The sequence below is a fragment of the Lepus europaeus genome, chromosome 4 (assembly GCF_033115175.1).
Source record: "Lepus europaeus isolate LE1 chromosome 4, mLepTim1.pri, whole genome shotgun sequence".
NCBI classification, from domain to species: domain Eukaryota; kingdom Metazoa; phylum Chordata; class Mammalia; order Lagomorpha; family Leporidae; genus Lepus; species Lepus europaeus.
In genome coordinates this window covers 144,028,601-144,170,667 of record NC_084830.1, presented here as the reverse complement: position 1 = coordinate 144,170,667, position 142,067 = coordinate 144,028,601, and the positions used below count along the sequence as shown (strand labels likewise).

At 53.1% G+C, this 142,067-nt stretch overlaps 1 protein-coding gene across 4 annotated transcripts; it reads right to left on the bottom strand.

The window, feature by feature from the left end:
- Window positions 1–37,523: 37,523 nt before the first annotated feature.
- Window positions 37,524–103,525, bottom strand: LOC133758036 (core histone macro-H2A.1). Of its 4 annotated transcripts, none has more exons than XM_062189102.1 (9): window positions 103,417–103,525; window positions 93,619–93,823; window positions 69,331–69,437; window positions 68,757–68,954; window positions 60,156–60,266; window positions 53,598–53,697; window positions 47,493–47,582; window positions 45,366–45,540; window positions 37,524–38,257 (listed from the first exon to the last, which is right to left on the bottom strand). In XM_062189102.1, the coding sequence occupies exons 2-9, from the start codon at window positions 93,788–93,790 to the stop codon at window positions 38,092–38,094; spliced, it is 1,119 nt and encodes a 372-aa protein (XP_062045086.1). In that variant the 5' UTR covers window positions 93,791–93,823; window positions 103,417–103,525; the 3' UTR covers window positions 37,524–38,091. The 4 variants fall into 4 exon arrangements, with proteins under 4 accessions (XP_062045086.1, XP_062045089.1, XP_062045090.1 ...); XM_062189105.1 differs by lacking the exon at window positions 53,598–53,697 and adding an exon at window positions 51,875–51,965; XM_062189106.1 differs by lacking the exon at window positions 53,598–53,697 and adding an exon at window positions 51,875–51,965 and having other exon boundaries at window positions 60,156–60,263.
- Window positions 103,526–142,067: the final 38,542 nt, after the last annotated feature.

The following is a 142,067-nucleotide window of genomic DNA, read 5'->3' as shown; positions in this document are numbered from 1 at the left end:
GGTTTCAACCCTAAGTTTCTTTTGTTGTGAAAAAATGTTGAAATCCTCACCCATGGAGGTCTTCACAAAGTTCATGGAAATGTATACTATGGGAAAATGTGTATCAATTTCATTTTTTAACCAAAGGAAATTTATCTTTTAACTCCATTTCCAAATAAACTTTTTTGAAGTACCCTTGTATTTTTTTAAAATGTGTACTCATTTGAGGGGCAGGGAGAGAGAGAGAGAAAGGGAGAGTGCCAGCTCTCAACTACCCCATAGTAGCAAGGGATGGGTCCCAGAAGCGGGGAGCCAGGAACTCAATCCAGATTGCCCATGGAGGTGCCAGGGACCCAGGTTCCTAAGCTGTCACCTGCTGCCTCCCATGGTGGCAGTTAGCAGGAATGTGGAATGAGGAGGAGCAGAGACTTGAATCTAGGTACCTGATACGGATGTGTGTTTCCCAAGCCCCTTCTTAACCACTGCCCGCAACACCTACCCCCTTTATCTTTTAATTATCCTTTAATTTCACTTTTCCACAGGTTTTTAAATTATCCCTGTAGTAGCCCATGCACAGTTCATGTGTAGATATGTGCGTGTATAATTTATCTCTGGATAGATTTTTAAAAGACTGTTTCATATTAACATCTCAAATTGCAGTGCAACCCCACAGTGTTCATTTTTACCTACCCTCTGGCTTATCTCTAACTTTCCTCAATCTGTGCTTGTTATTTGCAATTATATCTGTGTATTCATTCAACTCTACATAAGCTCGTTTCCAAATTCCTTGTGTATTCTGCCACGAGGGCAGATTTACTCACTACAGATAATGTTGGATACAGTTCTGTCTCTCTTTCTAGTATTTAATCAAAATGTGCTTTTTTAATGACTTGGGTTCCTTGTATTTTCCTTGTCCTGTCAGTGTGCTTGTGTGATAGGTTTGTAACACTCTTAGATTGATTTGTTAAAGCTTAGATTCCATTCTGGGTTCTTACTATATCCTGGTTCTGTTTGTTTTATATAAATACAGAGTAGAATTTGCTCTGTGTGGTGTACACCTCTAAGAATGTTGACAAATCTGTAGGGTTGTGTGTTCACCTCCGTGGTCATAATAGACCACTCTGTCCCCGCCCACTGGTGGTGATGCACACAGCTCTGTCCCCGCCCACTGGTGGTGATGCACACAGCTCTGTCCCTGTTCATTGGTGGTGATGCACACAGCTCTGTCACTTCCTTGTGTTCTCTTGTGTTGTCCCTCCACATCTGCACCTTCTCCACCTCCCTGTCCCTAGAAATCTTTCACATTTTGTTCATTGGATCTTCCCAAAATATCATAGAAATGAAATTATGCAGTGTACGTACCTTTGTAAAGTTAGGAGAAGGGGAGAGAGGGAGGAGTCCCCCTCACTCTCTGCTGGTCCACTCCCCAAATGCCCAGAGCTAGGATTGGGAACTCAGTTTCCCACGTGGGTGGTGAGAATCCACCTAGTTGAGCCACTACCTGCTGCCTTCCAAGGTGTCCATGAGCAGGAAGCTGGAGGCAGGCGCTGCAGCTGGGACTGCAGACGTGGGATGCAGGCATCCTCCTGCGCTGCCCCAAATGTCTGCCCCGGCTCCATAATTTTTGATATAAAATCAACATTTAAATTTTATTTAAAACTTTTATTATTAATGTTAGCTGCAACAAGTAATATTATTTACATTGATAGGGTATAGTGTGCTACTTTGATATGTATGTAACATGGAATGGTTAAATCAAGCTAACACCATTGTTGATGATGGGTCATTTGAAATTGAGATCTTTTACTATGCATGACACGTTGTTGTTGACTGTGGTCACCTGCTGTACAGTAGCTCCCAAAGCTTCTCCTCTCTCATCCATCTGAAACTGGGTCCCCTTGCGTCGGCAGCTCCCCACTCACTCCTCACCCACCCCTCAGCTTCTGGTAGGCATCCTCCCCCTCTACTTCTAGGGGTTCACTTGTTCAGACTCTGTATAGGTGAGACCTTGTGGGAGCTCTTTCTGTGCCTGGCTCGTGTTGCTTAGCCTAACATCTTACGGGTTCTTCTTTGTTGTAACAAATGATGGGATTTTGCCCCCTTTAGGGACTGATGAGGATTCCATTGTGTGTTACACACCACACGTTCTCCATTCACTCATCTGTTCGTAGGCGTTGTTGATTCCGTGTCTCGGTTGTTGTGAATGATGCTGAGTGAAGATGCAAGTGCAAATATCGCAGTTAGATATCAGAGTGATTTCAGTTCCTGTGTAAATACACCCAGGAGTGAGGTCACTGGATCACATGAAAGTTCTATTGTTTTTTTACTGTTTTTTTTCTTCTATTTTTTTCCTCCTTTTTCAAGAAGCAGAGAGAACAAGAATGTGTGTGTGTGTGAGCATGCCTCCCCCCCATCCACTGGTTCATTGTCCAGATGCCACAACAGTCAATATTGTTTGTGCCCATCTGGAGCTGGGAGCTGGGGACTCAGTCCAGGTCTCCGACCTGGGTGACAAGGACCCAGCTCCTTAAAGCCTCCCCTTATGCCTCCCAGGTGCACGGGCGCAAATCTGGCATCAGGAGTCAGAGCGAGAAGCAGGCGCCCTGATGAGGCACACATGTGCATCTCACCGGCCAGAAAATTTCTGCCCCGTTCTTATCTGGGTGGGGGGATCCCCATAGCCTCTTCCAAAATGGCTGTACCAGTTTACCTTCCCACTAGGAGCAAGCAGGGGCTCACTTTTCTCTACATCCTCACCACTCAACTTTGTCTTTTTCTGATGAGAGCCATTCTAATAAGTGTGAGATGCTTTCGTACTGTGATTCGTATTTGCATGTCTCTAATGATCAACAATGCTGAGGTTTTTCATGTACTCCTTGGTTATTTATCCATTTGGTCCTTTTCTCATAGATTTATCGAGTTACTTGGGTCTTGTTCTTGAGCTGTTTGCATTCCTTCTATGTTTCGGATACCAACCCCTTATCAGACTGGTTTGCAGGCACTTTCCCTGCATTGTAAATTCTCTCTGTTCTGTTGATTGTTCCCCCGGGTGTGGAGAAGCTGTGTAGTTTTTTACCATCCCACTTGTCTGCTGTTGGTTTTGCTCTCTGCGGTTTTAGGATCATGACCAAAAGATTTTGTCGCTCAAATCAGTGTCATAGGGCCTTTCCTGTGTTTTCTTCGAGTAGTTTCCCAGTTTCAGATTTTCAATCTGATACATGTGGGGTTTCTCTCTGCATAGTGTGAGCAGGAATCCATTTTCATTCTTCTCCATCAGGACGTGCAGTTTCCCCAGCGTCATTGACTGGAGAGCCTGTGGATCATCAGTTGACCATAAATGCATTGTCACTGTATTTCTCTTACACGTAGAGCATGTCACTGTTCTCCTGGCTGCTTCTTAAATGTTTTTACTTGTCTTCGGTGTTCAGCACATAGATTTTGATGTGTGTGGCTATGTTGCTCTTTGAATTTACCTGGTTTTGAAGCCTATTTGATTTCTTTACCCTGTGAATTTGTTTTTCACAATTTTTTTTGACAGATAGAGTTAGACAGAGAGAGAGAGAGAAAGGTCTTCCTTCCGTTGGTTCAGCCCCCAAATGGCCACTACGGCCAGCGCTGTGCCAATCCAAAGCCAGGAGCCAGGTGCCTCTCCTGGTCTCCCCTGCGGGTGCAGGGCCCAAGCACTTGGGCCATCTTCCACTGCCTTCCCAGGCCACAGCAGAGAGCTGGATTGGAAGAGGAGCAACCGGGACTAGTACCTGGCACCCCAACCAGGACTAGAACCCAGGGTGCCGACGTCGCAGGCGGAGGATTAGCCAAGGGAGCCGCGGTGCCAGCCCACAATTTTTTTATAGTTTGATTTTATTTCTGCTAGTGTCGCTTTTCTTCTGCACTAATCTTTCCCTTCCCTCTCAGAGACTCTGGGGACAAATGTCGACCTTCTGGAACTGACACACAAGGTCCTCTCGTTCTCTTCGTTTCTGTCTCAGCCTTTTGTCTTCTGTTCCTTGGATAATTCCTTTGTGCTCTTCAGGGCTGCTGATCCTCTGTTCTGTCCTGTGCGTCCTACTGTTGAAGCTAACCAGTTCTAGAGTTTTCGTTTGATTCTTGGCTGTGATCTGTCTGTCTTTGCTGAGCACGTCTGTTTTCCAGTCCCTCTCTGGAGCATTCATCTTTGTTTTGCGGGGGACGGTCAGGTGATTCTGTGTGATCTCAGCTCAGCCTCTGGTGATCGTCTTCCCCCGTGAGAACTGCGCCGCTCTTCCTGGCTGTTGGTCATGGAGTGATTGTGTGTGGCATTCAGGGCAGTCTCCATGTTACGTCATGAGACTCTGGGTCCTGAGAAAATACTCCAGGCAACGTGGAGTGTTTTGTTTTTATAAACCATCATCCTGGGGAGGTCCAAACTACAATTTCTGTCTCACCTTCTGTGAGCAGCCCTTTCTTGCTTGCTTGCTTTTTTAAAAAATATTTGATTTATTTGAAAGAGTAACAGAGAGGGAGAGTGAGAAGGAGAGAGAGACTGGGAAACAAATCTCTCCTCCACTGGATCACTCCCTAAATGCGTGTGGTGGTTGGGCCTGGACCAGGTCAAAACCAAGAGCCTGGAACTCCATCTGGGTCTCCCACATGGGTGGCAGGGGACCAGGTACTTGGGCCATTTTCTGCTGCCTTTCCAAGTGCATTAGCAGGGAGCTGGATTGGAAACAGAGCAGCCAGGACTCTAGCCAGTGCTCTCATAGGGGACGCTCTGATAGGGCTGAGCCCGCTGTGCCGCAGTGACAGCCCCTGTGGGCAGCCCGCTTCTGTGCTTGTTTGAAGATGCATCATCGCGTGCATCACGGGGCCTGAGTTTGAGGAACTGGTTTGTACATGAAATTAAGAATCACTGCTCTCGATCTCTGTTCCATAGGATTTCTCCCTTTAACTCATGAGGTCACCTGTCCTGGTCCTGTGCTTGGAAGGCGCTGTTGTCCTGTTAGTGTTTCAGCCACTGGAGCTGTTGTATAGTTGTGCATGACTGAACCCAGTCTTGGGGTGAAATGGCCAGGAAAAGGAAGGGAAAGGGAGTCTGCGCAATAGCATAGCCACTGCAAGACTGGTGGGTGCTGAGCGTCCACTCCTCACCTACGCGTGGAGCAAGGAATGGCGCATTCTTCATCACGCAGGTGCTGGTCAACTTTGCCTTGGTGAAAATCGAAATGAGCCCATTTAGACCTGACCTAAAGCCAGGTTGCTACTTTACTTCTGTGACCTCCTCTTTCTGCCCAGAAGTGGGTGGGCTCCAGGACTGGCCACCTGTCGGCAGCTTTGGCGGGCTGTCTATCCAGGTGGAGCAGTCACCTGTGCGAGGCGAGGCTTGGCATAGGGAGACTCACCTGGCAGGAAGTAAAGAGAGCCTTGGGGTCGCTGAGTTGGTGTTTGATCTTCAGGTCAGAAGCGCTCGCTCTTGTGGCCACTGTAGCTAAAGAACGGTTATTCTGTGTCCACCGATTGCCAGGGATGGCGGATGGCGCCCTATGTTAGAGCCACCTGTTGGCTGTGTGTGCAGCGATTTTGAAAGCCCCTTCTTCTCCATCATCTCCTTAATTCTAGCCAGAGCCCTATAAAGAAGGCAGCCAAGAAGGGGGAGTAGGAGGTGACAAAGGAATTCAGGGGAAGGGAGGGAGAGGAGGAGGGTGACGCCAGCAGGCGGGCTCTGAGGACCCCAGCCGGAGGTGACTGAGACGCTGGCTGCGTGCTCACACTTGACTGCGCTAGTGGGCAGGTCAAGGTCACTGGCTTAATCTTGCTTCAGAGAAGACTGCAGCCCAGGCGAGCAGTGGCCAGGACGGATCTAGAAGTCAGGCACACTTAAATGCTCTGAACACTGTCTCCTTAGCATCTGCTGGAGGCAGGGCAGAGTTGGGGCCCCACTCCAGCCACCCCCAGAGCTCCCCATCTGGGGACGTGGCACATCATCTTTCCTCTTCCCACCTGCACCCGCCACCCCGGGCACAGGCAGGTTCACTGCCACGGCTTCTCTGACACACACATTTCCTGGTTGATGACCTCGCTCCAGTCTGGGAGAGCGGTCTGTGTGTTCATGTCGATGCCAGTCTCATGGGTTAACAGCCGGGGGTGTGGCGCTGCACGTGTTGGCCTGGCTGACTCCTGGTGCCACTGAGAAGCGTGTTGAGCTGCTGACTTGGCTGTTGGGGCACGGGAACATTTTGACAGCCTCTAAAGGAAAGCGTTGTAAAATGTGTGGTTTCAGTGTGCAGTGTTTGTTTCCCTCCTCATAGACGTGTTCCCCTCCACTGCGTCCTCCAAGCATGAGCCGCAGCGGGGGAGGCTCTGCGTGGGCTCAGGGTGAGGAGGATGGGATTAAATGCTGGAGGACTTCCTTTCTTGGTGATAGGCGGCCACAAAGACTTGGCTGATTCCTCTTTGCCTGGGACACCAGAAAGCCACGCAGCTGTGAGGGTCCCTTCTCCCGGGGACCTCCTTAGGTGCAAGGCAGCGCCAAGGGCAGGCCTTGGGTTCCCCTCCAGGAAGGAGGGGTGCTCATGGTCACAGCACTTGCTTTTCCCGGGGCTGTCCTGCTTGGTGTCTTTTCCTTGGGGTGCTTTCCCACGAGAGCTAGAAGAGGTGTGGGCCTCAGCTGCTGAGCTCCTGCTCTGGGCCGCGTCCCACTTCCCTGGTGTGTCTAGGCTCGAGCGCCCATCTTCCGCTTTGCTCGGTCAGTGTGCTGTTTGTCAGAGCAGGAGCTCAGGTTCGGAAGCTGTCTCAAGTCACGGCTGTGTTCGTGGGGGACGTTCCCATCCGAGAACCTGCATTCTCAAGTCAGACGGGCGGACCCGCAGCCAGGCTTCCACCACTCACCACTTCCACGCGACGTCGCTGGGTCTGGCCCTGCCAAGGAGGCCACAGGCAGGACTCAGGATCCCGCAAACCGCAGCAGGCGCCTTTGTAAGGTGGTCATTCTGTATGGCCCATGGGTGATGTTACAGGTATCCTTGTGGCCCTTGGTGGAAAAGAGGTGCCCACCCCTGAACTGGTGAAGTGACGCGACCCAGCGCTTGGTGCTGTGGACTGAACTGTGCCTCCTCCCGAGCTGTCAGAGCCTGCCCCTTGGTGGGGAGGCGTGTGAGGTGGGGTGTTAAGGTTGAGAGGAGCGTCCTGCGGGTGGGAACCTCGTGCTGGGATTTGTGTCCTTGGAAGAGGAGGCACCGCTGTCCCTCTCCCTCTCGACTCACTTTGAGGACAGCACCCTCGTGACACCAGAAGCTGATGGACCCAAACTTTGGCTCCACATCTCTGACGGACAGAGACACAGGCGTCCTCAGTGTGAGTGTAGCAAATTCAATGTAGCCAGGTACTCAAAGGCGAATATTATCATGACCACGTAGTGGGCATTCTAGGAATACAAAATTGGTTTAATATTTGGAAATCAATCATCGTAAGTCCCATGATCAGAATTAAAGGCAGAACTCGCCGCCCCAGATGGTTATCTCAAAAACAGGAAAAGCGTTTGACACAATTCAACACCTCTGCTGCTCGCCCAAAGTCTCCACAAATTAGAAGCAGACGGGATTTCTGCAACCTTGTAAAGGGCAATTGGAGCAGCTACAGCTTTCTCCGACCTGAGAGTGCAGCGTTGAATCCTCTATCCCGAGATTAGGAGCGCGATAAGGCCGCCTGCTCTCGTGCTGCTCTCCAGTGTTGCTCCAGGGCTCTCAGCGCAGCACGGCAGTAAGGGAAGTGAGGAGTGGAGAGCTGACACGGTCTCCATTCAGGGACCGTGTGATCTGTGTGTACAGAATCCCAAGGAAGCGATAGAACTCACACAAGTTTACCAAGTCCAGAGAATACAGTATCAATTTATGAAACTTCATTTTTGTATATACTAATGGAAAACAATTAAAAAATAAAATTCAGTAGACATTCCCATTTAAAAGCATGAAACCGTAATTACAAATGTATAAATTTAGTAGAATGAGTGAGATCTCTACCTTGCAAACTACAGAGCAAAGCCAACAAAAAGACTGAGCTGGGAGTGTGGAAGGGGACGCCATGTTGATGGATCTGTAGATTCGGTGCAGTCCACCTCTGTCACAGAGATTGGTTTTTTTTGTTTTTGTTTTTTGGTTTTTTTTTTTGAGTAGAAATTGGCAAGCTGGTTCTTAAATTTATATGGAAACTTATAGGTCGTAGAGTGTCCAACGCATCCTTGAAAAACAAAAACAAAATTGTAGCTCTTAAACTACCTGATTTTAAAATGTACTGTACCCGTGCCACACTGCCTAGAGTGACGTTGATGAGGGCTGGACACACGGGGGACCTTCGGAAAGCTCACAGAGGATGTGTGCTACGAACCCGCACATGGTTGTGCAAGTGTTTTGTCCCAAAGTGAACTTGTGATTGCGTTTGTTCCATGAACCTTTGGAAGCACTCTCCTGTCTCTGATGAAGACTCTTTAGCTAAAATGTGTGGAATTCTTACAACTTCACAGGAAAAAAAAACTAATGTGAAATAGGGAGTATCTTTGAATAGACACTTCACATAACCATGTAGACGATTGGGTGACAAGCAAGCAGCTGGATGTAGGACGTCTACTTAGCATACACAGTGGGGTGACAGATCCTCTCGAATGGCTGAAATGGTAATGCTTGACAATGCCAAGTGTTGAGAAAGGCGTGGAGCTACTGGAATGCTTACACGCTGCATTATGTGGGAGTGCAGAGTTACAGAGGTGGTTTGGAAATGCACTTGTGTGGTTTTTTTACTTTTATTGGCTATGTTTCATAGCACTAGACATGCTTACCACATAGCCCAGAAGTTAAGTTCCTTGTTATCTATCCAAGGACAGTGAAAATATGGTCATACAAGACTTTTGCATGAACGAACATGCTTATCATTCATAATAGCCCCAGACAGGAAGCATTCCAATGGCCATCACCTGGTGAATGCATAAACAAGTTCAAGTGTATCCATACCATGGACTTGTGGTTGGTAATGACAAAAAACATTGATCCACACAACAGGATGGACCCATCTCAAAATTGATTCCGCTAAGTGGAAAACACTGCATGCTGCCCTTGCTGTGAAAGCCTGGTGGGGGGGACAGAACTGGGGCTACAAAGACCAGGTCAGTGGCTGAGAGTCAGCGTTTGGGCTGCCGAGAAGCTCCAGGGAGCATGTGTGGGTGATGGAAATGTTCTGTATCTCGACTGTGGCTGTGGTCACACGGCCGTATACAATCACCAGAGTTAGGCTGTGTCTTTAAAACAAGGGAATATTATTGAGGATAATTTACACCTCAATAAACCTCAAGAATGAGATTATATTTCAAATGCGGAAGAAAACCCAAACATAACACAACAAAAATCTCACCTCGGGCAGTTCCAGGTGCAAGCGGGGATCTTTGGAACTGTCGCAGGTCGTGGACTGAAGAGCAGAAGTGGGCAGCCTGTCTGAACAACGGGCAAGCAGTCTCGTTTAAAGTCAAGTACACAGTGTTATATTCCATTCCTAGGTATTTATTCAAGATAAATGGAAACATGTGCTCACAGGAGACTTTTATAGGGCTATTAATAGCAGCTTCACTCACAGGGATCCCGGACAACCCACATGTCCATCGGGAAGTGAGTAGAGAAGCTGTGATACGTTCATACAGCGAAGTACTGCTTGGCAATAAAAACAGTAAACTCCTGGTGTACACAATGTAGATGCATCTCAAACCACGGTGGCTGAAATTACAGCTCCGTATTACACGATTGTATTTATAGACTATTTTAGAACAAGCAGCACTGTGGGCCGGAGGTGGGGAAGTTGGACTGCAGGGCAGCACGAGAGAACTTTTTTTGGAGATGGAAGAATATTCTATGTCTTGACTGCACTGCGTTACATGCAGGTAGAGACAGATCTTCTCCATCCACTGATTCACTCTGCAAATGGCCACAACAGCAGGCATGGGCCGGACTGAAGCCAGCAGCCAGGAACTCCATCCGGGTCAGCCTGGGTGGTGGCAGTCCAGATACTTGGGCCGTCATCTGCTGCCTCCCGGGTGCATTAGCAGGGAGGCGAGGTGGGACTCAGTCCCTAGCACTCCAGCAAACCTGAGACAACGCTGTCCTGAGCAGCGGCTAAACCCACTGCTCCACAAGCCCTTCCCCCCACACCCCAATTTGAATTCAAGTTTTAGAGCTCTCCAGTCTGATTTTAGATATAAATGGATTTTTAAAAAGTGGGCTTTAAAAAAATAATAATGCAAAAGGCACAATCGCATTCATTAGGACTGTAGTTCCTACCGCTTTAACCTGAACTGTGTAATTCCACAGTGACTCTAACTTGGGTCTCTGTGCTGAAGTAACATGAGTTAGAGCACTGTGTGTCCATCCCACTTTCTGCAAAGCCTGGGGTGTTGGGGTGTCCTTTTTTTTTCTTTTTTTGACAGGCAGAGTGGATAGAGAGAGACAGAGAGAAAGGTCTTCCTTTACCATTGGTTCACCCTCCAATGGCCGCTGCGGCCGGTGCATCGCGCTGATCCGAAGCCAGGAGCCAGGTGCTTCTCCTGGTCTCCCATGCAGGTGCAGGGCCCAAGGATTTGGGCCATCCTCCACTGCCTTCCTGGGCCATAGCAGAGAGCTGGCGTGGAAGAGGGGCAACCGGGACAGAATCCGGCGCCCCAACCGGGACTAGAACCCGGTGTGCCGGCACCGCTAGGCGGAGGATTAGCCTGTTAAGCCACGGCGCTGGCCTGGGGTATCCTTCCATCCTCAGGAAATATGACCAGGGGTTAGGTTTCCATCCAGGGCCAGTTAGTCCCTTGTTTATCAGTATACACCTATTGCATGCCCAAGAAATTTGAGGCTTTCTTTGCTTATTTTCATGGAGCAAAAATCTGCGATTCCAATTACCTAATGATGGTCCTTTAAAAAATGAATTTGCTTTATCTAAGTAATTGATCCACTGGCCAGCATTGGGCGGGGGGTGGGTGTGCCGAACCCTGAAAGGGACGCTGGTCCAGCGGGCGAGGTGGGGCCATGCCGTGCTGTGCCCTCCCAGCAGGTCTCTGGACAGCCTGTGGCCTCTACTTTGAGGGTCCCAGGGTAAGCCTTGTGGCTTCTAAGTTGTCTTCTAAGGCTACACCTGAGGTTTTCCACTCCTCAGTACAGGAAGCAAGCTGAGATGGACAGACGGCCAAGGCCACAGCCCCACTTTGTCAGACCCACAAGGACATCGGCCTTCCTGGTCCCTGGCACACGGGGAAGCCGGACATCTCCATGTCCTCACCCTCCCAGCGGCCAGTGGGGCTCGAATTGGAGACCCCAAGAGTCAGGGCTGAGGTGTTTTTGCCCTAATCTCGCAGAATGTGTGCCTCACAACTGCTCGGCCCACCTGGAGGACCCCACAATTTACTTGTGAAAGGCCCAACAAAGAGTTCCCATGATTTCAGGAGCTTGTGTTACCCCCTCCTGGAGCAGGCAGGGCTTACACTGGATTGAATTTCCTCTCCTTCATGCAGGAACTCAGACTGCACACACCACGGCCGCAGTTAGGAATGTGAAGAAGACATTTTTCTTTCAATTCTCTCCTGTGCCCCAGCCCTGGTCGCGGGCAGGGAGACCCAGGCAGGTGTGGATTCCTGCCGGGATGGGGCAGCCGCGCTGGGCTGGGTGGCTGGGTGGCTGGGTGGTGTCTGCGTTGCTGAGGCAGGAGAAGTACTTTTGTGCGTGTTGGAGGGGGTGGAGGGTAGGGGTTCATGGCCAGGTCACGGGCGCCAGCATTCTTTCCGCGGCCACAGCCTTGGCGGTGGGCCCCCCGCGGGAGCAGCCCCTACAGGCGAGGCTGGGGGCCTGGGAGGCAGAGCTGCAGCTGCTGTGTTTGGTTTCTCTTTGGTCCCAGGGATTTAGATAAAAGGGCTGCTTTTATTGATTGGGGAGATTGGGGGAGGGAGGGCGCGCTGAAAGTCAGCCTTGGCCTTTTTGTTTCTCTAAGCAAACATTTATTGAGCATTTACTGTGTGCCCGGCACCACGCTAAATGCTTTCCATGCATTATTGGGTTTAATCCTCATGACAGCCCTTCTGCTGTTACTGAGGTCTCCATTCTACCCTGGGAGACACCAGAGCTCAGAAAGGTTAAGGCGTGAGCTCAGAGCTTTGCAGCTCCCAAAGGGTGACAGCGCGGGCCCCGGAGAGTTCTTTAACGTGCACCCTTGAGGCAGTCCCTCGGCGTTCTCCTCTTTCTGCCTGCACACCCCGCCCCACCCCGCCCCCATCCACCTGTTCCTCTCCCTCCGAAGCAAGGACCTGTGTCCAGCCGCGCCTCCTTTCCCTCTGTGCATGCCCCATGCTGTGATCCGGGCATGGCGTCCCCTTCCCTCACTTGGCCCCCAGAGCTGTGCCCTTGGCCCCTGGGCTTTCTGCCCTCACACCTTGCCTTCCTCTGAGCTACCTGCTCCCCAGGCCTCCTGCCATCCCCCAAATCCCAGCTCAGGCGCTTATCTGCCGCGGCCCCTGCCTGCTCAGCCTCGGTCCCGTGGAGCTTCTGAGGGCCAGGGACCTATGGGAGTGGGTGTTTGCTGACTTCAGGGCGGTGCCCACCTTTTTGTCCCCTTGTCCTTAGATCACAAGGTCTCTCATGGCTACACAGTGCTCTGTCTCATCCTGGTGTCAGCTGCTCCCCCAGTTGGCCCCATCCCTGAAGGAGGAGTTGATTTAGTAGCCTTTCCCTGACTGATAGAAAGTCACCGGGAAAAACTGGCAGGCAGTGATGCGAGATGCAGGCATTGTCCCTGGATAAGTGGGCAGGTGTCTGCCACGGTGTGTGGGCTGGGAAGCTGAGGCAGGTGGGAAATAAGGACCCAGTGGCTGAGATGGGGCCAGGTCCTGGGCTGGAGACAAGCTGGCTCTGGACAGCCATGCGGATGCTGGAGTAAGATGTAGGAACAGCTGGCGAGGGACACTCTGGCGTCCAGCAAGAGGACAGGGGTGGGGGCTGCTGGGGAGTACAGGTGTTACCTGGCGGACAGGAAGCCAGAGGGGCAGGGATTATCCAATTCAGGATCACAGGGACAGAAATGCGTTGGATGCCATTTGGTATAATGAATTAGAACCCCAGCTAGCTGTTCAGGTTGCAAGAAAATCTCAAAGAGGTATTACAGGGGGATCAGGGCTACCCACTCTGGCTAATGAACTGATGGTGTTCCCATGGGAACCCTTCACCACGTCCCAGGGGAAATCTGTGTCAGTTCCTTGATCAAATCTCCCAGGCCCGGGTTTCCTTTTCTACAGCATGCACCTGTCAGGCGGCATCAGAGCGCCACGCAGGTGGCAGCATCCGAGGTAGGGAGACTGCCATGGCGGGGTTGCCTGGATGTGCGCCGTCCTCAGCCACCACGGAGGGCAGTGGCTGTCACTCCAGGGGCAGAGCTCCCTCCTGTTGCTAGGTTACACCAACCCTGAGTTTTATTCAGAGTTTCTGGGTACAGGGCTTCCCTCCTAGGGAGTCTCCCACATGGGAGAGGTCAGCCCACGTTGACGGCACAGGTTGGTTCATTTTGTCCTTGGTGAACAGAGCCAGGAGCTGGTGACTGCTACTCTGATTTGTGAAACGAAGCTGGTGAGGCTCAGACAGGAAGGTGACCGTGTGGAGGTCACCAAGGTTGGTGGACGTCATGCATGTCCCCATCGAGTGCTCGTACCCTAAGCTCTCTGTGTTGCGGTTGCCTCTCTGTGACCACAGCTGGCCTGTGGCACCCCCATCCTGTGCGCAGTCCTGCAAACACACACAGCTCACAGAACGCACCATGGTGGTGACACTCAGTGGCCGGTGTCTGTGGCTCACCTGTGAGCATCTGTCATTTCTCACCTGTGAGCGTTTGGAAGCGCTTTGCCTCAGGACCCCAGAAGGTCGTCTGGGACCATGAGCAGGGCCTATGGCTGGTGCTTCGAGCTGTGGGGGGCACCAAGGGGCAAGATGGGAACAGGGCTTAGAGCTCAGGCCTCTGGCCGCAGACTCTGCTTTGTCCTTGTATGACCTTGGGCGAGTTGCTTTAAAGGCTCAGTGCCTTCACCTGTGAAGCCGGCATGGTGATGCCACCCACTCACAATGTGAGCACCTGAGCCCCAGTTGGAACCCCGCCCTGGAAAGCAGCCCCTGTGTGGTGGACCCGGGTGCTGGGTTATTGGTTTCCTGCTTGAAAAGTGGATCCCCCCAGCCCTGTTGTGGCAGCAGTCTGGGCGCCCACAGGGCTGACCTCACAGGACAGGTTTGTCTGCTAGAGGCCCAGGGCAGGCAGGCCCAGAGCCTCTTCTGCACGGGAGACACATGGAGATCCTGTTAAGGCCTCAGTGTCCATTGTTCAATCAATCAGGCTAATCTGCCTGCCCCTCGATAAGGGGAGGGATCAGGTTTCAGGGAGATTTTCCCGGGATTACTCCTAGTAGCCGCTCAGTCTAGACAGGCCTCTCGGTTACGGGGTGCAGACAAAGGCGAGGAAGGGGGATGCTTGGCCACAGGGCAGGCCCAGACCCCCGTGGACGCCGCCTCTCCCCTCCCCACCCTTTCACCTCCCTGCATTCTTCCTGGGGGGCCAGGGCCGGGTGGAAACCAGGCTACTCTGACCCAGGGCCCGTGGTCCATCCATAGAGTGTTCTCAGCTCCCGTGGCATATCCAGCTGGACCACTGGGAGCCACCACGGTGTGAGCACCCGGTGGCCGTGACACCTGGCCAGGTGTGTGCTGCTTAGCCCTGCCCAGCTCTCCGTGGGGAAGGCATGTCCTTTCAAGACAGGCACGGTTAGACGTGGAGGGTGCTGGCCCACAGCTGGAACAGCGGTGGGGTTGGGGCTGGAACTGTTGTCAGGGGCAGCCTGGGCACACGGCACAGGGATCAGAGGACACAGGATGGCCAGGGAGGGGTGTGCCTGCCCCCTGCCTTGGGATTCTGCAGGTGTGAAGTGTTCTTTTCTGAGTCTCTGCAGGTGTGGGCGTGGGCCCTCCTGCTCACAGCGGCTCTTGGTTCCCAGCCTGCGTGACCACTCCCCTGCTCTGTGAGCCGGGCACATCCCTGCTGGACATCTGTGTGCTCCCCTGCAGGGGCTGTGACACTGTCGGGCCACAGGGGCCGAGAGCAGGCATGAAGCGGTTCTGAGGACGGTGACGTGCTGTGCTGAGGCTAGAGACCAGCTCCTGATCGGCTCTGGGTGACAGCGTTGGCTGAGAACGAGTGGATGAATCTGGACAGGCATCATTGTAAGATAAGATTGGCACATCTCGCTGGCTTCTGGCTCTGCATCTCTCACTTGCCTGCCCCGCAGTGAGGTGGGGAGAGCCCTGGGGGCCAGGTGCTGTTAAGGGTCAGCTTCTGTCTCCAGTTTTCCTGTCGGGCGCTTCATCAATGTCCTGGGCTTACTCACGGGCGGCCCCTTCTGCACAGACAGCTGTGTGCAGGGGGGCTGTGAGTGTGCGAGGGGCCTGAAGCCAGGTCTGCCCGGCTCTGGCTTTAGAACAGAGTCGAAAGGAAACACCCCGAGGAGCCTGGAATGTACTTTGGTCACCACATTGTATGTGTGTGCATGTGTGTGTGTGTGAGAGCCAGAGACAGATAAGGCTGTTCATTTTCTGACTCATCTATTTTGGGTTTGAAACAGAACCTGATGTGCAGGAGTATGTCAAGAAATTCACGGAAAATGGAATTATAAGTATTTTGGAGCAAAAAATGTTTTGGAGTCCCCTCATCATTCTTTTCCTAATCTGCATTTTCCATGGACGTTTTGGAAGACCCCCATGCAATAGACCCCTCTTCACCACAATTCCACTTCCAGGGTTTCAACCATAGTTTGAAAATACTAAATGGAAATTTCCAGAAATAAACTGTAATGGGTCTTAAGTTCTGAGTGGCGTGCTGCAACCTGGGGCTGTCTGGTTTGGTCCTGCCCGGGATGTGAATCTTCTCTCGGTTGCTCGTGTCTGTGCCATGCACGCTGCCCACCGTGTGTCACTCAGCAGCCATCTCCGTTGTGTGGGGGTCCAGCTCAGTGTCGTGGACTTCTGTTCTGTCGCCCTCATTTTACTGAATAAAGACCCCAAAGCACAAGGGTGGTGATGCCCTAGAGAAGCGGGAGTGCTTCTCAGTGGAAATAGGAAAGTATAAGATATGTGGAGGGAGAGACCCCCTGTCATGTGACTGCCTTTGCAGTGTTGTGTTTCATTGTTGCTGTTCATCTCTTGCTGAGTCTAGTTTGTATGGTAAACTTGATCCTGGGATGCCTAAGTAGAAGAAAACCTGGCCAGTCTGGGAGTCAGTGCTCTGGGCGGCTTCACGCGTCCCCTGAGGGTCTCAGAGCGCATTCCCTGCAGGCAAGCGGGGCCTGCGTCAGCTCCCCGCCCCCCCCCCGACAAAGTGAACGTCTCTGTGGCTCAGGACAGCGGGGCACCTGTCCTTTAAGGGCTTAGCTTTTTCCAGAGCAGCAAAATCAAAACCATATCAGAACAAAACCCGATGACAGCCGCAAAGGTGACAAGTTCAGGGAGACCCTAAGCCGTTGCTCTTTCATACAGATGGCCTCTTCCTCCCTCCTCTGTGTTTTGAGGGCCTCAGATCAGAAATAGAGCTGCCCTGGGCTGGTGGGCAGGAGCCCTGCAGAGGGGGCCTCCGTCGTGGCCGGCGGCCCAGCCTGTACCTGTGCCCTTCGGTCAGAGGGGGCGTGGTGAGTGCCAGTGGGCAGAGGACCCCCACTCTGCCAGACATGGGCCGAGGCCTGAGGAGCTCAGAGTTCTGGCCCCAGCGGCCTGGATCCCTCATTTGCCCGCTGTGTGACTTAGGTGGGTGACCGTCCCTGAATGATGGCACTGGGGTGGTAAAGATTCTCCTGAGGTGCTGTGTGTGGCAGGGCCGCATTGAATGGGACGGAGCGGGAGAGCTGTTGCCAGGGCTGTGGGCTCTAGGGGTCTGACTTGACTTGTGTAATTGACCTGGGGTTCTTTGACTCATTTCCATTTTTACAAATGCATTAAAAATGCCACTGGGCTCAGAACAAATGCCAACTTCACCTAAGCATGGCTTCCTCTCTGTAATGGAGAGTTCTGGATCGCCACCAAGCCATGCATGGCTGCTCCCAGCAAGATGAGCAGAATTGTAATGAAATCAGCATGTGGCCACGGCCCTCGGCTGGGTGTTATTAGCATCTCTGGATTTCGTGAACCCTGTCTTTCCCGCGGTCAGAGGGTGAGCGGTGTCAGTGAGAAGGAGGTGGGAACCATGCCCGTGGCTGGAAGCCAGCAGCAGCCTTTGAAGAAGAGGAAGTGGTAACAGATCCGTCACCTCCCTCTGCAGAGCCTGGAGTGAAATCTTCCCGGCTCTGCTTCAGTTTTCCTGATCTGTCAACTGGGCTACTTCTCATTCTCTCTACCGCCAGGGCTGATGTGAGGAGCTCACGAAAGTGAACCCTGAAAAGGGGTTAAGGGGTGCTAGGAGAGCCCGTGCAGGTGATGGGAGAACGTGGTGGTGTGGAGATCGCTGAATCTTGGCAAGAGATGGTGTGTAAGATTCTGTGATTAGATTTTAGTGTTCTGAATCAAAGAGTACCTTCGAGAAGACTCCAGTGAAGATTTCCCTTCTAAAAACCCAGAATCTGTGTGCTACAATCGGTGATAATCCATCGTCTTAAACAGAGCAAACGGAGCTTGGCCTTGTCTTGCTGAGCTGGCCCCTGAGAACAGGATTGGCACTTGACAGCAGAGCCCTGAGAACAATCTGGGACTGTCTCGTAGCTCCGTGGAGTGTGCCGGACACCCGGGGGGCGGATGCTGGACTGAGCATCGGTTTCAGAGTGAGGAGGCTGTGGCTCCGAGAAGGGAGGCAGCTGGGTCAAACCCTGCGATCAGTAAGAGGTGGACATGGGTGTGAGCACCAGCAGTGCCAGATGTGAGGGGTGGTCTTCAAGAAGCCCACAGAAAAAGCATGTTTATGGAAAAAAAAAGTGCATGGATTTTTAAAAACTGCACTGAAATAAATGTATCTATTTTTAAATATTAAATCCATGTTTCCATGAGTTTTTTGAAACTACTTGCATGTTTGACCTTTTCTCGCGTCCTGTCTCTGTTTTCCCTCCCACGGCAGTTCCGTAAAAGGCCGCTGGGTTCTGGGATGGTGGAGTGAGAAGCTTAACAAGTCTTCTCCCTAAAAGCCAACGTCCAAACTTACAAGATGGTCCAAAACACTCGTTTCCGGGTTCTGCAGCCGGATCACAGTGAGACGTTCCAGGCCTGACTGGAAGAAGAAACACTTTGACGGTGGTTTGCTTGTTTCTTAAAAAATCGAATGGGAATTTGCCACCCAAACCAGCACCCACCCTTAGGTCCCCGCTCGTCCGGGTTTCCCAGCATCACAGGAGCAGTGTCCCGCTGTGGAGTGGCTGCAAGTGACACACAGGTGTCATCTCACAGTCTGTGCAGTGGACAGTCCAGCGGTGCCCCCAGGGCTGGGGTGGCACTGGGCTGTGCTCCTTTCTGGAGGCTTAGAGGGTGTCGTCTTCCAACCCTTAGCAGCCTCGGGAAGCGGCCCACAGCGCCTTGGCTCATGGCAGCCTTCACCATCCTCAGAGCCCACAACCAGGGTCAAGTCCTTCTCTTATCTGGTCACTCTCTCTTGTCTCCTCCACGTCTAAGGACCTTTCTGGATGCCCTGGGCCTGCCCACATGATCCAGAATAATCCAGCTTTCTTGAGGTCAGCTGATGGGCAGCCTTCTTTCCATCAGCAACCTTAATTCCTCTTTGCCGTGTAATAGAACATGGGCATGGATCCTGGGGATTAAGACAGGGACATAATATGAAGTAATCCAGGATAATCGTGTTTTCTTAAGGTCAGCTGATTAGCTACCTGGATATCCCTAGGAGCCTATTGTTCTGCCTGCCACACTACCCAAAGTGAATGGAAATATGTGTCTACACAAGGACTGGTACATGAATGTTCAGAGCAGCGTTATCTGTGTGCACAATTGCCCCACCCTGGTGAGAAGCTAAATGTCCGTCTGTTGGTTAACAGGAGGACACAGTGTGCTATATCCATCAGACACACCAGGATGCAGCGCGAGAGGAACGTCTGATACTTGCTAGGACGCGGACAGAGTTCAGAAGCCGTACGCTAGGTGAAATGAGTCAGATACCGGAGATATGCAGCTCCCTTTGTACGAGACTTCCAGAGAGGCCTGTTGGCAAAGAGAGGAAGCAGGTCAGGATGGGCCAGCTGTGCGGGCTGGCTGCACAGGGACGCTGGAGTGTTGGAGGGAGGGAAGGTCCTTCGACTGGCTCAGGGGACGGCTATGCAACCCTGCAAGTTTCCTTAACCGCTGAATTGCACACTGGAAGTTGGTTGGTTCTATGGTATTTACACTTCACTTTTTTTTTAGTTCCAGCAGGGACTACGGCCAGCTGAGGCTGGGAGCCACGTGGGGGCGGTGGCAGGTGGGAACAGGACACTGGGCAGCCCGGTGGGTTCCAGAACTTGGTTCCACACAAAAAGATGGAGCAGATGAGGAACCACGAGGGGTCTTGGAAAAGCTTGTTGGAGACGCATGTTAAGGACTTCAAGATTTTTTATACCAAAATAAACTTGTTTAATCCTTTTCCCTCCCTACCAACCTTTTGAAGTGCCCTTATATACTGAGTGCTGGAGGCTGGTTTTCTCACTCCTGGAGAAGAGTCACAGAAATGGGTGGGGAAAGTGGGACTGAACTTGGTGTGTATGTGTAGCGTTCAGTGTACATGAGGGTGGAAATTAGCATAGATGTGAGTGTGTGACACAGGAATACATACACACATACCGTGAGAGTTCTTCCAGAAGTTCGTGAAAATGGAATTGTCAATGCGTATGCTTAGACGTGTACACACACACACACACACAACTATTTCTGATCCCTTTCTGCTAGGAGGGCCAAGGACAATGACCTCCTTGAGGCAAACAGCACACCTGCTCGCCTGGGTCAGGGTTTCTAATACAGTTTCCCCTGAAGGGACCAGGGTTGCTGGGAGCAGTGGCTGATGCCAGAGCAGGGGCAGGAAAAGCAGGTGATGGGCCTGGAACAGGTGATCAGGCCGGAGGGAGGGCATCTCAGAGAGGCACGCCCTCAAGGCGAGGACATGTGAGTAGCTCCAAGGGCCCCACGGGCCCGACCTGGGGCATTTGAGCATCAGCCCAGGTCATCATGGCAACGATTATTAAACAGGAACCCAGGAGCCCACACTCGTATTAAAACAAGTGTGGAAGAAGAAAAAATCCCTCTCCATAGCAGAATGCTGGCTAAGCAGTGTGGAAAGAGTGCTGGGGTCAGAAACGTGGGGAAAGGAGTTAGAAGAATTTGGTACTGGGCCTGGCGCTGTGCTGCAGCAGGCTGTCGCTGCTCGCAATGCCTGCAGCCCATCTCAGAGTGCCAGTTTGAGTTCTAGTTCCAAGTCAGCGCCGCGCTGGAGCATCTGGGAAAGCAGTGGAAGATGGTCCAAGTCCTTGGGGCCCTGCAACCCATGTGGGAGACTGGATTGGAGTCCCTGGCTCCTGGCTCCAGACTGGCTGTGGCAGCCATTTGGAGCGTGAACCACTGTAGATGCTCTGATTCTTGTCTCTCCCTGTCAGTCACTCTGCTTTGGAAATAAGTGAAATTTATCTGTAATTAAAAAAAAAAAAACCTTCCTATAAAAAAGCCAATCAATTTGCATGCTGGGATGCGCTGTGATTCAGAGCCTGCTCAGACCCCTGGCAGTGTGTCGCTGCCCTGAATGATTGCAGGCTGTGTTGAAAGTTTCTTTTCATTTGCTTGTACAGTTCTGCATTCTCCCCTCCAATTATTAAGTCTTAAAAATATAGTTAATTTGCATGAGAAAGAAAGAGAAAGCTGCTATCCACTGGCTCCCTGCTCCAGTGCCTGCAGTGGCCAGGATGGAAGCCAGGCACTGGTACCTCAGTCCGGGTCTCCCATGGTCACTCTGGCCATCGCCAGTGCCTTCTAGGGTCTGCGTCAGCAGGGCGCTGGAGTCGGGACCAGTGCAGGGCGGAAAACCCAGGTACCGGGATGTGCAGTGCGGGCATCTTAGCTGCCTGCTCCTCTCTCTCTTGGCTCTTGGTTTTTGTGGTGGCCCGTGTTCCACCTGCAGGCGGGCCTGCCTCGTCTTCTGATTGGCTGCTCCTGTTTGTCGAGGACTTGGTGCCGTGGGAACACCTGCTGGGGCCGCCTCCGTGGCTCTGAGGGAGTTGTTCTGTGAGGAAGGGCGTGGAGGCTGGAACACCTCCTGTCGGGTTACGGCCTCTGCTACGGAGGGAACACTGTGTGGGAGTGCCACTCCCTGCTCTGAGCCGCGACCGCCGTTGGTTTGAGGACATCAGTTTTCTCTCTTCATCGTCTGAGCACCCGACAGGATCTGGGAGAACTCACAGCCCCAGGCCAACACAGGCGTCCGCGGGCTGCCGGCTGGGAATAGGTTGGCCAAGGCCGGGCTCCGAGTCCATTGTCCACAGGCAGCTGTGAGAGCGATTCCTGCGGTGCTGTGCAGGAAGCAGCAGCCAGTGATGGTTTCAAGGAGCAAAGCCTTGGCTGTTCATAAGCTGCATGGTTGCCTCAGCCACACCTCCAGGCCAGGCGCGTCTGCTCAGAGACAGACGCAATGGCTTCGCACGCCAGTCCCCCGCCCACTGGCCTGCCCGGGCCCTTGGGGACCCCCTTAGGGCCTGGGAGGAATGGGTCTGCAGGGACAGACCCTGGAACAGCTGTTGGCTGTGGACGCCCACACACCTGTGGGCTCAGGGGCTGTGGGACCGGACAGATGGCACTGGGCTCCCTGGAAGGCTGTCCCACGATGATCAGTCCTCGGCCCCACGAGGCCTTCAGCATCCTGGGGCTGGAAGTGGGATTTTCTGGACTCGTTGTCGGTGCTCTGAGGGTTACCCTCTCCTCAGAGCATCCTCGGCCCGCCCGGGAACAGGAGGGGGATTACTGCGTGTTCTCTTTGAGAGGCCTCTCTGAGAGGGGGCTTTGCTGCTGGAGTCCGGCGTGCCCCATCTTGGCAGGCATGGTTGGTTTGGTGGTTGGGGGCCTGGAGGGCAGTGAGGGCAGTGTGCATCATGTAGGAGGCAGGGTCTCTCAGGTACAGCTGCTGGGAGACCGGGGCCTCTCTTCGGTGTCGCCTTGGGCTGTCAGGTGGCTTCGAGGAGCACCTGTTCTGGGAGAGCCCCCCCGCGCCAGGCCTAGGAGCCTTCATTCTTGTGAGGAAGGAGACCAGGCTGGGAGGCAGGTGCTCCCACCTCAGTCCCACCTCTCCCAGAGGATGAGACTAAGCCTGTGTATGTTTCTCCTCTCCCTCTCTGAGCCCATCTGTCCTCGGGTCCTTCTGGGTCACGTAAAGCCCCCAAAGCCACCAGCCTGGCAGCCATCTCATCAGAGTCTGTCCCTGCTGGCAGCTCCTATGGGGCTCACGCAGGGCTCACACGGGGCGGGAGACAGGTGTATCCTCCCTGGTAACTTTGAACACCTCTGCTTTCAGGGCTGTAAGTGTCTTTGCAATAGATCTGAGTGTGAGTTTCTTGCAATTTATCTTACTTTGGATTTGCTAAATCTGTGAGTTAACAACTTTTACCAGTTCCAGAAAACTCTCTGCATTGTCTATTTCTTCTCCCACATCTTTACCTTCAGGAAATCCGATGAGACATAAACTATAGAGACGTCCTCAGCCTGGCCTCCATGACATGTTTGAGCGCGGGCCTTATGGTAAAAACGGCTATGTTCTGCAGGTTGGTCCCACTCCATCCTGCACCAGAGAGTTGAGGGCTGATCCACCAGGCTTTGCCAGCAACACCCGGGCTGAAGGCGCTCAGGCAGAACAGGGCCGAGATGACGCAGAGAAGTACAGGGGCCCTCTGCACCTGTTGTGGCCACTCACGTTCCACTGGCCAGTCACATGGGAGATATGTTTCATCCAGGAAAGTGAAATGATCGCTTTCATTGACCCCAGGCAGCCCCCAGAACCCCTGCACAGCCACAAGCTGTGAGTCACGTGGGATGCGTGTACATCAGTGGTCCCATGAGGTTACAATGGCCTGCAGCAATTCCTGTTGCCTGGTGACGCGGTAGCTGTGTGATGCCATCGTGTGGCGCGTTGCTCAGTGTGTGTGGGGATGCTGATGTGAACAAACCTACAGAGACTGCCGAGTAATGATAGGCAGCCGCTACAACTGGATGACGGCTGAGTGTACTAGAGTTTTTAGTCATCACCTTAATGGTCATTTCCCCGTCTCCTCGGATTGGCGCATCAGGCTCAGGCTCGTTGTCCTCGTCGGTTTCTGTTGGCCCAAAGGCCCGTAAAGTAGAGAGACAAGATTCTGCTCCCACCCACTCCCAAAGCCCAGTGGCATGAATCAGGACCTGCACTGCCATGTAGAAAGGGGAGATGGGGGGTTGTGGAGCGGTGCTGTCCTGAGTTGTCCTCCCTCTGGGAAGGTGCTAGGAGCCTCTCCCACCCTGGGGCCAGGGACGCTCCCGGATGGGGCCCTGGCTCTGCCTTGGGAGCGGCTCCCACGGCCACAGTCCTGCACAGCGCCTTCTCCTTTCTTCCCAACATGCTCCTCGCCTGCTTTGAAGGAAAGCCCTGGGCCACATGCCACCCTTCCAGTAGCTGACGTCACGCTCAACCTGACCCTGCCTGCCGGAAGCCAGGGTCCACGGATTCCTTACCCGAGTCGCCTGTTAGCAGCTGTGTCCTGGAAGGTGTTAGCAGAAAGGTGGGCACTCAGGGTAGACCTGGATGTTTGCCAATGGAGTAGAGAGAGTTCTGAAGCCCGTGGGGTTTGCAACATGGAACTGCGTCCACAGCATGCTAAAGATGTGGTTGCTCAGATACAGCCACAGGCATGGGCGTTTGGCCAGCTGAGATGGCCGTGTTTGGCTCTGGAGTGCTTGGCTGAGGTTCCTGGCTTGAGCTCCTCACTCGGGTTTCCCACTAATGTGCCCCCTGGGGGCCAGTGGGGATGGCTCGAGCTGTTGGGTTCCTGCCACCCATGGGGGAGGCCTGCATCGAGTTCCTCGCTCCCAGCTTTGAGCCAGGCCCTGTAGGGATTGGCCAAGTGAACCAGCAGATGGAGCTCTGTCTCTCTGCCTCTCGAATAAATGAGAATCGCCTGGCCATGTCTTCTCGTGGCACTGAGGGAGGGCAGAGGCTGCCTGCCACGGGGCTCTGTGCTCCCTGGGGTGGCAGGTGCCATTGCTGTCAGGTGCATCCTGGGGGCACGGGACGCTCTATCCTAGCCTGGGAGCTTGGCTCGCTGTAGGGAAAGCTGGATGTGGCCTGCAGATTGCCCGTCTTCCACGAGCACAGCTAGTAAGCTCTGTTAACCCTTTCCTGACAGTGCCGCATGTTCTTTCCGGTAGCATGGGGAGCCCTCCTGCCTGGGGATCTGGACCTACGTGCATATTTCCTTCTGGGGCAGAAAGGTGTTCCTAGGTGTGGTGATTGCAGGAAAACATGGAACTGGGGAGATGGTTCTAGAATGTCCAGGTGTGCCCACCGCAGTCACGAAGTGGGCAGCAGGAGTGTCGGCTGAGGTAGAGGGGGAGGGGAGTATGGTAGAGATGCCACGGGGCTGGCTTTGAAGGAGACAGGGTTGGACTGCAGGATATGGGCCACCCCTAGAGCTGGGGAAGGATTCCGCCAGGTTGAACGCTCCAGCTGCACCTGGACTCCCAGGGCAGCGGCACCCAGTTTGGGTTTCTGACCTCCAGAACTGTGAGACAGCCTGTGTTCCCGTGAGCCCCCGGGCGATTGGTCCTTCATCCCAGCAGCAGTAGGAAGCTGGTGTGGTCACTGAGAGTTGAGGTTGGACAGCAGGTTTATACGTCCACCGCCCAGTATCACCCCAGGGTGGCCCCTGGACACTGCCCCTGAGCATCCCACATGTGCCCTGGCTCTGCCTTCCAGTGTCTCCGTGCTCACTTCCGTCAGAGTCACGCTCCCCTGCAGATACTGAGCAAACCCGGACCCCCAGCTGCTGCGGACCAGCTGTGGCCCCTGAGACCACAGTGTCCCTTCTTTCCTGTGCAGCCCTGCCTGTGGGCTTTGTGGCCATGACTTCTCTCCACTTGGCTGTGTTCCTTAGAATTTATTTCTTTGATAGACACCATGATAGAAAGACAAAGGGACAGACACACACAGAGTGCACTTCCATGTACGGCTTCACTCCCTAAATGTCTACAACAGCCATGGCAGGGCAGGCCAGAGCCAGGAGCAAGGAACACCACCCAGGTGTCCTGTGTGGGTGGCAGGGACGCAGGTACTGGGGCCACCACCTGCTGTTTGCCTAGGTGCATTAGTAGGAAGCTGAATAGGAAGTGGAGCAGCCAGGACTCGAACCTGTGCTCATATGGGATGCTGGCATCAGAAGCAGAGGCCTGACCTGCCGGGCCATGACACCAGCCCCTGGCAGCATTTCTTAAGCTAGCGTTGGAACTTTGGGGAGCCCTAGTTCCTGGAAGGCTGAGTTCCAGCCGGAAGACAGCTCTACGTGACGCCAGGGGAAGCCAGGAGAATTGCCCTCCCTCTGGGTCCGTGCAGAAGGCCTCGATGGTGCTGCGAGCCTGAGCTGCTTTTGGCTTTGATGTATGCAGACAGCAAACTCTAAACCCACGCCTTTGTCTGTGGCTTAAGGAAGACAGAGTGTGTCTGCCGACGGAGGAACCGTCAGACGAGGGGTAGGACGGCCGGGGCCGGTGAGCTTTGCTGCTTTGCTTCCCTGCAGGGCTCCGGTATCTTCCTATGCACAGTGAGCCTCCTCCAAGGACCTGCTTGATCCTCACAATCCGGGGCCTCTTAACAGCTTAGAACAACAGGTGAGCGCCTCATCCCCCCGAGGGATTTAGCGCAGTTGTCACAGGATATGGGAGTCCCGGGGCCCTTGTACAGGAGGGTGCGGTGAGGACACATCCATCTACTGACACCTGCCTCCCTGTCTCAGACCACGTCGCGCTAAACCCCGTGCCTCAGTTTCCCTCCCTGCTCCACAGGTCAATCCTAGGCCAGAGGAGCCTCCCAGTCCTGGTGTGGCATATTACTCTAACGCTGAGCTGTCCTGAACGCACTCAGAAACAAGGAGAAGCGGTTTCATGAGTAAACTCAAAACGTTCTTGCTGCAGAGTTCCACAGAGGTGGTTCGTCAGCGTTGCTCGGAATCTCAAAAGCTCAGAGACATCCGTTTTCCAGAAATTTCCAGACCAGGATGTAGCAGAGAGCCGCCACCTTTGTGCGCGGGACCCTGGTCGGCGACCGCTGTCAGCAGTGCCCCTGCCCAGCGCTCCCTGGCAGCATCTCCAGGCTGGGAACTGCTGGCACCCAGGCCTTTCGATCCACGCTCAGTTAATCATGCTGGGCAGGGGTTTGCTCTGCTGCAGCAGGTGGGGAACTGGCCCCGAGGCCTGGGCTGACTCCTGCAGGCACTCCAAACATGGCCACGCCACCCCCGCCACCCCCACCCCTCAGAGTAAGGAGCAGCACTGAAGTGTGATGCTGAAATCCAAATGACTGCTTTGTGGCTTTGCTGGTTGCAAAGTTCTAGGTGAGTTTATTGATCCTAAGCTTTTCTTACTTACTTAGGGGCCTCCTTTGCTCTGGAGCCCAGGTTGAGTTTTTGCTACAGTAGTTCAGGTGGTGCACCTTGGCCTCAGAGAAGTGGGGTGCAAAGCTCACTCGCTCTCTTCCTCCTTGCGTGCGCTTGGGTAAGCCGTGGAATCGGCTCAGTCTCACTCCCTCCCTCTCACACTGGAGGCGTTGTCCGCTCAGAGCGTTTGCTAAGGATGTGCTGCCTGCCGGGCCCCCAGACCCCATCCCACGGTCTGCTCATCCGTCTCCTGCTGGTCGCGTGGTGGGCAGCAGAGGGAAGGGGTGCGGAGGGGGTGATCTCCCTTCCTGTGCTGTCAACAAGGACTAAGCTCAGAGCGGCTCAGTGACTCAGGAGGCATGACAGTGAGTGCACAGCTGGGACTCAGGCCCAGAAATGGACGCCAGCTTCTGCTTCCTTAACTGTGGAGACCGCGTCCATTGTGCGCCCTGGTGGCCGTGCCTGGCACACACGAAGCAGCCCACGCACCTGTGCGAAGCAGGAGCTGTGTGCTGGTGTCGTGGACCCAGCCCCGACTCCCTTGACCCTGGTGGGGTGGCAGGCAGGCAGTTGGCCTCTTTACGGGTTGCTGCAGGCCAGGCTGAGCGGGAGAATGCCCTCTGGGGTACCGTGAGCCACCCCTTCCTCTTCCTCCTGTGCACCTCTGGCGTTTGGGCTGAGCCCTGGAGGCAGGCGTGGGGCTGCTCAGGTTTAAGGGGGGAGTTCAAAGCAAAAAGGAAGCTCTCTTAAAAGTGAAGGGCAGCACGAGTGTCAGGGCCAGGGGAGGATGTCTGAGATTTCCTAGTAAAACTTTACAGCTTCCGTGCTACCCTCCGCTAAATCTTCCCATGAACACATGCGGCTGGGGGCCGTCTCGGTTGTGTGTGGGTGGGAGCCACCCTTAGTCTGGTCCGGGGTGGGGGCCTCCTGCTCCTCGAGTGCCCTCCCCAGTGGACAGATGGCCTGCGGACTCGGGGCCAGGAGAAGCCGCGCGGGCTGCCCGGTAGGACTGGACTGGGGGCCACCAGCGCTGTCCCCCAGCCCTGCTGGCCACCGGTGGGCAGAGGAAGCTCAGCTCTTGTCCCGTGTATGCGTATTGACTTAGCGGAGTGCAAACATGTTAAAAGTTCACTTTCTCCTTTATAGGAGTCTATAAAAGGGCTCTTAAACCAGAATCCCAGGGCTTCAGCAAGCCCGATGTGGGATGGGCTTTGGGGCGGCGCGGGGATTCCCTCCATCTCCAGCACAGAGATGTGAGCCCTCACGTGGATGCGTTGCTGCAGCCTGTGGGCTGGGAGCCTGGGTTTGGCCGGTGTGGCAGCATCGGACATGTGCCAGTGGGCAGTGGGCTCCAGACTGGGAGAGGGCCCTCTGCCGGGTGGGCTGTTTCCAGTGAGTCCCTGGTGGTCCTCTCGGGTGGGAGCTCCCCCTGCTCAGGAACCCTCCCAGGGCCTGTCCAGGTGCCTGAGATTAGGGCTGGCGGAACAAGCAGGTGTGTACTGGAGAGGAAATGGCTGAGGTGCCCAGGACTGGGGCCACTTGAGCTGGGCGATGATCCTCCCTGGTGGCCTGGGTGCTGGGGCTAGACAAAGGCAGCGGGCTTGTACCTCTGCTGTCCTGGTTGGGCCTTGGAAGCCATGGTGCCTATGGGTGTGTCATCCATAGGAGAGACTCCTTGCCGAGGCTGGCAGCCCTCATGGGCAGGTGATGGGCCTTGTGGGCAGCCCAGAGGGCAGCGTGTCAGCTCTGGACTCCTGCATTAGCTCCTGCAGCCTCTGTTGGCGTACTCTGGCCCATCTGGCCCCCGCTTGGCCTGCCAGCCTCTTGGGGTTATAATGAAGGCATTTTGCGGTTTGCAGAAGACTCGAGCAGGGTGGCCGCGTGACCACATGGGTACCACAGCTGGAGGAGCAGCTGGTGGGTATATCAGTGAGCGGAGGTGCTGGGCTCACCGTGGCCCCAGGCCTGCTCTCTTGCTCTCTCTGCCTCAGTGTGGGCTGTGGCCGGGGCTTGAATCGGGAGCGTGTGGGCTGCTTCCACGCAGGCATGTGTTCGGGTGAGGCCTCCTGACACCTGCTGTCCCTGACCACACTGCAGCCCTGAAGGGGTTCACAGCAGTGCAGCGGCCTCAGCCCCTGTCCCCCGCCCTGGTACCGGCCTCAAGGGGGCTGCGGCAGCACAGCGAGCAGGTCCCTTGGGGAAGTGGGTGTGGCTGGTGGGGCCAAGACGGCCTCACTGACCCAGAGTGGCCCACAGAGCCCCCTCTGGGGCATGAACTCCTCTCCCAGGGACTTCAGAGACCCTCACCAGGTTGACACAAGTTTGCGCTTTTTGGATAGAATTGTGTTCAAAGCTGAGTGGTCGGCAGGAATGGAAACAAAGATGTGCTGTGTGGGTGGGAGTTGTTGGCGGGTGTGCCCATGCGCTGCGGGTGCGGGGAGAGGCCAGCTGGGCTCTGCACCTGGGGCGGCCACTGGTTCGGACGCAGGGTCTGGCTGGGCCGCACTTCCTGCTGGCGTCCCCAAGCCTCTCTGAGCCTGTGAAGTGAGCACGATGAGGGGACTTCAAAAGGCTCATGGAAAGCAGGACAAAAAGGGGTTGATTTTGGTGCAAAAACTTTCAAATCCATACCTACCGGCGGCTTCCCCAAGCTCATGGAACTTTTGTAAAGAAACTCTGCGTGGATTTCAGGGGTTTTTTTGGGCACCAACATAAACTTGTGTTTTCGTTCCATTTTCCCAGGGATTTTGTGAGCGTATGGCACTGACAGCAAAGACCTTTGAGAGGAGGTCACCGGCGCCTTGCCTAACATAGAAATGCCATAGCACGCGGGTGGTGCGTCTCCCGTGTCCTGATTAGCGCCGTGTACAGCAGGGTTCCGAGCCCGGCTCCGTGTGCTTGTGGATACAGCTGTGGGGTTTGCTCCACACACCGAATCTAGCAGCATGGGAGACTTGGGGTGTCACCCTGCCAGGCTCCGTGGACTGGGAGCTGCCCACTCCAAGTGGCCAGAGCTGCATGCAGGGCTAGAGCTGTTCCACGTGGTGGCCACTAACCACATGTGGCTACTGAGCCCTGGAAATGTGGAGTGAGTGAGTGGGGAACTCGCACTTACGTTGAATTTATTGTGTTTATTTGGGAGGCAGAGAGAGAGAGCTGGCACCCTCTGGTTCACTCTCCCCCCGTGCCTGCTGTGGCTCTGGTGGGCTGGGGTTCCGGGTGCTGGGATCTCTGTCCAGATCTTCTGCATGGGTGTCAGGGGCCCAGTTCCTTGAACCATTGACTTCTGCCTCCCAAGTGCACTTTATTGGACTGTGGAATCAGTATTGGAGTCAGGACTCGAACCCAAGCATTCCGATATGGCTTATGGATACTTCAACCTCCAGCCCAAATGCCCACCCCTGAAAACTTAATCTCCTACATATTTAACCATTTGAGACCAGTATCCGCAGTATTGGGGCAGTTCAGTTCTAGAATGTTCCTTCCAAACTGGACCTGGCCCGCTCCTCTCGGCGCCATCACAGTACCACGTGGAGAGAGCCTTCTTGATGGCGCTGGCTCGGCCTGGAACAAGGGGCAGAGGTGGGCTCTGCTGGTGCGTGGAGTGATGACCCCCGAGGTGAGCTGGTGGCTCTCACGGGCGGAGCCCCCAGGGCTCGGGTTCTGGCCGCGCAGGGATACAGCTCCCCTCCTGCAAGGGGCGCTGCTGTGTATGGGGCCCTCATGCTGCTAACTGGAGTCGAGACGAGAAACCGCCCCTGGAGAGGAGAGGGAGTCGGTCCAGCTTCACCTGGTCACGCCCCTGCCTGTTCCCCCAGCCTGGCTTCACGCTGACCGGAAGCCCCGGGGCAGAGACTGAAGGACAGGGGCTGCAGGGTGGGGCCTTCCCTGCCCGGCCCCTCTGTGTCCACCCACCTCTCTAGGACTTCCCTGGGGACCCCTGCCCCTTGCCTTCCCCTCCTGGCATTCCCGCCTGGCGGTGACCTCCACAAGGCAATGGCCAGGACGCTGAGTAGCGGACCTGCCCAGGATCCCGCAGGGAGTGGGCCGGGTCACCGGGGCGTGGCAGGCTCAGGGCCATCGGGTCGCAGCCGGGCTCACCCCCGCCGGCCCTGTCCTCCCTGCCTGCATCCCCTGAGGAGGCGTGGCGATGTGCAGGGCCCGCACGGGGTGGTCCCGTGCCCGGGCAGGCGGCTGGCAGGCCTTAATGGGCACATTGTCTCCTCGCTGCCGATGGGGCCGCCCGGCCCCTCCTCGCCGCGCGCCGCATGAGCTCATAGCTGAGCCTGCGGCGGAGCCCGCGAGCGCTGGGGCTGCCGGGGTCGTGGAGCGGAACCCGTAATGAGCGACGCCAGCTGGATTTATGGCGTCGCGCACGTGCGCCCGGTCTTCCTGCGAGGGCCTCCGCTCGGGAACGAAAACAAGTCCGGCCCGGGGCCGGCGCGCCTGGGTCTTAACAAGGGCCCGCTAATGACTCAGTCTGGGGAGGAGCGGGGCCCGGGGCTCCACGGGGCTCTGCGGGGCTCCTCGCTCTCTTCAGGAGGCCCAGGAGGAAGCACCGCCCTGAGGCCGGGACCAGGTGCCCACTCCACCTCTCCTCACTCTGCCTCGTCTGTGAAATGGGGTCACCTCTTCGACAGGGCCCTGGGAGGGGGAGCACCGGGCCGGCAGGCACATCCCTGCCACTCCTCGGGCACTCTTGCATCTTGCGTTGTCTCAGATGTTTGTCCCCAAGAATGGGGTGGCAGACACACCCAAGGCCCCGCATGGGATCTCCAGGGCTCTGCTGGCCTGGGACTCTGCCTCTGGACCCGAACGCACCTCCTGTCGGGTGTGCGTGGAGACTCACGGGGCCGCACCGGTGCGCGCAGGCCTCTGGCCTGGTGGAGGAACTCCATACACAGATGCACAGGTGCAGGCCTGGGTCCCAGGGCCGGGCTCAGGGAGGAGCTGCCTGCCTCGGGCTCGGGTGCTGGTCAGCAGCACACGTCCCTGGCAGCCCCCCAGGTCTATAAGGGGAGCACACTCCCAGGCTCAGTGGCACATGGGCAGGGGCCTGCCGCGGCCATGGATCCCAGATGTCTCCAGATGTGTCCCTTTTGCCACTGTGGCTGTGGCATCTCGCCAGAGAGGCCCCCAGTCCACTGTGTCTTCCAGTCTGGAGCTGGGCAAAGCAGGAGCACCACGGGCCGAGATCCAGGCTCTGGTTCGCAGCACAGGAGCGGGGGCCACTCCACTGGCAGCCCCCTGCCCCCATGGGCCCACGGGAAGGGAGAGGTCCAGTGCGATGGGAGCACCCATGCAGTGCCCCAGGCTGATGTCTCCAGGGCTTGCAGGTCAGCAGTGCCCTTGGGAGTGGCCACAGGGGAGCCCATCTGTATCGAGCCTCTGTACCAGCCCTCTGCTTGGCGCCTAGCGGCTGTGATTCATGCAGCCACCAGAAGAGTCCACAGCCTGCCGGGGGCCCTCGGGCGGGATGCTGAGGTGCAGCAGGTGCACGGGCTCTGGAGGGCAGGGTCTCTGCTTGTTCTCCACTCTGGCCCCAGCATCTGTAAAGTATAGGACTGGGCCCAGGGAATGTGCGAGTGGGCAGTGCTCAGTGTCTGATGGGCTGGACACACGTACGACAGCTATCCAGTGGTCACCTCGCTCAGATGGGGCAGTCATGGAAGGCTTCCAGTGGGAGGCAGAGTGAGTCTAAGAGTGGGGACCTGCGGGCTGGAGCAGGACTACCGGCGACTGGAAGCAGTTGCATGTTCTGGTGAGGATCTGGCTCGTGCAAAGGCCTGAACACAAGCTGGGGAGTGCCCACGTGGAGTCGGTGCAGGGGCAGCACGGGGTGTGGCTGCAGAGGGGGACAACCTTGGCCTGTTCCCAGACCTGCCAGCACATCAGCAGCTCAGTAACTCCCATGGGCCTCCGTGTCTCTGTGCAGTGGAAACATGGCTGGCCCCGTGGCAGGGTTCCGTGAAGGTGAAAGTGTAGAGTCATGTGGCATGTGGGGTGACTGGTGCGGAGGTTCGGCCGAGGTCCTCGCCAGCCCTTGTCCCCTGGGTGTGTTCTTGGTGGAAGTCATCATTGTCCTCCCCGGGCTTTGGGTTGGCGCAGGATTAATGCCTGGAGTGACTGTGGCCAGACCTCAGGTCAGTGGCGCTGCCTTCAGGGTAGGCAGCCCCTGGCCGAGCTGTGCCTGCTGTCCCAGCAGCGAGGCTACCTTCGGCTGGGATGCCGTAGGCAGGACCTCCACGGCACCTAACGAGGAGCTGCGAGCTGCAATTATGCATCAGCCCGGCTCTCCTGTGTTTGACTGACAGCTCATTACCCCGCTGCCATTTTTGGGCAGTGGAATTTCATCTCCCAGATGGGAAGCCAATCAATGCGCCATCTGCCGCAGCTGAGCCTCCGTGAGCTCAACTCTAATTTACTCGCCAAGCTCAGGAAGCCTCAGCGTCTCAAGGTGCGAGAATAACCATCGTCCCCGCCCGGCCAGGCGGAGGGTGGCGCCATCACAGTCAGCAGGGCACGGGCCACCAGCCTGAGTCTGAGGGCGATGGGGCTCTTGCCAGCCAGCTGGGCTCAAGGATGGGGAGGTTGCCTATGGGAGTGGGGTCCACGTGACCCCTAGTGGCCTCAGGATTCCAGTCACCTGCCCGAGGGCACGGGGCCACAAGGGACTCCCACCACTAGGTGGATCTGAACTCCTGCTCCTATGCGTCCTGGGCTGGGGTCAACACTGTGGTGTCAGGGTCAGAGCTTTGGACCCGGGAAGGTTTGGAGGGGTCTGTGTGGGACTCTGAGTATTCTGCCGTCCCTAAGGTGACCTGAAGCCACGGCAGTGACTTGAGCCTGTGGCACGGGGCAGCCAGAGAGATTTGTGTCCAGGGAGCATGGCACCTGCTGTGCATGCACCAGGGCAAGCGTGTGGGTCACCGTGCTGCCTGACACTGTCCCCTGCTGTGGGCATCCCATCCCCCATCCCTGCACACTCGGGGGGCAGTCACAAGGTACCCAGGTCGTAAGTCCTCCCAGGGAGCTGCTGGCAGAAGCTCCACGGGATTGCCAGGGGCAGGCAGGACACGGAGCGCCTGTTGGCGAGTGGAAGGCTCCGCAGTGCTGTGTGGGAGGCGCACACCTGCTGCCCTCTGCTCAAGTTCAGAGGGAGTCTGCGTGCCCCCAGCTCTGCACAGGGCTCTGGCGCCTGGCTGTGTGCACGTGCGTGCCTGCGGAGGTGTGCGGTGGCTTTGGGAGGGTGCAGGGGCTGGGCTCGGAGAAGGGGGTGAGGCGGAAGGGGCCCCTCAGGAGCAGGGGTGTCTGAGACGCTGCGGCCGTGGGCTGGGTTGCTCTCCTGGGGTCAGGGGAAGGCCACTGTGTTTGCACACCTTTGCCGAGGGGCAAGGCGGAGGGGCCGCGGGTAGTGAGTGTGTCAGCACCACCCCACCCCTGCAACAGTGTCATGTGATACTATTTTGATAGGGGGGGGACCCAAAGGAGCAAACACAACAGGCTGGGTTATAAATGGAAGAAAAGCCCAAGAAGTGGCCTCGCCCTGGCCATTGAGCGTTGGCCTTTCTTCTCTGCCGGGAGTGGGCCCCAGGACCCCTCCCCGCCGCAGCGCCCATCAGCAGCCGCTGGGAGGTGGCACCAAGGCCAGCGCTGCAGATAACACTGGCCGGTGGCCAGTGGCGCCGGCCACAAAACCAAACATAGGGCTTCTCTGAATAGGTGAGCCGCCACCAGGACCATTCTGGGTGACTGGTGACTCAGCCCGTGTGACCGATCAGGAATGGCCTTCACTCCTGCATTGGCTTCCTCACAGCGTCCACTCCCAAGAAGGGCCGAGCGTGGCCCACTGTGGGTCCCCAGCACGAAGCAGGGGCTGTGTGACAGGCGGGTTCTTGCTACCTCTAGCCTCTCCCCCTTTCCTTTCCTTAGTGCAACCACAAACAGCTGCCTCAGTGGGGAGCAGGAATTCTGGCAAAATCCACAGATGGACAGCTCCAAGCACTGGGCACGCAGCCGGGGGCAGAGGCTGGGACCAAAGTGGCCGCTCTGGGGGGCAGCAGGGACACAGGGACCCCCACGTGAGCTACTTGGCACCTGTCTCCTTGGTTTCTTGGCCTGGAAGATTCCAGCCTTGCTACAAAGTCCGGTGCAAGGTTGTCTGCTGCAAGCTGCCCCACCCACCACCCCCGAACCCCCATACCCTGCTCTAAGCTGCGCTAGGGACAGACGCCTGGTCTCGGCTGCCTTCGCCAGGGACTTCCATCTGAGCCTCATCCATAGTGAGCGCTCAGTGAATCCTGCTGATCCTTGGGTCTCTCTTCACCTGTCAGCTCACAGGCTTTGGGGCCCGGGAGCTGTCCACACAGCACCTGTCAGTAAACAGACTGGGGAACAAAATACTGAAGTGCACACAGGGTGGGGGCAGCTCTGGCTGCGCAGATGCTGGGCTCGCATCCCCGATCTAGCATTTAGTGCTGTGTGACCGTGTGGAGTGCGCCTCAACTCTGCTCATCTGTGGAGCAGGGGTAGTTTGCCCACCTCCTAGTGTTGCCCGGAGACGTAATGAGCAGGTACGTGTAGAGGGGACACACGCACACAGTAAGTGTTACTGTGTTGCACCAGGTGTGGGGTTGGATCTCCGCCGGCACCCGGGTTCTAGTCCCGGTCGGGGCGCCGGATTCTGTCCCGGTTGCTCTTCTTCCAGGCCAGCTCTCTGCTGTGGCCCGGGAAGGCAGTGGAGGATGGCCCAGGTCCTTGGGCCCTGCACCCGCATGGGAGACCAGGAGAAGCACCTGGCTTCGGATCATCGTGTTGTGCCAGCCACAGCGCGCCACCGGAGCAGCCACTGGGGGGTGAACCAACAGCAAAGGAAGACCTTTCTGTCTGTCTGTCTCTCTCACTGTCCACTCTGCCTGTCAAAGAAAAAAAAAGGGCTTCACGGAGAGGTGCTGGGAGAATCACCTGGATTATCCGGGGCAGAGCCCAGATGCCAAGGGCAAGGAGTGTTCTCCAGAAACAGATGGGAGCAGTGCCGAGTGCCCCAGGCCGCTGTGCAGGCGATGGGGGCTGCCTCCGCACAGCGCACCGAGAGGGGAAGTGCTGGGTACGGCCCCACAGGGCCCCCACCTCCGCAGATGACTTAACTGTGGCCAGAGGCACTACCTGCGCACTCCTCTTTTGAACAGAGGGGAGTGTGCAGCTCAGGGGGGTCCCTGCAGCCACACCCATTTTTTAAAAGTCAGGAGCTCCCCTGTGCCCCGAAACATGAGGCTGACACAGAGAACTGCTGGGGATCTTGGTTTTTCAGAGCTAACCGGGTGGTTTGGCGACGAGGAATCCCAGGCCGTCTGCTGGCTCTGTCTCCCGGTGTCATGGAGAAGAATTTCCTCAATGCACCACATCTCAGGGCCTCAGCGCAGTTCAGTTACTCAACATTAGGATCATTTAAATGATCACGGTAAATAATTCACGCAGACTCTGACAAATGCAATTTATTCTTTTGTGCAATCATAAGGAAGAGCAGCAACTGGCAGCTCTTTCCTCCTATCCTTTTAGCGACATCTAGTGGGCGATCTTTGAAAAACACAGTATTTGCATCTACCCTGTTTCTCCAAAGTGCAGGAAATGCAACTCACAGAGAAGCTGTTGAAATTTGGTTCCATCTCAGTGTCCATCTCTGATTTAGAAACACACCAAGGCCCAATGGACTCTGGCTGCCGATTAGAGGCCGGCGCCTGGGACCTGGATCCCAACAGTCAGCATGGTGGTGGTGGCGGCTCGCTAGCAGCGTAAGCCAGGCCAGCTCCTTCACCGTGCTCCACCTTGGGTCCTCAGGCAGGGGAGCCTCCCGGTGCTCCTGCAAGCACCAGGTGAAGTGCTGCCCGCGGGGAGTCGGCGCCGTGCCCCGGAACGAGCGGTGGCATCCAGCATCCGCAAGCAGTTTGTCCCATCTGTCCACTTCCTGTGCATCGCACCTGGGGAGGCGGTGGCCGAACTGCAGGACTTGTCCAGGCCCACGGCCTGCAGCCCTGATCTAGGCAGTGGGCACCTTCTCCCAAAGACCGTGCTCCACTTTTCTCTGGGAAACCAGTCAGGAAATGGGAATGCGTGAGCAGACCCAGCAAGGGTGTAGGAAAAAGGCGTGTCGGAGTCTCACTTTTAGGGGGAATTGCGCGAAGTCATCTCTCAGGGCTGAGGCTGAGCCTTTTCATGCCGAGTGTGACGGAGAGCCACCCGCTTCGGGCTCCACGGGCATGGCAGGTGGCGGAAACAAGCCCTCGCGTTCATTCACGCCCTGAGTGTACTGCGTGCTGCTCCGTCTGCTCTAAGCACTTTTCAGTTTAAAGGAACAAAAGACGTCTGTGCATGTAAGGCAAATTTAGGTGAAGTGCGCGTCCTCTGAAGGCGAGGAGGTCTGTGTTTTGCTAACGTGTTTGACTTGCTCTGACATGGCCAGGATCTTTCTCAAGTCATCCAGAGCCTTAGGGGCCTGGTCTGTAGGAAGGCGTGTGAGTGTGGTCACACGCAGAGGACCTTGGGGGTGGCGGCGTGGCCCTGGGACCCTGTCCTGCAAGGATGGTGGGCCTCACACACAGGTACAGCCAGGCTGCCCGGAGGCGAGGAGAGCAGTGGGCTCCAAGCGTGCAGCCTGGGGCTCTGGGGCTCTCCCCTCCCTCACCTGTGACACGGGGAGACGCCCCTGGCAGAGGGTCATGGAACAGGATCAAGGACTTCGCATGGATTTCTCCACAAGCCGCAGGTTGTCGGGAGATAGCACCCTCACACCCCAGGCTACAGGACCTCCGTGGGGCCTCCTGGGGTGGGCGGCCCTGCTCCCCACATCCTGGAACTGGGGGGGGGAGGGAGGCGACTATAGATAGGGACTCACTGACACAATGACTTGAGAGACAGCAGTCACAGCAACAGTTCAACGTTTTACTAAATCAATTCACACAAATTTCAAATTGCAAATATAATTAAGGACAACAGAGTCTGTTCTGCCTTTTAAATCTTTCATTTTCAAATCCATCATTGAGACAAAAAAGTAAACAAAAATTAGGCCTGTTGCAGATTCATGATTTTTCTTCGGAGGGAAAAACGAGGACATCAGAGTAAAAAGAACGCCACTGGGTGTACAGTAAAGCACCACAAGACACGGGAAGGAACGGGGCTGCCTGGCTTCCGCCGCGGGACGGCGCTCCCCTGCTCGCTACCCCGAGTCCATCCAAATGAAACTAGATCGCCTAGGTTATACTACGTCAGCCACGGTCTGGAACACAGCGCTTAACAACGGTAATGCCGACTAGCGGTGCTAACGTACGAACATCGGAGAAGGCCAAAACAATTAAACTGGAAACCAAAACCTTATTTTCCCTAGATGAGCAAAACTGAAAATGACAGGGTTCCCGCCTCCCACTCGGAGTGAAGGGGAATTTTTTTTTTTCTTTTTTTCTCTTAAATTGGAGGCAGGGGCCAGGGCGGCCCTCGGCCTAGTTGGCGTCCAGCTTGGCCATTTCCTGCACATAGATGCCTATGCTCTCGCTGTCAAAAAGCACGAAGTACACCGTCTTGATGGAAGAGGACATCGTGGACACGAAGTAACTGGAGATGGCCTTGAGGATCAGCTGCGCCGCCGTCTGTTTGGGAAAACCGTTCCTGTAGGAGAGAAAGCAAGCGCTCAGAAACCCCCACGTCTGCCCAGCGGCCATGGTGCCCTGTGAGCCCCCCACCCCCACCCCACACACACGCACAGGTGTGAGAAACCAGCACCCACACCACAGGGACAGGCAATGGGGCAAGCAGCTGTGGCCCTCGGGGGGAATGTGGGCACCTCCAGAGCAAAGGCATCTGGGAGTTTTGTGAGTGGCAGGTGGACAGGCCTGTGTTCTGTAGTGTGAGCAAGGGGACCTGGGGGGCAGTGTGGGCCCCTGGTGGGTACGAGCCCCAAGGGACGGCTAGAGGCTCTCCCAGAAGGTGCTGACCTCCACCCACACAGGCCAGGAATCCAACCCCCAACTCGCACCAGTGCGGAGCACCCCTAAGGCCGGGGCATCAGAGACCTGGGCGTGCAATGGAAGAACTGGGTCAGGTGGGCTGGATTCAGGCCATCCTCCTTGTCTTCAGGCCAAATATGTTCCAATTCACTTGATGCCATCAAAAGTGACTGCATTCTGGGGAGGCAGGGGCTCAGAGCTTAACCCTGAATGTGGAATTGGGACGGGGCAGACTGGCACTTGGGGCCTTGTATTTGGATGGGGCGGCTCCTGGTCTACAATGTCCCCAAGGGACCTGGAGGAACACAGAAACAATGCAGCAGCTTGCCTGGCTTGCTAGAAATAACCTGGGTTTGGTGCCCATGGCCCTGGCTTTGAATCCCCCTGACCCCCCTTTGCAGTGGAAGGTCCTCGGGTGACCGACTGTCTCTGTTCCTTGGCAGGTCCTGTCGGGAGGCCGCCCAGACTCGCCGTGCTCCGTCTGCGCTCTCTGCTCTTCCTCAGGTGCCAACCCCCTCCCGAGCAGAGTTCTCAACACAGACGGAGCGCTCCTAGCCTCACTCAGCGTGCACCTGTGAGTCAGAACCACCTCAGGGCGCCACACACCTGACACCATGTCCGCTGTCAGTGCAGAGCCCCTCGCAGCCCCAGAGCGAACCCATTCTTCTCATTTACTTTTGACCAAACTTGGCCTCACAGTCTTCCCATGGAGACCTCCACCCTCTGATGCTTCCAGAATGGAGCTCATCCTTAGTGGGGCAGATCAGCCAGAGCACGCTGCCAGCCTGTGGGCCGTCAGTGGGTACAGCCCAGGACTGGGGTCCCTCCCCACAGCCCAGAGCTTCAGGAACGTTCTGACCAGGACAGTGGGTGTGGGTGTGCATGGCTTCCTCCTGAGGGGAGCACACTGGCTCCAGACTGACAGGTGAGCTGGTGCCTCAGCTGGGAAGGAGGTACTCTGGCTGCCCTGGGCTCAGTGGCCAGGACTGTTTTCACAGGCCTCACGGGATACACTGGCCACTTGGGGAGGTCAATTTGACTTTGCACGTTGGGGAGGCATCTCCCGAGCAGCATTGCTCCTGCCCGCCATGGGCCCAGCTTCTCCATCCTGCCAAGGCCCACACCGTGCAGTATGTGGATGTGACCTGGCTGAACGGGGGCTGGGAGGAGGAGTGGTGTCGCGCTCTCTGTGGGTTCTGAGTGGGTTCCGTGACAGCAAGCAGTGAGGGCACCCTGCTGTCTCAGTCTCAGCCCTAGACAGGGGATCTGGGCTGACAGCAAGTCCTGTGGAACTGCCCCGAAGTTTCCCGCGCGGTCTGACAGTCGTGGCTCAGCCCTAACACCAAGGTGGCCAGTCTGCCCCCCGGCAGTGCATCGGCAGCAGCTGGCTACGTGTGGACCAGCTGGGGTTGGTGTGGTGTGGTGCAGATCCACGGTGTGGCCCTGACTGCCTCCGCAGGGTCTCCCTGCAGCACTGACTGTGTGCCAGTGCCTCCTCTGACCCAGGCACCTGTGACTCGCCCTGAGGGAAGGTGCATGGACTTGAGCCTGCACTGCCATCACACTGGCATCGACAGAACAGGAGGCTGGGCTCCACCCCGGGTACCTGAGGCACAGGTCACTTGATTTTATTTCGCAATAGTAGTAAATTTACAGACGAACTGTGAAGTAAGGGCCCACTCAGAATCCCCGTCCACATGTAGCCTGCGTGGACTCCAGGACCGGGACTGGCGAGGTGGGGCTGAGGGCTATAGCCCGGCAGTGCCCACCCCGAGCACCCTCCTGGTAACAGCAGCCTGTCCTGCAGGGTGACCCCAAGGCTGGAACTGCTTCCAGGACAAACCCTGACTAAGCCACCGCCGCTGGAGGAAGCCAGAACAGCAAGCAGCCCTGCTGTGCACCTGGCCACCCCCAGACCCTGCAGGCTGCCAGGAGGGGACAGAAAGGTAAGGCTTTCCTGGCCCTGCCGGGAAGGCCCCGAGGCGTGCAGATGGTGAGGTAAGAATGTGTGCAGCACTGTCCCCCGCCCACCAAGGGAGTACAGGGAGAGGCTTCCCCGAGGTATCTGCTTCCTCAGTCTGCGCCCTGAGGACGGGCAGCCGCGCCACACAGGGAGCCGGGAAGCTGCTCCAGCTCTGCCTCAGATGCAGGACGGTCTGATGGCCCTGGGCTCTCCAGGCCAGAGCAGCGGAGTGGCGAAGCGCTCGGGATGCCCTGGAATCACAGGCCCTGAGTCCTGGCCCCCGGTCTGTGCTGTCTCTCCCTCCGAGCATGGAACAAGCTCCTGTGTGCGGAGTACGAGGCAGCGTGGGCAGAGCCCTTCTCTCTCCAGTCCCAGGTCTTGCAGGATCCTTGTAAAGGCTCACGTGGTAGAAAATAGCCTCACCGCCCGTGCCCTTAGACAGCTGCCAGGGGTGACTGTCACTGCAGCTACATGGAGTTGACGGTGTTGGCTCCAGGCTGAGAGTCCTGCCAAGCTGCCTGTCAGCCAGGGCCCCAGGGGTGCCCGCCCCTCCCTGCTGCAGCACTGGCCACCCCCAGGACATCCTAGCTAACAGGCGCCAAAACCCCAGCCCCGATGGAGGGCCATGCCTCGGGCCTTCTGCCTTGCGGCAGTGGTGGTCACGCTACCTGCCCGTCAGACCGCAGGAGCTGAAGAGGGCGGGGCTTCTGCATGAGGCTGATCCAGGGGCACGCAGTGCTCTCAGCGTGCGCTTCCCTGCCTGGCAGCCAGCACGGGGCAATGAGGTGGGCTCTGTGGCTACCTTCAGTGCTCTCCCAGAGGGCAAGGTGCTCCCCTTGTCCCCTTCTCTAGCCCCTCACCTGCCCTGGTGCCTGTATTTAAGGCACGTGCCCTCAGTTCCTCTGGTGCCACATGCTTCTCCCCCTCCCCGGCACAGGGCTGTGACCTCGACCCCCCAGCTCCGGTCTTGCTTGAGCAGACCAAACATGTCTGAGCCGCTCCCGCATTCCCTCCTATTGTGTCTGGAGCGCTCTTTCCCAGGAGTGCTGGCTTCAGTTTCCTGGGCCAGTGCCAGGGGACTGCCAAGTGCTATCTCAGTCTGGTGCCCTCTGGGCTCTGCCGGCCCAGCTGGGGCCTACACGTGGGTGCCTCTCCTACCATCTCTCCAGGGGCCCATAGGTGGGTGCCTGTCCTGTCCGGTCCGTCTGCACGTGCAGATGCTGGGTTCCCCGGGCCAGGTCAAAGAGAGGTCCCAGTTGCTCCAGCTCCGCTAAGCCCTCTCCTTGTGTGCAGCCTCCCCAGCACCCCTGCTCTCGGCGCCCTCACTGCGATGATGGTCCAGCAAGACCCCGGGGACCCAGACTTGGCGCCTTGAGGAGCAGCTACGTGGAGTGCAGGCAGACTGGCTGGAGCTGGCTCTTGAAGTATGCGAGACACAGAGGCGGCTCAAGGTAGGCTCTGGCTTTCTTGCTGCGCACGTGTGTCACTGGAGTGTGTGGACAACCCCCTGCTAGGACTGGGTCCACTCCACACCACACCGCCTTGCTGTGTTCTGCCTGGCTCCTAAGTGCCTGAGTGTTAAAAGCCATGGGAGGCCGGCGCTGTAGCTCAACAGGCTAATCCTCCGCCTAGCGGCGCCGGCACACCGGGTTCTAGTCCTGGTTGCCCCTCTTGCAGGCCAGCTCTCTGCTATGGCCCGGGAGTGCAGTGGAGGATGGCCCAAGTGCTTGGGCCCTGTACCCCATGGGAGACCAGGAGAAGCACCTGGCTCCTGCCTTGGGATCAGTGCGGTGCACCGCCCGCGGCGGCCCTTGGAGGGTGAACCAACGGCAAAAGGAAGACCTTTCTCTCTGTCTCTCTCTCACTGTCCACTCTGCCTGTCAAAAAAAAAAAAAAAGCCATGGGAAGCCAGTCATCAGGGAAAGTAGGCTGGAGACTGTGCTGGGAGCAGTGGCGCACAGGGGGATGACAAGGAGGCCTGTCACCTTTTTTCCCTCTGGGGCTCCCAAGTTTGTGGCTAATGAGTAATTCTCAAGTCAAAGACCTCTGACTTGATCCTCTAAGGCCAGTGCCAGGAGGGCAGGGAGGGTCAAGAGGGCCGTACATAGGCAGGTTGAGGGCAACTCTTGGGTGGGTAAGACGTAGGAGTGGGGGTCCCATGCGTCTAATGTAATAAGCTCTGAAGCCAAGGGCCTCTGATGAAGCTCTGGCTTTACCAAGTGCGTGACCCTCAGGTGAGCTGCTCAAGTTTTCTAAGCTTGAGCTTCTTTGCTTCCGAATGGACTTAACAGCACTGTTCACCTCGCGGAGTTGCTGGGAGATAATGCAGATAAAGCGTTGAGCACAGTGCCTGGGGCTCAGCGAATGCCCTTAATGGGCACTGGGAGAACACAAAATAGCTTTCTGTGAAGCTCATAAATCTCAGGAAAGTTTAATCAAAGCCCCAAACTAGCTGTTCCCTGTGCACTGCCCCTCTGGAGAGGGGCCGCCGAGGCAGTGGGGGAGTCCATACATACTGTGGCCAGAGTGGGAGAGGACAGCACGTCCAGATGCCAGCGGTGCACGCCAACGCCAGGCCCGTGGCCATCTCCACGTGGCCACGTGTGACCGCACTGCCAGTGCGGGAGAACGTGAGCCCTGGCTCTCACCAACATGTGTGCGTTCACTGTGCTGTAATTCCAGCGTGGCTTCTGCGCCAGAGACACTGGATGCCACAAACAAGCTGTTTTATTTCCCCTCCTAAAACCCACGGTGATTTACTGGCTGGCTCTGGTGTAATCCCATTCCTACTCATGAAAGAGAGGGCAGCTGTTTCCAGGGCTCTGCGGGGCGAGGTCTGCCCGACAGATGTGGGCCCAGGGAGCCATGCACATGTGCTGCCTTTGGCATTCCGCCCTCTTAAAAGCTTTCGATTATTTTTAAAAACATTTTACTCCATGAAAAATGTAAATAAGTTCGTAATAACAGATGCTCTTTTATGGGAATTACTTTTATGCTTCAATTAAAAATGTCCCCATAACCATATGAAAGAGCGTGAAATTACTGCTTCCAATAAAGGCCCTACTGCCTCTCTTCGGAAGCACCTTTCATCAGCGCAGATCAAAGTGCATCCGAAACACTAATTAACTGAGCCCTGGGAGCAGCCCGGGAAGGGCAGGCCCTACTGCCTGGCTTGCTGATAAGGAAGTCCGGAGTCAGGGAGGCTGCTTCACTCCCCAGAAGTCACACAGCAGTGCAGTGCCCCAGCGCGGACGTGCGAGGAGAGAGGATTACGGCCCCTCGGTGATCCAGGAGCACCCTGACTCTGCTGTGGGCCTGGGCCTGCAGCACCGAGGTCCAGCCTGCTCACTACCTGGAAAGGACACCTGTCTGCCAGGTGTTCTCAGAGCCTCTAGACGCTCTCTGTGCTAGCTGTTGCCTTCAATATGCACTGAAATGGTGCTGACTTTTAAAATGATGTTCCACATATGCTCTTGGCAAAAGACCGGAACGAACAAGCATGTAGTAACTGAACATGTAGGTGCAGTGCACACACACGTGCTGAGGAGCCGGCGGCTCCAGCCCAGGCACATCTGGCTTTGCAGGCACGGTGGCCGTGGGGTGCAGCCCAGGCCCCACGCGGCTTTCCTTCGGGGAAGCCCGCTGCAGCCGCACAGAGCACACCCTTGGAAGTGCAGCAGTGCCTGTCTGCATGTGAAATGACAAGAAGCACGCCCAGAGCTAGAGACGGGGACCTCAGTGATAGCAGTGTCCACAGAGGCAAATTCTGAGGCCCACTGAAGCTGGAAATGGTTCTTGGGAGGGAAGTGCAGACCGAGAATGCTGTAAGTATCCGGTACGGTTCTGAGGACTGCTGCTCCCAGGGACAGCAGGGCCAGGCCCCACACAGAACTCAGCCGGTGGCCCCTCCTTGGTACAACATGCTCATAGCTGGACGCTTTTCTCCCGCAGCCAACCCAGAGCATGCACCACCCTGAGGCCTGGCACTGAGCTTGCAAGGGCCCTGCTGATGCTGGGAAGTAAGACACAATTTCAGATGTGACGCTGCCTCTGTCCCCCGCCCACAGGGCCCTTGTCACTACCTCCTGAGGGTGTCTGAATTGGCAGAGCACCCCCAAGAGGTTGCATGGAGGTGCTTACAGTCCTTTCAGAGGGGCAAGTGGATCACTCGGGTGGGGACTGTCTGGCCCTGCCAAGGTGGGACTTGAAATCCAAACCATCTCCATCAGGCTAGTTTATAGGCTGACAATTCTGCATGGCCCACGAATGCTGGCACAAATACCCAAATGGCTGAGTCCCACCTGCGTCCTGCGCTGTTCCTCCAGTTCCTGCCTGTCTGCATTAGGACCCACTGTGGATGGGAGGTGGGGCTGGGCCCAGCCCTGATTCACTTTTAGAATTCCCTTCTTCAGGCTGAGGGACAAAGCCCTAACTGGCGACAACTTACCCTGGGAACGAGTCGCCCCGCCCGTGCTCGCCACCCACTGGAATCTCAGCAACCCCTCTGTGGTGACATCTGCTGTCACTCTCTCCAGCTGGCCCCACAGTTGCTAGATGTGGGCTCCCCAGGGTGTGCTTCTGTCTCCCCAACGAAGACAGAGTCCCCCGACTGGGGCCTATAGACTAGGGGCAGGGAACGCCGCAGCCAGGACTGGAAATTCAGTGCATCTGTAGCAGGCTCATTTTTGTACAACCTGCAAACAATGTCACACATCCGTAAATGGTCCTTGGCAGAAAAACCATCTCCTGCCCCTGCTGGACACAGACATACATCGTGACCTGCATGGCAGCACTGGTGTGCCCTTACCTGCCACTGCCAATGGACGGAAATGCGATGGATTTCAGCTTCTTATCATCGGCCAGCGCCAAGCAGTTTTTCACCGTCTTTTCCAGGAGCTCCTCACACTTGTCCGCACCCCAGACTGGGCTGTTACAGTGGATCACGAACTTGGCAGGCAAGCCGTGGCCTGCGCTGACGGCAGCTGGAGGGGACGAGACCAAGACTGAGTTCAGCTGCTCTGCACACGACAGACCTGCTCCGCCGCCACAGTAAATCTCCTGGGAACACTGAGACTGCCGGCAGGCGCTCAAACCGCCGTGATGCTCAGCATTTCATCCTTTCCCTCGGGGACAGCCAGGACCCTGGGAAAACTGGCGTCAGGAGGCACCAGCAAGAGGAATATTCCTAACTTGAGCAAACATGTTGGAACACTTGCAGCCTCAAAACACCTGCCGCCTCCTGTCTCCTCCTGCCTTTCCTCCAGTGGATTCATGTGCAGATAATGCAACTCTTGCCAATAGCATGCAGGACAAAGCAACCCGTGCACGCCAGCCGTTCCGCAGCCTGACTGGCACCTCTGCTGCTGGACAGCCTCGCTCTAGGACGAACGCTGCTGACTAAGGGCAGAGTTAGCTTGGTTCTCTCTAGGATGGATCCAGATCCCTGTCCCTCAGGTCCGCTGTGGCCGAGTCCTGGCTTGGATGACCGAGGCCACTGGACAGCGCAGGGCTGAAGTGCTGGCCTTCACAAACCCGACCCTGGGGTGTGCAGCACGCTAACTCGTGTGCTGCTCAAGACTGAAAACCAACAGGTGAATGGTGGTCATCGTTGAGCAGTGGCACGGGAATATTCTTTATTCTCTTCTTAAAATTTCCAAAATTGACATCAACAACAAGGGTGCAGCACTGGGTGCAGCAGTTAACATGCCACCCGGGGTGCCTGCATTCCGTTTTGGAGTACCTGGATTTAAGCTGCTCTCCACCTGTAATCTCAGCTTCCTGCTAATGTACACCCTGGGAAGCAGTCTCAAATCCTTGGGCCCCTGCCACCCATGTGGGAGACCTGGGTGGAGTTCCAGGCGCCTGGCTTTAGTCTGATCTAGCCTCATCTTGACTGTTGTGGGCATCTGGGGAGGGAACCAACTGATGGAAGACCTCTTTTTCAAATAAATAAAACCAAAAATGTTGACCAGAAATACCTTGACTGACATGTAGTCTAATGGGTTATCATCAGCTCGGTTTACAGGGGAGTTTCCTAGGCACCCTCCCAGCAGGACTGACACTGGAGTACTGACGGGAAGGAGCCTGTGGGCCACACACAGGCAGGGGCATTAATGCTGTGTGTGCCCTGCCTCGCACAATGTGACCATGTAGGCCTCTGGTGGAACTTCCCTGAAGAACAAAAGGGAAGGAAGGGGCAGAGATGAGCAAAGGGAATGCCACTCTCCTTCTATGAGGCCTTGAGACTGGCCAAGGATGAAGCCAGCAGTGACTGGGCAAAGAGGGGCATGGTCAGGTGAGCCCTGAGAGTGGGCTTGTGGGGACACTGCGTAGTGACTGCCGAATACACACTCAGTTAAGAGAGAAAGAGGATTTGACAGAATGGGCACTGGGGATCACACAGATGCAGAGAGTCAGAACTGTATGGAAGGAAAGGGAAGGCCAGTGCTATCACATGCCCTGCTGGCCACCGGGATTCCAAAAGGCGGGCCTGCAGTCTGCCTGCAGGTCCTAGCGGTTCCCCCCAGTTCCCACTCAGCCTCTCCCCTCTGAGGAAAGGTGTAGCTGGCACAGGAGAAATATGCATTCATGAGCTTCCCACAACAAACACGGGCAGCAGACCAAAGGGTACTGATCTGCAGTTCCCACTCCCGCTGCCTGAATTCTCAGCTCCTAAACTCTCTGAACGCACCTTCCGTATTCCTTAGTGTGAAACACACAGGAGCTATTTTAAATCACGTTTAAGAAATTGCAACGGTCCTTTTCCTGAACCTGAGGCTCCTCTGACGTTATGTGTGGGGTGAAATCCCAACTGCAAAGCTAGCAGCCTTTCCATCTTCCTGATGCCTGGGCACTGCCACGGGTCTCTGCTGCTAAGCTCTCTCCCAACTCTGCACGTGCACACCCACACATGCATGTGGCGTCCCCGCCTCACCTCCAGCTACTTCCAAGGGTCCATTCTTTTTCCGGAGCTCCAGAACAGCGTCCACAAACTCCTTGCCACCTTTCTTCTCCAGCGTGTTTCCTAGACAAGGACAGGGCAGGTCAGATGGCCATCCTTGCGTCTCCAACACACACACTCAGCATGTCAGGTGATTACATACTGCAGATGATCAGATCAGCTACATTTCCATAAGGCTGCAAAACAGGAACTACACTCTGGCTGAGACGGACGTGACCTTCAGGCAGGCATCCTGCTCCGGCACTGCTGCTCTACTCAGCTGCCTTGGCTGCCCCTGCGTGGGATCAGACTCAGAGTATTCCGGGATGTGCCAGACATGCGCAGGAGACCTAAGATGCCTCTTCTGGGTGAACATGAGCATCCTGCATGCATTTCACTGGCCTGAGAAACCAGCTGGTGCTGGCTTGCAAGGCTGAAGCCTGTCCTGGGCCTTCTGCTGTCTCTGGGAGAAGTCCCAAATAAGGAGGTTTTAGAAGCAGCAGATCCTGCTCCCACCCAGGAGCCATCTCTGCTATTGGCAGCGGGCCCAGAGGAAAGTGTTCCTGCTGGCCATCTCTGCACCAGCACTGTTACCGTGTGTACCTCCTATTTTGCAGCCCTGGTGTCATATGAATACAAAAAAAAAAAAAGAGTATTTTCTTCATTACACTAAGGATTCAGAATCATTTTAGATAAAGGAGGGCAACATCAGAAGCAGAGCTTAAAGACGAATGTGAGTTCTGTAAGAGCTGGGAGAGGAGGAGCTGCCAAGGATCAAGCTTTTACACCAACAAATGGCAGTTGGCAACATCCTATTTTCTTGATTGGGGTGCTTGATAAGTAACCAAGTCCTGCTGCAGAAGCCAAGTTCCCACTGCAAGGACACACCTGTAGGAGCTCGAGGTTAGCCACATCACGTGGGGCAGCCAGCAGCTACGGCAGTGACAACAGCATTCCTTAGAGTTTGGCCAAAATGGGGTCTGATTCTTCCTTAAGCTCTGTTTCCTCCGTCTCATACATTTTAAAGTACTTTTCCTCACAAGAGGACAGAATACTCCCCTTAAGATTCACCATTTGTCTTGAAAAATTCCAAGTGCACCCAGCCAAATCTGGTATGGATCAAGTCAAGGTGTGTTGGGATGGCCCTGTGTAATTAGGTCTAATTATCTCAGACAAACTTGCCCCATGTACACACTGGCTGTGCAGGGGGAAAGAACCCCAGGAAGGGGTGAAAAGAGCGAGCCAACAGCCTGGACATAATCACAACTTAGACAGAACCCAGGCCGCCGGCAGGGACCGACCTGTAGCTGCACTGTGCTGCAGGAGTTAATGTGAGCACTCAGCTAGCGGAGAGACACACAAACTCTGGGTCCCGCATCACTGCTCATTGGCTCAGGTGGCCCTCATTCCTTCATCCATCCGGAAAAGCTGCAGCAGCTTTGACTGGCAAGTGTCACAGTGTCACTTCCAGAGCTGCTGCACCTTTCTAATTAAGTTAAGCATTAGAGATGGCAGCTGAATGGGCCATGTGCTTGAGGGAGCAGGCTTGGGGCTCCACTGCACCAACCAGGAAATGGAGACACCTGGATGAAACCCCGATACAGGTTCCCCTGAAATATCTATGCAGCTGAGAAAAAGCAACCTCCAGTCTGGATTCGGACTGATCCAGTCAGGGGGAGCCGTGTGCGTCTGCCCAGCTGCCCTGGCCTAGCCATCCCTCTGTGCCCATTCTCAAGTTTGAGGGAAGGAACCGAATGTGCTCCAGGCTAGGCTACTTAAGGTTCTTATCCCCCATTCTCTACTTTTTGGTTAGAAACTGGGAAATTTGGAAGGTAAAATAAAATCAGCAGTATATTAAGACCACCAACTCCTTTCTAGAGTATGTGTAAGGAGATGGGCTGATGGATAATTAAAGGTGTTTGATCTTAGGAAGAGTGTTTACTTTAAAATTTTTACTTATAATTAAACATCGCTTTAATTAGAAGTGAAATTTACAAGTTAAAATACACTCAATGCATTTCCCAAACTTAAAAATTAAACCCTAGGGTGCAGGCAACCAACCCAATCAGGACTGACTCCTACACACACACATGTATGCACATGTTCATGTAGACATACGTGTACTTTTTAACAAGAAACAGGCCCATTTTCAACTGTATTGTCAACACTCTTAATGTAATACTCTTGCTTTTGAGGCTTAACTTCAGGGTTAATCATAAAGCAATTGGCTTATTTGCCCCCAAGCATAAACATGTGTTACTCCCATGAGAACAAGATCATTATTTCATGCTTAGAAAGCAGGCATAGGTATCAGTGTTCGAAACAGCCTAAGCGGAAATTTAGGCTTGGACAAATGTCAGGCTAAGCCTGTGGTCTATTTCACTGTTAGAAAGAACTTTCGATGGTAAAAGTTAATCACTGGGGCTACGCATTCCTGCACTCGGATTCCTTCTTCCAGCAGTCTTGGGACTCAGGAACTCATATGGAATAATGAGAAAGGGAGGGACTGCGTCCTCGCTTCCTTTTTTCCCTTCTCACGCACCAACGTGGGAGCTGGAACCAATTGAGGCCAAGTATGCAATCTGGCTTATCATTGTTTGGGGACTGTAAGGAAAGGCCGGGGCCAGTACTGGTCTGGACTGGTCTGGACTGGTTCACTGAGCAGAGGATCAATGAAGTGGGCTTTGGAAGACTGGGTTCGGGCCCTGACAGGACCTCTGCGCTGCAGAGGCTCTTTTCCAGCTGTGGCATTGAGTGACCCTGGGCACGGTCCTGGGCAGCACACCTGACTGTTGCACATGCATACGGATGGGTGGTGCCAGAGGACACCCTTCAGTGCCATCGTCATCCCAGGGCGGGTCCCTCTGGGTAGCACAGCAGGCTGGCAGCCCCATCTCAAGGCCGCCAGCTCTCCTTCCTGCTGGGGCTGTCCCTGCGGCACTGGAGCTTTCTGTGAGCTCCAGCAGACCAGCATCTTCCTCTCCCACCTGGGAAGCTTCACAACTTCCACTTCAGCCGATGTGCCAGATGGGAAGACGAGCCCAGGCCTTCGTCTCTCACTCCCAGCTAAATGGAGGACAAGCTCTGAGCTGTCCACCTGTTTTTCTCCAAGCAAGTACCTCCCCCTGCCCTTCAAGTTTTCATTTGCTATGAAAGGAAGCATCTTTCTCCTCAGCTGCCTGCATATGAGCTCCTAAACTCCTCCAAAATCTTGTGAAGGAAGGGGGTGTAACCATTCCTGGCCTGGTTTCACTTTAGTCAGGCAAACTTGGCAAATGCTGACTTTCCATCCAGTCTATCTTTCCATCCATGTGCAAAATACAGAATGTCCGGGACAGTAACTGGCCCAAGTCACGGTGGCTGGTAAGACTGCACAGCAGTGACACTAGCACTGGACACTGGGCAGCCAGACACTTGCGCATCTTGCGCCCAGGCCCCTCATGAAGATTTTCGTCTCTCTCTCCTTCAAGATGGCTTCATTTGGTGTTTAGCAGAAATGCAACTGCTCTCTTTGGAAGCTGCTAGCTAAATCCACAGTGGGAATGCTACTCTCACACTGTGAAAACCATAGAAGAGCGAGAAAGCACAGCCAGGCACAAAACAAGGAGCTCTGCTTCATCTGCTGTAATCTCACTATTCTGTAGATGAGGAAAGTGACTAGTCAGGTGACTCGCCCAGGCGAGGCTGCGATTCTAGTTCCTTCTCCCTAGCATCGCTCACTTGCCAAAACATTGGCTGCCTACTCATTACAGGAGCCCCTGTGCATATTCTCAAAGCAGGGTGTGGCCAGCCAGGCTGCGAATCTACAGCCACAGGACTTGGCCTTGCCAGCACTCTCTGCCTCACCTACCAGCAGCAGTGGTCACCCCACAGCATACTGTGAACCGCAGGGGAGCGGGAGGCACTCCCTGAGCCCCGGATGGCCGAAGGAGGTGACTGTTGTGTCCCTGGGGGCATGGGAGGGAGCCAGCGACTTCTGATGCAGGGAAAGGCATGAGCATCTGTGTGTCTGTCCCTGAGAGTGCAGAAATGGTCAGGGGTGCCACTCATTCCACCTCACATCGTCTTCCCTGCAGTGAAAACACCTGGGAACCCAGTCTCCCAGCCGCCACGCCTCATGCAGCAAAAGAAAGAATGACACTGCCCGAACCAGTTTCCAAACCAGAAGTGCCTCCGGCAAGCTGCACTGCGAATCCTAGCTGGCAGCCGGCTGTAGTTCTCGGGTTCACAGCCCAGGGGCAGGAGGCCTCGGGAGGCCAGGACAGCTGGAAGTGTGAAATGAATGCAGCCCTGCATAGCTGTCAAAGGATCAAGCTGTCTGCGGCGGCCGACTGACCATGCACACACACACTCGGCAGCACCCAGCTGGGCATTACCTACTTCACCACCGATGTAGAAGTCAGTGTTTGTCGGGTGAACGACAGCATCACTGTCGATCGAGGCAATGTCAGCCTGTACAACTTGCAACTATAACAGGTAAACAAATGTAGATCAACTGTGTTGGACCGAGACCCACGCACAGGCACATTTACTACGCCCCAATGGCAGGGCTGGCCTACCTGGTCGATCCCAACATAGGAGCCCAAGGGGCAATCAGTCCACGCAGTGTGCGCACATGTGGATGGGGGTGAGGACAGGAGGAGGAGGAATATCAAATGTGACATGTTTAAATTAAACATTTGAATGACAAGTCCAAATAAAGAGAAACACACATGAGATCATTTCCAAAGGTTAAAAGAAATAACAAAACAACGAATGCCCCATTTCACTTCGCAAAAGCCTATAAAAACTGGCACCCCACTGAGAAGGCTACTAAAACATGGCATCTGTTTAAAAAAAAAAAAAAGTGGACCTTCAGGCCAACCAAAACAACAAGTTTCTCCATTTAGTCTGCAGCAGTCACTTTGCAGGCTAGGGCTTCTGCTCTTGTGGCGTTCACCATTTTGCCTACTTTCAAGAGCCCTCTCTTGAAACGCCAAACAGTACAGATGTGTGTAGGATTGCCTTGATTTTTCCCCGCGGGAGGTGGAAATGTTTTTACAGGCCTGTCTCTTATTCTGGCAGATCTTATTTTTATGCATTTTCACATAAAAAGTACTTTGGCCAGGACCCCTGCTTTTCTAGCTCAGAAGGACCCCCGATTTAAGAAAGCATCTGCACAAGTAAGTGGGGACCCAGCTTACCCAGGGCTTTCTTGAGTGCCAGCCCCCATGTCTGCAGGCCACTCCTGTGCCCCGTGTGTGTGAGCCAGGCCTGGGTGCTGGAATGACTGTCTCTCCCAGTTAGGAACACACAGCTGAAGGCCAACGAGAGACAAGGTGCCTCTGTGGGCACCTGCCAGCCTGCTGCCCCTGGCAAGCTCTACACCTAAAAGGACAGGAGCGCTTGCTGTACAAAGGAAGTGACCTTTCCTTACAGGTAAAGATGAGGGGGTGCCTCTCTACCCTTCCCAGCGGAGAGACACCCTGGCTCTGGGCAGAATTGACCTGCACCCCAGGAACTCAGAGACAGGGGTGACCCCTCTGTATAGTATCCTCCGTGAGCAAATCCCTCACCGAGAGGTACTCAATCATCTCCCATTTCAGTCACAGAAAATGCAGAAGCAACACCAGGTGGTAAACTTGGGGAAACCAATTTGTGGATTATAGAGTCTAATGGGATATAGAAGCAGCCTGTCTTTGTTTTAAAGTTTAGTCACTTGTAATTAATGCTTAAATGGAGAAACCATCATTTTGTAGTTACCTGAAATTTATTTTGTTATAACCAAAAAAAAAAAAAAACAAAAAATGAAAACACATGTTTTAAAATCCCCCCCAAGTAACCAGCAGTCAGTCTGATCATTATGGAAGAGAATTTAGACAGAAATGTATCTGCAATTGAGGGGAAAGCAGCCAATCACATATAACGAAACACATCCAACCATTTGCATTTGGAATGGCCTGGAGTTAGCAGACGCTCAGTGTCTACACTCAAACGTCAGTCTTGGACTTGGAGTTCTACCTTGACTGTTCTTAAGTGTGGGAAGAGGAAAAGCCTAAATTCTGGGTTCCATAACTTTTCACCTGACAGCTGGTGGTGCCGATCCCCATCCCCAATTACCTAGGTCATCTTTAAGGTCAATGTCAGCATTGGTAGGATTGATTATGGCCTCCACCTCAAAGCCGGCTAAATTACTGATTTCACTGTGAATAAGGTTCAGCTGAAAAGAAAAGCATGAGGTGGGAAATAACAGGAGAGCCGGCAAGTTGCAGAGAACCGGGCCCTGGCACACAGGTGAAGGGCAGTGAACACTCACGGTGCTCTCGGCACAAAGGCAAACAGTGACGGGCTAGAATGGATCCACTTGGAACACAAGGCTCCAGTGCCGGGAGGCTGGAAGGAAGCAAGCTAGGAGGGGCACTCAGAACCTGCGGGGTGATGCTGGGTACAGGAAAGGAGGACAAGCCACGCTGGGTGGTGGCACTGGCTTTCAAGAGACTTGTGATGTGGAGGCCACAGGAATGCAGCTGTCACGCCTGGAATCACTGCCAGGGTGGTGGTGTATGTGCCAGCCCTCGTCCTTGAAAGCTAGGGTGGTACCTGGTACACAGCCCTGCCTGGTACAGGTGAATCCCTAGTAGCTCTGCCATCGTTTCTGTCACGGTGACTGCCAGCTGGCTGGCTCCCCCAGCCTGCTCAGGGTGGCACGGAATGCAGTTGGCCTGTTGCTTAGTAACACCTACTTTTATGTGCCTCTGAGTTGTGCAGTGCTGAAGCTCTGGTGAAATCCAAGAAGAAAAACAGCACTTCTCCAGTAAGACAAGGTCTTTAAAGCATTTTCACCTTGTTGGTCAGGTGACTTTAAGGCCCAGGAGGTGGCCTACTGAGCAGTTCCCTTGAGTGTGTTTTACGTCAGCCTAACCACTAGCTCTTTCTGAAGAGCACTGAAGGTCCTTACTCTCCATGGTTACTGCTGCCATGGCAACCCTCAGCAGCAGCATTTTGGATGGTGCTGTCACAGGGGCAGGAGCCTTGACCAGCCTAGGATAATCCCAGCTCCTCTCCCCTCTGCACTTTTTTGTTTTTGAGGAAGAAGTGCCTACAGTAGAGGCTGCTCATGCATACACGTCCCTGCTCTCTTCTTCAGCAACACAGACCCCCAATAGCAAGTGCAGGCCAACTGTGACCCAGCCTGGGAGACGGGCTGCAGGCTGCAGGGCCCAGCGGCAGCTGGTGTCCAGGAGCTCACTCGGAGAGGGTTGTTGCAGACACTGGGCAGGGAGGTTCCTGGCCACTGAGCCTCAAGGTGCTGAGGCCAAATGCTTTGTTGAAAACAAAACCAAACAAAAAAAATGTGACACCATAAGCAAGAGAAACTTAACTCTCCATTTCTGATTGCCAGGAAGATCAAGAGTCTCAGCAACGGGGGCCTGCTTCGACTACGAGCCACTCTTTGAGAGAAAGCAATTGTGGAAACACTTTGGTCACGGAACCCAGGAAGGGCTCTGAGCGGGCCCTTCCTCAAGGCCGTGGGACTCAGTGCAAGACTCAGAGCAGAGGAGCCAGCTTTCTCCACCTGGACTTTCTGGCGATGCAGGAGTCCAAAGCCAGCCCCTGGGGTGACCACACCGGGAGGTTCTTGGCAGCGCAGGTGCCAGGCAGAGGCACAGAGAAAAGGTCAGCACACGGTTGGGCCAAGTGAAAGCTCAGGGTTTAGAACAGGTGAGAGCGTTTCACTCCAAGTAGATGCTGTTCATAAAAACTCAGACTGAACCAACATTCCCTATCCCACAAAAAAAAAAAAAAAAAAAAAAAAAAGAGAAAGAAAGAAAGAAAGAAAGAAAGAAAGAAAGAAAGAAAGAAAGAAAGAAAGAAAGAAAGAGAAAGAAACTGCACTGTGACAGGGCAGGAAGCTGGTGAGGGAGGAGAGCAAAGCTTTACTCCACAGGGCCTAGACAAGTCCTTTCTAGACATCACTAAAATTCCTCTTTTGTCTGAAACCATCCACGCTCTATCTTTGTACTTGACACTATTTTCTCCCAACCATCTAGCTGCTTTTGGGTCTGTACTCACAGTTGCCTTATTGGAAAAGCAGCTATTTCAGTGGGCCCAGAATCGAATAGACAGGAAGTCCCCCACAGGCACCACCAGTGTCTAGGAGCGCAGGGCATGTGGGGCTCCTTGGCTTTGCTGAAGGGAGGGGCAGCTGCAAACAGAACTCAGTTCCTTCCGAAATCATCACCTTCCCTTCTGACCAGAGACAGCCTGCTCTTGGGCACAAAGACTGTGGCACCTCTGCGCAGCACTGAGGAGCTCCAGCTAGCCAGGTGCTGCTGGCTCTCATCCACAGCTGATGAGGCTCGGGAGATGCCCCTGCTAAACTCCAACTACATACAGCAGGCTCAGAAATCCTCAAGGTGTAGGGCTGAATCACAGAATAGTTCTGTTGATGAAAATATGTACAAATACATATTTTTTTAAAAAATACGTATAAAAAATCCTCTAGAGCAGAAAGTATGTGCTTGGGGAGTGTGAGTGGAATGAGAAGTGGAGAAGACAAACTGATTCAGGCACTTTGGAAAGACAAATGGGCAGTAAGTTGGCGAGGGCAGGCTGCTGGAGCAGTGGGCAGAAGCCAACAGTGAGATGATCATGAACGAAGACAGGAGCTTCCCTGTACAGGAGAGACCCAGGAGGACAGGGTGTAGATGGGCCACGTACGTGCAGACCCCGGTCCAGCTGGGTGCTACAGGGCTACGCAAGATGGCCAGTCCCAGGAGCAGAGTGAGGGCACTTGGGGGTTGGAAAATCACATTTCTGGGAAACTTGAAAACTCCCAAGATTAGCTTGATTTGTCAGGAAAGGGAGGATGGTAAGTAGCTCAGGATTTGCAGATGATGATTACTTCTGTGTCCCATCATTGGGAAAAACGGAAAACTCAGCAGTGAACCACAGAATGTGGCATGAAGATTCTTGGCCACTGGACAAAGGGGCCACAGGGAACTGCTACTTACTAACACAGGAGATCCCTCTGCCTACAGAACTAGGAGAAAGGGACTTGGCCAAACCACCTTCAAAGATCCATTCCACTGCTGGGATCTGACTGTGCCAGTCCAGCGGGCTGGGCTGCAGCTGGGCTTGGAGGCCTACGGTGGATCTCTCACATTAACCCTTGTTCTCGCCCTGTGGTGTAAGCTCCCTGAGCACACAAAAGGCACTGCCTTCCAACCCTGCATGCCCCACAAAGCCTATGGCAGTGCAGCCTTCTGAAGGCACACACACCAGGCTGAACTAACATCGGACATCCTCAGACATACTCTGGGATGAACAGGTTCCCCCTACTGTTACAGCAGGGCTTATGGAAACGCCAGAGCTCAAGTACTGGGCCCTTGGCCTGGCCTGGCCTGGCCTGGCCTGGGTCTGAGGGCTGGGGCCTGAATCACATCGAGGGCAGGTCGGGAGGCAACTTTGTCACTGATGACAGGCAAGCAGCCAGTGGCTTGGAACCACTGGATGACCACACAGGCTGCCCTGACCTGATCTTGGCCACAGGAGGCATTATAATCCTTTTTTGAGTTTTAAAAAATGTAACACGATCAGCAATTCAGCTTAGGAAATAAAGTGACTGAAGATTATCTGAGTGCCATACTGTGCCTCGCCTGTAATGACCATAAAGACAAAGGAGGAGGCCTAGCCAGCCTCGTGGCCTTGGTTTTGCCACGTAACAAGGAAATCTTTCCTGAATCCCAAAGCCCACTTCTACTAAGGGGGTGGAAAGGATGAGGAAAGGTGGAAAATCCTTTCTAGAGTCCTCCTGAGAACGTGTTTTCCTGGGGGGCCCACTCTGGGCCCCTCTTGCCTCATCTCCATTCCGCCCACCCTATATACATCCCTAGAAGCCTTAGGTCTGACAGTGGCTTCAGGCGAGTTCTAGCTAGAAAGCCTTCACAAAGATGAGGACCCTGGGGGTACTGCCTGGGGTCCCACAGAGAGTGGCTCAGTTTCCCCAACTGTCTCTAAGCGAGTCCTCACTCAGAGTGTAGGACGGGGCGAACCACTCACCCTTGCTTATGCTTCCAGAGTACCCTGTCTGCTCATGGAGCACAGCCCCCAGTCCCAGGAACCAGCAGGGATCACAGGGAGGAAGCCCTGGATACCCAACACCTGGGGTCAGCGGCCTCAGGGGCTGGGCCACAATCCTCATCACTTGGGAGGTGCAGGCTCGCTCACTCACTCCCTCCTTAGATCGTTTTCCCAACTATGTCGGTTCAAGGAGCCTTAGATCATTTACTACCACTGACAATGACTTATACATCCACACACTGAAAATACCGGTTTTGAAATAAAACCATTAGGTTTTAAAGCCTCTGAAAAGAGGCTGCAAATCTCAGGCAAACAACAAAGCAAAAACAGGTGTCTGATTTGGATTCACAGCATTGTTCTTTTTGTAGCAATTCCACAATGTGTGTGAACACGGGAAAATCATAGTGTGGAGATCCCAGGCTCCTGAGCCCCAGGCTGGCTCCTCCTGTGATAGCTTAGCAGCCAGGCCTTGAAGGCTGCCAGCAGACACAGTATCACCTCTCTCCACCTCCCCAATCTGAGCTTGCCCTCTTCAAGCACTGGTTTCCTTGTCACAACAGAAAAACCAGACTCATGGAACACAGGGTGCCATGTGTCATGGTTCCAAAGGACCCTTTGGGAAACACTCCCTAAAACCCAAGTCAAAAATAATGTCTGTGATAACACCACTTTAAATGTGCTTTGCGTAAAATGGTACACACCTCTTTGATGATTCCTGACCCTTTTGAATTCCGTGCCATGATTTTTGGCCCAGCAGTAACAGCCAAGAAAAGCCACAAAGTACAGCCTCAGAGTGATACCCAGAACTAACAAAGCTCACTCCATCTCATGCTGCAGGGTGCAGGGTTACAGAAAGCACGCTGGCCCCTGGTCCCTCCCATGGGTGCTCAGGCTAACTTTTGATGCGATTTTACTTTGTGAAGCCCCATGTACCAAGAGGCAGCTACTCTGCTTAAAGGCACGAGATCTGCTAGATCTGAGGACACCTCTTCCTGGCCACTGAGCTGTACGCACATTTCACAGGAATGCTAATTTCAGAGTGGCTGAGTGACTGTGGAGTGTGAGATGCACAGGAGGCTGGGTGGTCAGACTGGACCAGCTCACCCAATCCTTTGGGATCCTCCCTCCAAAAGTCACAACATTGAGCAGGCACATCAGTTTCAATGTCAAACCCTTTGCTTTCATTCTAGGCTGGTTCTTAAATGGCAATGGACTAAGCATCTGTCAGTTCAATTCTTTTGGAAATATCTGAGTTCACCCAGCAATGAGGCTCTGAGTTCTGATCTGATGCTGGCTGTGTGAGGGCCAAGAGGAAGGAGCACAAAGAACCTAGGGAAGGGGAAAAACCAGTGTTGAGGCACCCAAGGGCAAGGCGGTAGTTCCGGGGCCAGGACTGTTCCACCTACTTAAGAGGCCTCCAAGTCCTGACTAATCACCGGCATGAGGGATCTAGCTAGCGCACACCGGAGCTGGTCCTCAGCAGCAGGGTTTTCGTACTTGAGCTGAACCTGAAGCAATCTGGATGGCAGGTCATGTTAACTTTCAACAAATCACCCACAGGGCACGTCAGAGGGTGTGAAAGTACAGCCAGGCGGCTGCCTTCACCGAGAGCTTTTAAAATGAGTGGAAAACACTTTCGAGCCCAGACCTTAAGATGACAACTAGTGCTGCTTACTGCTCTTTTGAAAAATGCATATACGACACAGATAATGGTTATAAAATGTAAACAGTAATGGTTATTTTCTGGAGCAGAGTCCACCACAGGCATGGCATTGTGAGAGAATGGGTGCAGTTAGTGACGGGGAGGGGAAGGAGCGGGAGGAGAACTCGCGGTGAAGTGAGCAGAACAGGGTCGCTGTGATGCAGAAGGAAACTGACAGTGACGATTTAAAAATGATGCAGCTTCAGAACCAAGTTGTTACCACATTCAAACTGGGCACAAATGTACATGGCAGGTCAAGTCCATTCCTTTACATTTTTAAATGTATGATAAAAAAATTAAGCACAGCTCAATTCTTCTTTCCCCGCCCATTTTGATATTAGTAGAGAAATACTAATTGACTCTCATTGTCAGGTCTTAAAAGCCTTTGCATCATTTTTATTTTCAATAGAAGTGAATCATCTTTTACAAAACCATGGTGTCCTGGCAAAGGTGCATCACTGGGGTGGCTGAAAATACATGGCCCACGGTTAAAACAGACAATTGCGGACTTGACGAGGCCTCCGGTGGTTCAGGGAGAGACCCCTGGCCCCCCATCCCACATCTGAAAACATTCCCATCCCCTGGGTCAGATCAAGGGTTCTACCTCAGCACCCATCAGGAGGGAAGCTTATCTTCCACTCTGCATGACTGGGATTTGGGCTTCAGTCTAGTTTTCTGGCAGGTGCAATTTGAGACCAAGCTAACTCCAAGGGCCCAATCCCCTAAGGAGGTCCCACCCCCACCTGCCAGAGTCCTCCCTCAGCTTTGTGGCTCCTGAGACCCACCCCCGCACTCCGTCCACCCGCTCGGCCACTCAGGCCCTCCCAGTGCAGCTGGTCCTGCCCTTCTGTTCTGGGGGCCCTGGAGCAGACCAAAGCCGTGCATCGGCCTACCTTCTGGCCTAGGAAGAGGCTCTTTGTGGAGAGGACTGTGAAGCCGTCGGCAGGCGTGCCCTCGGTCGTGCTGTCAGCGCTGGCTGCCTTGCTCACTTCTCCCTGCTTCTTCTTGCACAAACAGAAGAGTCAGAACAAGGTCTACACGGGAGGAGGCCTCACAAGTCTGGGCTTTTCTAACAAGCAGGGCGCTCCCAGCCCTCGTCCCCAACACTCCAGGGAAAACTGGCAACTACACCACCCCCAACTCTCAGCATCCCTCCAAATGCAGGCTACAGAGTTACTGTGAGGTCTGCAGCTCAGTGAAGGGTGTTAAGCTGTATTTTCATCACTTTGTAATTCTTTTTAAAAGCTATTTAAAGGGGAAACTTCACTTTACAGGGATGATTTAGAATTATTTTCACAAATTCAGACCAGATAACTGTCTCTTAATTAGGAATCTTCATCCTTTCCAGATGTTGGAACACGTTCAAGTTCAAGACAACGACAATACTGTTCTACTCCCCCAGTTCTCAGAAAACCAAAAAGCCGACCAAAGATAACCATCCAACCTTCTCCCTCTCTCCCACTGCTCCTTCCTTAACCCAGCCCTGGAGACAGGTGCACCTGCTGGCTGTGGCCGAGCCTACCTGTCTCCCTGGGGACTTACCGCCCCTTAGGTACAACTCTGCTAACAGAAGGACGTGTACCCTGCGGCTCCCAAGAGCCTCCTAAGAGTTTTGTGGCATGGAGAACTTCAAATTAAACAGGTTTCACATCCTCAGCTTCTGACTGCACCTTCTGCCTACACCTGAGCTGCCTGTGGCACCTGCCCTACTGGCAGAGGTGCCACTCCGGGGCTTCTTGCACAGATGTGGCACAGGTCCCAGAGCGCACACACAGCTCTGTGAATTAGAGATGGCTGGTCCTGGATTTTCTGTACCTGCATACACCGCAGAATGAGGACAGTAGGAGCAATGGCCATGTTTGTCTACACATATCCCCTTTCCCTCCGCCAGTTACAATCTAGAAGTACAGCACTTCCCAGGGGAGCCCTCAAAGAAGGGCTCAAAACTGCTGCAGACAACCTTGCCTTCTGGGGCATGAAACTGGGCAACAAACTTGGATTAAGGCCTACACCCTAGCCGCTTGTCCATTGAGGATTCATGAACACATTAATATCGTATCTGATGCTGAGAAAGATTCCACTGACTTAACAATCAGGAACTGTCAGCATATTTCTCATAAATCTAAAGAGCTGAGTGTGAAGCTCCAAGATTTTGATAAACAGGATATAAGGCATTTTATCAAGAAGTACTGGTGCAGACACACTAAAATTATCACTATTGTGATTTTCCTAGTCCTTCGAGTATAGCTAAAGATCTGACAAGGGAAGGTGTGACACAGGTCCAATCAACAGTTACGTGGCAAGTCTTAGCAAAGCCTTTCCTGTATACTTTGCAGGAACCAAGAAAGGGAAGGGTAAGGTAACAAAGCCTTTCACAAGCAAGGTCTTTTTAAATTCCATGCTTGCAACAAAATTGAAGACGCACCAGGTCTCCCAGCACTGGAGAGCAGGCTGACGGGGCCCGCTTCAGGGCAAGGTCTGCTGGGCATTTCCCAGCTGTGTCCTCGTCCACCGGGGCCCTGCAGGTGGCCAACCCCAGGGAACCTGGCAGCAGGGCAGTTATGACTCCGCACAATCTGTGAAACTCTTCTGCTATTCTGCAACTGTTCTAAAACAAAACCATGTACGAAAACAAGCTGACGCCAGGTGATGGCATGACTGTTGATGTACGTCAAAAAGCACTCAGAGGACTGGAAGACAAGACAAAAGCCCTCCAATGCACATTTAACTTTAGAGAACTAGATTTCCCAGACACTTCTAGCTATACAAATACAAAAGTAAGGTGCTGGTGTCTTATTTTAGCAAGATGCAACATTCATCTTAGCAGACTTGAATGAACTGCAAGGAAAAAAAAAAATCTACCACCCATCCCACCTCAAGATGATTCCCAGTAAAATTTTACCTCTTCCTTATTAGCTAATCAAATTCATGATGTCTTTGTTGATCAACTGTGTACTATCAATAAATGTGATAACTACCTAATCCCAAAGACTCCGGCTCATTGAGTGCTTTTACACAGGCCCCAGGAAAATTTTTCAAATTTATGTAGATTATCCTTGTTTCAGAAATCAATAAAATACTGTCAGCATAAAAATATGGTTAGGTGGAAATTCTGTAAGGCAAATGAAAGGAAATATGGAGAAAATAAGATAACTTTTCTGCCTTTTGCAACAGTCTACTTGCTTAAACCTCAGGCACTTGAATCTCAGTGGGTACATTTAAACAAGGAGTGACCACTCTGTATTTAAATACATGCGTGGAGCTGGCACTGTGGCACAGCAGGTTAAGCCTCTGCTTATCGTGGTGGCATCCTATATGGGCTCCAGATTGTGTCCTGACTGCTCCACTTCCGATCCAGCTCCCAGCTAAAGGCCTGGGAAGGTGGTGGAAGATAGCCCAAGTGCCTAGGCCCCTGCACTCACATGGGAGAACCAGCAGAATCTCCTGGCTCCTGATTTCGGATTGGCTCAGCTCCATCCGATGTGGCCACTTGGGAGTGATCTAACAGAGAACTTCTCTGTCTCTCCCTGTCTGCCTATAATTCTACCTCTCAAATAAACAAACCTTTAAAAAAAATGTACATGTGGTATACCAAAAATGACACCCTTTGCAGCTATTTAAATTTACTGTGGAGGGGCCAGCATTGTGGCACAGTGGATTAAGGCACCACTTGCAATGCTGGCATCCCATATTGGAGGTCTAGGCAGCTCCCAATCCAGCTCCCTGCTGGTGAGCCGAGGAAAACAGCAGATGGTCCAAGTACTTGGGCCCTTGCCACGATGGAGTTCTTGTCTCCTGGTTTTGGCCTGGCTGAGACTACCTCTTTGTGGCCATTTTGGGGTTGAACCAGCAGATAGAAGATCTCCATCTCTGCCTCTGTCACTGTCTTTCAGATAAATAAATCTTTTATTTTATTTTTTATTTTTGACAGGCAGAATGGACAGTGAGAGAGAGAGAGAGACAGAGAGAAAGGTCTTCCTTTTGCCGTTGGCCGGTGCACCGCGCTGATCCCAAGGCAGGAGCCAGCTTATCCTGGTCTCACATGGGGTGTAGGGCCCAAGCACTTGGGCCATCCTCCACTGCACTCCCGGGCCACAGCAGAGAGCTGGCCTGGAAGAGGGGCAACCGGGACAGGTTCCGGCGCCCCGAATGGGACTAGAACCCAGTGTGCCGGCGCCGCAAGGTGGAGGATTAGCCTGTTGAGCCACGGCGCCGGCCCAGATAAATAAATCTTAAACAAAGACACTGTGGGAAAATTTAGCCATCAAATTTTAAATGTGTGTGATAAAATGCTCCTAAAAGTTCTTTCAGAAGATAAGAAAAAAGGTTTGAAAAATCACTGTTCTACTCTACCCATTCTACCACCCAAACAAAAGGTGTCCAGCAAACGCTTAGGAATGAGGGAGGTATTCCCACAGAGGAGAAGCTTTCTGCCATGAGAAAGCGCGAGTTGACAGGCTCTCAGGCAAGGGGCAGGCAGGGCACGGGACCGCTCTCCTTGTTGGGAAGGAAGACTCTGAGCCTTCCTGTGCCCCACACAAGTCAGCAGCCGCCTATGCAGCCGGGTCCTAGGGCCTAACCTGCGATAATACTGGTGATTTTCAGCAAAGATTTGTTAAAGCTGTTGCCGCTGCTCACTGTGCGGTGGGCAGCTCTGCAGCCCTCCACTGTCAGAACAGAGGGACTTCTGCCACGCGGAGAGGGCCACAGTCACGGATAGAACACCGACACGACGGTGAACGCTAAGGTTCTACATCTGTGTCCCAGCCCCGCTGTGTGACCTTGGGAAAACTGCTCACATTCCTAAGCCTTACATTCACCATCTGGACAACGGGATGAAGGCTGGAGGACTTGACTGAAAAGCAGGAAGTGTGGGACGGTGAAGCCACGCCTGCCCTGGCTCTCTGCGGCCCGTCTACCTGGCAGGGCGCTCGCCTGTTCTCCTCAAGAGCACCACGCTGTGGGATGGGGCAGTGCAGTGGTTACCTGCAGCATCATCTTGTGAGATGTTACCATGTTCAGATCCCAACACCACACCTAAGCTTCTCACAGAACCTCTGAAATCACGCCCCTTCCTCGTAAACTGGTAGTGTTAAAATGCCCATTCTGTTCATGAAATGGTGACACTACCCTGTCGATTCTTTTAAAACCTCAGTATGGAGGTGAAGAAGCTCAGCGGACATCCCGATGGGTCCATCTCCAAAATGACCAACTTAGTTAACCATTACATTGTTTCCCGATCCCAAGGTCCCTGTGTGTTAGAGACTTCGCAGCTATGTTCTGAGCAGCACACAGTGTGTTAGGACACAGTGAGCTGGGAAACATATTTAAGCATCTACAGAACTGACTGCCCAAAAAGACTTATGTGAAATCATTAACCCTACTGAATTACCTAAAATTTCATTAAAAGGCCAGTGAAATATTATAAGTATAGCAGCTTCTCAGAAAGACCACCTCCTTTCTTTGGCGTCCCTCACCAGAATTTATAGTTTAAATATTTACTGCTCAATAAAGAAGCCTCTACCAAAATCACCCCAGGCTTTTGCCAGGTGGTGAGGAGCAAGGGGATCCAGCAGGGTGATTTTCACTTAAGGACAGGTGGGTGCTGGTGGTGATGCCAATTTGAATTTGAAAACTTGTAGGAGATCCCCAAAAGTGAGCCCTACGATTCTTAGCAAACACTCTGACAGCATGGTTTAACCTGGGGGATTTAGGCATAAATGGTTTGCTCTGACTCTCAGGGGTCTTATTTTCTGCATGTGAAAACCTTATCTTGAGAAAGGTGTGCAGGCTTTCCCCATTGCCAAAGTTGTTCGGGGTCCAGCACTGTGAGGGACCCACAAGCGAGTCCTGCCAATTCTCTCTGGAGGAGCCCAGTGTGCTCCCTCCAGGCCCACCTGCTGTCCCAGTGCTGGGCACATTCTACACATGGACACATGAATGACCCAAGACCTCACTCCAGCAGCTCAGTGCTCAGGGGTCCCCTCAGGGGAGCAGTCACCTGACGGACATAAAGTACCACCAGCAGGCCACCAGCAGGCCACTGTCTGTCCGTCGCAGCCCCTGGCCCTCCCACTTGCTGTGATGACTGTGCACCCCTTGCTGGACACTGCTGAGAACTGTCATCAGTGCAGTACACTGGCTGGACGCAGACTCACTCTTCTGCCAACAACGTGGAATTAAATGTGCAAAGAATAAGGTGGCTTTTGGAATTTCTTAATGGAGTTAAAAAGCCAAGTACGTGAGTAATAGCCATCTCTGCCCCAGCAGCATCACCTGATAACTCCATCCTGGACAGACTTGCTCGTGGGCACAGAGACCCCACACACACAGTGACAGGCACTGTGGCCCATGTGCCTGGAGTGTCAGAAACAATCTCATGTCCTTTTGTAGAGCACTGGTGGCGTGGGCTTCACTCTAACTTCAGCCATCCTAGGAAGCCCTCCACAGCCCTAACAATGGAGATGTAGGAGACTGGCCATGGGCAGAGCAGCAGCCAGTGGTACACCATGTCAGGTACTGCAAAGCATTAATTTTCCTGCCAGCCTCACGGCCACCCTGTGTGTAACTCCATTTTACAGATGAGGACATTGAACACCAATGGAATGAGGTGACTGGCCAGGATCACACAGCTCGGGCACAGCAGGACTGGAACATAGGCCAGGCACTGACCTCACAGTTGGTACTCTTAGCCAACACTGGGTCATAGGGGTCACCTTGAACAGAGAACATGCAGGATGGGGAGGGATTTTCCTAGCGATAGGCCTTCCGCAAGGATACGGAAAACAGACTGCCCTGGGGAGAAGTGGGGGCACTATGGTAGGAATATGATTTTTATTGCCTACTCCTTTGTGCTGTCTGAACTCTAACACAGGAGACTTCACCAATTTTATGGAAAGCAGAATTAAAAGCTATGCCCATGCTGGTGTGAAAAACTGTGAACTCCATGTAGTTTTTTTCTAACATGCATTTTCGCTAACGTTTTTGAAGACCTGTACACGTACTGCCTGTGCAAAACCACAGTGTGCTACTATGCACACAGTCCCTTACTTGTAAGGCTGGAATGGATGCTATCATGTCACGGGGCGGGGGTAAAGAGACCCACAGAGAGGGAACAAACCTGCCTGAGGCCACCCAAGTAGAAAGGAGGAGCCCTAAGGCAGAGCCAGGACCCGGGGCTCCCCCACCCTTGGGTTTGTTGCCTTCTGTAACTGTTTCCACTATAGCTGACTCAGCTGTCACAACTGGAAATTTTCAAAACCTTCAAATGACATAGAATTGGGGGAAAAATTATGACTCAGAATTCACGTGTTGACACTTGAAAAATACCAACTCCCTCTCACTGCAAGTGCTTTAGCAGGGGACCACGGCTGTCCCCGTGTCCCGGGAAAGTTATTCTCAAACGTTCCACTTAAACCTGGGGACGCAGGGTTCTCCGCCATTTCTGGGAGCTGACACCACAATTTACATTAAACAAATGTTTTGAAAATTAGCTGTTCACGGTTCCAATTTCAGCTTCCCCCAGGGTTTAATGTTAGCCAAATACTGGTACAGTAAGCAGACAATGTGTTTTATTGTGTGGAAGAAAAACAGACCACCATAACAGACTTCCTGCTTTTGTAATCAAGGGAAAAGTTGAATGTTCGAGTGATTATTGGCATATGGTTATTAGAAACCCTGAGTTCCAAATATAGCTACTAGGAGCTAAAGACACACATGCACTCCGGTGTCCTGTATTTCAAGTCCAAAAAGAAAGAAAGAATATTCCCAGTGTTTGGGAAATTGGAATGTTTAACAAGGCACGGAGCACCAACGGTCAGGAGGAGATGAGGGTAACAGGGGATGAGGTCCAGGCCTGCTCTGCCAGCAGACATGGGCATCTGAGACATGCTCACACAGCAACAAGCATCACACTTGCGTGAAAGAGAGTGATGGCTGGACACAGCCAGGGAAGGCTAAGGTGAGGACAGTGCCCTGTCCCTGCTGGTCCCATCACTAAGCACCACCCTTGGGGTTGACCTTCAAGACATGATGGATTTGGCATCTTTATAATCTAACATTTAGGAAGGGGTGCACAGTCTTGCCTTCCCTGCTCTGCCCCTCCTCCCAACTGTGAATGTTGAAAGGGGAGAAAACAAACAGTTCAATCTGCTAATTTTATAGTGAGCAGGAATGAGTAACAGAGCATTCTGTGAAATCCCTGCTGGACTCCAGAGCTGGGTGGAATGCGAGCGTCTGGAAATAACTTACAAGACTCTCTTCAGTGTCGGGTTTCTCCCTCCAAGAGCTGCAAGTGACCCTGGGCCTGGGGGTGGGAGGCACACTGGCAAGAGGAATTTAGACTGCGTTTTCAGGGAAGTGTGCATGTGCACCCCGAAGGGTATGCAGAGAAATAAAGTCTCTGGCAGCTCACTAAAGAAGGCCCGAAAGTAGTGCGGATGGGAGAAGGTTAGGGGGCGAAGAAGGTTCCTCCCCAAGCGGGTAAGAGCCAATCACCTAGGGGCAAGGCAGGAACACAGGAGTCAGCCTGCTGGAGGGGTGGTGGAGCACAGCTCGCCTGGTCATGGGCTATCCTGGAAACACGTCCTTACCATTTCACCCTGGTCAGAGCATCTGGGCTGATGCAGAAAGAACTTCCTGAGGCTACACCAGACCTCAGGGGGCATTTCCCAGATCTTCTCATTGCGAGTCTGAGAGGCCATCTCCTCCTCCCAGTTTAGCTGGAAGCCAACGATCCTTGGGGCCAGAAACTTCAAGATTCCATTTTATTCAAGACCAAGCTTTGACCACACCACCCTTTTTTGTCGGCCCTGGAGACTGACAACAGCTGAAAGGCCATGGCCAGGTCAGGCAGCACAGACCAAGAGTGAAGAGCAGGTGCTCTTGTTGCCTTGTAGTCTCCCCTACATTCAACGCAGTGCACGGTCCCCAGGCCAGACCCCCTGATGGAGGGCACAGCTGCTCCTCTGTGCCATCTACGACGATGCTGACAGGACTCAGGCTCACTCCATATGAGTCAAGTCCTCAGGGCCCTCACTCAGGTGCAACTGAGTTATAGCTCCTCCAGGAAGTGCTGTCCCTCCCCTCTCCACACACAGTATCAGGTCACACCCCCAAAGGGGGCTTCCCTCACCACAAGGAGATCAGCACCTAGGACCCGACCTTCATCGCAAGCCAGGGGCAGCAGCAAGTGCCTGCATCCGTCCTTGTCAAAGCAGCCAAGGAGCAAGCTGCTAGGACAGCCCTACAGGAACGTGCTGGGAGCAGAGGATTCTGCAACTGAGTGTCAGAGCCCCTCGCATGGCACGCACATCTCCCTGGAAAGTCAGGTGCAGGGCTCCTCCTCAGCTCTGCGAAGGCCCGCCCTCCCCATGCCCAGTCCCCCGTGGTGTCCAGACCCCACAAGGCCCCTGACTTTGGCTGCCTGAACTGCACGAGCCCCTGCAGTCAGCCTCTCCATGTCCCTCCCTCAGGACCCCTGCCCCAACTTGTACCTTGGATTTCCGGGCCCCTTTCTTGCCTCCTGTCTTCTTAGACACAGGCTTCTTCTGTGATGGAGACTTGGCCTTTTTTGCTGGGGGTGGTGTGATGATGGCTTCCAACTTTCCTTTGGAACCCCGCTTCTTTGCGAGCAACTCGGGGTGGATGTTTGGCAGCACCCCTCCACTGGCGATGGTGACTCCTTTGAGCAGCTTACAGGGAAAGCACAGGAGCAGAGGGTGAGCCACACTCTCCTGCTCCTGACCTTCCAGTAGTCAGCCCTGCCCACACAGGCTCTTACCTCCGGTGGTACTTGCCCCTCTGTGCCACCTACAAGGATGCCTACAGGACCCAGGCTCACTCCACAGGGTCAAGTCCTCAGGGCCCCTCCCTTGGATGGATCCACAGAGAGCCAAATACCACACTCACACCACCCTGACATACACCATTCCCAGTAACGCTTTGAGGGAGAGCTGCAGGGACTGCCGACCATCCAAAAGGCAGCCCCCACCTGCGCTGGCTACATCACTCTGTCCCTTGGGCAATCTGACCCACCTGTTCCAGTGTCCTGGGGTAGGGGCCCCTTACCTGATTCAGCTCTTCATCATTGGCCACAGCTAGCAGGATGTGCCGGGGCGTGACCCGCCCCTTCTTATTATCTCTTGCCGCATTGCCAGCCAGCTCCAGAATCTCAGCTGGGAAAAGAGAAGAGCATGTGATCACGTCAGAACAGGGGAGGACAGGGACTCCAGGTGACCCCTGGCCCCCAGGCACAGTGGCACTCGCACCGGAGGCGCAGTCACTGGAGGCAGGAAGCTGTTGAATGCGTTTTCCTGGCACACAGGTCATATGGCAAAGCTGAGCGAGATCTGGGAGGCCCCTAGTCCAACCCTTTGCCTTGGGGATGAAAGAACTGAAGCTGAAAGAGGGCTGAAGGTCACTCAGTAAGTACCTAAGTAAGGCTGCGACCTGAACCCAGTCCTCAGAACGGCTGCCACAAGTCAGCTTCAGGTATCAGCAAGGCCACCCCTACAGAGGGTGGCCCCCCAACTGTACTGCCCCTGAGTCCTGAGTAACAAGCCATAGGTTACAGAGTTTCAAGGAAAGGGTGGCTTGATGTTGAGGGCCTTGAGAAACTATCTTGGATTAGCAACTGGAAGGAAATAACTTGGACTCTTTAAAAAATCAATGTTATAAGACCAAAAAATGAAAAGTGGTGGGGTGTTAGATTTAAGAAGGCAAAAGAGACATAACAAAATACAATGTGTCCCTCCTTAGTAGATGCTGATTTCAAAAAAAAAAAAAAAAAAGAAAGAAAGAAAGCTCTAACAGTCATTCTGGGAGTACCCAGAGAGATTTGAATGTGTGCTTGGTCTCAGATACCAGGCAAGATTAGCTTGTTGGGTGGGGTAATACTGGCACCATCAGTCCATGGGGCACTTGCTTGCTCCCAAGAGACGTGTGCTTGTGGATACAGGCGAGGTGTCTGTCAGCTGAGTAAAGCTGACGTGACGAAACGGTGACGCTGTGAAGTCTCAGTGTGTGCTACAGAGGTGTTCCTCTTGCAAGGAAATGCTGCTATTTGTGTCATGGTGGATGCACTCAGTGAAATAAGCCCGGCACAGAAAGACAAGCGTTACATGAGTACCCTGAAAAAGCCAAACTCACAAAGAAGAGAGCAGATCACGGTTACCAGGGGCTAGCGGGAAAGGTCAAGGGATCCAAGGAAGAATCACTTTCAGGTGCCCAGAATGAGGATTACAATGTATTAATTAATACCGATGTATGCCTGCATTGCAACACTGCTAATTTATATATTCTCAACACTAAGCAGTATACGAACAGTAGGTTATGTTAACCTGCTTTACTCATTCTACAAGGTATACATACACAAAAACATTATACTGTACCCTGAAACTATACACAAGTATTTGTCAATTTCAAAAATAAGTTTAAAAAAGGAAGTATTTTTTCAATATTCTGTATATTTGAAATTTACAAAATAAAAAGTATGAGGAGAAAAAAACCTGACGGCTCTGCCCCCTGCCCACGGCTGGTGCTGAGCTGCTGAGCTGCTGAGCTGCACCTATTCCCCACCCCCCCACATTGCTAGGCAGGGCTCACGGAGCAGAGGAGAGGTGGGGGGATTAGGAAACACTCTTGGCTACGGTGAGATCTGAGCCTCATCACTGTCTCGTCTCCTTCATGAGCTGTGCAGACTCTGCTGGAGCACGCGTGACTCACACTCCCCATGCCATGGCCACCCTCTGGGCCCAACTCTAGTCTGCCTCCTCCAGGTGCTAAAGAATGTCTACACGCTAGTCGTGTTGTGAACACTGAATGTCTCCAGCAGAGTCAGCACTCAGAATCACTGAAATATCTGGAACAAAATTCCAGCGGCATGGACATCACGTGTTTGAAACGTGCAACACGACATGTCTACATCTGCAGGAGGCACTAACAGCTGAACCCCACGCAAACACCCACTGCAGGTGTGGAAACCAAGCTGCTGCTACATGACACACACCGGCAGGGCACAGAATCAGTCACCCTTGCTAAAGCAGGTTTCCCTCCATGGAGGATTTCATCTGCTTCATCACCACCCAATGGTGACACCCAAACCTGTGCTGGGTGAGTGGGACACACAGGCATCCTGAGGCCACCAGGGAGAATGCCACAGGGCTGCACATGCTGGAGCTATAAAGCTGCAGAGCCCTTCACCTGGGTTCTATGCAGGAGAGACCCACAAGTATGAGGTGGGGAGGCAGCCAAGCCAGCCAGTAGCTAAAGGGGTAACTGGTAGAAGGTAGGGCTACTCCACCCACAGCCTCAGTATAGTTCACTTTCCCACTGGCAGGAGGCGGCCCTCCTGGTACTGCCACTGAAGCTTCCCTGCAACCAATCACAGCAGGATGTCCCAAGGCAAGCAGGGATGGACCAGCTGGCTAAGTGGAACACCTGCGTGTGATGTGTCAGCATGGACCACAGGTCCCAGGTGTGAGCCCAGAGATGCCTACCTGGTAGCCTCACCCTCCCGCACTAGTGGAGTGGGCAACACAAGGCAATGGTACTGCCCTGCCCATGGCCTGTGAGGAAGCCAAGGTAAGCACGGGAGCCCCACAAGAACAGAGATCCCAGGAATAAGGAGGCAGCAAGAAGTACCTGCCACAGTGGTCCCCGGGCTGGACCCCATGCAGCAGGAAGGCCCAAAGGGGGCATCGGGAACCACACAGCTACAGCCCATTTTCCTAGCTTCCTGGCCTCCCCAATCCCCTGCCCTCCCCGGCCCTCTCCCCTTTCTGAGGCCACAGGGAAGCACAAAGTCAGCATAGACAGAGGAGGCTGGTGCGGTAACAACCTTCTGAACATACGGTGCTAGGACCACCTTACATGCTCCTCTAAAGAGAGGGAGGAAGAAACGAAGAGAATGAGAATCTGCCACAGTGATGGCCTGTTTTGTTAAGTACTAAACCCACTCCCTTTGCCAAGAAAACCGCTTCTCAGGAAAGGGGAGGTAGCCTGCTTCCTCTTCTGCTACAACGTTGGTAGAAGCCCCTGCCCCCTTCCCTGAGAAAGCTTAGTGGCAGTTGGTGGTTAGGGAGGTGGGAAGGGAGGTAGTCTTTTTTTTTTTTTTTTCCTGCAGAGCTGCCTAAGTTGTTCTGTGCAGGGACATTCAAGATGGTGAGAAGATCTGCAAGGCAAACCCAGGAGGGCAGAGCTCCAGGAGAGCTGGGTGGCATCAGACAGGATGTAAAACAAAGAGAACAAGCTGTGTCGTGGCCCAGAAGCAAGCACCCAGGTCTAAGGGGACGGAAGACACCTCTGGAGCTGCAGGACACTCTCCCTGGTTCTCAGAGCCTTTTCCCCTGTTCTCTCACTCCATGGTTGGAAGTTGAGGGGCCTCCATTTCTCCATGTGGGAAGTGTTAAGGGCCATGTTCACATCTTTGCTGATTCAGCTTGGATTTAGGGAAGCCAGACCAGATCTACCTAGAAGTGAGCAGCCCACCAGATGTGCAGCAGAAGGGTTGAAAGCGTCTCGGCTCCTTGTGCCCTTGTGCAGAGCTAGGCGTGTGTGCGTGTGTGAGACTCTGCTAGCTTCTTTATGAACGAGCCCCAAAGTCCAGGGAAATTTCCTTTCTGCAAAATTCCCAGCTCATCTTTCATTTACACAGGCCAAGATAACTACTCCCCGCCCTCCCCACCCCGCCTCACCCCACCCCTCCAAAGAGCACGCCTGCAGCCCTGGAGGAAGGAGGGACAACAACGAGGGGCACAGATTCCCACTCCAGCTGGTTGAGCAAGAGCTTTGTCTTCTGTTTACTCCTGCATTTTTCCAAATGGACAGGCACCATAGTAACACCACTGTCAAGGGACACACAAGACAGAGCACCTCTGCAACACACCTTTTATGAGATGTGTACTGCACTCCCACCCCTCCCCTGTACTGCAGTGGGCAGAGGAATGGGGCATTTTTTTCAATGGCCAAGAAAGATGGAGGGCACACCCTGATTGCTAACAAAAGCAGGAACCTGCAGCAGGAACACATCCCTTGCCAAGTGGCAGTAATACCCACCCTTTCGTCCTCAGTCCTGTTTTAGAAATAGCCATGGTAAAGGACTACCCTGCCGCAGGGGAGAGGGGAGGTGCGCACTGCCCGCGCCTCCGCAGGACGGAACAATCGCTGCCTGTGAGGGCGTGCTCACATTCAAGAGGCAGCGGGGGAGAAAGGGTGACTGACTGCTGAGGAACTGGGCAGGGTACACGACACCAAATGGGGTGACCTGGTAAATTTTCTTTCCCAAATAGGATTCTCTGCTTTGTAAAAGATATGGAGGGCAAAGTCATAGAGGCCCAAGCCCAGAGCTTGCAGTGGTTCTGCCAGCGCCCCTCAGGGCAGGCCAGTGGGAGGGGACACACCCCACTAGCAATGGGGACTGCCTCCTGGGTAGGACCAGAGCCATCTTCAGCCTCTGCCTCAACCTGAATGGAGCCCATGCCTTCCTACCGGCGGGAATGGCGGGGTGAGGTGGGGTGTGTGGTGGGGGTGGAGGTTGTCTCCAGCAGTCCATTTCCTATTTTGGTAGCTTGTGTGCATCTCTAAACTTTGTCTCTGGCTGGTCTCAGAGGAAAGGGACTCTGAGAAACAGAACCGGAAACCACATCCACAGACACAAATCCCTTTCTCCATGGGTTGCCGGATCTCAGTCCATAGAGGAAATTTTCAGGAACCACAGCCCTGCAGGCTGGAACCAAAACAAATGGAATCCATAAGAAAGTCCAGGAGGAAACTGAGAAAAGAGCAATTAGAATGGAGAAGAAACAGAATCCCTTTCCAAGTTCTCTGCCCACCCAAGCCAATTCTTGTCAGCCAGGGACAGTCAAATTTTTGTTACCAGTGACCAAAAATGCTTAGGGTCAACTCTGCATAGGATGGTAAGTGTCAAAGTTTCCAGTTAACAATCTTGCAAAGAGGACAAGCTAAGTGAGCAGCACTGGCCAGCTCATTAGCTATTCTTTGAAGACTGTTTGTTTAAGACCTAATTTGCACAACACCCCAACCTCTCTTGCTCCCACTCCTGAGCAGACGCAGTCCCTGGCAACTACTGAGCAGCTGGCTCATCATTACCGCGGCCAGGACCAGAGAAGCGACCCCATCTTCTCCTCAGAGAAGCAAGCGCTGCAGAGGTACCCCTGGGCCAAATGTTCCCCAGCCTCATTGAACATGATTGTTTTAAGGCAACTTGACAAGATTCCCAGAGCCTCGAATAATGGCAGGATTTGGCAGCCTGTTCCACTACAGAACAGCTGTCTGAATGTGAATACCTTTGACAGGTCTACTTTCCAAGTTCACCCAGAGACCAAAGGCTTAGGGCCATCCCCCGCTCTCCCCAGTCATCCTGAACCAAACCATTTCTGTTGTATTGCAGTACTCTGTCTACCTTCCTTTAGGGAGATGAAGTCATGGTTTGCAGAATTAGACTCCTAACAGCTAACAGGTGATGTGTTGAGGCTGAGCCAAACTCTAAACACAAACCTTGCAATAGGAGAGAGTCGGGGGCTCTCACAGAGCCATTTGAAGCGTCTCATCTAACAAAAGAAATATTGAAAATAACAACCAGAAATCAAAGGCAGGCAAATGTTCACGTAATCCCAAGGAGAAAACAGATATTTGCTATAAAGCCAACAACATGACAAGGAATCTGTTTATTGTATTTCTTTCTATTCATCATCCTTCTATCAGCAGTTCATAGAGTTCAGAGCTATTTGACACCATTCCGGAAGGCCTTAACCCAATCAGCCCCAATCATGGGGTGGGGGTGGGGGGGTGGCTGCTAAGAGCTTTCTGTGTTCTCACCACACCACAGCCTCCCCCAGTTCTCTTGGTGGCCCTGCGTGCTTACAGCAGCATCCCAGAATCTGCTGCACTGGAGCCACCTTTTCAGGACATGAGAGGCAGGGTCTCAAGGCTGTCGAGCCATCAGCTCAGAGCTTTGGGCCACAGACAGGCTTCCCAGGCTGCCTGTCCCAGGGCCGCTAGAGAACCAGGCATTGCATGGAGACAGTAAAACCGACAGTGGTAGTTGAAGGAAGTATGTGCTGTGCTGAATGCAAAGCATTTTTAAGAACAATGTAGCCTTGTTCTTCCTTAGCACAAAGTCATCCACTACTGTGAAGCCCACATTACAGACATGTGAGAAGGGCCCAGGGCCAGGGGTCCCAAACGGTAGCATCTGCTTCCGTCTCCCACCTTCCCACAAAGTCTCCCAAGGAGACAGACATGCAGATTAATTAGGGAATTTCTGAAGTTAGTTCCATTGGCTGCTGTTTTCCATATTTCAAAGTGAAAAGTGATTTTTACATTATGTACAGTAACAAAGGAAGCGATGGGATGGTTCTTGGCAAATATCATCTTAGTCTAACCACGTCCCCCACCCCCAACTCAGCCCAGCACCTCAACAGGAGAGTACTTCAAAATGGTCACAGAAAATGGAATTTCTTTTTTTCTTTTTTTCGGACAGGTAGAGTTAGACAGTGAGAGAGAGAGAGAGTGAGAGAGAGAGACAGAGAGAGAGAGAGAAAGGTCTTCCTTTCCATTGGTTCACCTCCCAATGGCCGCTACGGCCAGAACTATGCCGATCCTTAGCCAGGAGTCTGGTGCTTTCTCCTGGTCTCCCATACGGGTGCAGGGCCCAAGGACCCGGGCCATCCTCCACTGCCCTCCCGGGCCACAGCAGAGAGCTGGCCTGGAAGAGGAGCAACCGGGACAGAATCCAGCACCCCAACTGGGACTAGAACCCAGGGTGCTGGCACCGCAGGTGGAGGATTAGCCAAGTGAGCCACGGCACCCGCCAGAAAATGGAATTTCCCAAAATATGTTTATTTTGGTGCAAATATCTTTGAGATCCATGCATAGGAGGGTCATTCAACAAGTTCATGGAAATGATTATTATGAAAAAACTATGTAGGGATTTCAAATTTCAAGAATTTACTTTAGGCGCGGCGCAGTGGCGCAGCGGGTTAATGCCCTGGCCTGAAGCACCAGCATCCCATATGGGCGCCAGTTTGAGACCCAGCTGCTCCTCTTCCCATCCAGCTTTCTGCTATGTCCTGGGAAAGCAGTAGAAGATGTCCCAAGTCCTTGGGCCCCTGCACCCGTGTGGGAGACCCAGAAGAAGCTCCTGGCTTCACATCAGCACAGATCTGGCCATTGCAGCCAATTGGGGAGTGAACCATCGGATGGAAGACCCATCTCTCTCTCTCTCTCTCTCTCTCTCTCTCTCTCTCTTTGCCTCTCATCTCTCTGTGTAACTCTGACTTTCAAATAAATAAATAAATCTTTTGGAAAAAAAGTTCTTAATCAACTCTTGCACATAATTTTTTTTTAAAAAATAACTTATTTTGAACCTCCATTTTCCATGAAGTACCTTTGTACCTTCCTTGTCAGGAAAGTCTCCACCTCCTCTCTCTGTCCGTGAGCAGCTCCAGGGTTAGGGCCAGGGTCTGCTGTCACACAGTCCAGGTCTGAAGCTCAGAGCCTTCACTGAGCTCTGGGACGGAGACCAACGTGCTTCTAAGCCTCAGCTCCCCATTCTATAAACAGGGGTGACAACCGAGGTTATCTCTTAGGCTTGTGGAATAAGGACTTGGGAAGTAATGCGCTTGGTACACTTGATGAATGCAAGCTAGTATTACTGAGGTTATGACTACACTCTTTTTAAAAAGCACAGCACGTCTGATTACTAAGAGAAGAAAACTATACATTTTTTCCTCAGGTTTCCTCCATCTGCACAACTGAATGAATGGAAGTGTGCAAGAGCCAAGAGGAAGAGAAAAGCAACAAAAAACCTAGTTTCCTCCCCCAAAGGTTTACTCTTTGCTGTTACACTTAACAGTTTACATATGTTTGAAAAATGCACTTGAACTCGATTAACCTCGGTGCTGCCAGATCTGCACTGATGGAACACAGCACCCAGGGCGGCCCCACAGGCAGTCCCTGCCTTGGACAGGGTCTGGGGTTTGTGTCTGATCCCTGCAGGATGTGCCACGGCAGGGGCAAGGCAGAGCTAGCTGCTGAGGCAGTCAAGGTTCCAGGAAGAAGAGTGCCCTAGAAGTCCCAGGAAACCAGTCCTAACCCAAGGCCTAGCTGGCAGCTGGGTAGAGCCCCCTGGCCCACCAATCACTTGCTTTCAAGGACTCTGACTTAATTTACAAGGAACCAGTTAATGTATGTGTTTGCTTTAAAATGGAAAACCACAGCCATTTGTTCTTAATTCATCTCAGGAAGGAGTGAACAATCAAGAGATGTCTACTGAAATGAAAGGATTTGAGGAGTACAATGTAAAGAGGAAATGCACGTTAAGAGCCCAGTCATGGTACCGGGTCCCAGATGAATTCTGAAAGGGGGGAAACAAGGAACAGCGCAGCGTGTTTTGAGGGAGGCGACGCGGCAGAGCCTGCCGTGCAGGCCTACACAGGTCTGCACTGAGGGTGGGGCTGCCTTGGAGCTGGGGCTAGCTCAGAAGAGACATCGGGATCCACCCTCTTCTAGGTTTCATTAATTTATCTTCCGTGCATTTTCTTTTCAAAGTAAAAAGCAAACTTAAAGTGCAGGGCAGATAAGAAATTGAGGCTGCTCTGCACGGGCCGTCCGTACTGGCCTCTGCTGCTTCACATCACAAGCACGCCTCAGCCATCCTGTCCAGCCTTAATTTGCCTTTGATATAGGGAAACCTGTACTTCTTCACAGATCATTGTTTTCCAAGCACTCTGGGTTTGTCATAGAAGGGGAGACCTCAAGACCGGCTAGAGGGGAGGGGTCATCTTTCCCAGCCCTGCCTCTGTCCTGCCTGCCCATGTGGAGCCTCATGCCACACAAGGGTCACTTGTGTAAGTATCTGCCTAAGCCTTATCCCCCAGGAGTCCTCCTCCCCTTTGCCAGAGGATACCGATGGAACACTGGCCCAAAAGCTGTTTGCCCTCCGGCCTCACTCAGCACCACTGTACTCCGCTGTGGCTCATTGTGGCCCCCCCGTGGACCCCTCCTGTCACCTCTGTGACTTGCCATAACCTCGCCTGCCCTACTGCTGCCGCAGCCAGCATTCCCAACACCGGCCCTTTCCTCACAGCCCAACAGCTCAGCACTGTTATTCCAAAGGCCACCCCCGTCCTGTGCTCACACCTACCTCCCACACATGTGCTGACTTTCTCATCCCTATCCAGGACTGCCCGTCCTCTAAAGCTCATCCTGTAATATCCCTGTCCCCCTTGCCCACACTAGGCCACAGCAATCTCTGGTCTTTGCAGGTCCATACCTCCTTGCACTATGACAATCACTTGTGCCTGCCTCAGAGCTTGTCCCCTCAGGCTGTGTCTTGAGGGCAGGAGCCAGCCTTGGAGCACTGGGCATATACACCAGTCCTCCTTGGGTGGCCACTGACTCAAGAGAAAGCAAGTATGAAAGGCACTGAGTGCGGCCTGGGCTTCCATTCCCCTCATTGCTCAGGTCTGGCCCAGCAGGGTGCCTGTGGTCCCCATCTCTTCTGGGGCTGGGCTACTATGCTGAGTGCCTTTGGACATGACAACTCTGATCCTCGACTGCCCCTTCAGAAAAACAGGTGGTTTCTCAATTCAATTAGTTATGGGTATTTTTGCTACCAATATTAAGAAAAACAAAATATTCTAGTTCAGAAAGCCTAACAAATGTGAAACCTTTAGCCAGTGCCTGGCATATGGTAAGTGCTCAGTATGCGGCAGGTGTTCAAACTTCAACTGCTCCACCTTCAGCCAGAATTCCCAACACTTCCTCAGACGCCATCTCTGAATCTGGGAGACAGACCACTGGTGCCCAGGGCAGGGTGGGAGGGCAAGAGCAACAGTGCTACTTCAGTTAACCACCATCAATGTCCAAATGAACAGTACACACTGACTTTCAGCAGAGAAGCTAGACTTAAATGTTAAGCAAGGACAACTTGGCTGCCAATGAACACAAGCAGCATCAATCAGGCTAAGGATGGCAAGGAAGGCCCACAGATCAGCCACTCCCCAAGCGCCCCCACCCCCAGCTCCCACAGCTCTGCAGGAGAAGAGCCTTCCATACAGACCTAGAGTGTCCCCTACAGACACAGAGGAGTGAAAGGACCCACTAGGGCCACTACAGGCCTCCAGAGAAAGCAGTTCTGGGGCCCAAGGAACCATACTTCTGCCCACTAACTGGAAGACACGTTTGCCTAAAAGGACAGGTGTAGAAGGAACATGTGGGAGGCAGGGTCAGAGTGGTGGGCTGCACCTTGCAGCCTGGCAATTTCAAGGAGGGCTTATGCTATCTTCTTGGTACACAGGACTCGAAGGGTGCAGTGGGAAGAGACAAAGAGGGCCTGTGACAAACCTTTCGGTTTGTCTTCCTGCTAGAACACATTTGTAGCTCTGAGAAGCGGCTTTCTCCTTTCATGATATTTAAGTCTTTGTTAGCTGGACACGAAGGCCTCAGACAGGGGAAGAAAATAAGGACTGTAAATATGTTCCCCTGGCTGCTGGTACTTTAAAGGGGAGACACTGAGAGAGGATACTTTCAGGATTCTTACCTCCTCCCTCCTTTTCTCAGTAGGTAAACAGTTCTTTCAGAAGCCACTCTTGGCTGTCATCCACAGAAGGACCCAGGGACCCTCTGGAACCCCCTTGGGATGCTGCAATCTTCAGTGGGCAGCTCCTGGCTTCATTAGCTTTTCAAGGCAGAATGAGACACCCTCAGTGGCTCTCCCAGTACAGAGAACAACCCTTTTAACACTTTGAACGCTCTCCTGTTTGCGTCTCTTCAGACAGGTGTGGCCCTCTAAGCCCTTGTGTTATTCCTAATTAGACTTCATTGAAAACTCCAGGGGACTGGTTTAGCGCTCAGCCTCCTCAGCTTCCTGGGAGCATCTGACATTGCCAACAGCCCCCCACACACACACACTCACTTCTTTACCTGGCCTTCGTTCCTTCAAGAAAAACCATTTACTTTGCAGCTGCAGAACATGGACCTTGTGCTGGGAGCTGAGCATATGACACAGCCCATCCCTGGGACCACTGACATGGCCTCTGAAAGTCTGGCACATCACCAACCCTCAATATACATCTGAGAAAAAAAACAATTCTTTCACCCAAGCACGCAGCTTAGCACCTTGCACCTGGTTAGGGCTGGGTAACTTGGTAATTGATGAATTACTAAACTAGTGACCCAGGCATTAGGGTGGGCAGGCAGTGACTACAGATGGAGACACAAGGGTGTTCTCCAAGGCCCTGGCCTGCTCTCACATGTTAGAACGGACACTCAGGACCCAAGCAGGCAAAGGCAGCTACAAGGCCTTGGTTCCAGAGATAAGCAGCCCACACTGGGCCCAGGATGGAACCAGGCCTCACCCACACACCCAACTGAAGACTTGAGGTGGACTGAGGGACTGAGGGTGTTGAGGGGAGGTTAGGGGCACAGCAAAGATTCTTAGGTTCCCCTAACCAAGATCCTGGCTCAAACATAAATAAAGCACCCAATGCAAAACACCTGTACCCAATACTCTCCTGATTCCTTATTTTTTGGCATTTCATTTTCTAGACTTATTTGATAATAAAAAGGGAAAAGAGTATCTTCAGGGGCCGGTGCTGTGGTGTAGCGGGTAAAGCGGCCACCTGCAGTACCAGCATCCCATATGGGCGCCAGTTCGAGTCCCGGCTGTTCCACTTCCGATCCAGCTCTCTGCTATAGCCTGGGAAAGCAGAAGATGGCCCAAATTCTAGGGTCCCTGCACCTGTGTGGGAGACCTGGAAGAAGCTCCAGGCTCCTGGCTTTGGATTGGCACAACTCTGGCCGTTGCGGCCATCTGGGGAGTGAACCATCGGATTGAAGACCTCTCTTTCTCTCTGCCTCTCCTTTTCTCTGTGTAACTCTGACTTTCACGTAAATAAATAAATCTTTTTTTAAAAAAAGAGTATCTTCAGAAAGACAAATTATATATATAAGGAATTAGTAACACTGTCTCCTGGGAAATGAACTGCAAAAAAGGGGGAAAGGAGACACATATCTCCTTGTATACCCTTTGCTATAGTGAGAATTTTATCACAGATATGAGAAACAAAGTATTTAACAGGACACACCAATGAAACAGAAACAGCCCTTGCTACATCTAGAAATTTCATATGTGATAAAGGTGGCATCTCAGGTCACCAGGGGAAAGATGGAAGAGTTAATTTTGCTGGGATAATGTGGGAACTATATGGAACAAAATCAAGTGGGTCCTTATTTCACCCCACAGAATAGGATAACCTTCAAACAGATCAAAGCTACAATGTGAAAAACAGAACCATAAAAACCCTGGGCAAAAGCATCACTTTATAAACCTGGAAAGAAGCAGACTTTCCCAACCATGACTCAGAATCTAGCAGAAATGTGCTCAAAAAGACTTCATAGATTAAAATTATTCAGACAGAGAATATGAAAGATCTGAAAATGAGGGGAACATTAAAGATTATAAAGAATTACCAAGATAATTCACAAAGAACAGAGCTTTGAGAAATTAAAGTATAATTCAAGTAAAAAACTCAGGTATCAATTAAAACACATTAGATACAGCTGAAGAGAGAATGAGCCAACAAGAGCAGAGCTCTGGGACACATACCAAAATTAATTTACAGAAAGATATGAATGCAAAATATGAATGAGATGAACACACCTGGAAGACAGAGTGAAACACTACCATATACTTAGTTTGTGTTCCACAGGCGAGAACAGAACGGAGACATCCAAAGGCTTGACGGCTGAAAACTCTATTGAAGAGATAGAGATGTGTTATAAACAGAACCTGAAGCCATTTACCACTAATAGACCCTGACTAAATCAAATTCTATAGAATGTGCTTCAGTCAGACCAGCAAAAAAAATTTAATCTTTTGGAAGGTTTAGACCAAAGGAACACACACTGTTTTGGTCACACCATTTTCCTGGCCTGACTCCAGAAACAAGTTCTGTAGGGTTTATCCATAGGCCCAAACAGGACAAAACCCTTAGTATAGAGCTTGTCTACCCGTCTGCAGCCCCCGATGGCAGAAATGAGAGTTGCATATTGCTCCTTGAAGGCATGCGATCAGTCATGAGGTTCCTTTGCCCACTGAGGCAACAAACCACAAGAGGTTTTCAACACATGGTGTTGAGACTGGACATCCACATGCAAAACGAAGCACAGAGACCTTACACTCTTCACAAAACTTAACTCAAAGTGGACCTAAATGTAGAACACTGGACTATAAAAACCCCAGGAGATAACAGAAGAAAACCTAGGTGACCTTGGGTTTGGAAATGAGTTTCCAGAACAAGGGTACAATCTATGAGAGAAATAACTAATAAGCTGGATTTCATTAAAGTTTTCTACTTTGTGAAAGACACTGTTAAGAGAATGAGAAGTCACAGAGTTGGAGAAAATATTTGCCAACAGAAGGAGCGAGGCCCTTCAATCAGATTGAAGCAATTCAGTCCAAGCCTTGGCCTCAGGGCAGAGAGCAAGGGAAACAGGGCTGGCATTTCCCACAGCAGCCCAGGTCATGAGGACACTCCCTAAGACAACTCCATGGGCTCTTTAGAAGGAAGCAGGGTGGGTGAAGGGCTCAATAGCTCAGCTTGTGAGATCAGCAGCTAAGTCCTGTGCCCTGGAGGAAGCACGTCCTCACACCACGCTGCAACTCCACACCCTGGTGGAGGGAGTGAAGTGCAGGGGAAAGTCCAACCCCTGGGGGCTCCCCGGCTCCAGTCTCAAGGCCTGAGCCTGACCCACCTGGCCACAAGACACCGCATCATCAGGAAAATCCCAAAGGCAGTCATTCTTTCTGAAGTGCCCCTCAATCCACCATGGAACTGTCAGCTCCCTTAGGAGACTGAAGATCAACAACGCAGCACAACGGCAGCATGTCCTTGATTACCGCACCACTTGCTTGTAAGACTGCTATGTAGCAATGATTTTCCGATCGGCCATCAAGAGAGATCTATAGCACATGTTAATAAAACAGTAAGACCAGACTCTGTCACAGATGCACGCACCAAAGGCATTCAGTGCCAGCTGAATGAGTAGCAGGATTATGAATGGAATTTAGCTCCTTAAACTTTGAAACCTGTGTTAGAAGGGAAAGTGCACTGAAATACAGTCTGCACACTGCAGATGCAAACTCCATGTTTCCAACTTTTTCCTGTTTACGAACCTCTGGCTCATTAAAATGCTTAGTTTTCCCTCCCCTGCAGACTTTTGTTTTTCAATGTAAAGAAAACAAAGCTTTTTGGTAAGAATACAGCATGATCCCCAGCATAGGACAACTGCCCAACAAAGTGCTAAGAAGAGGGGTCTGGGGCCTAGTCTGAGTAGTGTCTACAGCAAGGACAGCCATGCAAACAAGCAAGGGCTGGGGTGGGAGGTCGGCACCGTGGTGCAGCTGTTGCTTGGGACACCCACATTTCATGATGGAGGCCTGGCTCCAGTCCCAGTTACTGGGCTTTGACTCAGTTTCCTATTAAAGAGCATCCTTGCAGGCAGTGGATTGATGGCTCAGGTACTTGGGTCCCTGCCACCTATGTGGGAGACGTGCATGGAGCTCCAGGCTCCTGCCTTTCGTCTGGCCCAGCCTTGTCTGCTTTGGTAATCTGGGGAGTGAACCAGCAGATGGAGGATTCCTCTCTGCCTTTCAAATAAAATGAATAGAAATCAAAAACAGATAACAAATGAGCAAGGGATGCAGGAATTCAGAGGGCCTTGGAGCGAAGAGCCGGGCCGGACTGTCCTCCTCCTGCTGCTCTGTTCTTAGCTGTGTGAGTCCAGCACACACTGGGTATCCCAGGTAAGAAAGTGGTCAAGAGCCTTGAGACTATGCTCAGGGCATGAGACAGAGCCACTGCAGGCTCTGCCTACCCCAGCCCACCAGGCTTGCTAGATTCTTTCCTTCCCACATCAGAAGTGCCAGGTGGACTGATGTTGGCTGAAGTGACTATGCCACAGCTGAGGAAAGGGTTCTATTTCACTCGCAGGCATGGGGATGAGGATGGACCGTGGCCCAGTGGCTAACACCACAGGGGTGTACAGCATCTGACCAAGTAAGAGGCCACCAGTCACACGAGCTGAAACATGGGATGCTTACTTTGTGAGCCAAAACCAGATGGCAAGGCATGTTTTCCACAATTACCCCCTTTGTCCATGGGTTTCATTACAGGATGCAGTCAGGTCCCAAGGCCGGGCCCCATCCAGGCTGTTAAGGGACCCTGCTTCCTTCTCAGCTCAGAAGCTGGCCCTGTCAACTTCACAAGTACCCAAGTTCCTGCTGGCAGCTTCAAACTGGAGGTGCTTGCTGTCTGAGGATGCTGGTGTCTGAGAGAGGAATGTAGAAGTTCTGGACAGCAGAGGGGAGGCTGAGGTCCCACAGTGGGGGATGCAGAGAGGCAGGGCTTGGGAAAATAGAAGAGGAGGAGTCGGAGATTAAGAATACGCAAATCTGAGTTCCAAGTATCTTCAACACTTTGTAGATTAGATCTAACGAAGACAGCAAAAATAATCCAGCCACAGTCTCATCTTGTAAGAGTCAGACACTACGTCTTTAATAGACCAGCTCAGCTATCCAAATCAGTGGTCACCTTGGGGTGGGAGGGAGAAGGTGTCCATGCATATTACAAGACCACCAGTCTTGGGGGCTGGAAGCCAGTGTTTTCCATCCTCCTCAATATCACTGGGAGGTAGGCTGATGCTCTAAGGAGTGTGATCAGGCTAGGAACAGAGTTTCTGAAGCTTCTTTACTTAACCGCACCTCACAGCACTGCTTCTCGTGGGTTTCACACACAGCAATGTCTCCTACACCACCTCATTCAAAGGACTGATGCAGGTTTTCCTTTAAAGGTTTCTGTGACAAAAGCTTGGGAGCCACTATACGGCACATCTCCCTCCCTCTGGGATTCACAGTGACACCAGGGTGGTGAAGGCTCTGGTCCACCAGCAAAGAAAGCTGACTCAGCTGTTCGCCATTTATGTAAAACAAGTTCCTTTCTGAGGACTTCATGCAAGTTACTCAGGCACCGATGCCCAGAGAGGGCATGGGAGTCCAGTCACCCTGACTTCACACTTTCACCAGTCATCACACACCTAGGTGGTGCCCAGTGCAGTTTGAGTGACGCTGACACAGAGGGGCCTGGGCCCCTAATTTAAGATGCTTGAATCCCAGGACAGGTGCTCCATGCTCTTCCACACAGTTCTCATGCATCCTACATGTGAGCCTCAACAGTATCCCCAACATCAACAAAAACTGGGGGAAGAGGGCAAAAGCCATGTCACAGGTTTCTTAGGTCACGTGACACCCAAGCACTACCAGCACTCAGGAGAGAAGCTCCAAAGACGCTTGCTGAAATGAACTAGAATCATCTTCCCTTAAAAAAGCATTAAGAAAAAAAAAAGCTCCACGGTGTTATGAGGGCAGAGACAGTGGCTGGACAGAGGCTATCCCTGACTGCCTCCACTTCCCCATGAGAACATTCATTTTTATATGCCAGTGTTGACTATGAATGGTGGCCAGATGGTCTGACGTAGTACCAATCCTCACAGTAACCCCAGCACGGGCCTGCTCTATCCCCCAGGCTGGAAGGTCAAGAGCCAGAGCTAAACAGAAGGACAGAGTAAGGCCCAGCCTGGGGCACTGAGACAACAAGCTGACAGCACCACACTCTGCAGAAATGCTCGGGGCTCCAGAGCTGCAGGCACAGGATCTGGGGAAGGTGCTGTCTGGCCACCAGATCCTCAGTTGTTCCAGAGCCTGCCTTTTCCATTTAGGTTCAGCAGATGACTGGGCCCTGCACCCACGAGAAGATACCAAGGCCAGCCTCAAATTTCAGATCCACCCTCCCATGTGCCCCCCAGCTGTGAAGCCCTAATTAGGAGACCCTGTGTGGCCCCTGAGCCCTAAGAACATGCTCTTCACAGTGGACCATGTGGCTGGGTGTGGACAGACCCTGGCTTGGAGGGCAGCTTCTGGTTCTCAGACTTTTGGACTGGTTTGGCCACAGCTCTGCCCTCACAAAGTGCTAGGACTCGGCATACTCAGCTCCTGGCTAACCTAGATGATCCTGCACAGTTTCCAACCATGTGCCAGGAGCTCAGGACAGGAAGAGACTTGGACACCAGACAGGAGTCTAGCAAAAGGGCATGTGGGAGTGCCAGGGTGATGGGGGCTTTCAGAAGGGGTAACCAGGGGTCTCTTTAAACAACCCAGAGGGAGTAAGCCTGAAGCTGCCAAGAGGTTCTCGGGTGCCAGGGGAGAGCAGCATGCAGGAGTGGGCGGGACGGCTCCTGTCATCATCACTAAGGGAAGTAGACAGTCCAGGCCCACAGCAGCCAGAACAGGATTCCTGAGGACTCCCCTCCTCTCCTGTACTTTAACTTTCACGTTAATTGTTAACATTTGGGCATGCACAATATACAAGCATCAGTAAGTACTTCACAGGCATGCTTTCACTTCATCCTCATAAAAACCCTATGAGAAAGCTACTATGATCCACACTTTATAGATGACAAAACCACAGCACAGACATGTAAGTGACCTGCCTAAGGTCACAAGTATACAACGCAGCTCTGACACCAGGGCCCCATCCTTAACTATTCAGCTCTTGAACACAGTCAAACCTCAGGGGGCCCCAGGGCTGGCCACCAAGGAGACATCAGCTCCCCGCTTCAGAAGCGATTGGCCCTTAGTGGCCCCTGCAGGTGGTGTTAGCAACCCAAGTACCCAGAACTCGCCTTGTCTCTCCTCTGGGCCCTTCTGAAGTCCAAAGGCCTGGCCCACCTATTTAAAATGAGCATCCACATGGCACAGCTCCATCACCAAGTCCATAACTGTTTATGCCACCTGAGAGAGTCTGGGCCAGTCCCTTCACAGGGACAAGCAGGGCAGCTCCGGCAGCTGGGGAACAGGCAGCCCCAGGAAGAGCTTCCTGACTTCCACTTACAGGGGACGCCCCCTGCAGCAAAGGCAGACCTGCATCATCACGGCCTTTTTCTCGCCCGTAGCTGTCTCCGGACAGGAAGCTCTCTGGGGATGGGTCTGGCACCTATCTGGGCAGGGCACGGCACGGGCCTCAGTGAGGAGCTGCTGAGTGGGGGAACTTGCCTCAGTGGTCTGCACTGTGTCAGAATGTGATGCCTACGCCACGTCCTTGACTGAACCCCAGGCTGCTGATTCACCAGACTATCCCTGTTTCTGCAGTCCACCTACACTCTGGGAAGGGGTGGCACTCGGCAGGCACAGCAAGTGCAGGTGGACAGACGGCACAGCCTCTCCCCCAGCTCTCACAGAGCTGCCTGGCACTGTCTGGCTCCCCAGGTCTCAGCTGGGGTCTCCCCCATAGAAGAGTCTTCCCGGGTCACCAGCACCCTCTTTTCACCTGCTTACACCTCTCAAAGCATGCTACATCCTGTAAGCATCGGGCTACCTCAGACTAGACTGCTCCACAGAGCACAGCAGAGTTCTTTCTGCCCTGGCCGCTCCTACACTCGCTGCAGAGCCTAGCACAGTGCCTGGCAGGCACAGGCGCTCAGTGTGTGGGATCCATCAGACGTTCTTCAGTGAAACAAACGCACAGGCAGAGTGGAGAGAGGGCTTGCTCACCCTTCCTTCTCACTCAGGGCCAAAACCGAAGTTCGGAATGGGCAGATGGCCACAGCACCCACCCACGTCTCAGCCTGACACCTCCCAAGAGCACCCATGTGGCTGTGCAGCACCAGTTTGAGGGGCAGGGCACAGGAAAGTTCTCACTGGACATGGCCCCAGAGCTCAGCTCCTCCCCCACCAGGAAACAGGACACACGTGACCACCACAGTGACTGAGCACAGGACATTCTGTGTGGTCTCTGGTGTCAGGCTCCATGTTATGGGCAGGCGTCAAGCAACTATCAGCTCAACAACTCAGCTGCACACACACAGAAGAAATGGCTGAGATTCAGCCAACTCCAGCCCTGAGGAAAGGACTTCACAACATTTAAAATATGTATGCTAATATACCTCTTCTGTCATACACAGGAGTTGATACGGTCGATGCCAAAGTAAGAATCTGCACTGAGCTACAGTGACCGGCTGCCCTGACTGCGCAACTACACACGTGCAGAGTAGGAATCTGCACTGAGCTACAGTGACCGGCTGCCCTGGCTGCGCAACTACACACGTGCCAGGGTAGGAATCTGCACTGAGCTACAGTGACCGGCTGCCCTGGCTGCACAACTACACACGTGCCAGGGTAGGAGTCTGCACTGAGCTACAGTGACCGGCTGCCCTGGCTGCCCAACTACACACGTGCCTGAGTAGGAATCTGCACTGAGCTACAGTGACCGGCTGCCCTGGCTGCGCAACTACACACGTGCCAGGGTAGGAATCTGCACTGAGCTACAGTGACCGGCTGCCCTGGCTGCCCAACTACACACGTGCCAGGGTAGGAATCTGCACTGAGCTACAGTGACCGGCTGCCCTGGCTGCCCAACTACACACGTGCCAGGGTAGGAATCTGCACTGAGCTACAGTGACCGGCTGCCCTGGCTGCGCAACTACACACGTGCAGAGTAGGAATCTGCACTGAGCTACAGTGACCGGCTGCCCTGGCTGCCCAACTACACACGTGCCAGGGTAGGAATCTGCACTGAGCTACAGTGACCGGCTGCCCTGGCTGCCCAACTACACACGTGCAGAGTAGGAATCTGCACTGAGCTACAGTGACCGGCTGCCCTGGCTGCGCCACTACACACGTGCAGAGTAGGAATCTGCACTGAGCTACAGTGACCGGCTGCCCTGGCTGCGCAACTACACACGTGCCAGGGTAGGAATCTGCACTGAGCTACAGTGACCGGCTGCCCTGGCTGCCCAACTACACACGTGCCAGGGTAGGAATCTGCACTGAGCTACAGTGACCGGCTGCCCTGGCTGCCCAACTACACACGTGCAGAGTAGGAATCTGCACTGAGCTACAGTGACCGGCTGCCCTGGCTGCGCAACTACACACGTGCAGAGTAGGAATCTGCACTGAGCTACAGTGACCGGCTGCCCTGGCTGCGCAACTACACACGTGCCAGGGTAGGAATCTGCACTGAGCTACAGTGACCGGCTGCCCTGGCTGCACAACTACACACGTGCCAGGGTAGGAATCTGCACTGAGCTACAGTGACCGGCTGCCCTGGCTGCGCAACTACACACGTGCCCGAGTAGGAATCTGCACTGAGCTACAGTGACCGGCTGCCCTGGCTGCGCAACTACACACGTGCAGAGTAGGAATCTGCACTGAGCTACAGTGACCGGCTGCCCTGGCTGCCCAACTACACACGTGCAGAGTAGGAATCTGCACTGAGCTACAGTGACCGGCTGCCCTGGCTGCGCAACTACACACGTGCAGAGTAGGAATCTGCACTGAGCTACAGTGACCGGCTGCCCTGGCTGCGCCACTACACACGTGCCAGGGTAGGAATCTGCACTGAGCTACAGTGACCGGCTGCCCTGGCTGCACAACTACACACGTGCCAGGGTAGGAATCTGCACTGAGCTACAGTGACCGGCTGCCCTGGCTGCGCAACTACACACGTGCCAGGGTAGGAATCTGCACTGAGCTACAGTGACCGGCTGCCCTGGCTGCGCAACTACACACGTGCCAGGGTAGGAATCTGCACTGAGCTACAGTGACCGGCTGCCCTGGCTGCGCCACTACACACGTGCAGAGTAGGAATCTGCACTGAGCTACAGTGACCGGCTGCCCTGGCTGCGCCACTACACACGTGCCAGGGTAGGAATCTGCACTGAGCTACAGTGACCGGCTGCCCTGGCTGCGCAACTACACACGTGCCAGGGTAGGAATCTGCACTGAGCTACAGTGACCGGCTGCCCTGGCTGCGCAACTACACACGTGCCAGGGTAGGAATCTGCACTGAGCTACAGTGACCGGCTGCCCTGGCTGCGCAACTACACACGTGCACGGCAGCTGGGATAAGGATGGCGAGCGTGGCTGCCAGAGTCACAGTCTCGCTCCCGTCAGAACGGAGCCTCTGGCCTTGAGCACTGGGTTCAGACTGAGAACAAGCCGGGCACAGCAAAGAAAAATGAACAGATTTTCTACATGGCACCAGCAGTTGTTGTCTGAGACATGATGGAGCTATGATTACTCCCTCACACCCCAGAAACACGAGGGAGCCAGAAAGAAGAAATGAAACTGAGGTTGCATTTAACCTAGTGACAGGTACCTCAGGGCACGCAGGAGCCAGGAAATGTGGCTGCCCCGGCTTGCACAGCACGTCAGTCTCCCCATTATGCTCTAACACATCCCCTTTGACTCTCACAGAAGCCCAGAGCTGACCAAGTGGGACAGTTGTCTCCATTCAGCTGGAAGGAAATGGGGAACAGAGAGGCCCCCTCTAGGTCACCCAGCATAAAACTGGTAGGCAAGAACCAGAATGTCTTCTGTTTGCTATCGGTGACCCCTCCCCGGGTCCCTGGCTGCCTGACTGCCAATGCTATACGTAACTTTCCTCGGTGAGACGCCTGCATTCTGGGCCTGTTCCCTAATCTATACGGTGAGAAGCAACAAGAGGAGCTCCTACTACCAGCCATGCCACCCAAGACAATGTCTGCCAGGCAGGAAGCCGAAACCTCTCCAAAGTGTGCAAACAACAGATACTCCTTAGGCCTAGAGGACTTCAACGGAACACAAAAACTTCATCTCCTTCATGCCTGTGAGGATCCTGGATCAGGAGAGAAAATCTGTTTACTATTGGGGGGGGGGGGGGCTTGGCCTTGCCTTATTGAGAGGCCTAGGAACCAGGAAATGATCCAGTTCTTTGGCTGCATCACCTTGGAAGGGTAACCCTGGCTGACTGAGTCTCTCCTCTGCTGGCTGAAGGAGGCAAGGGTGCTCCCTCCTAGAACCCACCTACCTAACTGATCACATACCGAGTGGTCAGTGGTGAGCCTTCCAGCAGGCGCCTAGGGGCTTGGTCCTTCCTCAACACCTAACAGCTTACATGCAACCCTGGGCAGTCCTTCTTTGCTCTGAGGCCTGGTTATCTCCTTCCCACAGTTTCTATGGAGCCAGAGCTAAATTTCCACCTCTGAGAAGGATCAAGGACCTCTTGGAAATAAGGCTGATTCCAAGACTGGGGAAAGGAAAGCCAGGACTGAAACATTTCATCATGTTAGGCAAGGAAATGATCAGAAACTGATGGAAACATGGAAAAAAAGACCTAAGACTCAGCCTGAAGGTCAAATGTGAGATAATATGGGCATTAAAATGAGCATTGACAAGAACAGAATACAACCCACCAAATTAAAACAAAATCATGAGCCAACATTGATAGTATCAGAAAAGGGAGGGTGGGTAATGGAAGGACTCCTACTTATGTAAGAATATCAACTAAGAAATATAGATATAGGAAATTTCTGTGATTTTTTTCACTATTTTATCATCATGATGGCATAAGAGGTTCTGGTGAGATAACAAAGAACACTAAAGCTACTACTGGGCCAAAGAACTGGGATGCAGGATGCACAGAAACCAGCAGACACCACTCCAGCTGAACCAGCAACCTCATCACCACCAAAGACAGGACAAACCCACATGAGGAGCCTTCTGGGATGACCCACCATCCCTGATGCTTCTCCTGCCAAAATGTTTAGCCTGGGTCTGATCCTGAGACCAACCTAGGTGGAGGACTTTTAAAGAATACCTGGCCCACACTCTTCAAAAATGGCAATGCCCAGTCCCAAAGGGACAAATATCCTATGTTCTCTCTGATCTGTGACAACTATCAGAGCACCTAAAAGGAAACCTGTACAAGTGAAATTGACACAACGAGAATCAATGACTTGATCAGCCCTTGTCTTAACTGTCGAGGAACAGTTTATTATTTTATTTTTTTACCATTTTCTTTTTCTACTTAATACCATTTGTTGAAGTCTTCACTTAACACAGAATTATTCATAGGTGTGTAAATACAACTAAAAATAGATCCCAGTAAAAAACAAGAGTGGGAATAAGAGAGGGAGGAGATGTACAGTTGGGCACACGTTCCATCGGACCTACCCCTAAGGGTAAAGCTAAAAACTTGCCATGGGACTCCAAATCCCATTAAGCTGGGTGGTACTAATTCCATCTTACATGTTAAAGGGATCGTTTTAAGTGTGCAACTGATCATATAGATAGAAATAAATGTCAAAGGGATCACATAAGTAAGACCAAGTGTCTGGTAATAACTATAGATAGAATTAAAAAGGAAAAAATGATCCAACATGGGAAGCAGGCCACACAGCAGACTCATAGAATGACAGACATCCTAAACAGTACTCTGACCTCAGAATCAGCCCTTAAGGCATTAGATCTGCCTGAAAAGCCCAAGAGAGCATCTCAGGCACAGAACACCAAGACACTGTGGCAAAATAACCTACATGAAGGAGCTCTGTGAGTGAGATCCCAGTGGAAAGAAGGGGCCTCTAAAGGGAGGAGAGAACTTCCACTTTGCGTATGGCCCTATCTAAATACAGAGAGAGTTTGTGTACTTGAAAGGCTTCCATTGCCTTGGCAGTTCATGACAAGGGCCTCAGGTGATCAGTGACATCATAAATAAGAGTGTCAATTGTTAAATCAACAATAGGAGTCACTGTGCAATTACTCCCCAAGTAGGACCTCTGTCCTTAATGAGCTGTACTATGAGAATTAATGGTAAAACTAGTCTTCAAACAGTACTTTATATTTTGTGTGTCTGTGTGGGTGCAAACAGTTGAAATCTTTACTTAGTGTAGAGTTGGTATTCTGTATATGAAGATAATTAAAAATGAATCTTAATGAAGAATGGGATGGGAGTGGAAGGACTGGGGGGAAGAACCACTTTATTCCTAAAGCTTTACCTATGAAATCTGTATTTATTAAATAAAAGCTAAAAAAAATGGCAATGCCCTGAAAGATTAAAAAAAAAAAAAAGCTGGGGAATAGCTAAAGATTACATAAGACTAAAGAAATCCAACAGCTAGATACAATGTATCATCCTGAAATAGATCCTGGATCAGAAAAGGAAATCTGAAGAATGTTACTGGGACAACTCAGGAAATTTCAGAAGGAACTATGGAACAGCCAAAAATAGAGAGGCATCCATGTGTAAAAACTCACACTCAGGTGAGAGGAGACAAGCCAAATGGGGCAAAATATCACAATCTGTGAGCTGAGGAGAAAACCAGTCCTGTAACTTTTCTGAAGCCTCAAGTGTTTCAGAAGAAAAGAAGCCAAGAGGTCCGCTCAGTTCCTGGAACGCCCGCAGGACTGCTGCAGCAGAGCCCACCTGCCTGCTGACCCACCAGCTGACCTGGCACACTCACCTGTCAGATACTCCAGGACAGCAGCCATGTACACGGGTGCCCCCACTCCAATCCTGTACTTGGGGTGGCCCTTCTTGATGTACCGCAGCATCCGCCCCACGGGGAAGATGACTCCTGCCTTGGCAGACCTGGAGGTCTTGGTGGATTTCTTCTTCCCACCGCGGCTCGACATGGCGGTGGCCCTGGAGGCGGATCAGCAAGCACACTGGGAAGGCAAGAGGCATACCCATCAGGATCACTGGTGACAGCACGTGCCACTTCTAGTCCTCTCGGCCCCCAGCAAGGCCCAAGTCGGGCCAGCAAACACCACTGCCAGCCGCAGAGCACTCCGAGCCCAGGATACACACTCCACTGGAGCAACTGGGCCCCAGCAGAGAAGGCTCAGCTTTGCGCATTTTATACCATGACATCAATTTTATTGGCCACTTCCACTTAAATGTTACACTGACAATGGCTGCTCTTAAGTGTCTTGCCTTTATGCCACCTGGTATAAAAGAAAATGGGATTTTCTGTTTAATAATTGCATTTTCATACACTTGAGACCAGGGCTAATAAATGTGCTGAGGCCTTCATAAAATAAAAGGAAACTATGTCACCTGCCCCTAGAATGAAGATGGAAAGCCTGGTACCTAGGTTCTCCGAGACAAGCAGCATCCTTGCCTTATGGGCCTTCATCTGTGAGAGGCAAGTACAGCTTAGAGCAGACAGGGCTGCGTGTAGCCAGGAGCAGGAAAGAGCTCTCTAAGTGCTTCCAGTTCACAGGATGGGCTTGACTTAGGAGAAGAGGGGGGTGCTTCTCCTTCCCTACTCCCAACTCCCTCCAAACAGCCACCCTGACCTCTGGATGTTCTCCTCTCCGCCCCACTGAGACGAGATCCAGGTCATCATCATCCTACCCACATGGACACACACCTCCTGAAAGGTCAGCCCTCTAATTCACCCTCTACTATGCAGACAGGATGGTGTTTTGCACACATACACGACAATACTCTGGCCCAGCAGCTTCCCAGGGCTGCCAAGAGTCCTCAGACAGAACAGAACGTTTGGCCTGCCACGCACTGCCCTAACACTCCATGCCTAGCATACCTGTCTGGCTCTGCCCCAGGCCACTTAAGGTCTAAACTTAGACACAGGGAGCCCAGGGGCTTCACCACAATGTCCTCCTGCTCCTCTAACCTCTTCTGCAGCAGCTGTTCCCTTTTCCCAGGGCCTCCTTGCTCCCTCACATTTGCTCTCTGCCCTGTGCCAAGCCTTCCCTGAGGCCAGAGGGCTCAAGTTCAGCTGCTCAGTACTCTGGGCTCCATGGACTTCACCCCACAGCAACGAAGTGCATTCAAGTCCCATTTCTGCCATCAGACTGCAAGCAGGTGAAGGGCTGCCTGGACACTACCCTAGCACAGCCAATGTTTGCTCAAAGCACTCAATGCATGCATGCATTCACTTCAGGATCCATGCTGGGCACCTGTGGTCTCTGTTCTCTTGGAATTGCTGGAGAGAGAGAGAGAGACAGTAAGTGACACCACAATCTTTAAATGGCCATCATGATGAGTGTTCTTAAAAGAACCAGTGCAGCTGGCGCTGCGGCTCAATAGGCTAATCCTCTGCCTGCGGCGCCGGCACACCAGGTTCTAGTCCCGGTCGGGGCGCCGGATTCTGTCCCGGTTGCTCCTCTCCCAGGCCAGCTCTCTGCTGTGGCCAGGGAGTGCAGTGGAGGATGGCCCAAGTGCTTGGGCCCTACACCCGCATGGGAGACCAGGAGAAGCACCTGGCTCCTGGCTTCGGATCAGCATGGTGTGCCAGCCGCAGCGGCCATTGGAGGGTGAACCAATGGAAAAGGAAGACCTTTCTCTCTGTCTACTCTGCCCATCAAAAAAAAAGAACCAGTGCAAGGTATGAGGGTTCCCAGCCCATACTTCAGCCCCACCTGAAGTCTCCCCTTTGGAGCATCTATGCTTACTGAACCCAACAGGGAGGCCTCCCTGCCCTGAGAACTAAGGGCTGGCTCTGTGGTCTGTGGGCCTCCAGCTCTCACAGTCCATGCCTCTGTGACCATGGATGACCCAGGGCTAGGAGTCCTTGTTTTTCCTATGCTCAACCTTATCTGGGGGCATTGCTGGGAAATGCCATGGTCCACACCTAACATCTCTGACCCTAACAGCACTTCAAGCCATCTGCCTGACACGGTTGCAAGGGCAGCAGGCAGAGAAAGCCTGGGCAGCTATGGCTCAAGCCCTGGCTCCAGGAGCCACAGGCCTTGGGGATGAGAAGCCTGCACCGCACCCTGTCAAGGGGCACACATCACAACTGCTCAGTGAATGCCAGACAGAGTCGTAGAGGGGTCTGCATTTTCTGAAACAATTACTTGGCTGTGTTTCTTGCTCTAATGAGCTCTCCTTTAAAGCAGTCCCTGCGTACACGTGCCCAAGCTGAGAGAAGGAAATGGCGGGTGTGCCTGCGTTTTCGGGGAAAGCTGTGCCTGGCATCCTAGCAGTCTTTTACTTTCCTACCAATGTGTTTCACAGACCAACAACTCAATGCCATAAGAGTAAGAGTAAGAGCTCTTAAATCTCAAAGTCTCTGCCCTTTCAGTGGGGGAAGCCAGTGGCCAGTGATGATAAAGAGCAGCTTAGCCCCTTCCTGACTGGGGCAGTCTTTGGCGTTGTCTCCAGCAATCTTCTAGGTGCTGTCTAGGGCTGCCTCTGTGGGCATCAGGCAGCGATCCCGTGCAGAGAGGGGCCGTTAGCACACAGGTCCAGGCAGGTCGTAGGCATCCTTGCTTCTTAAGAGTGCCTCTCCTTGGCTGTCCCGCCTCCGATTCTAGCTAGGAGTCTTTGGGAACCATGCTGGGGACTCCCAGATGGTGAGGGCAGCTTGAACTCCTCTGGGTCTCTCAGTCCCCTCAGTAGCAACATCATGCACATCACTACTCTAGCACGAGTCAGCCTGGCTACTATTTCTCGGTCCCACTCCAGCTCCACAGCACCCCAGCACCAGGCAGGCAGGCTCTGAACACACCTCCAGATCCTCTCAACCTGCTCCCTTCTTTGTCCCCTATCCCCTGCCCGGGCTTGGCCTCCTTACTTCTCACCTGTTCTCCCAGCACCAGCCTTTCTCGCAGATACCAGAGGCACCTCTGTCAACTCTGATGGTCACCCATCACCCAGAGCTCCTGAGGTGGCTACTTAGGAGATCTCCAATCCATCCAGGGCCCTGTGCTCACTGTGCTGGATCGTGTCTTCAAACAGACTATTCCTCCCTCCTGCCCAGAATGCCCTCTGTCCTCATGGTGACCTGCTAAACACACGCTCACATGCCTCCTCTGCCAGGGAGCCTGGAACCTTCCTGCACCCGACCACAGCCTGGAATTGCTCACTGCACTATGTTCCCCTAGCCCATAACCTGGCACGTGGCTGTGTGCCTACCTCCCCAACTTGCTTTGATGGCAGACACAGTGTGCAAGGCATCCCTGGTGCCTGGTCCCAAAGAAAGGTCTCATGGGTCATCATGCATGTCCCAGTGCCAGCCTGATGGCAGAACAGCTTTGCTTCTCATTGAGTCAAGCTGCTCTCAAAAACAGCAGCCGTAAGTCCCTACTCTGCCAAGGGGCTGGCATGAAGACTCTGCATTTCCCTCCTCCCCGTGTGCTTTCTGCACTTCTAACTATAGTTCCTCAAGCTGCAGCCACGGAGATGCAAAAATTCTGACTAAGCCATAGAGCCTTACAACATGCAGCAACGTGTGGCAGTTTTTAAAACACCCTTTGGAAAAGTGCCTCGCAGCTGTGCAGTCTCCAGTCAAACCCAGGAGTGTGCTAGGCCCACGCCATTCTTCAGAGGTCTTGAGAGGTACCGGCCGCCGCGGCCAAGCACCCATGTAGGGAGAGAGCTGTGAGACACATGCTGTTGAGCAGCAGTGACTGACAGCCGGAAGCTCCAAGCCAGACTTCTCTATTTCTAAATACGGCCCAGCCATCGAACAACCTGTGTGCAAGTCAGGTTAACTCCTCTTAGCCTAACCTCTCACCTGGCAAGTGGAGGTAAGGTACAAAGGACCGCAAGGGTTGCTGGGAGAACAGAACCAGAGTGCATGCAAGGGTTCTGACACTTTCCTAGTCAGTGCTCAGTACTTAAGAAAACCAATGCATCTAAGATTTTTAAAAAGTTACTCTTGCAGGACCTATCTTGGACGTTCGTATAGGTGAAGGTATTGCTAACTGCTTAACAGGTGAGCCGCCACAACTTACTTCTCACTCACAAAAACCCACAATCCACGGTTGGCTGGTGCTTCTGCCCCACATACTGAGAGGTGGAGCCGGACTCCTCCCCGCTGTGACTTGGGACATCCTCAGGGCCTGACTCCCATGGCTGACACAGGAGGGAGAGACTACAGAGGGCGAGGCGTGAGGTTTTCAGGGACAGGCTGAGTGGAGCACACCACTTCTGACCATGACTGACCAACTAGAACCTGGTCACATGGGCACACTCAGCTGCACAAAAGGTTGGAAACGCCTGTAGTTATTCTCAGAAGGAAAGAGGAAACACCCTGCCTCTGTCAGATCACAAACCAATCTGAAAGTTGGCCCTGATACCAGGTCTGAGTGACCACCTGCAGCCCACAGAGCCCTGTCCCACCCATGTCTGACCTCATCTACATCCTAGACAAAGTGGCTGCCCACGCACTCTGCTTCTCTTCAGGGCACATAAGTTGCTCTTTGGTGAACAGCTACAATACCTGGTCAAAATGACAAAGACCTCCACATCCCACGGGAAGCCAGGAGCCCCCCTCCCACTGCCACTGCTCCCCCGACTCCACGCTGTGAAGACACTGATAGGACTTGGGGCAGCCCTGCATTTATTCATCACGGTACAGAAGCTGGGCTACCGTTCTGCTGTCGTCAGCCTAGGAAATAATGTTTCCAGGGCAGTCCTGAAGGGATCTCCGGGTGGCAGCTCCACCCACAACCCAGCCACAAACAGCACCCACCTCATCTGCAGAACCTCACAGCTTAGCCAGAGACAGACTACTGCAGGGATGAGCATGAGCCTCTGACCACAGGTCCTGCACAACCAAGGCACCTTCCCTCATCACACGAGGCTGGTCAGACACTGGCCATGAGGGACCGTGATAACAAGCCCTGCACTATGAGGGGCAGCAGCCGGGAAGCAGAAGGAAGCAGCCCTAGGAATCCTCACACTCACCCCTTTTCCTCCTCTCTCCTCCTCACTGTGTGGCAAACCACCCTCATTCCCACCTCCTCCCTTAGCCAGGCAGCCTGCTCAGTCTGGGACACTTTCTCCCATCCTCTCTGGAGTAATCCTGCCTCAGGGTCCTGGCACGTTCTCTGGTGACAGACCCATCATGCAGCTCCTCCCCGGCATTCCAGTGACAGTCCGGCTTGGGGCAGCCCCATGCCCAGGCCCCACTTCCCTCAAACCCATCTCTATGTCCAGCAACCAGAGCTCAGTGAGTTGGGCTGCTCACAGTTCCCTCAGTGCATACCTCATGGCGGACTTCATGGCTCAGCTAACCACACCTTATAACTTCCCTCAGCATGCCCCTGTTCTTTATGTATGCAACTGCTTTTCTCAATCTTAAAGATTCTGCAAATGCAGTTTCCAGCCCTTCCTTCCAACCTTGTCGCTACTGTAGATCCAATTTATCCATAAACTCCAAAGTCAGGGACCCCACCCTTCGCACCTGAGACAGTACAGCATCAATGCCTCATTTTGATGGGATGGACCAATTTGCTCTGCTCACCCCCGAACCTCTAGGCACCCAACACCCTGCCTGGCACCTGGCAGATACTCACATGCTGACTTGAAAGCAGCTGACATTTACAGAGGATGGGGTTCCCTTAACAAAGACGAGAGCAGCATTTTCAGATGTCCTGGACCTCAGACCTACAGCCAGTGAGACACCGGTCAAGAACATTTCGTGCACACACACCTGGCCTAATCCCTGTGGGAATCAAGACCCTCAAAGCTCAGGGGGGCTTGTGGGCCACCTCAGGGATTCCCAGGGAGTGACCCACCTGGCAATCCTGCTGGCTGAGGTATGAGTCACACTGTGGCAATTCTATGGTTCTAGAAACCTCTCTTCTCGTCCCAAGACTGACTCCGTAACACAGGCCGGAGGGAAACCCCTACCTTACTCACAGCCCTTAGAGACTGACCCATCAAAGCTGAAACAAACAGTTAAACAAACAGAGCATTCACGAAAGCCCTGCATGATCAATCATGAAGTCTTTCATTATCTAAGCAATGAATACATGCACATTGATCCTGAATGAAATATTGATTAGAACTGCTGGGGAGCCACTCGCTGGAGAGCCCTGACTCCAGCACGAGGATGGAGGAACCTGAGCCATCCGCACTGAAACTGCTGCTGCTGAGGGCGGCTGGCCCACCGCTTCCCTGCAGCCGGATAAATGCCCTCAGCTTCTCATCTACTTGTCACCTTCTCATCACCTCCCATCGTGAAGGCAACCCCAGCACACCTGACTCCGGGGTAGGACACTAATCCTGTCGACAGCATTCCCTTCTGTTCACTCTCTTCTCACCAAAGATGGACGGTGCCACTGCTGTCAGCTCCCCAGAGGCATGTAGGTATACCACACAATCACAGCTCCCAGAGCATGGGTGTACAAGCCGCACTCCGGTTGGCCTGGTAGACAGACCTGTTCTTGTATGCTACCGAACTGGGAAACACATCTCTCTCCATTCATTAAACACAACATCGTAAAATGAGGTGATGAGTGAAGAACCTACAGCCCATCCTGCATGAACCAAAGAATGGCAACAGAAGACACAGACCAACCAAGAGTATATAAGCCCTAAACCACGTATCCTGTTTCAGCAGGCATGTCTTTCTGTTAGGTTTTCAGTAGTGGGGAAAGACAAAACCCAACCCCGAGTGCCATTCACTACAAGCTGAGACACTGCCGGAGCTGGGTGGGGATGAAACATCACCAACGCACACCCCCTCAAGGGGCCGCAGCCCCAGTGCACTGAAGGCACCAGCACCTTGTTTTAACAGCGGGTCACGGTCCGTGTGCTTCACAAGCAAACTTTCCTACCTATCTCCACTCTCTTAAAAGCTGTGTCAGCCTGCAGTTCTGCCGCTGCAAGGGAAAGACACCAACAGAAAAGTTAAAACTGGGCAGGCCTTGCATCTGGAAGTTATTCAATAGTTACTGAATAGACGAAACAGTCCCAGCAAGAATAAAATAACACCCCATCTCATGGTCTCCTGCTCAGAACCCTGCAGTGGGTCCTTACTGCTTTTGGGATCAACTGTGGCTCACAGCAGGATCCTTCGGGATTCGGCCCTTTTGTCCCTCCACCCTCTTTGGACTCCCTGCCAGGGCCCAGCCACCCTGAGCCTCCAGTGGTTCTCACTTCCCCTCCAGTCTTTGTTTCTAAGAGCAGCACATGTGGTTCCTCTGGTGTCAGACACCTGTCCCGCCCTGCCCTACTCTGCCAACTCCTATTCTACCTTTCCATGCCAGACAAGGGCTCATTGATGGTCAGGTTACCTACCATTCCTCACAGAGCTACTCTAACCTCCTGCACAGATCTCTAAGAGCCCTGTGCCTCCTTCTCCCCTCAGTGCCTGCTTTCCAAGGGCGGGGACAGGGCACTTCTTGGTCATGACTGTGTAAACCAGAGCTGACTCTCATGAAACATTTGTTCAAAGACTGCAAGACACTGACCTGGCAGGCCTGACGGAAGCAAACAAGCAATACCACCCTCAGGAATGAAGGGCTGCCCCACCAGCTCCGTCCGCAACAGTCCCAGGTACCTCGCACCAAAAGAACGTGGTGGCATGGACCCACTCACTCCTGACCCTCTGCAGCCCACACGCCAGCGATGGGCCTCCAAAGACCTGTCACACAGCCTAGGGACACTGCAGTGAGAACCAGAGGCCACTGCAGTGCCGACGGATACTGCGTGGAGACGTGGGTCTTGCAGCTTGGGTTCTCCAGTTCACGTTTTTACTTATTTAAATCAATCTCCTCTAGCTGACTTTCGGTAGCGTTAGTTATGAAAGCGTTGGGAAACCCGGAGTCTGAGTCTGACCAAGGGGAAGAAAGGAGGGGCTCTCTCAAGTGCAACGGAACTCAGGGCCTGAAGAAAAGGCAGACGGAGACATGCCACTCCCTGTGCCTGCCCATGGGGTGACAGCCAAGCCAGGGAGATGGCTGTGCATTAAAATGGCACATGCGACACTCCAGACAACAAAGTTTAATACAACCTGTCCTATCTTTGCCTCAATTTTCACTAACACCCTCCTCCCACATCTCATCTGGAAAGCCAGCAGTAACAAATGTAACAGATCCAAACAAAAGGAGGGCAGAAATGTTACTCTCTCCTTTAAAACCAACTGCGAGTGTGTGTGTGTGTGTGTGCTGGGGGCTAGGGGTGGGAATTTGAAAACTAAACAGCTTTGTTACTTTTATTAAAATAAAAACTTGAAAACTGTATCCTTCCTTAGTGAAAAATCTCTTGGGCAATACAGTGCTGCCTAAGGGTGGTCAACTGTATACCACCAGCATTAATTCCAGTCGCCTGCATAGGGTGTCCATTTCCAAGTTATGGCACCTGCGAGGTGGCTGCAGTCGCTGGATTCCACCGAACTGAGTCTTGCGCTCCAACTTAGATGTTCAAAACTCCCTGGAGCAGGCGGCCCTAGAACAAAGCACTTCCTCTCCTCTTTAACCCATAAAACCTCAAACCACAAAGGTGGAAGAAAACAGAGACGCTAACAGGAGTGCCCCTCTAATTGTCTGTTGCTCTGTGCTGTTTATTGGATCATTAAAATCTTACAAGGCCTTCGCACTAATTATAACTGCTGAATTCAAGGTTCGTTTCAGCTGTTGGTAGGGAAGTCTCTCACTTTCAAAGATGGACGCAGCTTCCCTAACATCTGGTCCCAAACCTTTCGAGCTACGTACTGACCCGCTCCTGGAGTGATCTTGCGGTCCTTCTGGGACTGGGGGTGCGGTGCGCCACCCTGCACACCTGTTGTCAGGTGACACAGCCGGCAGCATCCTGCGCACTCCCCTGACCACTCCACCCCGCCCCCAGCAAGCCTCTTCGCTGCTGGGCTTCGCCACACGGGTACCTACAGCCCTCCCGAGTTACCTTAAAGAAAGGCCTCCCGACCACAAAGCGAACAAAAGGCCGATCCCGAGGCGAGCGAGAGCAGCGGGTGCTCGGGGGCCCCTCCGCCGCCCATCCCTGGACCACTCCCGGCCCCCGCCTGGCTCCGGTCCCGCCAGCGTCCATCCCCCGACTCCCACGCTGCCCTCGCGGCGCCCGAGGGCCACGGCGCGGGCCCCCTCATTGTGGCGGGGCCGGCTGCTCGCGGGCAGGCGGGCCCCTCACCAAGTGCAACTCCGCATGCCGCAGCCCCGTGGCGCCCAGACCCAGGCCGGCCGCGGGCCTCCCGCGTCCAGGGGCCCAGCCCCGCCAGACCCGGGAAGATTGGCCCGGGGAGAGGCCTCAACTGTCCCCGGCCCACAAAAGCGCCCCGGCGCGGGTAGACGCGGCGTGTCGAAGGGAAGTTGGTTTCCGGGTTTGCTTTTTGAACAAAACCAAAGGGAATCCCGCGCGGCCCGGGCAGGGCCTGGGAGGGCGCCGCACGCGCGCCAGGCCCCGGCGTGGGCCGCGCCGAGCCCAGAGGCCGGAGCCCGGCCGAGCGTCGCCCCGCAGCGCGCCAGGCCGGGCCGCTCCCGGGCACCCGCGGCCGGACCCGAGCGGCAGGGACGCAGCGGCGAGGGGCCCGCGCGGGACTTACGGGGCGGCTCGGCGGCGGCGGCGGCGGCAGCAGCACGGTGTCTCGGCCTGAGCCCTCGCGGCCGCTCGCGCCTTTTCTCTCCGCGCTCCTCGCTTGGCCCGCCCGCCCGCCTCTTCCTGCCCGCCCGCGCGCCCCGCGCTCGCCCCCTCCGCCGGCCCCGCCGCCGAGAACTGGAGCGAGTGGCCGCGGCCCGCGGCTCCCACAATGCACAGCGCGCCGCTCGTCACATCCCCTCGCGGCCCCGCGCGTCCGGCCGCCCCGCCCCGCGCCGCGCCGCGCCGCCGGCCGCCCCGGCCGTGACCCCGGCTCGCGCGCCCGCCCCGGCGGCTCCGGGAGCGGGGCCGTCCAGCCCGCCGGGCGACGGGGCGCGCGGGGCGCCAGCGGCCTTGGAGAGCAGGCTCCGGACCTGCAGGGCGAGGCGCCTCGCCGGGGCAAGCGCCCGCCGCGGGCCCGGCCTCGCCACGGAGCCGCCGCCGCCGCCGCCTCCCTGGGAGCCTCCGCCTTATCGCAGGGCGGGATACGCGGCGGCGGTTCCCACGGGATCGCGTCTCCCTCCCCGGCCGCCGCGGCCCTCAGACGCGAGCCGCCCTCCGGCTCCGTACGCCCGGAGTCTCCGCTGCGCCCTTCCCCCACCACGCCTGGACCTGCTTTGCGCATGGGAGCGGACGCTGCTGCAGCTCGGCAGACGTCCGCTGTTGGGCCCAGCTGCGCGTTGCTCGTAGAAAGGCGATTCTGGGTCGTGACACACGTTTTTAAAAACTGCAGAGTAGCAGAAAGAGGAGGGGCCGCCGCAAAGCCCATCCGCGCTTTTCCCTAGCGGGACCTGCCTGGGAGGCATTAGTGCCCCACGCCAGGTAGCTAAATAGAGGCCTTCCCGCCACTCCCCCCACCTCCGGAGGATAGAGAGCGAGCCACTGCTCCCGCCAGCCAGGCGCCAAATTTGGATAATAATACACAACCTTGGCGGGGGAGGGGGAGCTGAAGAGGAGGTACCCCTGCTGCTGCGAGAAGCCCCCCACACCCCCAAGCCTCCTGGCCGCTGGGAAATAGCAGCAGGAACCGCCTCTCTCATCATACTTCGAGTTTTAAAGCCAGAGTCCCGTGCATGCGATATGCATGCATTACTTCCATTAAGTCCTGAGCGTATTTGTACCATGCACCAGCCCCGGTGCTCGACGTGAAGCCGTGAACAGAGCACGCAAAAATGCCCGCCCTTCTAGAAGCTGCAGTGGGGGGCGGGGGGGGGGGGTAGACAAGATAATAGAGGAGATGATGTGTCCGGTGGGTTCAGGGCCATGGGGAGAAGGAAAGTCAGAGAAGGGAGCTACGGAGTGTGAGACTAGGTGAAATTTCAAATTTAAGGTCCAGAGGCAGGAGTGTGTCCGAAGTTACCAAGGTGTGAGGTTGAGGTGAAATGTGTGTAGGGTGGGGCCGGTGCTGTGGCCTAGTGGGCTAAGCTACTGCCTGCGGCACTGACATTAAATACGGATGCTGATTCGAGTCCTGGCTGCTCCTCTTCTGATCCAACTCTCTGCTATGGCCTGGGAAAGCAGCAGAAGATGGCCCAAGTCCTTGGGCCCCTGCACCCACATGGGAGACCCAGAAGAAGCTCCTGGTTCCTGACTTTGGATCTGCTCAGCTCCAGCCATTGTGGCCATCTGGGGAGTGAACCAGTGGATGGAAGATCTTTATCTCTCCCTCTCTCTGTAACTCTCTTTCTCAGATAAATAAATAATAAAATATTTTGTGTGAAGGGCAAAGTAGCAGAAGAAGCTAGAGAGTGATGATGCTCTGGGCACCAGAACAGAGCACTGAGGCTGTGAGAGGATTCCCCAGGGAAGGGCTGTCACGGAAGGTGCAGGGACGACCTGGTTCTGTCCTCCGCTGTTTGGGGGCAGACACCTTGAGTTCTGCAAAGGATGCCAGGTGAAGTCAGAATCTGCACTCCCCTAAGAGTTGGTCCTGGTGCCCTCCCCACCCCTAAGCCCCCCGCCCCCCAAGCCTTCCCAGGAACACCTTCCAGGGTGCAGCCCTGGGCCCACCTCCAGAAGGCCCCAATTCTTTCTGTCTCCTGCACTTCATGGGCCCTCTTCTGCCTTCTCAGTGACCTGCTGCTCCCCAAGCCAGCGCAGGGAGGTACGACAGCTCTTCTTTTTTTGAAAGTTTTTTTTATTATTATTGTTTCCAATCACAAAATAGATGCATGTTCATCATGGACAACCGGAATATGAAGATGTTCAAAAAATAAACGTAACCCGCAGCACGCCTGTAGGCGAGTCAGATGCTCGCCTTCCAGCCTCTGCATCCGCACCTACTTAGTATCAGACATGCATGGGCACAGCTCTACGCAGTTCTCGTCACCTGCTTCTTAAACTTAAGGGTCCTTCCTGAGCGTTTTACCAGACTACAACAACAGAGCTCGAATTACTTGGATTCAGAACCCCTTGACGATCAGAACTTACGGAGGACCCCAAAGAGCTTTTGTTTTTCTATCTACCGATATTTGCTCTAGGAGAGTTTAAAACTGGAGGAAAAATTAAGTACTTTTTATGTAAACAAGTTACGTGTTAACAGAAATGATGTATTTTTCTGAAAAAGTAATCATGTTTTCCAAACGAGAAGTTAGTGGGAAGAGTGACATTTTTTACAGTATTGCCCATCTCTTTAATGTCCGACTTAACAAGAACATAGCTAGGTTCTCATGTGTTCAGCCAGTCGCTAGATGTTTTGTTTGAAATCCAACCGTATGCAGCTGTGTACTGGGGAAAGGAGAGGATTTTCATAACCCTTTTGTATAATTACCTGTGTTCTTAGTAACACACCAAAATGCAGTAAGTAGCAGATTCTTAGAGGTTAATTGCGATGTAGACTGAAACAATCAATATACTTGGACTTGGTTACCTTAAAACCCATTGGCTGATCTTCGACCTTGAAAATAGATCCCTCTGCTGTGCAGGATTTGGTGGAGTTATACCTCGGCTGTTTGGAAAATACTGCCTCACTGGGTTTTATGGATCTTCCGAGTGGAAACTCATTTCGCATAATGTTAGAAAGCCTCTCTGTTGATGTCATCGGTGATCTCATCAGAAGGTTTGTAAGTATTGGAAAGTTGTCAAGCTTGTGATGGCAAGTTTCCCATGATTGTGATTTGTGCTTGAAAGCTCAAATTTATCATTGACAACAGTATTGTCGTAGTGACTTACCTTGAGGTAACAGGTTCATTTCATTCATGTTCACGGAAGCGCTACCATGTACCCAACACTGCATCAGGACTTTTGTGGACCCCTTCCTAATGAAACAAACAGAGGAAACACAACACTGCATGGGTGTGAAGACACATCTATTCCTATTATATATAAATCCGTGCCTCCTGGGGAATCGGGCCCTGCACACGTCCAGGTGTGAGCTACCAGAGTTTAGCTGTCAGGTTGGCCTTTAGGGACAGTGCCAAGGTACGCGGGACTTCATGGGCCCACAACAATGTCTTTTTTAAAAAAGAAAAAAAAAGATTATTTATTTGAAAGAGTTACACAGAGGAACAGAGAGAGACAGAGACAGAGACACAGAGAGAGGTCTTCCATCCCATGGTTCACTCCCCAATTGGCCGCAATGGCCGGAGCTGTGCCGATCCGAAGCCAGGAGCCAGGAGCCAGGAGCTTCTTCCAGGTCTCCCACGCGGGTGCAGGGGCCCAAGCACTTGGGCCATCTTCCACTGCCTTCCCAGGCCACAGCAGAGACCTGGATTGGAAATGGAGCAGCCAGGTCTTGAACTGGCACCTTTATAGGACGCTGGCGTTTCATACCAGGGCTTTAACACACTGCGCCACAGCGCCAGCCCCAACTATGTCTTAGCCTTTAAAATCAGGAAGAACATGAGCGTTAGTTTTCTCAGGCTGAAAAAAATATCTGAACATCCAGTCAATATATTTGTCTTTATACCTATGTACTCATAAAACAGAATTTTTCCATCTTTGGAGAGGGAGAGACCACAAAGGCAAAGTGCCCAGGGCCCATGGGAGTTCGGTTGCAGCCTGCTGTTGTGTGGAGAAGCTGCTAGTCTGGGAGCTCGGTCACACTGTGCTCTCCCTGCGCCCTCCCCCAGCCTGTTGGACAGCAGAAGCACCTTTGTGCAGTCAGCCAGATGTGTCCAAATGTGTCCTCAAGGATTGAGACGGAATAAAAGTAACGCCGCTGGGAAGGCGCTCTCAGAGGAAGCCACCACCAGCGAGGGGTTGGCAACAGGGCATGGAAGATTATTAACACAGTTAGGAGCTGATGCTGCTGTTTATTGAGTCACCAGCAGTTTGACTCTCTATTGTTTTTGCACTATCTGTGGAAAGATCAACACACTCAAAAGCCAGACACTATCTTAGCGTTCTGAAAATGTTATCATTTACAAGGTCTTATTATGAAATTCTGGACTTTTCAGACCCTGAGAAAGGGTCCCGGTGACCCCCCCGGGGGCTCAGCAAGCCGTGTTTTTAGAATCGCGATCTCCTGGAGCTGGGCCATCACTTATTTAACCAACTCCTTATTATTTTCTCATTCTTCTTCCAGGCTGTTTCCGACTCTGTTATAAAAATGTCGTGAATATTGTTACAGATACAATGCTTCTTCAAAAAGTTCTTGGAAACATGATGGAAAGATAGGTTTGTGTTTTTTTGGTGCAAAACACTGTTGAAAGCCGTGCATAGGTTTTTCATAACGCCTGTGTTTCACGTGCATACTGCAGACTCCCTCATACATCTCTGTGCACACCTGGCTGTGATGGATGAATTCCTAGAAGTAGGGTTCCTTCAGCCCGGGCAGCCGGCTGGCCTTCCAGAGCTGTGCGCGGGCCCTGCCCAGGGCCCAGCATTCCTGCTCCTCCCACCCCGCCCACCCCCAGTGTTTTCCAAGACTCAGAGAATCTGAGAGTGAGCCAGGGGAGGTGTCGCTGTGTGTTCACCTCCTGTGTGGAAGGGCAGGCAGTGGGTGTCCTGTCAGTGCTTGCACTTTGGAGCAGAGTGGGTGTGTGCGACAGGGTGGGGAGATCCCAGGCGAGAGGCCTTGGGCGCACCTTCTCTGTCCCCTTGCCTGGCTTTGATCTGACACCTGCTGCCCCCCCAGGTTCTCAGTGGCCACCCCCACCCCTTGTGGCTGTGCAGCGGTTAGTGCCCTCCTTTAAGAGGCCAGCGCCTTGTGAACACTTCCCCTGAGGAAGAATCTCAAAGGGCAGGGTTAGGAAGCAGGAGGGGCTGAGTCCTCAGATCTGAATGCCCTCCCTCCCCCATTAGAGCTGGGCTGATAGCAGGCAGAAGGCCCCAGGCTCCCTCTGGGAGTGGTGTCCACAGGCCGCTGTGCGTTCCGAGACCCTCGCGTGGTGTCTGTGCGTCAAAGCTACTTCACTACATGAGACCCTGGTTTGTTTTCTTCACTGTGTGGACGTTCGCACTCATGACACAAAGGCATTGGTGGGTAAACTGTGGGCTCCTCAGTGTGAATGAAGATTCCACACTGTACTCGCAGCCACGGGACGCTTCATCTCAAAACACACACACTCACACACAGTCACAGATACACACACACTCACAGATACACACACTCACAGATACACACAGATACACACACATATACACACACTCATACACACAGTCACAGATACACACACATTCTCACGCATACACACACTCAGATACACACACATTCTCATACATACACACACTCACAGATACACACAATCACAGATACACACACATTATGCATACACACATACACACAGATACACACACATTCAAATACACAGACACACACTCACACACATTCTCACGCATACACACATACACACACTCACATACACACACACTCACAGATGCACATTCTCACGCATACACATACATACACACACACTCACAGATACACACACTCAGATACACACACATCCTCACGAATACACACACTCATACACACTCACTCATACGCACATGTACACACACACAAAGCTAGTTGCAGTTGCAAACTACGAATGTCTTTAATGAAACAAATTTAAATTTGTTTAAAAGTTTATTCTTATTTGTTTGAAAGCCAGAGTGATAGAGAGGGAGAAGTGTTGGCAGGGTGGCGGGGTGGGGGAGATCTTTCATCCACTGGTTCACTCCCAAATGACAGTGTTGGCCAGTGCTGGGCCATGCTGAAGCCAGGACCCAGGAAATCTGTTCAGGTCTCCTACGTGGATGGAGACCCCAAGCACCTGGGTCATCATCCACTGCTTTCTGGGCACATTGGCAGGGAGCCAAGTTGGAAGCCGACAACCTGGTCCATGTGGCGCTCTTAGGCGAGATGCGACAGCTGTCACTGCACCACACTGCTGGCTCTAAATTTAAAAATTTTTTTAAAGCTTGTGAGTGCTAATGTAAACTTAATAAATTCTCAAAACTCAAAAACTTTTCTGATGAGATGGGTGACGGTATTAGCATACATACAGTGAAGTCTGATAACATTTAGAAGATCCGCATAACTTAGTGAAGCGATATGTATAAAGTCACAAAATGATGCAAAGGTGAAAAATCCAATCAAAGTGGAAGACTGGCTGATGAGTTTTAGGTCACAGAGTACGAACGTTTAGTGACAGGTTTTCAGGTTCCACAATCACCGCTAACCTTTAAGAACCAGCCACTCATCAAGTTTTGGTACAGAGTCAGAGCACAGGCTCCCCACTTATGTGAAAAATTATTATAACCCCAAAACAGAAGCAACACTTTTCTATGGGAAGAAAAATCATAAGAAAGTGGGAAGTTAAACTTCAGATGACAAACTGCTCACCACCACCAACATGGACCCACTTCCTGGCAAATTCTAAGAAACTCACCAAAAGGAGTTGTCAATGCAAAGCAATTCATTTGAAGCAAATCAGGAAACCACGGGAAATGATTTCCAAAGTTGTGACTCCATGAGCAGGGGAAATGTGGATCTTTTGTTTTAGGCAGAATGGATATGTAAGAGGGGAAATTCCTTTTGTGATCTGGTGGGGTGGGTGCAGGTATGCACATGTGCAGGTCAGAAACATGCATGAACAGGTTGCATGTGGTGGTGATGAGGCGTAAGTCTTCCTGGGATGGAGATCTTAGTATTGAAATGAAGCAGACGGTGACCTTTGGATGTTTTCTTCCAAGAGGATCTGGACCTACAATCCAGGGTGACCGGTGGTTGCATCTCTCCCTGGAATGTCACTGAAAACCTGAGACAACTTTGAAGATCAGGAGTCACAGTGGGGCCAATGCTGTGGCATAGTGGGTAAAACTGCCACCTGCAATGCAAGCATCCCATATGGGCGCCAGTTCGAGACCTGGCTGTTCCTCTTCGGATCCAACTTTGCTATGGTCTGGGAAAGAAGTAGAAGACGACCCAAGTGCTTGGGCCCCTGCACCTATGTGGGAGGCTTAGAAGAAGCCCCTGTCTCCTCACTTCGGATCTGCCCAACTCTGGCCATTGCAACCATTTTGAGGAGTGAATCAGTGGATGGAAGGTCTCTTTGCCTCTGCCTCTGCCTCTCTGTAACTCTGCCTTTCAAATAAATAAGTAAGTAAATCTTTAAAAAAAAAAAAAAAGGAAATGAGTCACAGTGAAGACTTTTTTAAATACATATATTTTTATTTGTTTGTTTGAAAGGCAGAGTTACAGAGAGGCAGAGGCAGAGAGAGACAGAGAGAGACAGAGAGAGAGAGAAAGTCTTCTATCTCCTGGTTCACTCCCTAGATGGCCACAATGGCAAGAAGCTGGGCCGATCTGAAGCCAGGAGCCATGAGCTTCTTCTGCTCTCCCATGTGAGCACAGGGGCCCAAGCACTTGGGCCATCTTCTGCTGCTTTCCCAGGCCATAGCAGGGAGCTGGATAAGAAGTGCAACAGCCGGGACTCGAACCGGTGCCCATGTAGGATGGCAGCACTGCAGGCAGCGGCTTTACCCACTACACCACAGCTCTGGCCCCACAGTGAAGACTTTTGAGCTCCTCAGGGCATTAGCCAGTGACAAAATTGGAATACGCACCCAGGTAAAAGTTATTGCCCCAGTCCCAAGCATGCTAAAGCTGCCATTGCAGGAAACTGCAGACTGGGGCTTACACAGTAGAAATTGGTTTTCTGGTTCTGGAGGCTGCAGAGTCCAAGGTCAAAGCTCCAACAAGGTTTATTTCCTGGCAAGTGGTGTCTTCCTGACTCGTAGATGCTGGATTTGTCTTTCTGTTGGGTTGTGTGTGTGTGTCAGGGGCGGGCAGGTTGCAGAGCCCTCTGTGGTTCTTGTGAGGACACTAATCCTCCCAGGTTAGGGTCCCATGCTCACTGCCTCATTCAGCCTTCAGGTTTGAGAGCTGTTCCCTCTGCATGGTGAGCCTAGCTTCCCGCCAGGCAGCAGTGGTGGCTCCCGCGTGGAAGACCTGGACTGACTTCCTGACTCCCAGCTTTGGCAGCGTGGCTGGCTGTGGCAGACATATGGGGAGTGAACAGTAAATGGCATTCTCTCTCTTTCTCTCTATTTCTCTCTATCTCCACCGCTTTCTCCAATCAACAGATGAAATGTACGAGTCTACATTACCTACAGTGACACATTAGGCACCCAGGAATAACCGTGGACAAGGAAAGGAAACAGATGCTCCCTTGGATCTTCTAGAAGAAACACAACCTGGCTAACACCTTGGTTTTGGGACTTACAGCTTTCAGACCCAGAAGACTGATGAACTGGTTTTGCTTTACGCAGCTGTTTGTGGTAATTTAGTAGAGCAGAAATAGGAGACAGAGTATGGTCACCACGAAGGAAGCTGGGCTCACAGGCCAGAGCCAGGAATCAAACTCAGGGACTCCTAATGGGACAGGGGCATCTTAGATGCTAGGCCAAACATTTGCCCCTTATGTTTAAAATTTTTTTAATTTGCATTCTTTTGTTTTATTTATTTGAAAGGCAGAGTTGCAGAGTCAGACTCTCTCTCTCTCTCTCTCTCTCTCTTTCACACACACACACACACACACACCACGCCACACACACACACACAGAGAGAGAGAGAGAGAGAGAGAGAGAGAGAGAGAGGGTTGGGCAAGGTTCAAGCCAGGAGACCAGAACAGAATCTGGGTCTTGCATGCGGGAGGCAGGAACTCACCGCCAGATGCCTTCCAGATTGCACATTAGCGAGAAACTAGAAACAGAAACAGAGCTGACTTGCACCCAGGCATTCTGATATGGGATGCATGTATCCCAGGCAGCCTCTTTGGCTTATTGATTTGTAGAAATTACAAATTCCAGATACAAGTTCTTTGTGTGTATCTGTTTTTTCTGTCTCTTAATTGTGTCTCTTCTTTCCTTAGAATCTTCTATTGCAATAAATGGAGATTAACATGTATTGTTAACATGTAATTGTTAGAGGTAAATGAGAGATTCTAATTTGCCCATTTCCTCACAATGATAACATTTTGTTCCAGTATAATAGCACATTCAGGAGAGTGACACTGGCGTAATAATGATTAACATCTGTCAATATTTATACAAAGTATATATATATATATATATATATTGTATAAATTTATACAAAGTAATCATTAAAGCAGTGACATTGATACAAAATACAATGTTGCTCTACTGTCTTCAGTTTTCTCCTGTCCCTTCATTTGTGTGCTTATTAAATTGTATACAATCCCGTCCGCTATGGAAGTTCATCTGTGCACCACCACGGTCAGCACACTTAACGGTTCAGGCACCCAAGCATCCCTCTTGTTGCCCTTTTATAACCAAAACCATCTCCCTCCCACCTTTTCCACTCTATCCCTAGCCTCTGGCAAGCAGTAATCCATCCTCTTTAAGATGTTGCCGTTTAAAAATGTCATGTAAATAGACGAACAGCATGTAACATCTTGGGATTCACTTTCTCACTTATCATAATTATGTGGAGACTCAGCCAATCAATATCAATAGTTTCTTCCTTTTTATGGCTGATTAGTATTTCAAAGCATATATGTTTTATAGGTTTTTAAACGATTTAATAAAAAAGATTTACTTATTTATTTTGAAAGTCAGAATTATGGAGACAGAGTGAGAGAGAGAGAGAGAGAGAGAGAGATCTTCCATCTGCTGGTTCACTCCCCAAATGGCTGCAATAGCCATTGCTGGGCCAAGCTAAAGACAGGAGCCAGGAGTTTCATCCCAGTCTCCCCCATGAGTGGCAGGTACCCAAACACTTGGGCTATCTTCCACTGTTTTTCCCAGGCCATTAGCAGGGAGCTGTATCACCAGTGGAGCAGCCGAGACCTGAACTGGCACCTATATGGGCTGCTGGTGTCACCGATGGCTGTTTTACCCACTTTGCCACAATACCGGCCCCTAAACCATTTATTTCTTAAAAAAAGTTTTTTTTCCCTCGTCTTCCAATTAGTCAAAAATTAAACTATTTTAATTTTATTGACTAATATTCCAAATTTTGTGTTCTCTGCATGAGTCCTAAGGTTCTATTTTTGAAGCCATCAGACATTGCAAGGACTGTTCTATACAGCCGTCTGACTTTATGTTTACTCACATATTTACCTTTTGCATGGTTTTTATCCCTCCCCCTGCTAATCTTTGTCTCCATGTGCATCATTTTTCCTTTTCCACCATTAGAACTCATTTTAATAAAAGCTTGCTGGAAAATAATTCTGTCAGTTTTTGTTTGTGTGAAAACTGTATTTCATCTTCATCAACAAGACACTTCATTATGGAAAAGCTGCAGCATGTAAAGTGGAGACTATAAGTAACTCCAATGTCATTATCTCCTGGCTTCAACAGTTTCTGAGTTCTGCCACCACCCCCAGCAATTACCAAGTTCTTACATCTTTTCCTCCCCTACCACCCCCAGCTTGATAGCATTGAAGAAGATGGCTATGAATTTTAGCAGTTCTCTCTTTTTTAAAAAAAAAGATTTTATTTATTTATTTATTTGACAGAGTGACAAATAGTGAGAGGGAGAGACAGAGAGAAAGGTCTTCCATCCGCTGATTCGCTCCCCAAATGGCTGCAATGGCCAGAGCTTTGCTGACCCGAAACCAGGAGCCAGGAGCTTCTTTCAGGTTTCCCACGTGAGTGCAGGGGCCCAAGGACTTGGGCCATCTTCTACTGCTTTTCCAGGCCATAGCAGAGAGCTGGATTGGAAGAGGAGCAACCGGGACTTGAACCGGTGCCTACATGGGATGCCAGCACTGCAGACAGAGGGTTAACCTACTGAGCCACAGCACAGGCCCCTGGTCCTTTCCTTTTTAAGGTACAGTATACATAGGTGGAAGCTCAGCCATTTTTGCTGTACACGTCTGACAAATGGGTACACTGCTCGATGCCTCCTCTGTCAGGAAGTCCCCTCAAGTCCCTTCCTGGTTCATCTCCATCCCCAGTGGTCACCCCTTGTTTTGATGCTTTTCATCTCCGGCTGATTTTTCCCATTTTAATACTCATATCAATGGAGTTATACAGTGTGTCTCTTTTGTGCTTCATTGGCTTTGTTTTTTTTAAAGATTTATTTCTTTATTTGAGAGAGTTACAGACACTTTGATAACAAAATCAGTCTCTGACTAATACAGAGTTAATGAGAGTTTAAATTTAGTTTTGTGTCAGGTCCTTTAAACATTTTTTAAACTATGAAGAATATATATATCATAAAATCTGTCACTGTCACATTTTAAGCCTACAGTTCAGTGGCAGTAAGTGCATGCCCATTGTTGTTCAAGCATCGCCACTATCTATGCGCTAAACTTTTACATTTTGCCAATGAAACCCTGTGCTTATTAAGCAGTAACTCCCTGTTCCCCTCTCCCCTCAGACCCTGGCACCTCCATTCTGCTTTCTGCCACTCTGAAGAGTTTGGGCACAAGGTGCTTTTTAAACAGGTTTGTCCATTTCATCTAAGTTAGCAAACGTATTTACACAAAGCCGTTCATGGCATTCCCTTGTTTATTCCTTTGACTATTTAGTAATGTAGTATGCTCTCTTTTTTATTCCTTGTATTGATAACTATGCTTTCTCTCCCTTTTCCTTTATTTGTCTGGTTATAGATTCATCAACTTTATAAACCTCAAAGATACAACTTTTGGCTTTGTTAGCTTTCTCTATTCATGTCTTCTTCACTGATCATTCGCTCTTATCTTTGTTCTTTCTTTCTACTTGGAGTTTTACTTGCTTGCCTTCTCCCTAACTCCATCTCGCCTTTTGTGCTGTTATTCTTGTCGACTTCATTGCTTGCCTTTTTTAAAATAAAAACTTTGTCTTAGAATAGTTCTGTGTTTTGCAGAAAAGTAGCAAAGTTGGTGTAAAGAGTGGCATAGATCTGGTACCCAGTGTGCTCCAGTGTTACCATTGACATCCTTGTGATATGTTTGTAGCAACTGAGAAACCAGAGCGGGACTCCACAGTTTGCTTGGGTTCCTCCCTAACGTTCCTTGTCCGCTGCAGGATACCACCACCCGTTTATTTCTCAGGCCTCCTCATTCTTTTCTACTCTGGCTTTGACGTCCTTGGGCTTTGTCTCATTTGTTTTTGCAACCCCGAGAGTTCCCAGGGGTGCAGGTACGTTACAAACTATCCTTCAGTTTGGGCTTGTCTGACATTTCGCTCAGAGCTGGGGGAGAAGACCACGAGGAGAAGCAGTCTGTCACATCTTGTCTGGGGTGTGTGCTGTTGACAGGTGTCCCCACGTGAGCCCTCACGGTGGTGTGAACTTTGATGACCTCGCTGGGGACGGGTTTGCGGCTTCCTCCCTGTGCAGCCATTGCCCCTTGCCATTCTCGTCTTCCCAGAAGCCACTCTGAGCACAGCACAGTGAGCAGAGGGTGCCCAAATGTGTGATTTGTAATTGTTTGTCTTCTTACTTACTCAATAAGTTATTTGTGCTGGTGTGGATTTGTGTACATATGTTTTATACTTTGGGCTATAACCTGATGCTGTGGTTTGTTGTTACCCAAATCATCTGAGCTCTGGCTCCTGAGAGCAGTCTTTGGTTGGCTCCTGAGTCCCGTGGACGCGGCCCCAGCGGTTTGATTTTCGAGCATTCTTTATTTTCTGGCACTTCAGGATGAGCTTCAAGGACATCTTGTGTTTTCTCCACTGCAGCCTTGGAACCATTTCTCTAAGGGCCCTTGGGCCCTTTTCCCAGAAAGCGACATCTGGACGTTGGGTGTCTTCATTGCTACTGGAGCAGAACTGCCTCCAAACTAGGAAAATGCAAATGTGTGATAACCCATACACAGACATGCCCCTAATTATTTCTTTTTTAAAGAAAATATTTATGTATTTATTTGAGAGGCAGAGTTACAGACAGAGAGAGGAAGAGACAAAGATCTTCCATGCGCTGGTTCTCTCCCCAGATGACTGCAATGGCAGGAGCTGGGCCTATACGGAGCTAGGACCAGGATTTTCTTCTCAGTCTCCCATGTGGGTGTCAAAGCCCAAGCAGTTGAGTTATCTTCCACTGTTTGCCCAGGCGTAAGCAGAGAGCTGGATCAAAAGTGGAGCAGCCAGTCAAGCTGACTTGCCCCAAATGGTAGAGTTAGAAACATACCAGGGGATTCCAATTCAATCCCATCAAGGTGGCATGTACCAATGCCATCTCACTAGTCCAAGTGATCAATTTCTGTTCACAATTGATCATAATGATAGGACTAAGAGTCAAAGGGATCACATAAACAAGACTAATGTCTGCTAATACTAACTGATAGAATAAAAAAGGAGAGAACGATCCAACATGGGAAGTGAGATACACAGCAGACTCAAAGAATGGTGGATGTCCTAAACAGCACTCTGGCCTCAGAATCAGCCCTTAAGACATGCAGATCCAGCTGAAAAGCCCATGAGAGTATTTCAGGCATGGAAAGCCAAGACACTCTGGCAAAAAAAAAAAAAAATGACCTAAATGAAAGATCTCTGCGAGTGAGATCCAAGTGGAAAGAACAGGTCATCAAAGAAGGAGGTACCTTTCTCTGAAGGGAGGAGAGAACTTCCACTTTGACTACGACCTTGTCTAAATATGATCAGAGTCGGTGAACTCAAAAGGCTTCCATAGCCTTGGCAACTCATGACAAGAGCCTAGGGTGATTACTGATGCCATAAACAAGAGTGACATTTTGTTAAGTCAACAATAGGAGTCACTGTGCATTTACTCCCCATGTAGGATCTCTGTCCTTAATGTGCTGTACATTGTGATTTAATGCTATAACTAGTACTCAAACAGTATGTTTCACTTTGTGTTTCTATGTGGGTGCAAACTGTTGAAATCTTTACTTAATATATGCTAAACTGATCTTCTGTATATAAAGAGAATTGAAAATGAATCTTGATGTGAATGTAAGGGGAGAGGGAGCGGGAAAGGGGAAGGTTGTGGGTGGGAGGGAAGTTATGGGGGGGAAGCCATTGTAATCCTTAAGCTGTACTTTGGAAATTTATAGTCATTAAATAAAAGTTAAAAAAAAAAAAAGTGGAGCAGCCGGGACAAGAACCTGTGCCCATAGGGGATGCTGGTGCCTCAGGCAAAGGCTTAGCTTAATATGCCACAGTGCTGGCCCCATAATTATTTCTATCATCTCCATCTAAATCTATGTTAGGCTAATTGTGAGTTCGTACTCAGGTCTCTAACACCAGCCCAACACTGGATTAGGTCCAGACTTCCTCACTTACCTGTAACTCACATTTCAGTAGTGAGAAACCCAGGCCGACCATCCCCCACCCATTCCATTTCCTTTTCAATTCAATTCCATCATAGTGTGCGACGGTTTCTGAATTGCTAACCCATACCCATGTAACCTATAACTTTGCCAAGTAAAGTACTGGGTTTCTGGGCAGTTCCTTTGGCCTTTACTCTCGTCAATCCCAACCAAAACACCACGGTCCAGTATCTAATTAATTTCATCACAGATATGTTGCAATTTTTTTTTTTTTTTAGTTTTAAAGATATTGCAATTATATATTATTTGTCTTGCTTCCTGAGTTTCTTGGCCTCTCCCCGGCCTGCACCTTAGTTTGTGCTTGTCCAGCATCCCCAGAACTTGATTGCAGGTTGAAGTGATTTGACCCGGGGAGCCAGATCTTACTAGATCTGCTCTGCTTCTCGGCCACTCGTTGTGTCAGACATCTCTTATGTTCTGTCACTGCCTTGGGGCTATAGGTCATTCATTCAGCCCTGGCCAACACAAGAGTTATTGACCCTGGGCAACGCATTTGACTCAGCATTACTCCGACGCCTGAGTCCACTGTGGCATATGGCCAGCTTCCCCTACAACTTCCAGCTGAGGTGACGTAAAGGCTGGGGGGTGAGGCAGCCTTGGGGGTGGCGTAGGGGTCAGGGTACCATCTAGAGATGGGAGAGTTAACTCTGGATGTAGTGAAGAGGAAACAGGAAGGATGGTAGGGTAGCAGGTGCACACCACCTCGCCCTGAGTCCCGTGGTCCCGAGCAGTCAGCTGTACCCGTGAAGCTCGCTGGTGTTTCCCTCAAATACGTTTTCCCTTCTCTGCCTTACTCTCCTCTCTCCCTCTCGGCAGCCCCCTGTGATCCTCTTTCCTGGTAAAGTGTCAGTGTCTGAGCTTTGGCCTTGGCCTCTGTCGTCTGCAAAACTCAGGCTAACACTGTGTTATTCCTAAGCTGTAGATATTTGAGATCTTGAGACCCCAAGCTGCTTATCAAGCTCTCTCCTGATCCTTGGGTCTTGAAGGCCAACCTGGTGAGAGATTGCACAAGTTCTGCTAGGCTTCTCAGCTTGGCAACCAAAAAACTTAGATTGACAAATATCTCAAGGAGAAAGGGTGCACCAGATATCGGGCTCTCCCTTTCTCTGTGATCTTGCTTCTACAAATTCTTTGATGCCATTGTGCAGTTTAAATAAGACATTTTTGCGAACAGTGTTGTGGTGTAGTTGGTTAAGCCACTGCCTGCAATGCCAGCGTCTCATACGGGTGCCAGTTTGAGGTCCAGCTGCTCTATTTCCTATCCACCTCCTCAATGATAGCCTGGGAAAGGCAGCAAAAGATGGCCCCAGTGTTTGGGCCCCTGCACCCATATGGGAGATCTGGAAGAAGCTCTTGGCTCCTGGCTGTGGCCCGTCCTATTTCCAGCCATTGTAGCCATCTGGGGAGTGGACTGGAAGATGGAAGATCTCTCATTCTCTCTCTCTCTCCCTCTTTCTGTATAACTCTGACTTTCAAATAAATGCATCTTTAAAAAGTAATAATACATCTTTGTCCCTCTTTTCTAGTTATTTTTAGGTAGAAGCTCGGTCTGGAAAAAAGCTAGCTGTCCGTTCCAGGAAGCAGGACTCAGAGCCTTGGTTTTGATAGGAAACCACAGGGCACCTCCAGGGAACCTGCTCTTTTCTTTCAGACTCTTGCGGGTCTCAGGCCCAGCAGAGAGCAGGATGGGCTTCTGCCCCCTCACCCACGTCTCTTGTAATTTCTCTTTCTCCCAGCTCTACACATTTGGAGGTTTCGATGGCAGGCAGCTCCAGTGTAGCAGCAGAGCTCCTACGGACACAGGCTGAGTTGGCCCTTGCAGCAATGGCAAGGGAGACAGGTCAGGGCTGAATGTCAAAGACCCCCTGTTTGCTGTCCCCTCTCCCTGGTGACAGAAAACTCCCGTTACCCGGAGACCTTTCCATAATTCTGGGGTCTGCCTCCTGCCCTCTGCTGCAAATGTCGACTCGGTTGCAATCTGCCGTGATGAGTCGGGGGTTCTGCACATCAGCCATTAGATAGTATTGCCCTCTGGCGGCACAGAACTGTTAGCCCCTGCAGTAAGTGGGCCCAGGAGCAGCTGCTTTGAGGTCTTTGTCAGCAACAGAGGACACAGAACTATTTAAGAGCAAAAAAAAGCGACTGCCCACTCTCCTATCTTTCTACAGTGAGTCTCTCCCCCTTGATCTGCTGTCCTAACAGCTTCGGAAGCTGGTGAATTGCACTTGTTAGCACTGTTTCTGATTTAAGGGTCAATAGGTGGGGGTAGCCAAAGCGGCACAGGTTGGGGCTTCTGCATCCCATGAAGGAGCGCCTGGTTCCAGTTCCAGTTGCTGCATTTCCGATTCCACCTTCCGGCTAATGTGCATCCTGGGAGGCAGCAGGTAAAAGCTCAAGAACCTGTGTTCCTGCCACCAGTGTGTGGGGCCAGGATCGAGTTCTCGGCTCCTGGCTTTGGCCTGGCTCAGCTCTGACTGCTGCGGGCATTTGCGGAGCGAACCAGTGGATGGAAGATTGCTCTCTGTCTCTCTCTGCCTTTGAGATAAGATGAAATGAAAGAAAAAAAGAACAAAGAGGTAAAAGGCAAGAGGCTACCATAGCTTCTCAGATTTTAAACACTTCTTGGGGTTTGGGGGGAGGTGTGTGAGTATTTGGCTTCCTAGTTAAGATGCTCGTTAGGGTACCTGTGTTCCATATTTAAATGCCTGGATTCAACAACCAGCTCTGGCTACTGATTCAGACCCTGGGAGGCAGAAGGTGGTGGCCCAAGAACCTGGGTCTCTGCCACCCACGTGGATAGAGCTCTGGGCTCCTGGATTCAGCCTGACCCAGCCCCATCCATGGCAGGTATTTGGGTAGTGAACCAGTGAATGCAAGCTCTCTGTCTGTTCCTGTGCCTCTTGTATCAATAAATAAATGATTTAAAAATTTTTTTGAGATGCTCTGTGGCTGGTTCCAGGTTCAGAAGTTTGGAAAGGAGGCTTTAGGAAGAGGATTTGCCCAATTTCAAAATGGCTCCTGCTCAGGGTGGGTCAACTGCTGTGATAAATAAGTCACACATTTCAACAACTTACCCAACAAAGTTTATTTCGTACTCGGGCAATGGCTCCTTGCAGATTGTCCTGGTCAGATGATTCCCTACGTGACTCTTAACACACAGCGTTACAGGCAGCCTGGCTGCTTCCAGCTTACGGCTCCACCCTCACCTGGGGCCTCAGAGAACTTTCCGTTTACCCAGCAGATTGGAAAAGGCAATCAAGAGTTGCACATGGGAGTGTTTATGGGCCACTCCGGGAATTTGCCTTGGTTACTTCTGCTCTCTCCGAACCCAGCCACCACGTCACCTGTGGCAGAACACTTCCTTAGAGTCTCTGCTTCTCCACCTGTGAGATGGGCAGATTTGACCGGCAAGCAGTAGGGTTTCTCAAGCTGGAACAACGTGGTTTAGGACTTGCCCCAGGCTCTGTTCCACAAAGCCCAGTGAGGGGCATGCATGAAGGGCCTGGCAGCAATGGCTGGGGGAGAGATGGCCCAGCCCTAGGTGGTGCCCAGGCCTGTAGAACCAGCTCTGCTGAGCTCACCAGACCAGGGCAGAGGGTCAGTCAACACAGGCAGTTCTTTGCCCAGCTAAGGGTCAGCCTTCCGGGATAAGTCCAGCTCTCTGTGTGCTGTTGAGAGACTGCCAGAAAATGTCAGGGCGGGGGCGGGGGTAAGAATTTCAGGGCAGGAATCAAGGAGTGGGCATTGAGCACAGCCATTAAGATGCAGCTCGCGGGGCCGGTGCTGTGGCACAGTGGGTTAATGCCCTGGTCTGAAGTGCTGGCATCCCATATGGGCGCCGGTTCGAGTCCCAGCTGCTCCTCTTCCAATCCAGCTCTCTGCTAAGGCCTGAGGAAGCAGTAGAAGATAGCCCAAGTCCTTGGGCCCCTGCACCCACATGGGAGACCCGGAAGAAGCTCCTGGCTCCTGGCTTCGGATTGGTGCAGCTCCAGCCATTGTGGCTATCTGGGAGTGAACCATCGGGCGGAAGACCTCTCTCTCTCTCTCTCTCTCTCTCTCTCTCTCTGCCTCTCCTCTCTCTGTGTAACTCTGACTTTCAAATAAATAAATAAAAACCTTTAAAAAAACCATGCAGCTCGGGATGTCCCTGTCTCACATCAGAGCGCTTGGGATGCTCTGCTTCCAAGTCCAGCTTCCTACGAGGAACAGGTGATGACTGGAGTCCCAGGGAGACCTAGACTGAGTTCCTGGCTCCGACTTTGGCCTGGGCCAGTCCCAGCTGGTGCCAGCATTTGGGAGAATGAATCAGCAGAAGGAAAGTCTCAGTCTGTCTACCTCTCTGCCTTTCAAACAAACAAAAATAAGTCAATAAAACATTGAAAAACAAAAATACGAATCAAGACACAGCTGTGTGACGTAGGGTGCGTCATATCACCTCTCTGAGGTTCAGTGTCCTAGTCCATGAAATTCAAAGGACGCAGTCACCCCCATGAGCTGCTGTGTGGGAGAAAGGCACTTACTTGTGTGATGTGCTCAGCACCCGAGTTCCGGCCGGTGGTAGCTGGGCCACCCTTCCTCAAAGGCACGTAAAGCACCCTGGCTGCCCGTGGCAGGCACTGGGCAAGAACAGCTTGGATGGGCACCTGGGGAAGCACCCCGCTCTGTGGCTACATCCACGGGATGACACCGATTGCGTTTCTCACCATGCCCCTCTTGAGCACCTCTGGCCTAATGCTGGAACAATCCATTTCTGTGTGGCTACCAGAGCCATTTCTCTTGGCAACTCAATCTGCTATCATTTAGTGAACACCTGTAATTGTAATGGAAAGGCATGCTTGGAATATGTAGACTGCTTTTCTCCCACGTTCTCCAAAGAGCAGAGGCTAAGAACACGCCTCCTAGTCCCACAAACTTGGGTTCAAGGAAGGCTCTCCAACTGACTGACTGTGTAAGCTTGGGCAGGTGGTCGAACCTCCCTGGACTCAAGTGAGACATCGGCCTGCAGGGAATCACCTTTCTTCCTCGGACAGCAGCCTTGTCCAGCAGCTGGGGTTCTGGCTGGTGTGAACTCCACTGGTGGGTGTGTGGTCCCTGCAGGAGGTCTGGGAGACACAGCTGTGGGACACCTTTCTCCTCCTTGGAAGGCAAGTTTGGTTGTGGTGAATTGAGAGACAGCCAAAGGAGATGCACACAGGAGCTCTCTTTCAAAAAGATTTATGTATTTGAAAGGCAGAATGACAGCACTAAATGAAGAGACAGAGAGGGGGTATTATTACCCAGTGTTAGTCCAGCACAACAAAGAGATGTCCTTTGAGCCCACCACACCCATGGCTAGGCCAGGCGGAAGCCAGGAGCTTGGAACTCCATCTGGGTCGCTCGTGTGGATGGCAGGGACCCAAGCATTTGGATCATCCTCTGCTGCCTTCCCCGGTACATTAACAGCAAGTTGGATTGGAAGCAGAGTAGCCAGGATTTGAATCGGGCGCTCTGACGTGGGATTCCGGTGTCGCAGGCAGCAGCTTAAGCCGCTAGGCCACAGTGCATTTCCCCACAGTGTTGCTGACAGTGGGCATGGTGGCTTTCACAGCAGCTTGCTGGCCTCTCAGCTACCTAAGCTACCCAGCCAAACATCCTTGAGTAGAAGGAACTCTGATGTGTTCCAACAGCCCAGCGGCCACTGTGGGCTCCTTGCCCGTGTGCCTGCTGCCTGCTCCACAACTTTAGAATCACTTGATTCCCTTCAAAAAAAAAAAAAAAAATCCCCTCTTGCTTGTAATACCTCAAATGACTCCCATTTCTTGTCCTGGGCCTGAATAACATCGGGTGATAATACTGCTAATTTCTTGGATTATGAGGATTAGGCGAGCTATCAAACCTAAAATACCAGTGGCAGAAGACACATTCAGGCCACAGTAGCCACTAATAATTACAATATGACTATTCAGCGTTAAAATGTGGGGGGAACCAGTCCAGTCCCATAAATTCCATATTGGTGCCCACCGTGGTTAGCAGGTTTTTTTTTTTTTTCTCCCCACTTTGGCTTTGCTGAGCAATGAGCAGGCATGTATAACAAGAATAAAATGATCTTTGGCTAATGTTGCTCACCCCTTACCCTCTCGCCACCCACTCATGTTGCCTTAGGAGATTACGCCTTTTTATGGCTCGCCTCCCCGCCCTGCTGTCCACACAGAGCTACATCTTGGCTGGCTCGGCGTCCTTCTGATGCGGTCCTGGCCTGCTGCACACAGAGCGAGGGGGTTACTCGGTCTCTCCGCTGTGGCTGTTGCAAGCCCCACAGAGTGTTCCTACCCATGGAGCTCTGTTGTGCTAAATATCCCAATGCCCCTGACTCAGCAGGATGGAGGCCGCGAGTGGGAGAGGGCAGCTTCCGTAGAGCCCCCAGGGCCAGCTCTGGGTCCCACCCAACCCTGCACAGACACTCGGATCCCCATGGCTGATGGGCAGCAGCGCCTTGGTCAGGCTGTTGGGAGGCCATGGAGGGAATCCCCGGGCTGCCAGAGAGGTTTTCATTCACGGAATACAAGACAATCCCTCTGATGTGGAGTCTGCCAAGGTGGACCCAAGCCTGGTAACTTGTTCCCTGTGTCCTGCTCCATGGACACTGTTGGTGGGAAGGCAGAGAAGTCACTGTCACCACACTTGACTCACGACATTTTAAGACTGGCAATTTTCCCACTGGGCATTCTCATTGCAGCTGTTCCAGAAAAGTCAAGTCGTCCCATGACACCGACTCATAAAATCATCAGATCCTGGAGAGATGCCTGGACTCAGTGTTTTCCACTAGCAAGGCTTCCTGGGCGGGCTCCCCGGCCGCAGCGTCAGCCTCCCCAGCAGCCTGCCCGGGCCCCAGTTCTACCAAGCTTGGCGGCACAGGATTCGCAAATCCACACCCGGTCTGCAAACTGCGCGTCCTCGTCACGGCTCTGAATGCCCTGGACGAGCCGCTGAACTCAGCACCAGCAAGCAATGCTTGTTTAAAGGGAAAGGGAGGGCGGCCGGCGCCGTGGCTCACTTGGTTAATCCTCCGCCTGCGGCTCCGAGTTATTGTCCCGCTTGCTCCTCTTCCAGTCCAGCTCTCTGCTGTGGCCCGGGAAGGCAGTGGAGGATGGCCCAGGTCCTTGAGCCCTGTGCCCGCATGGGAGACCAGGAGGAAGCTCCTGGCTCCTGGCTTCGGATCGGCACAGCGCCGGCCGTAGCTGCTATTTGGGGAGTGAACCAACAGAAGGAAGACCTTTCTCTCTGTCTCTCTCTCTCTCACTGTCTATAACTCTACCTGTCAAATAAATAAATAAATAAAATTATAAAGGAAAAGGGAGGAGGCGCACTCTTCGTAACACAGCCAAAGTCCCCCTCTGTTTACCCAGAGTCCTGGTGTCTCCCTCTGTTGAGGGTTTACTCTCCCTGTATATAGCTGGGTTCTCAACTTTAAAGATTTATTTAATTATTTTGAAAGTCAGAGTTACAGAGAGCCAGGACAGGTGTGGAGGGAGGGAAGAGATTGACCTTCCATCCACTGGTTTACTCCCCTGGTGGTCACAGTGGCCAGCTCTGGGCCAGGCTCAGGAGCCAGGATCTTCACTAGAGTCTCCTATGTGGGTGGCAGGGACCCAAACACTTGGACCATCCTCGGCTGCTTTGCCCAGGCCATTAGCAGGGAGCTGGATTGGAAATGGAGCAACTGGGACATGAACCAGTGTTCCTTTGGGATGCCAGCGCTGCAGGTGGCAGCTTTACCTGCTGTGCCACGCTGGCCCGAGCTCTGCACATGAGGTTTATGAAGTGAGATTCCACTTCACACCTGCTGGGATGGCTGTAGAAAAAAAAAGGTAAAGAACAAGTGTTGGTGAGAATGCAGAGACCAGGAGCCCATGGCAATGGAATACAGTGTAGCCACTGCGGAAAATAGCTCGCCTATTTCAGGGTTAAACACAGAATTTCCACCTCAACCAGGGATTTCATTTCTGAGAATACCTTGGAAAACGGAAAGCAGGGACCCAAACACACTTTGTGCACACTTATTTCGCAGCAGCGTATTCATAGTGGCCAAAAGGTGGAAGCACCTCAAGTTTCCACAGATGACGGAAAAATGGGTAGACCAGAAGGGGAACTTACTCGTACATCCATGTGGTATTGTTCTGCCGTGGAGAGGAGCGAGGTTCAAGGAGACGCCCTTCAGTGCAGCAGTAAAGATGCTGCTGGGGACTCACTTCCCACATCCGAGCGCCTGGTTCCAGTTATGGCTCTGCCCCTGATTTTAGCTTCCCGCCAGTGTGCACCCTGGAGATAACAGGTGATGGCTCAAGTAGTTGGGTCCCTGCCACCCAGATGGAGACCTGGATTGGATTCCTGGCTCCTGGATTTGACCTGGCCTGGCTCCACCTGTTGTGGGTATTTGGGAGGGAACCAGTGGATGGAAGATCTCTCTACACTCTCCACCTGGTCCTCTCTGCCTTTCAAACAAAGTGGAAATCAACCAATCAATCAAAGTTGAAAGAAAGGACTGAGGCACAGGTACTTATTACACCATGGGTGAGCCTTGAGAACACTATGCTTAGCTAGGATACATAAATTCACAGAGCCAGAAAGTAGATTAGAGGTTGCCAGGCCCTTGGTGGGTGGGGCTGGGTGGAGAGGAGGCCGTGGAGCCCTTGCTTGGGCAGAGTTTCTGTTTGGGGCGATGACAAGTTTGGGAAACAGGTAGCAGGGATTTCATACGACAGTGTGGACATAATTACACTGAGCTGGACATTTGAAGGTGGCTACAATGGCATATTTTATGATGTATACATGTTTGCACAATGACTAAAGAATTACCTGGAGTGTGGGCTGAAATGCAGGGTGCCAGGAGAAGCACCCCAGGTGCCTCCCATGTGGGTGACCCACAGGCTCACTTTAGAAATGCAGATGCGTGTGGCTTTCTTGTGCAAAAAAAAAAGACAGCAGAAGAGAAATGCCTGCCGCTGTCCAGAGCATGTCCTGCTCTCAGGACACCCACAGCTCACCGGCTGAGGAGAGGGGATGCCAGCAGCTCCACCCATGGGTCCAGGGTGGCCACGCTCATTTATCCATGCTGCATCTGAATACAGCAGTCTTGGAGAGCACAGGAACCACAGGGACACGTGACCAACCCTGTGGCCCTGAGAGGTGGGGTCTTTTGGTGGCACCTGCACCCCTCCAGGTCAGCACTCAAAACCCTGTCCCACATCCGTCTGCAGCCTGCCTTTCCCAGCCAGGCTCTGTGGTTAGAAGCAGCGAAGGCCAGAGTCAGGGAGTGACGCTGGGACCTGCCCACTGGTCAGAGATGGCACTGTCCGCTGTCTCGCTGATGCTCTCCCCATTGCCAGGGTCAGCTCCATGTTCTTTCCTCAGTGTGACAGGAGCCTGCCCCCAGAAATCCATACCTCACTGTCATGTCCTGCGTAAGTCTTGCCTAGTAAGCAGAAGGACTCTGAGGGATCGAGAAACACCTCCTGGGCTGATATGCGAGAATTTCTGCTTGTGTCCTTTTGTTGCCTGGCAACTCAGGTGCTTTTTGAGACCAGATTGCACTTTCGCCTGAGTCCCTTAGGCTCCTTTTCAGAAATGACTGTAATATGGCCCGTCCAGGGAAAAGCTCAGAAGAGAGCCTGGCCTGAAGTCTCAGATGTGAGAACTGCGGTCCTCCTAAGGGAAGGGCGTGGAGAGGGGTGGTCACTGATTTCCACCGACCCCTGAGAAGCTTGCCCCTAGACCAGTTCCCAGGAAAAGGAAGTGAGCAAGTCACAGCCCACGCCTGGCCTCCACTCTGGGGTGCTGGGAGCCTTCCTCCTGGACCAGGCATCGTGGGGAGGTGCACAGCCGCCTTGGGCGGAGGACCACTGTGTTAGCGCACAATGCATCCCTCTGGGGACTTAGTGTAGAGTCAGCAGATAGCTCTAAAGTCACTGATGTGTGTGCACCCACACATTAAGGAGTTGTACATAGCACTCTACATACAATAATAGATGTATCAAATACACTCATGACACCTAGGGAAAGGTGGGAAGGAAATACACTAAAACATGAAGAAATGAACTCTGGATGGCAGGATGTGTGACTTGTGTCCAATCTGCTGCTTTAAAAAGAACTTTTTCTCAGGGCCGGTGCTGTGGCGTAGCAGGTAAAGCTGCCGCCTGCAGTGCTGGCATCCCATGTGGGCACCAGTTTGAGTCCTGGCTGCTGCACTTCTGATCCAGCTCTCTGCTGTGGCCTGGGAAAGCAGTAGAAGATGGCCCAAGTCCTTGGCCCCTGCACCCGTGTGGGAGACCCGGAGGAAGCTCCTGGCTCCTGGTTTTGGATCAGCCCAGCTTCTGCTGTTGTGGCCATTTGGGGAGTGAACCAGTAGATGGAAGACCTCTCTCTCTCTCTGCCTCTGCCTCTCTATAACTCTTACAAATAAATAAATAATTAATTTTAAAAAAACACATTTTCTCAATAAGGACATTTTGTATTTATTTCTAGATGCCATGTTTCTGTAGATCTGACAATTATTTTAAGGAAGTTTATTATCCCATGCAACATACACACAAATCACAAGTGTGCGGCTAGGTGGATTTTCAGTAACGAAACATGCATGCAGGAAACCCAAGCTCAGGAATCAACGTTGCGGATACAAACACCACAGGTACTGTTTGCCTGTTTTAAAACTTAGTGTAAGTAGAATCACACAGTGTGAACTCTTGTGTCTGGCTTGCTGAATGTCAGGGACGAGAATCACCCGTGCTATTAGCGTGTGCAGTTGTAGCACGTATGATAGCCATATATCCTTTTTAAAGTTATAAAGTGATTGAAAAAGACTGTAGATTTAAAACCTTGGGACACTCTGCATTTCCGAAGCAATGGTCTATGGTCCTTCTGCTAGGTGGTCAGTCCATGCCCCCAGCCCTCATCTGCTGCCCTGAAGGTTCCCTTGCCCAGGGGCTTCTCCAGTCCATGCAGGATTTGTGCCCCTGCCACCCTGCGCTTGCCCTGGCTCACCTTCCGTCACAGTGACACGTGGCAAGCAGACCAAGCAGCAGCCTGGAGAGGGGAGTTGGGCGTCACGCTGCAAGGGGTGCTGGGCAGAGACCGAGCATGAGGTGGGGCTGTGGAGATGCAGGAGGGGGTCAGGTCCCCTGCAGGGAGGATTTTCCCTTCCCTCTCCTGTGGCGGCCATTGCTGACTTGCACAAATCAAGTAGATGCTGTCAAAGATTGTCTCTCTGGCCCCTGCCTTGTCACATTGTTCAGCACAAAGCACCCCACATACAGGTATTCCTGCACTAACCTTACAAGGAAGGAGCCATCATTAGTCCCATTTTGTGGACTGCAAGACTGAGGCTGGGAGAAGTCAGATTTGCATAAGGGCACAAGCTTGGCTCTTGGTTTTCAGCCCAGAGGCTCAAGGGCACCTACCTGCCCTCCCGTTTTGAGATGAGGACATGGGGGTGATGACAGTTACCAGCAATGACCTGCTCCCAGCCAGCTATGTGGCTTCAGTTTACCTGACCATAAAATGGGCAGCTCCATGCCTCCCTTGTTCGCACTCTGACCCCACCTCCTCGAGAGTCTGCAGGAATCTGGGGGGGGGGGGGATGTTCTGGAAAAACGGAGGCATTTTTATGATTCTCTCCTCACCTAAAACTTCTGGGCCAGGACAGAGCCCAGGCCCCTGGGCTCTGGCTGCTGTGCCACACTGTGGCCCTGAGCTGCCCCTGGCTTTGATGTTGTCTTGCTAAATGTCCCCGAGTCACCGGCCGGCTCTGATCTCCGTAGCACCTAATAATTCACGCAGCCTGGGGCAGCGAGGAGATCAGCTGGGCAGTACTTGCAGCTGCGCCATGAAGTGCAGGGGAAAGGGGGTCCTGTTTAGTCTTAGTGTCTCCTGCTGCAACCTGATGGCCGAGGCCGACACCACTGTCCAACGGCCAGAGGGTGGGGTTAATTCCTGCCAGGAACAGGGGTGTGGGGTGGGGGGTCGTTCTGCCTGGCTGTGCTGACCAGTCGCCGAGTTTGAATCATGGCCGTCCTGGCTGGGCCATCGGGTGGGAATTAAAATTTAATTTCGCAAGTCGTGTCTCTGCGGCTCTGGTGGCCGTCGCCTGGGTGATTGACTGGCTGGTTTCTTTCACCTTTGCAGCCTCGGGTTTTTACTGGCAGAGGAAATGAAGGCTGAACTGGGGCAGGAAATTCCTTGTACACAGGTGTTTCTGATTAGCCCGTGCACCTCGCCCCGGGGGCGGAACTGGGGCCGGGGATGCCTGTGTGAGCCTGGGGCTCTCTGGCCTGGCGGCCGAGGCAGCTTTGCATCCAGGGAAGGCCTGGAAGGGCATTCAGGCGGCTGCAGGGCAGACAGAGGTGCCAACAAATGCAGCCCGTGGTCCCTGGCCACGGACGGACAGCACGAAGCTGTGCGGCTCTGGCTGCAGCGGGTGGCCGCTGGCACCGGGGCGCGGCCTTGGAGGTTAGTGTGGCCTTGCGGTGTGTTTACACATTGTAGCCAGTGCTTCGTGGGGCTGACCTGCCCCCATTTTCACATCTTCCGCAAGGCTTAGAGATCCGAAATGCACCCCTTCCTTCACTTAAAAGGTCTCTGGGGGGGCAAGGGGGCGACCTTACGCTTGAGCCGAGATGGCCACGTGTAGGGTGGTTTCAGAAGTTTGAGTAGCAGCGTTCGCCATCCCATATTATTCCTGTGCTGCCACGGGAGTGTTTCTGCTATTAGTCTTTCCCTGCCCTTGGTCAGGGCACTAGCGGCTCCTATTAAGCTTGGGCTGTGCCCAAAGGGAGAGTCTCCCCAGAAACGGCATAGGGGACATCGTGCAGGTTCTGGGCGGATGCACACTCCATCCTGTGTGCACAGAGCAAGCTCGGCCACTTCAGCACACGGGTTAGTGAGAGAGCGTCTGCAACACGCAAGGCACACGGCCTGTGCATGGGACCTGGAGAATCCGAGGGCAGCTCTCCCCTGGGGCGTGCCGCCCCTGGGATCATTACCAAGGGAAGTTTATGGGGAGGGTGTTTGTCACAGTAGTGAAGTCACTACTGGGGCGTCTGCACCCCACACTGGAGTTCCAGTGGAGTCCTGGCTCCGCTCCACATTCCGGCTTCCTGCTGACGCTCACCCAGGAAGGCCAGTGGTGGCGGTTCAAGTCGCTGGGCGCCTGTTACTGGTGTGGGAGACCGGGCTGAGTTCCGGGTTCTGGGCTCGCAAATACAGTGAAAATTAATTATAACCAATGAAAATGCGCATCAGCTGGCTACAGACCAAGGTGCCCTGTGATGCAACCACTAAACAACGTGACAAGTAGGGAGCCTTGTGGAATGTTCAAGAAATATCTGGAGAGAGCAAGGGCATCCACCCTAATGACAGCTGTGCAAAATGTGTGTATCCCGAGAAAGGCTGGGGGTGCATGTGAGTAACTGATGCTTCAATGTACTCAAGTCAATTCTTAAATGCACGCTAAAAATAAAAATTAAGAACAAAGATCGAGCAATATGGAGGTGAGTGGTTATCAAGTTCCTATCAGAAGCAAGTCCCATGTCCTCATCCTGCACGAGAAGAATGTGGTCTCACAGAAAAGCCTGCATGGGGCCAGCCCCCTGGTGGGCACAGAGACAAAGCATGAGGCTGGGGGTCGGTTCCAGTGTCCTGGCATCCGGGCAGGGGTCGGGGGAGGATGTGGGGCTGAGCCACTGCCACAGCCAGCCTCCCTTAACCGCCCAGGCAGCCATGTCTCTCGGGGCCCCCGTGGACAAGGGCCCGGGTGTGCTGCATCCTTGTCTTAGCTCAGGGGAAGGCAGCGAGCGTCCTTCCCTTAGGGAGTGCCATGGCTGGGCACGGAGCAGCCTCTGTAGAAAGGGTCCCTGGTTCCCAGTGAGGCACCGATGAGGGGGGAGGGGCTGCATGGAGACCTGTGAGAGTTGGCTGCCTGGTCCTCCAACCCCTGGGGCCACAGTCTGCCCTCCGGTCAAGGCCCAGCTCCATCCCTCCCTCCCAGACAGCCCTGGCCCTCCTGGAATCTGAGTCCCTGGACCTGCCTGCATGGCTCGTCCTCTCCTCTCTGCTCCCCTCCCCCGCCTGCACCCCGGCTCTCAGAGTGGGTCTCAGTTCCTTCTTCCTGGATTGCTGTGGATGCAGAATAACATAAAGCAATTGGACGAGCAGCAGCGGTTTGGGACGGTGGCTTCCCCTTGGGCAAGCCCGCACTGTCATTTCTGTTGCTTTCTTCCCTGTCTATGGCCACCCCTTCCTGCCCCGGGACCGTCTCTCACACGCCTCCCTTGATGCCTCCAGTTCCTCTTGTGCTTATCAGGATGGTTCGTGCAGGGGTGAGTCTGGCTCTGCCTCACCTCCCAGCCTGGCAGCTCCCAGCAAGCGCCATCAGGCATGAGCTTGTCCCAAAGATAACTCCCAACCCCTGAGGTACCCCGCCCTGTCCTCCCAGACACCCTACGAGAGCGGTGATGCTCCTTTTACTGGACAGAAGAAACAGAGGCTGCGAGAGGTTGATCTCCTGCCCAGGGTCACAGCACGAATAAGGGGGTAGGCCTGGGCTTCAGACTCCGGCTGTCTGACTCCAACGTCTGGGTTTTCTTCTGCTCTAAATCCCTCCGCTCAACCTTCCCTTTCGTCTGTGGAATTCTAGGAAGTGTTGGTTCTGCTTCTCATCAGCAGGGCCTGCTGCTCCCCATGGGGCAGGCCTCTGGGCGTTTGCACGTCATCCCCAGAGCAAACGCTGGGTGTGCAGAGCCTCGTCTCGGATCCATAATGTCCAGAACCTCCTGGAATCAGAGGCCCTCTGGCCCCCTGCCCTGCCACGTGGAAATGTCATTTGTAGTCGGCGGGCTACGCTTGGCGAGCTGCCTCGGGGGGCAGAGCGTCCATCAGAGGCCCACATGGAAGCACTTTAGCCCGACGGCTCGGAGGAGCCCTGGCTCTGAGCCACGAATGGCGGCAGGTCCAATAACGCTGAGCTCCAGGTATGCGCGTTGCCAAGACACTGGAGGAGCTGGGAGACAGACCCGCTCCTCTGGCCTAGGACGAGGCCCTGCACGGTCTTGGCGAAAACAGGTTCCTGTGCTCTGTGAGACAGGAGCCCTGGCTGTGCCCTCTCTTGGGGAGTACACAGAGGGGGGTGTCTAAGTGGGGGACCGTGGGCCCCCGAGGATGTGTGCGTGTCCCTATGTGCCAAGGGGAGCCACAGCTGCTTCTGCATTTTCTGAGGTGTCCAAGACCCCGCCAAAGGCTGAAGTCCCCACCATGCCAGAGACGGTAGCAGGAAGAAGGGTTTCAGCTGTTCAGCGCGTCGGGCTGGCCAGCCAGCTGTGGGCCGAGCTGGTGTAAGTGTGTGAACATGGGGTCCGGGTGCACAGGTCCCACTGCCAGCTCCCTCAGCAGCCTGGGCCGTTCCTGCCTCCCTTCCCTTCTGACCACACAGGCTGTTGAGCGCAGGCCCCTGGAGCCCTTGGGGAAGATGGCCTCCCCGACATGGTCTGGGAACCTCATCTCCCAGCTCGGAGCTTCCTCCCAGGTGGGGCTGCCCCGTCTCAGAGTTCCAATTTCCCCGCCAGCCGCGGGCCGTATATCTTCCCCTCCTTCCTCCTGGCTGCTTTATAGCTTGCTGGAAACACCTTTCTTTAGCACTTCGCAATGCATCACTTGAAAGCATCTTAACGTTAACCAACGTGATTCTTTTTTAATTTGAAGGGGCTTATTTCTCTGAATGGCTTTCCTGATCTTATACGAGGGCATGCTCCCTAATATTAAACTTTTTCTCAAAAAGAGCAAAAAGTGACTCACATCTGTTTGATATTTAATTCAAATTGAATGGCAGGACAGGAACAAAATTACACTGCGAAAAGCCATAAAGCGTGATGTTTAAAAGAGGTAGGCGTCCTGAACATACATGCCAGAAAACCTGCAATGGCAAAGGACGGCGAGGATGTGGCCTGGGCACTGGCCGTCTCCTGCCCAGAAGCCAGAGGTGACAGCAAGCAGGGAGAAGGTGTGAGGTGTGAGCAGGGCTGGGTTCCAGCCTCAGAAGAGCTTGTGGTCTGGGATCTGGGTCTCAAGCAGGGGTCCTGATCCCCCCTGGAAGCCAGTGCTGGCAGCTCTAGGTTGGGGGCAGATGGTGGCCTGTCTGGGGCCCTCCTGGGGCAGCTGGGTAATGCTGCACACCACCTGGGTGGCCAACCAGGCACTGCCCTACTCTTAGTATCCAGGAGGCCTTGGGTTTGGCTGTAGCTCAGAGAACTGAGTTGAAAGCTCTTCTGCTCCCCACTTGGTCCGTTTAACCAGAGACACCAACTTCCAGTGTCCAAGGGGCCAGGGGAAGGGTAGAGGTGTGCTTCCCTCCATCCTTATGACGGAAGGCAGGTGGCCTGCAAACGCCAGGCAACACATCACTGCCCCTGAGCACTGGCAGAGGGGTCCCAGGCAAGACGTGGGAGTGGTTCCTTAGTGAATAGTGCCTGCGAGCTACACATTAAGTCAGAGGGCTGACCCTGGGTCGTGAGCCAATACGGTGACTTGTGCTGGGTGGGCCCTGGGTGGCCTGCCCTTCGCCAAGTGCGCCCAAGGAGAGGGGCAGTGAGGACTCAGTGAACCAAAGGCTGCCCTCCTGTTGACCAGCGCAGGGGCAGGTGGTGGGGGTTGGGCTCACTTCCCTCTCTGATCCTCAGCTCCTGCCTCTGACCGAGGTATGCTTCAACATCCTCATACGGCTGTGGCTGGTGTTTGATGGAATAGCTGACAAATTCACCCTGAAGGAGGAACACAGAGCACGCGTTTCCTAGACTGGTCCCGCCGATGTCGCGGGGCTTCTGGGTGGGGACCACCTTCACGCCCAGGACATTTTCCCTGTAGCTGTTCTGTTTCCTCTGTCAGCCTTGAGCACAAGGGCTGAGACTGCTTCCACGTGGTGCATCCTGGGCCTTCTCACCCTGTCCTGCGAAAGCCGATCCTTAGATGATCAGGTTACGTTGCATCGTTTTGTAAAAATCAATATTGAAAGCTTAATGTAATTGTTCAATTATTATAATTGAGTGATAGGAACTTACAGTTAAAAGACTTCTATTAAAAAGTTAGGGGACAAGCATTGTGGTGCCGCCTATAACGCTGGCACCCCACAGGGGCACCGGTTCCAGGCCCGGGGCTGCTCCACTTCCAATCCAACCTTCTGCTAATGAGCCTTGAAGACAGCAGAAGGCAGCCCAAGTGCCTTGGCTGCTGCCACCCATGTGGGAGATCTGGATGAAGCTCCAGGCTCCTGGTTTTGTCCTGGCTCAGTCCTGACCGTTGCGGCCACTTGGGGAGTAAACCAGCAGATGGAAGATCTCTCTGTCTCTGTTTCTCCCCCTTTCTTTGTAACTCAGACTTTCAAATACAATAAACAAAATAAAAACAAATGAAAAAATTAGCAGATAATTAAGTCTCACTGCACACTGGTTTCCTGATATTACTCCCAGGGTGGCTGACATCTGTTGTATGGTGGAGACGCTGCATACTGCTGTTCATCTTGACACCGGTATGTTGAAATTGACCAGGGGGGCCAGCGCTGTGGCGTAGCGGGTTAACAGCCTGGCCTGAAACCCCGGCATCCCATATGGGTGCCTGTTCGAGACTCGGCTGCTCCACTTCCAATCCAGCTCTCTGCTGTGGCCTGGGAAAGCAGAAGAGGCCCAAGTCCTTGGGCCCCTGCACCCGCGTGGGAGACCCGGAAGAAGCTTGTGGCTCCTGGCTTCAGATCTGCGCAGCTCTGGCCATTGCTGCCATCTGGGGAGTGAACCAGCAGATGGAAGAGCTCTCTCTCTCTCTCTCTCTCTCTCTGCTTCTCCTCTCTCTGTGTAACTCTGACTCTCAAATAAATAAATCTTTTAAAAAAGAAGAAGAAGAAGAAGAAGAAATTGACCAGGGTGGGAGAACTGACACCTTGGAATCTGGCAGACGCTGCCGTCAGAGACACCGTGTCACTCATGTCCTTGATGGCAGAGACGGAGCAGGGGTGTGACGGGCAGCGTGGGTGACGTTCTGAGTGTCCGCCGTGCTGCGTGGGCTCCTCTCAGTCCAGTACTTTCTTCATTCCCCGAGGACAGGGTATGGCACTGCTCTACCCAGACCCCTCTGGCCTTGAAAAACCCCTGGGCCCTTCCTCTAATGGGGGTCTCTCCTCTGCTTCTCTTTTTCCCCGGGGCTAGGCGTAAACATCCACGCTGGTTTGTGAGGTGGGCTCCCCGTCTCAGGAACAAGCCTGTTCTCTGTAACTGAGGAGCGAAACTCACAGCTCATAACGAGCCTGTGGTTTTCTAACCAACATTTTGCCTCGGGTGTTTGACAGAGCCCAGAGGCAAGTGTGTGTGCGTGTGAGTGTGCACACGTGTGTGTATGTGTGCATGAGTGTGTATGCATGTGTGTCCGTGTGGTGTGTGCCCGTGCCTCTCTGTATGGTGCGTGGGGAAGGAGAAGTTCAGACCGCATGAGGCTTTCTGATGATTCAACTTCAAATCTACAGAGCAACCACCCACCCCGCAGGGCCAGGGGAAGAGGAACACAAAACTGAAAGACGGAGCCTCTGGGCTGTTAGCTCTCGGCCTTGGCCTCACGGAGTGTCCACAGGGGACCACATGTTCCCGATAAGGAGCTTCTGCACTGGTTCTGGAAGTCTCCAAAGCTCAGCATCCAGCCTGCCGGCTTCCGATGCTCCCAGGGCAGGTGTCCAAGTGCAGGAGCTCTGGACCTCGGCTGCGTGTTTCCATGTGGCAAAGGGCTGGGTGTCTGGACTCTACCAAGCAGCCAGAACCCACCTGGAAACAGGAATCCTGTTGGCAGGGAGCAGAGGCATTAGGGGCGCGGGGCCCTGCATGGCCCTACTGTGATGCCTTTGGCTCCTGGGCTTGGGGTCCCATGGAAAAGATGGTTCCATTCACAGAACAAAGTCCTCTTTCACCAGAGCGCTGGCGGCTTAGCCCTTCCAGCAGCAGCTTCATGGGGCTTCAGCTCCAGAGGAGCCTGTTTCACCCAACCCCAGTCCTCCCTCCCAGCTCACTTCCCACCTTCCCCAGGGACCTGCCTGGTGCTGGGTCGCTGCCTGTCTTAAGACACGCTGTGGCCAGGGCTCTGATGCTGGGGGGTTCCAGCAAGTCGACGCCTGAAGTGGCCCCACACCCAGTGCATGGCACAAGTGGGTCCCCAGTACGTGGACTCTCACTGAGGAAGGGGTCTTTTGTTCCCTGGGTAACTGGCTAATAATCCCATGGGGATATCCCAGCACCGACTCAGAGCTAGGGAGGATAGGGCTCCTCTTTGTGGGAGAAGTCAGGGAGGCTTCCTGGAGGAAGGCACTTTTGGGGGTGAGTGGGGTCACTGTTGATGGCGACATTACTGAGCACTCGCGAGGGACACACCCTAGTTTCCTGTGTATGTTGTCTTCAACGTTCGCCGAGGTGAAGTGGACAGTAAGCCCCTCCCCATGTTATAGGTGAGGAAAAGGCAGCTCGGGTGATGAAGGAAGTTTCCAGGGGGCAGTAGGATTTGCACCTGCTGGCCTCCAGGGACACCTACATCTTGGGGGAGGGGATTCTGGTGTCCCGTGGGAGCTGTGTGGGCCCAGCCGGGCCATGTCTGGCTCCTCCTCTGGGCTCCCCTGTCCTGCCCTCGCCCTCCTCTGCCTTCCCCTTCCTTTCTTACAGGCACTGAGAGTCGCACAGGTGGGACCGAGGGTGGTGGAGCAGGGACCAGTGTTTGCCCGTCGCCTTCAGGTGCCCCTGGGCAGTGGACACATCTAGATGGGTCTCCTTCTCTGCTCTCCCCATCTGTGGCTGTACCACGGTCCCAGGCCAGGCTGAGGGGCACTGAAGTGGCCTCCCCATCCTCCTCCTCCTCTTCTTCCTCCTCCCTTCCCGCCCTCCCCCAACCACAGAGTTTGTCCTCAGACCCATCACTCCCACTACTCCCCTCGGCCCCATCCTGCAGGGAGCATTTCCCAGCTCACCTGTCAGTTGCATCCGGCTGGTTCAGCCAATGGGAGCCCCTGGTGGGAGATTGAGGGCGGGAAAAGGAGAGAAGCCTGGATATCTCTGCCTCTCTCTTAGACTCTCAGGCAGCAAGTGCCTCCCCTGTGGTTCCAGCCCCCTGGGCAGCCTTGCCTCTGAAGCCCCAGCTTCCACAGGGAGTCTGCAGTAGCTCCGGCACGGGCTCTGCTGCCGCCTCCTCTCTGGGTTGTCCCTCTGGCCCCATGGGTCACAGCCAGCAGCGGTGGCCACTTCCTGTTCATGCTCTCGTCTGAGCTGCGTCCCCTGCTTGGCCTCTCCGCAGTTGCATTACTCAGGTACCCAATTCCCTGAGTTATGCTTTGGAGTGGCGTTTGTTTCCCTGACTGCACCCTGCCGCGCACGGCGACTGGGAGGCTCCGTGTTCCCAGCCACCTGCCGCGAGGACTCAGACCCCTGTGGAGAAGCAATTCCAGAAACCCCCAGTTGCCCATGTAGCCCTCACACCATGGCCTCTGCTTTTCTCTGGACACTCACGCCCTGGCCTTGCCTCCTTGTCTGTAAGGGGAAGCGAGGCAGGTGCCTGGGCCAGGCCTCCAACCCGCAGTTAGGAAGCCGGGCTCTGAGCCTGGCCGACGGATAGCCAGGCTGCCGCAGTGAGCTGTTGCTTGGTGACATGTGCAGTGAAGCACAGGGAGGGGAGAAGGCGGCGGTGGAGGGGGGTGCCTCCTTGGGTCTCTCCCTGTTTCTGGGGCTGATCCTTTCTGCCTCTCCTTCCTGGTGGTTCCCCTGTGTCTGGAGCGGGCCACCTGGCTGTAGGAGCCCCTTAAGGAAGTGGGCGTCACAGCGGGATGGAGGTCCTCGCCCCCTGGAAACAACCAGCCATGGCCCCGGTATGTGGGCTTTCTTGAGGGAGACAGTTGTTGGTGAAAACGACCCCTTACAAACGGTGCTTGGGAGCCCCTTCAACTCACGTGGCCTAAAGAAGAAAATAATTAACCTCGCCTGTCGGGGATCACCTGGCTCCCCACATCCCTCGCCTAGGAGGCTTGGTTCCCAGCGGAGCGTGGGATTGGAAAGCAGGGGAGACGGGGAGCCGTTTATCTCCGCATCAGTGTTCCCCAGCAGGATTAAACCCGCCCCAGTCGTAAAGAGTTTACAAACTCCACACAAAGATAATAACTTCCCGGTCACGGACGGGGCGGGAATGCGTGTTTCCAATCAGCTGAGAATGAGACTCAAATGGTAGGTTTTATTTCGCTTTAATCCGCCTGTGGGTTCACGTGCAAGGTAAGAGGAATCACAGCCCTGCAACGTGAGGGCGCCCACGAGACTCTGCATCTCCTCTTACAGGTCGAGGAGCTGGGCTTACTCACTCCTCCCCCGGGAAGCTCTGAGGACCCGGTGTGGCCGTGAGCGACTGGAAGGCAGGTCAGGGAGGGATCAGAGGGAACACCCGCCACCCTTTACTGGGCAATGGGGACACCAGCAGGGCCGGATGCGTGGGGTGGAGGCGGAGACATAGGAAGCAGAGCAGAGTTGAGAGCGAGTGCGGGCAGTGGATGGGATGGAAGGCGGGCATCCCAGCCCGCAGCCCGTGGCAATGCGTGCTGCAGGGGAAAATGGAGGTGGCCCACACTCTGCGGTGCTCTCGGCTTCCGCCTGCCTCTCTGCTGATGGCAGCATGGTGGCTCGGTGGGCAGCTGTGCAAAGGATCGGCTCTCAGTTCCTATCCCAGCTCCCTGGGAGACCTAGAACCAGGCTCGCTACTAAGGCTTGCTTGACACATCGTAACGTGAACGCCCAGTTTCCTGGGTCTTTGCTGAAGCCTTGAACGCCACACCTCGTTCTACAGAACTCGGTGCCTCAGGTTCAGCATTGCCCTCACCCAGCCTTTGCCTGAAGATGCAGACGTCTCAGGGTGACTTCCCAGCCTGCTGTGGCCACAGTGAATCTGCTATGTGCGGTCCAGGAGAGTGGTCCACCAGAAACTGGTGGGTAACAGGCCCAGACCCAAGGCAGCCAGCCGGAGCCCTCGCTGCCACTGCTCAGAGCCCCTCGCAAGCTCTGCTGGGGGTGCTCAGGCCCTGTATGCCCCTGTTGGTGGCTGAGAGCTGTCACAGACCCTTGTCATGTCCATCTGCCGTCCTGAGCAGTCACCACCCAGAATCCCCAAGCCCTGAGGTTCTGCTTGCGTTTGGGATTTCCAGGCTCGAAACCTGGGAAGGAGCACCAGCCCCATTCTCCCCGACTGGCACCCTGGGTGGCCCCCGTGCACAGCTGCAGGAGGCAGAGACAGCCACTTCTGCTGACTGCCCACTGCTTCCTGACCTTGTGGCCACCTGGCCAGCTGTCCTCCCGTCCCTTCTCATCATGCCTGGCCTGGAAGCCTGGCTCAGACCTTGGCACCCAGGGGGACTGTGGCCTAGACCAGCAGTTCCCATCTGCTTGTCCACCTGTCCTCCACCCAGCTCCACGGTGGACCCCAGGAATCCACCCAGCTGCACTGTGTGCAGTGCAAGGTCTTGCTGAGGAAATGGACCCAGGATGTCTGGTCCCGGAGGCTGACGTCCCTCATGGGGCCACCCTGGGCCATGAGATTCCTTCCTCCAGGCCGGGGCGGGCTGCACTGACCCGTCTGCCACCGATTCCTTCTGGCTGCTTCTCGGCCAGAGCCATGCCCTGGGCAGTGTATGGGGTGTGCACCTGTCTCCATCTGTGGGCTCCAGCCGTGCCGAGTCTCATTGACAGACTCCCTGGGAAGGGTCACATTCTGGAAGAAGGCACAATGTCTCAGACAACTGTGGTGGTCTGGGGTCTGCCTGAATGCAGTTGACGAGTGTGTGTGCGTGTGTGTAAATATGTGCACCTGCACGTGGATGAACCGAATCCATTGGCCTGCATGCATTCACACCATCCCACTGACCTGGGTGATGAGAGCTGGGCTTACTGAGCACCTACTGTGTGCTGGGGATGGCAAAAGGTGCTTTCCACGCATTCGCAGTGACTCTCAGGGGGTGGGTGCCATCTCCCCGCTGCTTGAAGAAACAGGCAGACTGAGTTGAGGGTCCAAGATCACAGCAGAGTAAGAAGGGGAGCAGCAGCTGGGAGCCGTCACGGGGTCTATGCGTGTGTGTACGTGTGTGTGCACACGCGTGTGTGTGGGAGCCGAGAGCATGCAGGGACCAGAGCATTGCTGAGAAGGACTCGTCCACGTGCTGTCCAGGCAGGCAAAGGAAAGTGGTGTTGGGTGTGTAGACCAGGGCCTCAGCCAACCCCATAATCCAGCTGCCAGGAGGGGTGGGGACCTGGAGCCAAGGATTTAAATGGGGTTGGACTGGGGATGAGTGGGACCTGGGCTGGGCGGTCCCTTCCTGTCTTGAAAACATGGTGTGAGGAAAGGTGTGAGTGTCCCAGGAAGGGTTCGTGAGCCCGCCTCAGTGTGTGGATGCCTGCCAGCGGGGTCTGGGATCACGGCGACCATCAGGGTTACAAGGACAAATGCTGCCTCTAGCTCACCCTCACTGGCTCCCGGGCTGGCCTGGCAGGTGGCTGCTGGCACTCTGCTCCCACTGTGTGCTGATACTCTCTTGTCCATGGCCCACCTGGCTCCCTCCCAGTCCCTTTCCTGGAAGGACCATTCCATTGGGATAATTCAAGCCCAGCCCCTCTCCTGAAGACCTCTGCCAAAACTGGTCCAGCAGTGCCGGCGAGGAGGGGATGGTGAGGAAGTAGGGGGGGTGACAAGGGCTTGCAGGCCCGGCTCCCAGCTCCCATCCACAGAAGCCCTGAGCTCTGCTGTGTGCCTTCCAGAGACGTGAGCGTTACCTTCCGGATTTCCTCCCACACCTCCTCCAGCTTTCCTGCCCCTGCCTCTGTGTGACTGCGCGGCCCAGGTGGACCTGGAGAATCCTCTGGAGCTTGCCAGGTTCATGTAGGCTTGCAGT

What these genes read in the sequence shown, in the direction of transcription:
- LOC133758036 (XM_062189102.1), bottom strand. Translation starts at nt 93,790, where the DNA reads ATGTCGAGCCGCGGTGGGAAGAAGAAATCCACCAAGACCTCCAGGTCT. An exon ending in TGACCTTAAAGATGACCTAG is followed by an intron (nt 47,583 to 53,597) that starts GTAATTGGGGAT and finishes GTCCTTGTCTAG; the next exon opens with GAAACACGCTGGAGAAGAAA. An exon ending in CCGTCCATTGGCAGTGGCAG is followed by an intron (nt 38,258 to 45,365) that starts GTAAGGGCACAC and finishes TCTCTCCTACAG; the next exon opens with GAACGGTTTTCCCAAACAGA.